At 46.6% G+C, this 109,402-nt stretch overlaps 1 protein-coding gene across 1 annotated transcript; it reads left to right on the plus strand.

Annotated features, from left to right (window-relative positions):
• Positions 1–14,927: 14,927 nt before the first annotated feature.
• Positions 14,928–107,064, plus strand: LOC137527990 (ficolin-1-A-like). The gene is made up of 10 exons (XM_068249157.1): positions 14,928–15,045; positions 25,026–25,139; positions 38,982–39,026; positions 43,225–43,278; positions 61,744–61,779; positions 63,549–63,593; positions 74,620–74,747; positions 89,907–90,036; positions 103,022–103,156; positions 106,304–107,064. Exons 1-10 carry the CDS (start codon positions 14,973–14,975, stop codon positions 106,561–106,563), a joined length of 1,020 nt encoding a protein of 339 aa, XP_068105258.1. The 5' UTR covers positions 14,928–14,972; the 3' UTR covers positions 106,564–107,064.
• Positions 107,065–109,402: the final 2,338 nt, after the last annotated feature.

Genomic DNA, 109,402 nt, shown 5'->3' on the forward strand with positions numbered 1-109,402 from the left:
TGTGAGGGAGCAGGCTGGTGTTGTGTCTTCCTCTGGATCAGCAGGGATATGTGAGGGAGCAGGCAGGTGTTGTGCCTTCTTCTGGGCCAGCAGGGATATGTGAGGGAGCAGTCTGGTGTTGTGCCTTCCTCTGGATCGGCAGGGATATGTGAGGGAGCAGGCTGGTGTTGTGCCTTCCTCTGGATCAGCAGGGATATGTGAGGGTGCAGGCTGGTGTTGTGCCTTCCTCTGGATCAGCAGGGATATGTGAGGGAGCAGGCTGGTGTACCTTCCTCTGGATCAGCAGGGATATGTGAGGGAGCAGGCTGATGTTGTACTTTCCTCTGGATCAGCAGGGATATGTGAGGGAGCAGGCTGGTGTTGTGTCTTCCTCTGGCTCAGCAGGGATATGTGAGGGAGCAGGCTGGTGTTGTGCCTTCTGCTGGATCAGCAGGGATATGTGAGGGAGCAGGCTGGTGTTGTGCCTTCCTCTGGATCAGCAGGGATATGTGAGGGTGCAGGCTGGTGCTGTGCCTTCCTCTGGATCAGCAGGGATATGTGAGGGTGCAGACTGGTGCTGTGCCTTCTGCTGGCTCAGCAGGGATATGTGAGGGAGCAGGCTGGTGTTGTGCCTTCTGCTGGATCAGCAGGGATATGTGAGGGTGCAGGCTGGTGTTGTACCTTCCTCTGGATCAGCAGGGATATGTGAGGGAGCAGGCTGGTGTTGTGTCTTCCTCTGGATCAGCAGGGATATGTGAGGGAGCAGGCTGGTGTTGTGCCTTCCTCTGGATCAGCAGGGATATGTGAGGGTGCAGGCCGGTGTTGTGCCTTCCTCTGGATCAGCAGGGATATGTGAGGGTGCAGGCTGGTGTTGTGCCTTCCTCTGGATCAGCACGGATATGTGAGGGAACAGGCTGGTGTTGTGCCTTCCTCTGGATCAGCAGGGATATGTGAGGGTGCAGGCTGGTGTTGTGCCTTCCTCTGGATCTGCACGGATATGTGAGGGTTCAGGCTGGTGTTGTGCCTTCCTCTGGATCAGCAGGGATATGTGAGGGTTCAGGCTGGTGTTGTGCCTTCCTCTGGATCAGCAGGGATATGTGAGGGAGCAGGCTGGTGTTGTGCCTTCCTCTGGATCAGCAGGGATATGTGAGGGGGCAGGCTGGTGCTGTGCCTTCCTCTGGATCAGCAGGGAAGGTGAGGGAGCAGGCTGGTGTTGTGCCTTCCTCTGGATCAGCAGGGATATGTGAGGGAGCAGGCTGGTGTTGTACCTTCCTCTGGATCAGCAGGGATATGTGAGGGAGCAGGCTGGTGTTGTGCCTTCCTCTGGATCAGCAGGGATATGTGAGGGTGCAGGCTGGTGCTGTGCCTTCCTCTGGATCAGCAGGGATATGTGAGAGTGCAGACTGGTGCTGTGCCTTCTGCTGGATCAGCAGGGATATGTGAGGGAGCAGGCTGGTGTTATAATAATAATAATCTGAACATTTGTATAGCGCTTTTCTCCTGTCGGACTCAAAACGCTCAAGAGCTGCAGCCACTGGGATGCGCTCAAGAGGCCACCCTGCAGTGTTAGGGAGTCTTGCCTTGAACTCCTTACTGAATATCCAGGATTCAGTGCCTTCCTCTGGATCAGCAGGGATATGTGAGGGTGCAGGTTGTTGTTGTGCCTTCCTCTGGATCAGCAGGGATATGTGAGGGTGCAGGTTGTTGTTGTGCCTTCCTCTGGATCAGCAATCGCGGCGCATCGCTGCCTCTGCCCGTCCCTCTCACTGCTCCTTCACAGAGAGGGGCGGGGAGAGAGGCGGCGATTGACGTCAGGAGGGGCAGAACTGAAGCTGAAAGCTCTGCCCCTTCCAAGAAAGGCCGGCGGATTGCCCCCCGGGCGATTTGGGGGCTCTGCAGCCCACGTTTAGCGGTGGGGATGCGGCGGATTACTTGGGAGCACTGAAGCGAACTATAAGGAAGCTTTTGCCGGCGAGGGCCACAACATATTGTATCGAGGGCCGCAAATGGCCCGCGGGCCGCGAGTTTGAGACTCCTGCACTACAAGATCATAAGTGCTATTCTAGTTCTATTGTGATTGTGGCATATCGCAGGCGTACGTTAAAAAAGGGCGCCGGGAAAAAAGGGCGCAGGGTTTTAAACGATAAGCATGAATAACGTTTTTAAAAAAATTGTGCTATATTTCGTTTAAAAATAATGTTTTATAAAGTTATAAATCATTAAATAATGTGTATGAAATCGGCAATTGTAAAAAACGTTAATCTTCCTTGTTTAAAAAGTAAAATTTATAATAACGTTTTATAAAACATTAATAAGAATGTTACTAAAGCTATACCTAACCCTACTCTCACACAGAACCCTCCCTGTACCTATCCCTAACCCCTAGACCCCCCTGTTGGTGCCTAAACCTAAGACCCCCCCTGGTGGTGCCTAAACCTAAGACCCCCCCTGGTGGTGCCTAAACCTAAGACCCCCCTGGTGGTGCCTAAACCTAAGACCCCCCTGGTGGTGCCTAAACCTAAGACTCCCCTGTTGGTGCCTAAACCTATGACCACCCTGGTGGTGCCTAAACCTAAGACCCCCCTGTGATAAGCATTAATAACGTTTTAAAAAATCATTGTACTGTTTTTCGTTTAAAAATGTTTATAAAATTATAAATCATTAAATAATGTGTAATCATGAGAAACAGTTATAAAACATTAAAAGTCTCCAGGCGCCGCTTTTAAAACGTTATTTTTCTCCGGCGCCCTTTTTTCCAATTGTGCGCCCATTAAACGATATTTATTATGGGAGGGAATGGCGGCGCCCTTTTTGTCCACCTGCCTCATGCGCCCAAATTTCCTGCTTCCATATTACAGACCTGTGCGTCCAGCCACTGTCTAGTGTCTATTGAGCGCCATGTTACACACAGGTGCACAGCACCCCTATTGACTCCGTATACAGCATACACCACAAGATCATGAGTGCTATTCTAGTTCTATTGTGATTGTGGCATATCGCAGACCTGTGCGTCCAGCCACTGTCTAGTGTCTATTGAGCTGCATGTTACACACAGGTGCACAGCACCCCTAGTGACTCCGTATACAGCATACACCACAAGATCATAAGTGCTATTCTAGTTCTATTGTGATTGTGGCATATCGCAGACCTGTGCATCCAGCCACTGTCTAGTGTCTATTGAGCGCCATGTTACACACAGATGCACAGCACCCCTAGTGACTCCGTATATACAGCATACACCACAAGATCATGAGTGCTATTCTAGTTCTATTGTGATTGTGGCATATCGCAGACCTGTGCGTCCAGCCACTGTCTAGTGTCTATTGAGCTGCATGTTACACACAGGTGCACAGCACCCCTAGTGACTCCGTATATACTGCATACACCACAAGATCATAAGTGCTATTCTAGTTCTATTGTGATTGTGGCATATCGCAGACCTGTGCGTCCAGCCACTGTCTAGTGTTTATTGAGCTGCATGTTACACACAGGTGCACAGCACCCCTAGTGACTCCGTATATACTGCATAAACCACAAGATCATAAGTGCTATTCTAGTTCTATTGTGATTGTGGCATATCGCAGACCTGTGCATCCAGCCACTGTCTAGTGTTTATTGAGCTGCATGTTACACACAGGTGCACAGCACCCCTAGTGACTCCGTATATACTGCATACACCACAAGATCATAAGTGCTATTCTAGTTCTATTGTGATTGTGGCATATCGCAGACCTGTGCATCCAGCCACTGTCTAGTGTCTATTGAGCTGCATGTTACACACAGGTGCACAGCACCCCTAGTGACTCCGTATATACTGCATACACCACAAGATCATAAGTGCTATTCTAGTTCTATTGTGATTGTGGCATATCGCAGACCTGTGCATCCAGCCACTGTCTAGTGTCTATTGAGCTGCATGTTACACACAGGTGCACAGCATCCCTAGTGACTCTGTATATACTGCATACACCACAAGATCATAAGTGCTATTCTAGTTCTATTGTGATTGTGGCATATCACAGACCTGTGCGTCCAGCCACTGTCTAGTGTCTATTGAGGTGCATGTTACACACAGGCGCACAGCACCCCTAGTGACACCGTATACAGCATACACCACAAGATCATAAGTGCTATTGTAGTTCTATTGTGATTGTGGCATATCGCAGACCTGTGCATCCAGCCCCTGTCTAGTGTCTATTGAGGTGCTCGTCACAGTCAGACCAGATGGGTGCACACTCTTAGTGACTCTGTACAGAATACACAGCAAGATCATAAGTGCTATTCTAGTTCTATTGTGATTGTGGCATATCGCAGACCTGTGCATCCAGCCCCTGTCTAGTGTCTATTGAGGTGCGCGTCACAGTCAGACCAGATGGGTGCACACTCTTAGTGACTCTGTACAGAATACACAGCAAGATCATGAGTGCTATTCTCCATTTTGCATTTTGAATGTATTATATATTTCAGACCTATGTGAAGTGATCCAGTTCCTCCTTACTGGCAGGGTCTTTTCCGTCTGAATTTTTTTTAAATTGTGAAAAGAAATGACAGGCAGAGGCAGGCCACACTGCAGTGGTCATTGTAGGGGTCATGCCAGTGTGGTTTCCTGTGATCCTAGTCTTAGAATGATGCCCAGTGATCAGGGGCCATGTACCATTTCCTGTGGTCCTAGAATGATGCCCAGTGATCAGGTATCATTTCCTGTGGTCCTAGAATGATGCCCAGTGATCAGGGCCCACGTACCATTTCCTGTGGTCCTAGAATGGTGCCCAGTGATCAGGGGCCACGTACCGTTTCCTGTGGTCCTAGAATGATGCCCAGTGATCAGGGGCCACGTACCGTTTCCTGTGGTCCTAGAATGATGCCCAGTGATCAGGGGCCACGTACCGTTTCCTGTGGTCCTAGAATGATGCCCAGTGATCAGGGGCCATGTACCATTTCCTGTGGTCCTAGAATGATGCCCAGTGATCAGGGGCCACGTGCCATTTCCTGTGGTCCTAGAATGATGCCCAGTGATCAGGGGCCACGTACCATTTCCTGTGGTCCTAGAATGATGCCCAGTGATCAGGGGCCACGTACCATTTCCTGTGGTCCCAGAATGATACCCAGTGATCAGGGGCCACATATCATTTCCTGTGGTCCTAGAATGATACCCAGTGATCAGGGGCCACGTACCATTTCCTGTGGTCCTAGAATGATGCCCAGTGATCAGGGGCCACGTACCATTTCCTGTGGTCCTAGAATGATGCCCAGTGATCAGGGGCCACGTACCATTTCCTGTGGTCCTAGAATGATGCCCTGTGTTCAGGGACCACGTATCACTTCCTGTGGTCCTAGAATGATGCCCAGTGATCAGGGGCCATGTACCATTTCCTGTGGTCCTAGAATGATGCCCAGTGATCAGGGGCCACGTACAATTTCCTGTGGTCCTAGAATGATGCCCAGTGATCAGGGGCCATGTACCATTTCCTGTGGTCCTAGAATGATGCCCAGTGATCAGGGGCCACGTACCATTTCCTGTGGTCCTAGAATGATGCCCAGTGATCAGGGGCCACGTACCATTTCCTGTGGTCCCAGAATGATACCCAGTGATCAGGGGCCATGTACCATTTCCTGTGGTCCTAGAATGATGCCCAGTGATCAGGGGCCACGTACCATTTCCTGTGGTCCCAGAATGATACCCAGTGATCAGGGGCCACATATCATTTCCTGTGGTCCTAGAATGATACCCAGTGATCAGGGGCCACGTACCATTTCCTGTGGTCCTAGAATGATACCCAGTGATCAGGGGCCACGTACCATTTCCTGTGGTCCTAGAATGATGCCCAGTGATCAGGGGCCACGTATCATTTCCTGCGGTTCTAGAATGATGCCCAGTGATCAGGGGCCACGTACCATTTCCTGTGGTCCTAGAATGATGCCCAGTGATCAGGGACCACATATCATTTCCTGTGGTCCTAGAATGATACCCAGTGATCAGGGGCCACATATCATTTCCTGTGGTCCTAGAATGATACCCAGTGATCAGGGGCCACATATCATTTCCTGTGGTCCTAGAATGATGCCCAGTGATCAGGGGCCACATATCATTTCCTGTGGTCCTAGAATGATACCCAGTGATCAGGGGCCACATATCATTTCCTGTGGTCCTAGAATGATGCCCAGTGATCAGGGGCCACGTATCATTTCCTGTGGTCCTAGAATGATGCCCTGTGTTCAGGGACCACATATCATTTCCTGTGGTCCTAGAATGATGCCCAGTGATCAGGGGCCACGTATCATTTCCTGTGGTCCCAGAATGATGCCCAGTGATCAGGGGCCATGTACCATTTCCTGTGGTCCTAGAATGATGCCCAGTGATCAGGGGCCACGTACCATTTCCTGTGGTCCTAGAATGATGCCCAGTGATCAGGGGCCACATATCATTTCCTGTGGTCCTAGAATGATGCCCAGTGATCAGGGGCCACGTACCATTTCCTGTGGTCCTAGAATGATGCCCAGTGATCAGGGGCCACGTACCATTTCCTGTGGTCCTAGAATGATGCCCAGTGATCAGGGGCCACATATCATTTCCTGTGGTCCTAGAATGATGCCCAGTGATCAGGGGCCACGTACCATTTCCTGTGGTCCTAGAATGATGCCCAGTGATCAGGGACCACATATCATTTCCTGTGGTCCTAGAATGATGCCCAGTGATCAGGGGCCACGTATCATTTCCTGTGGTCCTAGAATGATACCCAGTGATCAGGGGCCACATATCATTTCCTGTGGTCCTAGAATGATGCCCAGTGATCAGGGGCCACATATTATTTCCTGTGGTCCTAGAATGATGCCCAGTGATCAGGGGCCACATATCATTTCCTGTGGTCCTAGAATGATGCCCAGTGATCAGGGGCCACGTACCATTTCCTGTGGTCCTAGAATGATGCCCAGTGATCAGGGGCCACATATCATTTCCTGTGGTCCTAGAATGATACCCAGTGATCAGGGGCCACGTATCATTTCCTGTGGTCCTAGAATGATACCCAGTGATCAGGGGCCACGTATCATTTCCTGTGGTCCTAGAATGATGCCCAGTGATCAGGGGCCATGTACCATTTCCTGTGGTCCTAGAATGATGCCCAGTGATCAGGGGCCATGTACCATTTCCTGTGGTCCTAGAATGATGCCCAGTGATCAGGGGCCACGTATCATTTCCTGTGGTCCTAGAATGATGCCCAGTGATCAGGAGCCACGTATCATTTCCTGCGGTTCTAGAATGATGCCCTGTGTTCAGGGACCACATATCACTTCCTGTGGTCCTAGAATGATGCCCAGTGATCAGGAGCCACGTATCATTTCCTGCGGTTCTAGAATGATGCCCTGTGTTCAGGGACCACATATCACTTCCTGTGGTCCTAGAACATGCCTGGGCAAACTTGGCCCTCCAGCTGTTAAGGAACTACAAATCCCACAATGCATTGCAGGAGTCTGACAGCCACAGTCATGCCTCATAAAGGCATATGCATTATGGGACTTGTAGTTTATTAATAGCTGGAGGGCCAAGTTTGCCCAGGCCTGTCCTAAAATGATGCCCAGTAGAATGATGGCCATATATCATGAACTCCCAAAATGCTGAGGAAGTAGTTGACTGGCTTACCCAACAAACCCCATCTTCTGCCACTTCTTCATGGAACCTTGACACACCATCCTCCTCTTGCTCTGGTTCGGGCACCCCAGGAGTTACCACTCGCCCGGCAGCTACCACCACTACTAGCACCACAGCCGCTTCACTTGATGTGTCAGAGGAGTTATTCACACATCAGTTTGAGGAAATTAGTGATGCACATGCATTATTGCCAGAAGATGCAGCACATAAGGATGTCACACCACCTGATATGTCTCAGTCAGGCGTCATTACACACATGGACGTGAGGTGTCATGATGATGAAGTACCCACTGCAGGTGCCTATTGTGAGTTGTCAGAAACAAGTGAAGCAGCTGATGATGATGAAGATGTATCCATGGATGTGACGTGGGTGCCCGCAGGAAGAGATGAAGAAGAGGGAGAGAGTTCAGATGGGGAGACAGAGAGGAGGAGGTGAGTTGTTGTAGGCAGCAGGCAGGAGCTCATCACAAGGAGCTAGTGGCACTTTCAGACAGCATGTATCGGCACCTGGGGTAAGCCAGCCAACACACCCACTAACTTGTGCTGTTACTAGCACCACCACCACCAGAATGCCATCATCCCAAAGCTCACCAGTGTGGCAATTTTTTGGTGTATCTGCCTCTAACAACAGCAAAGCCATTTGTAACCTGTGCCACAAGACTGAGTCATGGGGAAATCTAACACCCACCTAGGCACAGCGGTTTTGTGAAAGCACCTGAGCTCCAAACACTCATGCCAATGGGAGCAACACACGAGGAGAAGCAGCATCCAAAGTTTATGCCACCCTCCTCCTGGTCCAGCTTCTTCAGCCACGTCACCCTCTACTGTCCTTTTCCCTTCGCAGCCACCCTCCACTCTGCCTCTCACCTTGAGAAGTTCCTGCTCATCTGTCCACAGTCAAGTTTCTGTCAAGGAAATTTTTGAGTGGAAGAAGCCAATGTCTGCGAGTCACCCCCTTGCCCGGCGTCTGACAGCTGGTTTGTAAAAACTGTTATACCGCCAGCTGTTACTATACAAGCTACTGGAGTCTGAGGACTTTACAAATTTTGTTGTGATTGGGACACCGCAGTGGAAGGTACCCGGTAGAACTTATTTTTCCAAAAAGGCAAACCTCAACCTGTACCGTAATATGGAAAGCCAAGTCAAGGCATCTCTGGCACACAGTGTTGGGGCAAGGGTCCATCTGACCACTTATACCTGGTTTGCAAAGCATGGTCAGGGCAGGTATATTACCTATACCACACATTGGGTAAACCTGCTGACCGCTGACAAGCATGGAATGCGTGGCTCTGCAATGGAGTTGGTGACACCGCCACGAATGGCAGGTAGACCTGCTGCCACCTCCTCTTCTTCTCCACTAACTTCTCCTACCTCCTCTTAGCTGTCATCCTCGGCTGAGTCCTCCTCTAATGCTGCTGCTGCTGCACCCTCTTCTACAACTGCACACCCCCAGCTCCCCAGGGCCTATTCCACATCCCAGGTACGACAGTGTCACACCGTCATGGGCCTGACTTGTTGGCAAGCCAAAAGTCACACCAGACAAGCACTCCTGCCCACTCTGAAGGAACAGGTGGATTAATACACACCAACTGGAGATCAGCAAAGGAATGAAAGCAATCTGTTGACGGCATTGAATTTGGGAAAATTAACGCATGTGCCCTGCATTTCACATGTGTTGAATGTTATTATACAATGCTTTGTGTCGAAGTATCCAGGCTTGCAGGAGGCCCTTAAGCATTCCAGGAAGCTGGGTGACCATCTCAGGTGTTCCTACAAATTCATGGCACTCTTTGCAGAGATTCAGCAGCAAAAGAAGCTGCCAGTGAGGAGCTTGATATGCGACAGCCCAACTCGCTGGAATTCAACTCTGCCAATATTTGACCACCTGCTCCAACAAGAAAAAGCTGTCATCAATTATCTGTACAAGTATGGTGGTAGAACACGCCATGGGGATTTGGGGATTTTTTGCTGCGCTACTGGATGCTCATGGTCAATGCCTGCAGGCTCATGCGTCCATTTGAGGAGGTGACAAACCTGGTGAGTCGCAGTGAAGTCACCATCAGTGACCTGATCCCATACACTTTCTTCCTGGAGGGTGCCCTGTGAAGAGTGGTGGATCAGGCCGTAGAGGAGCATGACCAGGAAGAGGAAGAGTTGTGGTCACCATCACCACCACCAGAACCAGACTTGTCATCAACACCTGCTGTACCTGCAGCAACGCAGAGGGAGGAGTCGTCTGAGGAAGAGGAGTTAGAGGAGGAAGGTGGCTTTGAGAAGGAGATGGAAGAACAACTGCAGCAGGCATCCCAGGAGGCTTGTGGTCACCTTTCGTGTACCCTTGGTGTTATACGTGGCTGGGGGGAGCAACAGACCTTCCATGATGTCAGTGAGGAGGAGGAACGGGAGATGGCTAGCTCGGCATCCATCCTTGTGCAAATGGGGTCTTTCATGCGGTTCAGCCTGTTGAGGGACCCCAGTATAAAAAGGCTTAAGGACAAAGACCTATACTGGGTGGCAAAGCTACTAGACCCTCGGTATAAGCATGAAGTGGTGTAAATGTTACCAAATTACCAGAAGGAAGAAAGGATGCAGCACTTGCAGAACAAGGTGGTAATTATGCTTTACACTGTGTAAGGGATGTCACAGCACGACGGGAAAGAGGTGCCAGTAATAATCCTCTTCATCTTCCTCCCATGTCCACACAGGCAAGGACAGGATGCTCTAGCGATCTGATGGTGATGTCGGGTATGTGGACTTTCTTTAGTCCAATGCAACACCACAGACTTCGGGATTCACCGTCAGAAAATGCCTCGACCAACAGGTAACCGACTACCTGGCCTTAAATGCCAATATCGACACTCTGAGGAGCGATGAACCCCTGGAATACTGGGTGCGCATGCTTGACCTGTGGCCAAAGCTGTCACAAACTTCTGTCTTGCCCTGCCTCAAGCGTCCTGTCAGAAAGGACCTTCAGTGCAGCAGGAGACATTGTCACTCACAAGAGAAGTCGCCTAAGTCACAAAAGTGTTGACTACCTGACCTTTATTAAGATGAATGAGGCATGGATCCCGGAGGGTTACTGCCTGCCTGAAGACTTGTAACTTAGACAGTCCCCAGACTCCCACACACAGCTGTCTTTACTCTCTCCACGCTGCGTTTTTATGACATTTTCAACAGGTAAATCCTGAATTTTTCAGGCCGTGGCTACAACAGTGGCTGCTACAATATCTAATTGTTCAGGCTTGTGTACATGTCTAATTTTTCTGGCTGCACTGTGGCTGCAACAACAACAAAAAGGCATGTATGTGTGTCAATTCCCCTTCATGATTGTTACCTTGTCATGGAGAAGGGGCTTGTGTATCACAATGAAGCAATGACCTACATGAGTATGTTGGTGGACGGCACACCCAAGAGGAGAAGGTCATTGCTTCATTGTGGACAGAACAAATTAAATCGGCTGGATAAGTTTTGGCAAAAACAATTATTTTTTATGGTCATCTCAGGTGATCAGTAAAGCCTACTAGGCCAACACTGGGCCCCCACTGCAGAACCAGTGTTTTCTGGGTTACTTTACTGTCATTGAACTACCTCAGCCCGACCATAGGGGCTGGAAAACTGCCATCGCCTGTTGTGGTGTATTGGTGTATTAGATAGTAAGTCTTGGGCAGGGCTCCCCCTCTCCCTTAGTGTGTCCTTCTTGATCTTGCTACCCCAGCAATGACACCCTTCTCATGGACTAACTCAGACTTGATTAGCCGGGTCTCTGTAATACGCATTTTATACCCTGATTGTATGTATAACCTTGTGCTATGTTGTATAACCGTTTGCTACCTCTCTGTCTGTCACCCCTTGTTGCAATGTATGTATCCCTATTTATTGTCCAGTGCTGCGTAATATGTTGGCGCTCTATAAACACAATAAATAATAATAATAATAATATTGCACCTCTACACAAAGAGTCACTGGAAGTTTGCACAAATCACTGTGGCATACAGCTCAGATAAATTGCACTGGATGCAGTGGGTGCAGTGTCAGGAGCCAGGAGGCTGTGCACTGCACTGGATGCACTGGGTGCAATGTCAGGAGCCAGGAGGCTGTGCACTGCACTGGATGCACTGGGTGCAGTGTCAGGAGCCAGGAGGCTGTGCACTGCACTGGATGCACTGGGTGCAGTGTCAGGAGCCAGGACGCTTTGCACTGCACTGGATGCACTGGGCGCAGTGTCAGGAGCCAGGAGGCTGTGCACTGCACTGGATGCACTGGGCGCAGTGTCAGGAGCCAGGAGGCTGTGCACTGCACTGGGTGCACTGGGCGCAGTGTCAGGAGCCAGGAGGCTGTGCACTGCACTGGATGCACTGGGCGCAGTGTCAGGAGCCAGGAGGCTGTGCACTGCACTGGGTGCACTGGGTGCAGTGTCAGGAGCCAGGAGGCTGTGCACTGCACTGGATGCACTGGGTGCAGTGTCAGGAGCCAGGAGGCTGTGCACTGCACTGGGTGCACTGGGTGCAGTGTCAGGAGCCAGGAGGCTGTGCAAACACAACCTATGCTAAGGACACTGTATAAACAGCCAGCAAAGCAGAACAGAGGCCTATCTACAGCTTTCCCTATCTCAGGCAATGTCCTTTCTCTGTCTAACAGCATCTGAAGAATGAATCCAATATGGCTGCGTTTTTATAGGGGGCGGGAGGTGGAGGGTCTGGGAGGGAGTGCTAGCTGATTGGCTGCCATGTGTCTGCTGACTGTGATGTAAGTTTACCTTAGTGATAATGTATAGGGGGCAGATCGAACACGCTATGTATCCGCCCGAGGTGGCGAGCACAAATACCCCATCTTCACTACAAAGTATTCGACAAGCAAATGCTTTGGCTAATCTCTACCTTCCTAAGGGTTTGTGCACACTTTTTAAGTGCTAGCGTTTTTAAAAAGCGCTTTAAAAGCACTTGTGCAATGAATCTCAATGTGAGTGTTGTCACATGAGCAATTGGCTTTCTTTCCCATCGCAAACGCACCCTGTGCACCATTTTCGTAGCATTTGCACTTCAATGGAAGGTATAGGAATATCGGTAAGTGGTTTGATAAGCGCTTGGATAAGCAATTTTGTGAGTGCTTTACATTACAAAGTACATTAAAGATCTTCACTTCCAGGTCAAAGAGTTCACTTCCTGATTGTCTGCAGAAAGAAAAATGCAAATCGCCAAACAAAGCGCTTATAAAAATCGCAAATCACTCAAAAAATGCCTGGAAAAAAATGCTTACATAAGCAATCAGCAATTGCGATTTATAATGTGAACAAAGTCTTAGGCTGCTTTCACACTGAATGTTGGTGTTAGCGATGCGGTGCGGCACGTCCGTTGCACCACATCGCCAAAAACAATCCTTCAGGGAATACCACGCTTGTACACAGTATTCCCTGTCTGGCATTTGGCCAAGCAGGAAGTGACGCGTGCTTGTGGTCACTTCCTGCTTGCGGTATGCAGAAGTGCTCGGAATCGCTTCGAAAAAAATACGCGTAGCGTCGTAACCTCGCCGTACCACTGCTGCCAACATTTTAAAAATTCCTGTGTTGCCATAGACTAACATGACTTCCGGTCAGACGCAGGGCGATGCAGATACACGCAGTAACGTGGTTATGGACCCACGTCAGATCGAGCACTTCCAATGCACCACACTGCTACGCAAGTTACGTGATCTTCCCCATAGACTAACATGACTTCCGGTCAGACGCAGGGCGATGCAGATACACGCAGTAACGTGGTTATGAACCCATGTCAGATCGAGCACTTCCAATGCACCACACTGCTACGCAAGTTACGTGATCTTCCCCATAGACTAACATGACTTCCGGTCAGACGCAGGGCGATGCAGATACACGCAGTAACGTGGTTATGGACCCACGTCAGATCGAGCACTTCCAATGCACCACAATGCTACGCAAGTTACGTGATCTTCCCCATAGACTAACATGACTTCCGGTCAGACGCAGGGCGATGCAGATACACGCAGTAACATGGTTATGAACCCACGTCAGATCGAGCACTTCCAATGCACCACACTGCTACGCAAGTTACGTGATCTTCCCCATAGACTAACATGACTTCCGGTCAGACGCAGGGCGATGCAGATACACGCAGTAACGTGGTTATGAACCCACGTCAGATCGAGCACTTCCAATGCACCACACTGCTACGCAAGTTACGTGATCTTCCCAATAGACTAACATGACTTCCGGTCAGACGCAGGGCGATGCAGATACACGCAGTAACGTGGTTATGGACCCACGTCAGATCGAGCACTTCCAATGCACCACACTGCTACGCAAGTTACGTGATCTTCCCCATAGACTAACATGACTTCCGGTCAGACGCAGGGCGATGCAGATACCCGCAGTAACGTGGTTATGAACCCATGTCAGATCGAGCACTTCCAATGCACCACACTGCTACGCAAGTTACGTGATCTTCCCCATAGACTAACATGACTTCCGGTCAGACGCAGGGAGATGCAGATACACGCAGTAATGTGGTTATGAACCCACGTCAGATCGAGCACTTCCAATGCACCACACTGCTACGCAAGTTACGTGATCTTCCCCATAGACTAACATGACTTCCGGTCAGACGCAGGGCGATGCAGATACACGCAGTAACGTGGTTATGAACCCACGTCAGATCGAGCACTTCCAATGCACCACACTGCTACGCAAGTTGCGTGATCTTCCCCATAGACTAACATGACTTCCGGTCAGACGCAGGGCGATGCAGATACACGCAGTAACGTGGTTATGGACCCATGTCAGATCGAGCACTTCCAATGCACCACACTGCTACGCAAGTTACGTGATCTTCCCCATAGACTAACATGACTTCCGGTCAGACGCAGGGCGATGCAGATACACACAGTAACGTGGTTATGGACCCACGTCAGATCGAGCACTTCCAATGCACCACACTGCTACGCAAGTTACGTGATCTTCCCCATAGACTCTCATTACACTGGCGCTAGCAGTGTGGTGAATGGCCGCAACGCACTGTCCCGGTGTGAAACGGCCCTGGCTTAGGTTTAGCGTTAGCCCTATGTGTTCTGGGTTATTGCCCACATTTAGTGTAATCCTTCCAGTAAGCAGGGCCACAGGTTTCCAGGTAACCGGCTCTGATAACATTTCTCCTTCACCTCTCACTAAATAAGCACACCGTGATGCAATGGCTTACACAATCTTCCCTTCTCCCGCTTACACTTACGGGAATCTCAGCTAGGCAAATATTGGGACATTCACTCATGGTGTTTGTATTGAAGGTAGGAAACCACCAGAGACACATAACACCTATCAGCAGAACACATTGCAGCCATGGAGCCGGTATGGATACTGTGCATGGTCCTCCTGATGGGCGCAGCGCTGGCACGCAATGACACATGTCCCGGTAAGCACACCGCTCTCATTACTGCTTGTGTATTCATATTGCTCTATGTGGGGGAGTATTGTAGCGTTTACATTCTTTATATTTACATTTTTGCTTTCATTCCTCTCTGTTCTTATGATATATAATCTCCATGGCATTAAAGCCGGAGAAATGCTGGGAGTTGTGGTGTTTCCATCCCCAGGAATACAGAAAGCGCTTCCTGGGGCTCAGCGCTGTAACTGCGCGGGACTTAATAGCAGCACACGTGACGCGGCAAACACGCGGAAATGACACTGCGTTATTCTGCTGCGTTTGGCGATTTTGTACTGGAGAAAAATAATTGGTTTCAATCAAAAGATATACATAACTTTCAAATAAGAATTATTTTATACTCAGCTTTATTGTACATAAAATCCATTTGTAAAGCAAATGGAATAAGGAGTCAGTATAAAATGCGTTCATTTGAGGCCTGACTCCTGCGCCGTGCTACGCGCGACACGCCAAAAATGGGCGTGTCCAAGCATAACGTGGGCGTAGTCATGGGTGGGGCCAAATATACATGACCTTAGCAGTGATGTAAAAGGTCTGCCGAGGAAGTTTGAGCTCTGCCGTAGTGTATCCCCCAAAAATAGATGTAATCTGACAGCATTTCACCAAAAAGACACATAATCTGGTAGAAGTTCCTCCAAAATACAGATAATATGGAAGTGGTTCCCCCAAAATAGACAATGTGGCAGCAGCAGTTCCCCCAACATACACATAATTTGGAAGCAGTTCCTCAAAATACGCGAAACCTGGCAGCGGATCACCCAAAATACACGTAACACCCAACATACATATAATCTGGCAGCAGTGGCCCCCCAAACATACACAACCTGGCAGCAGTTCCACAAAATACACGTAATCTGGCAGCAGCTGTTCCCCTAACATACACATAATCTGGCAGCTGTTCCCCAAAATACATAACAGCGGTTCCACAAACATGCAGATAATCTGACAGCAGTTCCCCCAAAATAGGTACCCCCAGCATAGGTAGTCAGGTCTATAGGTGTCCCCAGTATAAGTAGCCATGAGTATAGTAGTCCCCAGTATATGTAGCCAGAGGTATAGTTGCCTAGTATATGTAGCCAGGGGTATATGTGCCCAGTATATGTAGTCAGGGGTATATGTGCCCAGTATATGTAGCCAGGGGTATATGTGCCCAGTATATATAGCCAGGGGTATATGTGCCCAGTATATGTAGCTAGAGGAATATGTGCCCAGTATATGTAGCCAGGGGTATATGTGCCCAGTATATATAGCCAGGGGTATATGTGCCCAGTATATGTAGCCAGGGGTATATGTCCCCAGTATATGTAGCCAGGGGTATATGTGCCCAGTATATATAGCCAGGGGTATATGTGCCCAGTATATATAGCCAGGGGTATATGTGCCCAGTATATATAGCCAGGGGTATATGTCCCCAGTATATGTAGCCAGGGGGTATATGTCCCCAGTATATGTAGCCAGGGGGTATATGTGCCCAGTATATATAGCCAGGCGTATATGTGCCCAGTATATATAGCCAGGGGTATATGTGCCCAGTATATGAAGTCAGGGGTATATGTGCCCAGTATATATAGCCAGGGGTATATGTGCCCAGAATATGTAGTCAGGGGTATATGTGCCCAGTATATATAGCCAGTGGGATATGTGCCCAGTATATATAGGCAGGGGTATATGTCCCAGTATATGTAGCCAGAGGTATATGTGCCAAGTATATGTAGCCAGGGGTATATGTGCCCAGTATATGTAGTCAGGGGTATATGTGCCCAGTATATATAGCCAATGGGATATGTGCCCAGTATACATAGCCAGTGGGATATGTGCCCAGTATATATAGGCAGGAGTATATGTGCCCAGTATATATAGCCAGGGGTATATGTGCCCAGTATATATAGCCAGGGGTATATGTGCCCAGTATATATAGCCAGGGGTATATGTGCCCAGTATATGTAGCTAGAAGTTTATGTTCCCAGTATATATATGCCCAGTATATATATAGCCAGGGGTATATGTGCCCAGTATATATAGCCAGTGGGATATGTGCCCAGTATATATAGGCAGGGGTATATGTCCCAGTATATGTAGCCAGAGGTATATGTGCCCAGTATATGTAGCTAGAGGTTTATGTGCCCAGTATATATAGCCAGGGGTATATGTGCCCAGTATATATAGCCAGGGGTATATGTGCCAAGTATATGTAGCCAGGGGGATATGTGCCCAGTATATGTAGTCAGGGGGATATGTGCCCAGTATATATAGCCAGTGAGATATGTGCCCAGTATATATAGCCAGTGGGATATGTGCCCAGTATATGTAGGCAGGGGTATATGTGTCCAGTATATGTAGCCAGTGGGATATGTGCCCAGTACATATAGCCAGTGGGATATGTGCCCAGTATATATAGCCAGGGGTATATGTGCCCAGTATATGTAGTCAGGGGTATATGTGCCCAGTATATATAGCCAGTGGGATATGTGCCCAGTATATATAGGCAGGGGTATATATGCCCAGTATATGTAGCTAGAGGTTTATGTGCCCAATATATATATGCCCAGTATATATAGCCAGGGGTATATGTGCCCAGTATATATAGCCAAGGGTATAAGTGCCAAGTATATGTAGCCAGGGGGATATGTGCCCAGTATATGTAGTCAGGGGTATATGTGCCCAGTATATATAGCCAGTGGGATATGTGCCCAGTATATATAGCCAGTGGGATATGTGCCCATTATATGTAGGCAGGGGTATGTGCCCAGTATATGTAGCCAGTGGGATATGTGCCCAGTATATATAGCCAGTGGGATATGTGCCCAGTATATATAGCCAGGGGTATATGTGTCCAGTGTATGTAGCCAGTGGGATATGTGCCCAGTGTATGTAGCCAGTGGGATATGTGCCCATTATATATAGCCAGGGGTATATATGCCCAGTATATGTAGCCAGTGGTATATGTGCCCACCCAGTATATATAGGCAGAGGTATATGTGCCCAGTATATATAGGCAGAGGTATATGTGACCAGTATAGGTAGCCAGTGGGATATGTGCCCAGTATATGTAGCCAGTGGGATATGTCCCCCAGTATATGTAGGCAGGGGTATATGTCCCCAGGTAGCCAGGTGTGCCCCCAGCAGGAGGGGAGCAGCGCAGCGAAGGAGAGCTGTTGGCACAGTGGGGAAGGGCGGACGTCTCCCCCCCTTCCCTCACCGTCATGCTCCCCTTCCTGCCTCTCCCCTCCGGTGTTTTCAAATGTTGGGCCGGCGGCGAAAGTGGGCGGAGACTTTACGCGTTCCAGCCGCAAGGGACGCTTCGCTCTGTGTGCGGCTAGTCTGGTCTTCTAGCCGCACACAGAGCGGAGCGTCCCTTGCGGCTGGAACAAGGCGGTAAGTCTCCGCCCACTTTTGCCGCCGGCCTGACATTTGAAAATACCGGAGGGGAGTGGGATATGTGCCCTGTATATGTAGGCAGGGGTATATGTGCCCAGTATATATAGCCAGTGAGATATGTGCCCAGTATATATAGCCAGGGGTATATGTGCCCAGTATATGTAGTCAGGGGTATATGTGCCCAGTATATATAGCCAGTGGGATATGTGCCCAGTATATATAGGCAGGGGTATATGTCCCAGTATATGTAGCCAGAGGTATATGTGCCCAGTATATGTAGCTAGAGGATTATGTGCCCAGTATATATATGCCCAGTATATATAGCCAGGGGTATAAGTGCCAAGTATATGTAGCCAGGGGGATATGTGCCCAGTATATGTAGTCAGGGGTATATGTGCCCAGTATATATAGCCAGTGGGATATGTGCCCAGTATATATAGCCAGTGGGATATGTGCCCAGTATATGTAGCCAGTGGGATATGTGCCCAGTATATATAGCCAGTGGGATATGTGCCCAGTATATATAGCCAGGGGTATATGTGCCCAGTATATGTAGCCAGTGGGATATGTGCCCAGTGTATGTAGCCAGTGGGATATGTGCCCAGTATATATAGCCAGGGGTATATATGCCCAGTATATGTAGCCAGTGGTATATGTGCCCAGTATATATAGGCAGAGGTATATGTGCCCAGTATATATAGGCAGAGGTATATGTGCCCAGTATATGTAGCCAGTGGTATATGTGCCCAGTATATATAGGCAGAGGTATATGTGCCCAGTATAGGTAGCCAGTGGGATATGTGCCCAGTATATGTAGCCAGTGGGATATGTCCCCCAGTATATGTAGGCAGGGGTATATGTCCCCAGGTAGCCAGGTGTGCCCCCAGCAGGAGGGGAGCAGCGCAGCGAAGGAGAGCTGTTGGCACAGTGGGGAAGGGCAGACGTCTCCCCCCCTTCCCTCACCGTCATGCTCCCCTTCCTGCCTCTCCCCTCCGGTGTTTTCAAATGTTGGGCCGGCGGCGAAAGTGGGCGGAGACTTTCCGCGTTCCAGCCGCAAGGGACGCTTCGCTCTGTGTGCGGCTAGTCTGGTCTTCTAGTCGCACACAGAGCGGAGCGTCCCTTGCGGCTGGAACAAGGCGGTAAGTCTCCGCCCACTTTTGCCACCGGCCAGACATTTAAAAATACCGGAGGGGATAGGCAGAAAGGGGAGCACGAAGGTAAGGGAAGGGGGGGGGACGTCCGCCCTTCCCCACTGTGCCAACAGCTCTCCTTCGCTGCGCTGCTCCCCTCCACACAAGCGAGGGTGGACGGTGTCCACTCTCTGGAAAAAGTAAGTGGACGTCGTCCACCCGCGTCCACGCAGGACTCGACCCCTGCTATCCACTTACATTATTGATTTTAGTTCTATTTTATAATATTTGCATGGCTTCCCCTTACCCGAGATGTATAGTGTAAGCTGTTAGGGCCCATTTCCACTACGCAGTGATGTGAATGCAGCTACCTAGCCGCATCGCATCACTTCTGCATCTCCCGATGCGGAAGTGTATTGGAGGAGATGGGACGTGGCTGCGGGTGTCGCACCGCTCCACACAACATACACACAGTGGAAACTCTTCCATGGCCGTGCATGTGTTTCAGGACACCTGCGGTGCAATGTGGCTCTGTAGCTGCATCGCACCACTCCTAGTGGAAACGGGCCCTTACTCTGATCTCTGCTACCTCCAGTATGTACAGTATAAGGTGTTACTCTGTGCCTGTACTGATAGGAAACTAGCTGCAGCGTGTGCTGATCTCTGCTGCCCCCAGTATGTACAGTATAAGCTGTTACTCTGTGCCTGTACTGATAGGAAACAAGCTGCAGTGTGTGCTGATCTCTGCTGCCTCCAGTATGTACAGTGTAAGCTATTACTCTGTGCCTGTACTGATAGGAAACTAGCTGCAGTGTATGCTGATCTCTGCTGCCTCCAGTATGTACAGTGTAAGCTGTTACTCTGTGCCTGTACTGATAGGAAACTAGTTGCATTGTGTGCTGATCTCTGCTACCTCCAGTATGTACAGTATAAGCTGTTACTTTGTGCCTGTACTGATAGTAAACTAGCTGCAGTGTATGCTGATCTCTGCTATCCCCAGTATGTACAGTATAGGCTGTTACTCTGTGCCTGTACTGAGAGTAAACTAGCTGCAGTGTGTGCTGCTCTCTGCTGCCAGAAGTATGTACAGTATAAGCTGTTACTCTGTGCCTGTACTGATAGTAAACTAGCTGCAGTGTGTTCTGATCTCTGCTACCCCCAGTATGTACAGTATAAGCTGTTACTCTATGCTTTTACTGATAGTAAACTAACTGCAGTGTGTGCTGATCTCTGCTGCCTCCAGTATGTACAGTATAAGCTGTTACTCTGTGCCTGAACTGATAGTAAACTAGCTGCAGCGTGTGCTGATCTCTGCTGCCTCCAGTATGTACAGTGTAAGCTATTACTCTGTGCCTGTACTGATAGGAAACTAGCTGCAGTGTGTGCTGATCTCTGCTGCCTCCAGTATGTACAGTGTAAGCTGTTACTCTGTGCCTGTACTGATAGGAAACTAGTTGCATTGTGTGCTGATCTCTGCTACCTCCAGTATGTACAGTATAAGCTGTTACTCTGTGCCTGTACTGATAGTAAACTAGCTGCAGTGTGTGCTGATCTCTGCTACCGTCAGTATGTACAGCGTAAGCTGTTACTCTGTGCCTGTACTGATAGTAAACTAGCTGCAGTATGTGCAGATCTCTACTACCTCCAGTATGTACAATATAAGCTGTTACTCTGTGCCTGTACTGATAGTAAACTAGCTGCAGTGTGTGCTGATCTCTGCTATCCCCAGTATGTACAGTATAGGCTGTTACTCTGTGCCTGTACTGAGAGTAAACTAGCTGCAGTGTGTGCTGATCTCTGCTGCCAGAAGTATGTACAGTATAAGCTGTTACTCTGTGCCTGTACTGATAGTAAACTAGCTGCAGCGTGTGCTGATCTCTGCTACCACCAGTATGTACAGTATAAATTGTTACTCTGTGCCTGTACTGATAGTAAACTAGCTGCAGTGTGTGCTGATCTCTGCTGCCTCCACTATGTACAGTGTAAGCTGTTACTCTGTGCCTGTACTGATAGTAAACTAGCTGCAGTGTGTGCTGATCTCTGCTACCGTCAGTATGTACAGCGTAAGCTGTTACTCTGTGCCTGTACTGATAGTAAACTAGCTGCAGCATGTGCAGATTTCTACTACCTCCAGTATGTACAATATAAGCTGTTACTCTGTGCCTGTACTGATAGTAAACTAGCTGCATTGTGTGCTGATCTCTGCTATCCCCAGTATGTACAGTATAGGCTGTTACTCTGTGCCTGTACTGAGAGTAAACTAGCTGCAGTGTGTGCTGCTCTCTGCTGCCAGAAGTATGTACAGTATAAGCTGTTACTCTGTGCCTGTACTGATAGTAAACTAGCTGCAGTGTGTGCTGATCTCTGCTACCCCCAGTATGTACAGTATAAGCTGTTACTCTATGCTTTTACTGATAGTAAACTAACTGCAGTGTGTGCTGATCTCTGCTGCCTCCAGTATGTACAGTATAAGCTGTTACTCTGTGCCTGAACTGATAGTAAACTAGCTGCAGCGTGTGCTGATCTCTGCTGCCTCCAGTATGTACAGTGTAAGCTATTACTCTGTGCCTGTACTGATAGAAAACTAGCTGCAGTGTGTGCTGATCTCTGCTGCCTCCAGTATGTACAGTGTAAGCTGTTACTCTGTGCCTGTACTGATAGGAAACTAGTTGCATTGTGTGCTGATCTCTGCTACCTCCAGTATGTACAGTATAAGCTGTTACTCTGTGCCTGTACTGATAGTAAACTAGCTGCAGTGTGTGCTGATCTCTGCTACCGTCAGTATGTACAGCGTAAGCTTTTACTCTGTGCCTGTACTGATAGTAAACTAGCTGCAGTATGTGCAGATCTCTACTACCTCCAGTATGTACAATATAAGCTGTTACTCTGTGCCTGTACTGATAGTAAACTAGCTGCAGTGTGTGCTGATCTCTGCTATCCCCAGTATGTACAGTATAGGCTGTTACTCTGTGCCTGTACTGAGAGTAAACTAGCTGCAGTGTGTGCTGATCTCTGCTGCCAGAAGTATGTACAGTATAAGCTGTTACTCTGTGCCTGTACTGATAGTAAACTAGCTGCAGCGTGTGCTGATCTCTGCTGCCTCCAGTATGCAGTGGCGTAGCTAAGGAGCTGTGGGCCCCGATGCATGTTTTACAATGGGCCCCCCAAGCACTCCATACATAACAATTGATACGTCGCACCAAAACCTGCCAATGGCAACTACAGTGTCAGAGGTGCAAGAAGGGGATGGGGAATAGCTTGTTAATGATTACCACTGTTCAAAGTATCTATAGAAGTGATTATTATGAGCACAGGACCAATAGAGAGCTAATACTGTAATTGAGGGTGGGCCCTTCGGGGCCCCTCTGCCCCAAGGGCCCCGATGCGGTCGCTACCTCTGCACCCCCTATTGCTACGGCCCTGCCAGTATGTACAGTATAAGCTGTTACTCTGTGCCTGTACGGATAGTAAACTAGCTGCAGCGTGTGCTGATCTCTGCTACCTTCAGTATGTACAGTATAAGCTGTTACTCTGTGCCTGTACTGATAGTAAACTAGCTGCAGTGTGTGCTGATCTCTGCTACCTCCAGTATGTACAGTATAAGCTGTTACTCTGTGCCTGTGCTGATAGTAACCTAGCTGCAGTCTGTGCTGATCTCTGCTACCTCCAGTATGTACAGTATAAGCTGTTACTCTGTGCCTGTGCTGATAGTAACCTAGCTGCAGTCTGTGCTGATCTCTGCTACCTTCAGTATGTACAGTATAAGCTGTTACTCTGTGCCTGTACTGATAGTAAACTAGCTGCAGTGTGTGCTGATCTCTGCTACCTCCAGTATGTACAGTATAAGCTGTTACTCTGTGCCTGTACTGATAGTAAACTACCTGCAGTATGTGCTGATTTCTGCTACCTCCAGTATGTACAGTATAAGCTGTTACTCTGTGGCTGTACGGATAGTAAACTAGCTGCATTGTGTGCTGATCTCTGTTACCTTCAGTATGTGCAGTATGAGCTGTTACTCTGTCCCTGTACTGATAGTAAACTAGCTGCAGTGTGTGCTGATATCTGCTACCCCCAGTATTTACAGTATAAGCTGTTACTCTGTTCATGTACTGATAGTAACATAGCTGCAGTGTTTGCTGGTCTCTGCTACCTCCAGTATGTACAGTATAAGCTGTTACTCTGTGCCTGTACTGATAGTAACATAGCTGCAGTGTGTGCTGGTCTCTGCTACCTCCAGTATGTACAGTATAAGCTGTTACTCTGTGCCTGTACTGAAGTAATCTAGCTGCAGTGTGTGCTGGTCTCTGCTACCTCCAGTATGTACACTATAAGCTATTACTCTGTGGCTGTACTGATAGTAAACTAGCTGCAGTAAAAAATGTGCATATAAAACATAGACCAGCGTCCTAGGACTTCACAGCACGCTCCCTCCGTGCGCTGTCAAAAGCTCCGCCCAACACGTTTCATCACTGCGAGCACACCGGAGGTTTTAAACATCTTAACAGCAGTAAGTTGTGCCGACCAATCAGTTCAATAAAGCTATAACACGCTAGTCTATGGGAGCGTACATTCAGAGGCGTAACTAGAAAAAACTTTGGAAACCGAACCCCCCCCCGCCCCCTTCCCGCTTTCCGCACAGGTAAACTGAGAACCAATGCTATTCAATTGGCTAGTGCACACTTGAAGCACTGCAGGCATTTTCTCTATCGATTACATTAGCTTCTGTGATAAAACGTGCATGTTTACACACATACAGATGGTGATGAAGCAGAACTGGCTCTGCAGACTTCTCCAGCATCACTACAGTACAGAGCTCTTGTAGAGAAACAGAGAGGTTGGGGGCATGGCTCTGTACACAAGACCCTGTTGCACACAAAATAGGGACTGTCTACAAATCTTTGTATGATTCATTATCAGTGGCTGAGCAGATGCAGTCATTGTGCAGAGAGTAAAAAGCTATTTCTATCCACGCCCTTAGTTGTCAGTCGCTCCAGGGCTTGTGGCTTCTCCTCCCAAGACCCTGCTGCACACTGATTAGGGACTGTCTACAAATCTTTGTCTACTGAGTAGATGCAGTCATTAGAATGATGGTGCAGAGAGCAGAAAGCTTTTTCTCTCTGCATCCTTAGTTGTCAGTCTCTCAGCACAGGGGAAAAGAACTTCTCCCCCGGGCCCTCTGCAGCTTCTTCTCCTCCCGCGGGCCCCTGCATCCCCTATTGTTATGCCACTGAATACATTAGTACAGGCATGAAGAGATTTTCAGGTTGATTCAGCAATGTGTATTGCATGGTTTAGCGTGAGATACATTGAAGGGGCGTGGTAAATGTTATACACTGCCGGCAGCATAGCTCTTCAGGTGCTCGCGCTCCTTGTCAGGTAAGTGCTACTGCATCATCATTCTATGGTCATTACATGATGTTTGTGTTTGACTATTCATTTTAGAGGTTAAAATCCTTGAAGTTGGAGGAGGTAACAAGCTGACAATTCTGCGGGGATGTCCAGGAATCCCAGGGACACCAGGTCCCCCCGGAATCCCAGGAGCCAGAGGAATGCCAGGTACTCCAGCACTACACGCTCAATGTGGTCTTTTCAATGCTTTTTTCTTTATCAGGATCCAAGTAAAACAAGAAATATATGTAAAAGCATTTGCTTTGTTCACCATTTGCTGGTTAAACTGGCTGGTTCTGTAAGTAAAGCCCCCTACAAACCCAGACGGAACTCGGCAAGGAATAATCTCAACCAATAATCTAATGTGTGAATAGCGGCCAGATACCTTCCTGAAACATCTGGAATGCTGGGTTAGCTCAGCACATTGAGATACCATCACCGCTCCCATTACACCTCTCATCACTCCTCTAATCTCTCCTCCCATCACCCTGCCTATCCCATCACTACTCTAATCACTTCTCCCACCAACCTTATCATCACTCCTCTAATATCTCCTCCCATTACATCTCTCATCACTCCTCTAATCTCTCCTCCCATCACCTCGCCTATCCCATCACTACTCTAATCACTTCTCCCACCAACCTTATCATCACTCCTCTAATATCTCCTCCCATCACCCCGCCTATCCCATCACTACTCTAATAACTTCTCCCACCAACCTTATCATCACTCCTCCAATCAGCCCTCCCATTACATCTCTCACCACTCCTCTAATCTCTCCTCCCATCACCCTGCCTATCCCATCACTACTCTAATCACTTCTCCCACCAACCTTAACATCACTCCTCCAATCACCCCCCCCCCCCCCCCCCCCTCCATCCCATCACTCCCCTAATCAATTATACCATCATTTCGCCCATCAACTTTACCACCTATCCAGTGCTGAGACCCTGCACTCCAGTCCATGCCTGCACAGTAGCCTGATGCCTGCACAGTAGCAATCTGGGAGACAGGGAATGTCTGGCACTATAGTTTATTAGTGCAGCATCATGCAAAAAACAACCGGTATGTGGCAGATATAATTGACATTTCAAACGTGCAGGTAAACTGGTATCCAAACAGTGGCATCACAATGACGTGTAAGCCGTACCTGGGTGTGGGGAAGGTAGCCGGTGTGGGCGCCAATAGGTGCACGGCCCTTAAGACCGTTTCACAGGGCAACTGCCGAGCTTCATCTGACGTGTGCACAATGTGTCCAGAATGGCAGCAGAACTAAGTAGGCGTCTGTGACGAATCAACGTTTATTCGTCCTAAAAAAGTAGTTAGAGCCTTATAAAATATTCCCTGTCGCCACTATTAAAAAGTGACCGCAGATAGGGAAAGGCTTAACTTACAAAAAGACCAGGGAAGCCAGGGGTTAACAGTTCCTCTCCCTGGTCAAAGGTAGCAAATGCTCTTATTACCTAGTTTTTTCGCACCTCCATGTGACAAAGGGTCCTGGGCATTCAGGGACCCCCAACCAGGCAGAAAGGGAGAAATCTCACCCCTACACTGTCCTTCTCCAGACTGGTAGGAACCGACCCAGCAGGAGTCCGACACGTAGCTGCCTTGTGGCCTGAGTTGAAAGGAGACAGGAATGATCCTTATCACGCCATCTGGGGACACCCAAAGATTCAACAAACCTTAGAAACTAGATTTAATAAATAGGCACAGTTTGGTAATATTTCTGGTGTTCCCAAGATCGCAGTTCCCTCAAATTCACGGAGTTTATTAGATTCCACATGACACTAGTCCTGAGAGATTTTCAGCCCTCTGGATCTTTCGAAACCAGTGCCAGTAAGGTGAAAGGGGGGGACGGTGCTGTTAGCGATCCAGACTCCTCGTGTTTGGTATTAGCAGATTCACACACTTACGCTGACTGTGAATATTCATTTGGGTTCTTGATATTACCCACGGGCATGCTGAGAGCAGGCAAAATATGAATTGGCCCAAAACCTCTCCCTGCTTAAGGGGGCACTGCCTTATTCAAATTGCACAAGGCTGGACTTGTATGTGTCATAACTCCTCCCACCTACAGTGAGGAACAAAACTGACATGACCCAAAAGTCCAGGTCCTTTTCCTTCAATCTGATGCCTAGTAACATCCTGGCAGCCCGCAAGGACACGGGCCAAAACCTCCATCTTGGAACTATTTCTAATAAAGGCTTGTTGGCCGCATGGCAACCGCCATTTTGGACTTTACGCCAAAGACTAGCGATTGCTGCATGGACTACCAATAACGGTATTTGAACTGTATATTCGGACATTCTGTTTCTTTTCATCTCTTCTCTCTGTCAAATCAATCTGTTCTAAAATAAGCTGTGTTTATGTAGTTTAGAAATAAACTAACGATTTTTATCGTTCAGTCTTGTGCCTTTTCTGGTCATCTGATTGCTGCTATAACGAATCTGCCCTCTGAAGAGTCAGTCATACTACCGCATTGTTTTATTATTTGCTTATAATTGTTGATCTGCTAGCTAGGTTGTAAATAACCGTTTCTTCCTTCTGGGATTAGCTAGTACCAGATTTCCTGTGTGAAATCGATAACTTTCGTTTCTCGATTGTAAATACAATTCGAGATTGCATCATATAGGGACCCAGTAACCTTTCTTTAACGTCACATTGCTCACAGTCTTTAAGCCGTCGGAAGTGACTATTCCCCGAATGGTGACTGGAGCGTGTTGAACGTGATTGGGCTGGCTACCGTATTATGATAGCGGGAGTCTCTTTCCTCCCTACAGAACGCGAGAGAGTGGTGGCAGTGTATTTACCTGATTTCCAGCGCGAAATCGATATTTTTAGTTTACAGATTGTATATACAATCAGGATTGTACATGTATGGGCACCTACAACCAATCGTAACCGTTTACTACGCACACAGTGAATTTGCCTCCAGCAGTCTCTAGTGCATGAGACCTGCATGGCAACAGTGGCCTAGTAATACGGGATTGGTGGAGGTTTGTCCCATTACATATTGTCGGCAGCTGTGCGACCAATCTTTATTATCAGTCTGTTCACCGTACTTCCTGCGTATGCTAACGGGAGCAGATTAGACGGGATTGGCCTGCTCTGTCGCTTTTTCTTTCTTTCCTCTGACGATCCAGCATGTCCGTCTGCGCCCGTACTTCCTGCGTACGCTAACGGGAGCAGATCTCGACGGGATCGCGGGGCTGGATTGTCACATCGTCTATCGGGAGGTGCACTTCCGGTACGCTGCATTGGCCCGCCCTCACTTAGTGATTGGCCCAGGATAATCAGGGATGGTCGTAGTCAGCCAACTTCGCTACACTGGAACTACGCGTATTTTTACGCAAATACGCTTCGCAATCTACGGCTATGTACTCAGAAACTTCACTACGTTTGCATTTCGTAGACTACGTGTTAAATTACGCAAGCTTCGCGTAGTGTGAAGCGTAGTTGATGCGACGGCTTATGCCCTTATGCGGAAACATTTCTGCAATAATCTTCAACCTATTTGCAAATATAAACTAATATAAGCGTACATTCCACCTTCCAATGCGGAATTGTATGCGTATAAAAGGGCAATAATATTTCTGCGCATGCGCATTGATCCATATAGATGCCGTTACCGCACGCGTAGTTGACATCGCAATACATAAGTCAACTACGCGTAGCGGGCGAAGCTTCGCATAGCGGGACTACGACTACGCGGAAATGCGCACGTGTAGTTCTTAAACTTCGTCTGCAAACTACGATGCGTAGTTGCGTACTACGACGCATAGATTCGCACTGGCGTAGTTTACGAGCAACCCTGAGGATAATGCTCCAATGAGGCTCGAGTAAGAGACGCCCAGCTAGATGGTAAGGGAGGTCACGCGCACACGTCATAAAGGACGTTGCGCACAGGCGACCAATAGCTGGGCGTCAATAGACTCGGGCCACTCATAGAGACTGCAGTTACTTGGCAACAAGATGCTGGTTGCAATGGCGGTCCGAGCGGCTCCGACCCATGTAAACATTGGTGGCAGGGCAAGCTCAGGGAGCCACGGCAAGTGCTAATCTAGCACAAAGCATCTGTGCATAAACTGGACAATTCCGGCCGGTGCGGAACCACACAGCCGTAGCCAGTAAACACTGTAACATGTGGAGTAATTCTCACACACTAAAGCTTATTAGCTAATTAAATGCAGCAGTGGAGCAAAATAAAAGTGGGATGGCCAGGAAGGGAGGGATAAAAGTGATCTGGGGTGTACCAGTGAGTGCTTGTGAGAGGAAAGGCTGAGGGTGAAGGGAGAGAAAAAAGAAGAACAGTGTGTGAATAGTACACTAAAGAGACAACCTGGAAGGGAAGTGAGACAAGCACCACGTAAAAATGGAGAGGAACAAATTACACCGTGGCAACTAGGAAGCCCTCTAAAAGAATAGAATTACATTCAACAAATGTTATTATAAATTGTTTGCAAAGGCCCATAAATGGGTCCAAAACATTTCTAAAAAGCCATATGAAAGATGAATAGAAAAAGGTGCCATGGTGTAAACCAGTGGGCAACAAAAGGTGGCTGCATGCGGGGGTATAGGTCGGAGAAAGACACCTAAGGGTCCAGAAAGCAGGCAAGATCAACGTAATCATTCAGACCCAACGCACCCATAGCATTGGTGTGCAAAATCCAATGCGCTTCTTGTCTGTGCAATAATTTCCTCTTATCGCCACCTCTGCGAGGGTGTTACAAACATCAATGCAAGCAAAGGACAGGAGATTGGGATCGTTCTGGTGAACAGCAGACATGTGTTCGACTATCCTTGGGCAACCTTTGCCCTTGGGTAGCAGACGTACATGTTCCAGGATGCATTCTTTGACCATTCTGGTTGTTTTGCCGACGTAAAAACATTGGCATGGAAACCAAAGTGCATAGACCACATACTTGGTTCTGCACGTGGCAAAGAATGGAACATTACATTGCACAGAGCCAAGCTGGAAGGATCTGCCAGTATTCATTAGATGGCAGGCTTTACAGAAGCCACATCGGTGGTTGCCTGTGGATGTAAATTCGCTCAGCCAAGTGCGCTGTGGATTTTTACGAAAGTCACTGTGAACCAAGACATCACCGATAGTAGGTGCTCTTTTAAAGGCAATCAGAGGTTGGGGAGGTAGGCTGTTCTTTAGAACTGGGTCCTCAAGTAGGAGTGACCAGTTCTTACTGAAGGCCCACTTGATTTGTTTGACCATGGGGGAGAATTCAAAAGAGAATACTCCCGAATTTTTGGTGGGCCTACTCTGCTTTCTACTCTTTATCAACTCTGATCTATCTTTCATCATGGCTCTTCTCATGGCTTGGTCTAGACGGTTTTCATTATAACCTCTAGCAAGAAGTCTTTGTTTAAGATCTTCTGCTTGGTTTAGGAAATCTTCCAAGTTGGTGTTATTCCTGCGTAAACGCAGGAATTGTCCAAAAGGAAGAGATTCCGTGACATGATTTGGATGGTAGCTGTTGGAATGTAGGATGGTATTAGAGGCCATGGGCTTGCGGTAGCCTCTAGTAACAACACCTTCAGATGTAATAACCAGTTCAAGGTCAAGAAAGCAAATGCTTTCTTCTGACCAATCCATGGTAAAATGCATGTTTTTTTTTTCATTTTGGTTTAAATATTCTAAAAAACATAGTGGGTGTAGAGTTCCTCCCAAGCACCTAAAAATAAATTTGGATAAGTGCCGGCGACAGGGGTCCCCATCTCGGTGCCCGAGACCTGCTTGTACCATGAGTCCCCAAATAGAAAAGCATTGTGTGTGAGGACAAACTCCAGACACTCATAGGCCTTATAAGAAACGTCCTTTTTGTCTCTATCTAAGTACATCTTTACGGCATAAATGCCATTGAGATGTGGGATCCTGCTGTAAAGGCTGGTGACGTCAATGGTCACCAACAGGTCCCCTTTGCACCACGATGAGGACCCGATGCCACCAAGGACATACACAGAGGTATCGTAAATTCTGAGTTCACAAGTTCAGCTATATAGACTGAGAAAGAGTTTAAATATCATCAGCCTCATACCAATATAAAAAGTTTTTGTCCTTATTTAAGCCCTTGTCCACAGCTTTGAACCAATTTATAAATTTTGTTTCTGATATTAATCGATCATTTGACGTTTTGAAGCCACCCTTCAGGGCAGTGACATGAAGATCATACATGCTGTGTCCATTGGACCGCAATTGTGTAGCAACTGGAAGTTCAGATTCAGTATCGTTAATAGTGTGCCTGTGTCCATTCATACGTTTGCGCAGAGTTTGTCCAGTTTCTCCCACGTACATAACATTGGGGCATTTAGCACACATGATCAGATTTACCAGATTGGTGAAACCACAGGAAAATGTGCCTTGTACTCTGTACTCCTGTTGTGAACCTGGTATCGTTACCCTGTCAGTGGAGTAAATGTGTCTGCAGGTCCCACATATTTTTTGTTGGCAGGGTGATGTTCCGTTTTGTTGAGGCCTATTCAAAGAACTCCTGACTAGAGTTGGGCCGAACGGTTCGCCTGCGAACGGTTTCATGCGAACTTCAGTGGTTCGCGTTCGCGTCCCGCAGGCGAACTTTTGCGGAAGTTCGGTTCGCCCCATAATGCACCATGAGGGTCAACTTTGACCCTCTACATCACAGTCAGCAGGCCCAGTGTAGCCAATTAGGCTACACTAGCCCCTGGAGCCACTCCCCCCCTAATACAAGGCAGGCAGCGGCGGCCATTAGGCTCACTCGTGTGCCTGCGTTAGTGAGAGTAGGGCGAGCTGCTGCAGACTGTCTCTCATAGGGAAAGATTAGTTAGGCTTAGCTTGTTCCTGGCTGCATACCTGTTCTGTTCAGTACCTGCATACCTGTTCAGTGAACCCGCCACTGCATACCTGTTCTGTGAACCCGCCACTGCATACCTGTTCTGTGAACCCACCACTGCATACCTGTACTGTGAACTCACCACTGCATACCTGTTCAGTGAACCCACCACTGCATACCTGTTCAGTGAACCTGCCACTGCATACCTGTTTTGTGAACCCACCACTGCATACCTGTACTGTGAACTCACCACTGCATACCTGTTCAGTGAACCCACCACTGCATACCTGTTCAGTGAACCTGCCACTGCATACCTGTTCTGTGAACCCACCACTGCATACCTGTTCTGTGAACCCACCACTGCATACCTGTTCTGTGAACCCACCACTGCATACCTGTACTGTGAACTCACCACTGCATACCTGTTCAGTGAACCCACCACTGCATACCTGTTCAGTGAACCCGCCACTGCATACCTGTTCTGTGAACCTGCCACTGCATACCTGTTCTGTGAACCCACCACTGCATACCTGTTCTGTGAACCCACCACTGCATACCTGTACTGTGAACTCACCACTGCATACCTGTTCAGTGAACCCACCACTGCATACCTGTTCAGTGAACCTGCCACTGCATACCTGTTCTGTGAACCCACCACTGCATACCTGTTCTGTGAACCCACCACTGCATACCTGTTCTGTGAACCCACCACTGCATACCTGTACTGTGAACTCACCACTGCATACCTGTTCAGTGAACCCACCACTGCATACCTGTTCAGTGAACCCGCCACTGCATACCTGTTCTGTGAACCTGCCACTGCATACCTGTTCTGTGAACCCACCACTGCATACCTGTTCTGTGAACCCACCACTGCATACCTGTACTGTGAACTCACCACTGCATACCTGTTCAGTGAACCCACCACTGCATACCTGTTCAGAGAACCTGCCACTGCATACCTGTTCTGTGAACCCACCACTGCATACTTGTTCTGTGAACCCACCACTGCATACCTGTACTGTGAACTCACCACTGCATACCTGTTCAGTGAACCTGCCACTGCATACCTGTTCTGTGAACCCACCACTGCATACCTGTTCTGTGAACCCACCACTGCATACCTGTTCTGTGAACCCACCACTGCATACCTGTTCAGTGAACCCACCACTGCATACCTGTTCAGTGAACCTGCCACTGCATACCTGTTCTGTGAACCCGCCACTGTATACCTGTTCTGTTCAGTGAACCCGCCACTGCATACCTGTTCTGTTCAGTGAACCCGCCACTGCATACCTGTTCTCGCCATGGTGCGCACCAGTCCAGAACGGCCATCACTACACAAACAGCTGTTTGCGGTGCGTTACACGGTGAGTTTGGTGTGTCAGTGTGAAGCAGTACATTAATTACACTACCTGATTGATGTTTTAAAGCACTTTAGGCCTGCAATTTAGCATTCAATGTGATTTCTGCCCTTAAAACGCTGCTTTGCGTCAAATCCAGATTTTTCCCGGGGACTTTTGGCATGTATCCCACTCCTCCACCTGGGGGTCCAGGTGTTAGACCCCTTGAAACATCTTTTCCATCACTTTTGTGGCCTGCATAATTTTTTTTTTCAAAGTTCGCATCCCCATTGAAGTCTATGGCGGTTCGCGAACTTTTACGCACACCGAACCTTACGCGGAAGTTCGCGAACCCGGTTCGCGAACCTAAAATCGGAGGTTCGGCCCCACTCTACTCCTGACAATCATCTGTTTTAGATTGTGTGGTTGCCGATATGACAAGAGTGGAGGTTTAGGGAATATCTTTCTCAGTCTGTGATTCTTGTGTAAAATGGGATAAAGTTCCTTAGCAATCCTCCTTAAGATTTCCAGGTGGGGGTTGTAGGTGACAACCAAAGGGACACGTTCCTGTTTCTGGTTTTGCTTATATTTCAGAAGTTCAGTCCTGGGGATGATGCTGGCTTTCCTGATTTGGGCCTCAGCCATAGGAGGACTGTAACCTTGTTTAATGAAAGTGTTCTTAAGGTGATCCAGGTGCTTGTCTCTGTCCTCCTGTCAGAACAAATCCGGTTGTACCTTATGGCCTGGCTGTAAATTATAGAGTTCTTAATGTGCTTGGGATGAAACTGTTATATCTTAGGTATGTGGGACGGTCTGTAGGTTTGCGATACACAGAGGTTTGTAGGTTGTCACTCCTGATGTATATGGTGGTGTCCAGAAAGTTTATCTCTGTGTGAGAGTAGGTAAGATTCAATTTGATTGTAGGATGGAAGGCATTGAAGTTCCTGTGGAACTGGAGAAGATCATCCTCACTTGCGGATTAGATGATTAAAATATAATCAATGAAGCGGAAGTAGGCCATGGGTTTTATGCCACATGCATTGAGGTTTTCCACTTCGATTTTGGCCATGAAGAGATTTGCATACTGTGGTGCAAATCGTGAACCCATTACCACGCCCATCTGCTGTAAATAGAGGTCCTGTCCAAAAGTGAAATATTTATGAGTGAAAATGAATTTGATCAGTCCAGCAATAGGCTTTACAGGTCTGCCCTGACCCAGAAGATATTTACTGGAGGCCGCAATACCATCATCATGGGGGATATTCGTGTGAAGACAGTTATCCAACACCACTCACTATGCCAAATTACAGGGGGACCCCACAAAAGGCTACAGGATGGCACTCAATAGGATGGTTAACAGATTGCCTGCAAACATCAGACAACATGTAAGGAGGACCCTTATCCCTGAAGAGCCTAGAACAGCCTGCTTTTATATGCTTCCCAAGATCCACAAAGCAGAAAACCCAGGTAGGCCCATAATCTCAGGGAGCGGAACTGTTACAGAGAACATCTCTGGGTGGCTGGAAAACATCTTGAAACCTCTTGTCTGTAAAAGACCCAGCTACTTACAGGATACCACCCACCTCCTGAACAAACTGTCAGCCATCGGCCCAGTACCTGAGGGAACCATACTGGCCACGATGGACGTGGAGTCCCTGTACACGAACATCCTCCATGATGATGGTATTGCGGCCTGCCGTAAATATCTTCAGGGTCAGGGCATACCTGTAAAGCCTATTGCTGAACTGATCAAATTCATTCTTACTCATATTTATTTCATTTTTGGACAGGACCTCTATTTACAGCAGATGGGCGTGGCAATGGGTTCACAATTTGCACCACAGTATGCAAATCTCTTCATGGCCAAAATCGAAGAGGAATACCTCAATGCATGTGGCATAAAACCCATGGCCTACTTCCGCTTCATTGATGATATTTTAATCATCTGGTCCGCAAGTAAGGATGATCTTCTCCAGTTCCACAGAAACTTCAATGCCTTCCATCCTACAATCAAATTGAAACTTACCTACTCTCACACAGAGATTAACTTTCTGGACTCCACCATATACATCAGGGGTGACAACCTACAAACCTCTGTGTATCGCAAACCTACAGACCGTCCCACATACCTAAGATATGACAGTTTTCATCCCAAGCACATTAAGAACTCTATAATTTACAGCCAGGCCATAAGGTATAACCGGATTTGTTCTGACAGGAGGACAGTGACAAGCACCTGGATCGCCTTAAGAACCCTTTCATTAAAGGAGTTGTCAGGCCAAATTGAATAAAATAAACGCTACTTACCGGGGACTTCCTCCAGCCCCAAGCTCCCAGGACCTCCCTCGCCGAAGCTCTGCCCGCAGCCGATCGCGCAGGCGCAGTACAGAACGACCTCCAGGTCGCTCTGACGTCATCGCCGGGGACCGGGTCGGAGCTCCGGCGAACGGCTGCGGGCAGAGCTGCGGCGAGGGAGGTCCTGGGAGCTTGGGGCTGGAGGAAGCCCCCGGTAAGTAGCGTTTATTTTATTAAATTTGGCCTGACAACTCCTTTAAACAAGGTTACAGTCCTCCTATGGCTAAGGCCCCAATCAGGAAAGCCAGCATCATCCCCAGGACTGAACTCCTGAAATATAAGCAAAACCAGAAAGAGGACCGTGTCCCTTTGGTTGTCACCTACAACCCACACCTGGAAATCTTAAGGAGGATTGCTAAGGAACTTCATGCCATTTTACACAAGGATCACAGACTGAGAAAGATATTCCCTAAACCTTCCCTCTTGACATATCGGCAACCATACAATATAAAACAGATGATTGTCAGGAGTTCTTTGAATAGGCCTCAACAAAACGGTACATCACCCTGCCGACAAAAAAAAGGTGTGGGACCTGCAGACACATTTACTCCACTGACAGGTTAACAATACCAGGTTCACAACAGGAGTACAGAGTACAAGGCACATTTTCCTGTGGTTCCACCAATCTGGTATATCTGATCATGTGTGCTAAATGCCCCAATGTTATGTACTTGGGAGAAACTGGACAAACTCTGCGCAAACATATGAATGGAAACAGGCACACTATTAACGATACTGAATCTGAACTCCCAGTTGCTACACACTTTCGATCCAACGGACACAGCATGTATGTTCTTCGTGTCACTGCCCTGAAGGGTGGCTTCAAAACGTCAAATGATAGATGAACTCAGAATTTACGATACCTCTGTGTCAGTCCAACTCCCAGGTCTGTGAGCATGGAGTAAAAAAGGATCCTTATCTCAGCTAACAACTTCTCATCCCATTTGGATGTTCTGTTTCACTTAAGGCATCTTAATGACATGTATTTATGCTTGAGACAAATCTGTTTTCCCCTTTGATGTTGCATGTATATAGCTGTCTGTACCACCAGCCTGCAAACTAACAGGATGTAAGCCCGACGAAGGCTGCAAGGCTGAAAGCTTGCTTATTCTTATTCATTTTAATTAGCCAATAAATGGTATCATCCTAATTTTAAAACTTCTTGCATAGTCATGTCACTGACTGTCCTCAGAGCAGCTCATAATCTAATCCTACCATAGTCATAGTCTGATGTCCTACCATATTATTATTATGTATTTATATAGCCCTAATATCTTCTGCAGCACTATACAGAGTACATAGTCATATCACTGACTGTCCTCACAGGAGCTCACAATCGAATCCTACCATAGTCATAGTCTAATGTCCTACCATATTATTATTATGTATTTATATAGCACTGACATCTCCTGCAGCACTTTACAGGGTACCTAGTCATGTCACTGACTGTCCTCAGAGGAGCTCACAATCTAATCCTACCATAGTCGTAGTCTAATGTCCTACCATATTATTATTATGTATTTATATAGCTCTGACATCTACTGCAGCACTGTACAGAGTACATAGTCATGTCACTGACTGTCCTCAGAGGAGCTCACAATCTAATCCTACCATAGTCATAGTCTGATGTCCTACCATATTATTATTATTATGTATTTATATAGCTCTGACATCTACTGCAGCACTGTACAGAGTACATAGTCATGTCACTGACTGTCCTCAGAGGAGCTCACAATCTAATCCTACCATAGTCCTAGTCTGATGTCCTACCATATTATTATTATTATGTATTTATATAGCTCTGACATCTTCTGCAGCACATTACAGAGTACATAGTCATGTCACTGACTGTCCTCAGAGGAGCTCACTATCTAATCCTACCATAGTCATAACCTAATGTCCTACCATATTCTTATTATGTATTTATATAGCACTGACATCTCCTGCAGCACATTACAGAGTACATAGTCATGTCACTGACTGTCCTCAGAGGGGCTCACACTCTAATCCCTGCCATAGTCATAGTGTAATGTCCTACCATATTATTATTATGTATTTATATAGCACTGACATCTCCTGCAGCACATTACAGAGTACATAGTCATGTCACTGACTGTCCTCAGAGGAGCTCACACTCTCATCCTACCATAGTCATAGTCTAATGTCCTACCATATTATTATTATGTATTTATATAGCACTGACATCTCCTGCAGCACATTACAGAGTACATAGTCATGTCACTGACTGTCCTCAGAGGAGCTCACACTCTCATCCTACCATAGTCATAGTGTAATGTCCTACCATATTATTATTATGTATTTATATAGCACTGACATCTCCTGCAGCACTGTACAGAGTGCATAGTCATGTCACTGACTGCCCTCAGAGGAGCTCACACTCTAATCCTACCATAGTCATAGTCTAATGTCCTACCATATTATTATTATGTATTTATATAGCACTGACATCTCCTGCAGCACATTACAGAGTACATAATCATGTCACTGACTGTCCTCAGAGGAGCTCACACTCTAATCCTACCATAGTCATAGTGTAATGTCCTACCATATTATTATTATGTATTTATATAGCACTGACATCTCCTGCAGCACATTACAGAGTACATAGTCATGTCACTGACTGTCCTCAGAGGAGCTTACACTCTAATCCTACCATAGTCATAGTGTAATGTCCTACCATATTATTATTATGTATTTATACAGCACTGACATCTCCTGCAGCACTGTACAGAGTGCATAGTCATGTCACTGACTGTCCTCAGAGGAGCTCACCATCTAATCCTTATCTTGCCAATACACACTATGGGCTGGTGCACACCGAGCGGCTTTTTCAGCGTTTTTGCAGCAGCTTGCGGGTGCGGATACGCTAGGGTAATGTATCTCAATGGGGTGGTTCACACCAGAGCGGGAGGCGTTTTGCAGAAACGAAAAATGCCGGGGTGAGGCATTTTTTGTATTGTGGATGCGTTTCTGCCTCAATGTTAAGTATAGGAAAAACGCAAACCGCTCTGAAAAACGCAGGTTCAGAGCGGTTTTGCCGGCGTTTTTGTTACAGAAGCTGTTCAGTAACAGCTTTACTGTAACAATATATGAAATCTACTATACTGAAATCCGCCGCAGCAATCCGCAAAACGCTAGCAAAACGCCATAGAAAAATAACAAAAAGCGTTTCAAAATCTGCTAGCATTTTGCGGATCTGCTAGCGGTTTTTGGTGTGCACCAGGCCTATGTGAGTTTCTGTTTTGTACAAGAGTGTGAGTGTGATAACATACCTGTGTGAGAAGTCTCTGATGGAAGCTTCTTTGCAGGGGTGTGCCTCCCCGGGTCCAGGCTGCTGATCCTTACTATCTTTGCATATTGTGAAATAGGAGGAGGGCCCGCCTGGGAATGGAGAGGAGGCACTCAACTTAGTGCTTTATTTTGTGCTTTTACAATCTTTAATTTTCTTTCAACCTTCTTTAATTTTGAAGGACCCCCCGGACTTTCTGGACTTCCAGGACAACCTGGACTGAAAGGTAAAGTGAAGATCAATGCAACAACCCTGTGCAAACCACCTGAGCTAACATTCTTCCACGCTGCACTGCTGGCACAATAATAAGAGGCACCACAGGTCAGGTGTTTAAGGGGACTTTTCATCCCAGAGACTTACCTCCTTAGTAATGTCCTGCCAGCTAACACAGCATAGCAGCTCTTATTCCACACTTCATAATGTATATTAAAGGCAATCGGAGATGAGAAGGATATGGAGGCTGCTATTTTATTCCTTTTAAATAATGCAGATTGCCTGGCTGTCCTGCTGATGATCTGCCTCTAATACATTTAGCCACAGCCCCTGAACAAGCATGCTGCAGATCAGGTGACAAGTGTGACTGGATTAGCTGCATGCTTGTTTCAGGTGTGTGATTCAGCCACTACTGCAGCCAAATAGATCAGCAGGACTGCCAGGCAACTGGTATTGCCTAACAGGAAATAAACATGGCAGCCTCCATATGCCTGTCACTTCAGATGTGCTCCATCCACCAATCAAACTGAAACGAAGCTTATTTCACACTGAGATTCATTTTCTTGATGCCACCATATACATCGGGGTACAACCTTCAGACATCTATGTACCACAAAGTGACAGACCGTCCCACATACCTCAGGAATGACAGAACTTTATCATTTACATCCAAGCTATAAGGTGCAACCAGATCTGTTCAGACAGGATGGACAGAGGCAATTAACTGGAGTACCTGAAGAACTTCATCAAACAACGTATACAATCCGCTAAAGGCCGAAGCCCAAATCAAGAAAGCAAACATCACCTCTAGGACTCAGCTCCTGAAATGTGCCATGTCCCAATCATTATCACCCACAACCCACACCTGGAAATCTTAAAGTGAACCTTAAGTGTCCCAAAAAAATTGAGTTTTACTCACCTGGGGCTTACCTCAGCCCCCTGCAGCTGATCGGTGCCCACGACGAGTTGCTCTGATGCTCCGGGTCCCGCTGGCGGCCACTTCCGGTTTCGCCGTCAGGACCCGTCAGGCTGGGGAACGCGGCTGATACTACGTGTTCCCAGCCAAAATAGCACCCCTATGCGGCCATATGTCCGCATACGGGTGCCTATGCGGACATATGGCCACATAGGGGCGCTATTTTGGCTGGGAACACATAGTATCAGCCACGTTCCCCAGCCTGACGGCAAAACCGGAAGTGGCCACCAGTGGGACCCGGAGCATCAGAGCGACTCGTCGTGGGCACCGATCAGCTGCAGGGGGGCTGAGGTAAGCCCCAGGTGAGTAAAACTCAATTTTTTTTGGACACTTAAGGTTCACTTTAAGGGAAATTGCAAATGAACCGCAGCCCATTTTACACGAGGATCAGCAGGGCCATGCAGAGGATCCTCAAGGGGTAGTGTCAGGGGCGTAACTAGAAATCCCCGGGCCCCCTGCAGAAAAACATCCCCCTCCCCCCCCTCCCTAGGGCCCGCTTAGGGAGTTTTGTGGGGCAGGAGGGGTCGCAACATAATAAGAGGAGAGCGTGGCCACAGATCGGTGGGGAGGGGGGACATTCCCCCCCCTCCCTCACCTCGGGCTCTCCTCTCAGCGCTCCCCTCCTGCAATCTTTAGTGACAACGGACGGGCAGCAGCAGCGGCAAGCAGGTCCCATACCTCCTTCGCCCCAGAGGTCTCCAATGTCTAAGAGCTTCATGTCACTTCCTGTTTACACAGGAAGTGACATGAAGCACTTACTGATAGGAGACCTCCGGGGCGAAGGAGGTATGGGACCTGCCTGCCGCTGCTGCTGCCCGTCCGTTGTCACTAAAAATTGCTTGAGGGGAGCGCTGAGAGGAGAGCCTGAGGTGAGCCCGCTCTCCTCTTATGTTGCGACCCCTCCTGCCCCACAAAAGTCCCTGAGCGGGCCCTAGGGGGCAGGGGTCGCATCCTCTATTGTTACGCCGGTGGGTAGTGCTGAAATTTGAAAAAGGGGCCCTAATCAATCAATCAATCAATCATGCTAAACTGTGTATGATGTAATACCTCCTCTCCAGAATGCAGTATTAGGCAGTCATATGACCCCCCCCCCCCCCCCCCCCCCTCTTTATAGTAGTATCAGGCAGACTTTGTGTCTCTTTTCAACCAAGTTTTTTGGCTCCACCACCCTCAAATCAGCAGTGATTGGTGCCCACTATTATAAGGTGCACAGTAGAGCCTGGTGGAGGCACAGACTCACCTATCATTACTGGGACCTCTGTCCCTCTTGATCAGCACACAAGCTCCTTTTAGGCAAAGAAAAAGTGGTTGCCAACATGCAGTGGTTGCTAAGCATTAGTAGGTGCAAAATTGCAGTAAATGCCAAAGTGCAGTTGGGTGCCCAGTTGCAGTGAGTGGTAAGATGCAAAGCTGCAGTTGGTATTAACTTGCAGTGGGTGTTGAGGTGCCAAAGTACAGTCTGTGTCACTGGGGTCAGTGTGAGTATTGGGGGAGGTAGAGGTCACTGAGGATGCTGAGTGTTGGGAGAGGTCACTGTGAGTGTTGGGGGGATAGAGGTCAGTGTGGGTACTGGGGGAGGGGGACGTCACTGAGGATGCTGAATGTTGGGAGAGGTCACTGTGGGTGCTGGTGATGGGAGATGCCACTGTGAGTGCTGGGGGGGTAGAGGTCAGTGTGGGTACTGGGGGAGGGAGAGGTCAGTGTGGGTGCTGGTGATGGTAGAGGTCAGGGTGGGTGCTGGTGATGGAGAGATCAGTGTGGGTACTGGGGGAGGTAGAGGTCACTGTGGGTACTGTGGGAAGGGAAGGGGAGGTGAGTGTGGGTGCTGGGGGAGGGAAAGGTCACTGTGAGCATTGGGGGAGGGAGAGGTCCGTGCAGTTGCTGGGGGATGGAGAGGTCACTGTGGGTGTTGGGGGTAGAGGTCAGTGTGGTTGCTGGGGGAGGGAGAGGTCAGTGTGGTTGCTGGGGGAGGGAGAGTTCACTGTGAGTGTTGGGGGGTGGAGGTCAGTGTGGGTGCTGGAGGAGGGAGAGGTCAGTGTGGTTGCTGGGGGAGGGAGAAGTCACTGTGGGTGCTGGGGATGGGAGAGGTCACTATGGCTGCTGGGTAAGGGATAGGTCACTGTGGGTTCTGGCGATGGGAAAGGTCAGGTTCGGGGGTAGAGGTCACTGTGGGTGCTGGGGGAGGGAGAGGTCACTGTGGGTGTTGGGGAGTAGAGGTCACTGTGGTTGCTGGGAGAGGAAGAGGTCACTGTGGATGCTGGGTGTTGGGAGAGGTCACTGTGGGTGCTGGTGATGGGAGAGGTCACTGTGAGTGTTGGGGGGTAGAGGTCAGTATGGTTGCTGGGGGAGGGAGTTGTCACTGTGAGTTCAGCAAGGCTTGGTGTACAGAGGCACCAGAGTAGAATAAAAGCGTTTAAAAACCGTCTAAAAGAGGGGGATGTTCAGGTGGACTTACCTCCCTCAAAAATATATAACTCAATTGAGTCACAATATATCAATACAAAAATATTTTATTGAACTCCACTTAGTGCAACACGTTTCGCAGGTGTGGTCCTGCTTCATCAGGCAAACAGGAGTATAACTCAATGGGTCTAGAGATGCAGAAGTGAGCGCCTATCTTACTTGCTCCCACATAGCTAATGGAATAGCCACACTAGGATTCCTGTCTGGAGCTTCTTTACTCCAAAGTCTCCAAAGCTGGGCGGAGAGCTCCCCCTTCTGCACGTGCCTGAGGGTCAGAGACTAAGAGAGAGATTCTGTGACCCTCCTCTCCTGACATATCGACAGCCACCCAACCTAAAACAGATGATTGGCAGGAGTTTTTTGCATAGGCCACAACAGAACAGAATTTTTCCCTGCTGACAAAGAGATGTGGGACCGGCATACATCTCTATTCAACCAGCAGGATATCAATACCTGGTACACACCAGGAATACAGAGTACATAGCCTGGGTAGGCTGTATTCAGCAGTGACGGATTTCTGGAAAGGCCTCAAAGGCCATGGTCTGGGGCGATAACATCAGAAGGTTGGCAGGACTTGGATATAGAAGACATCATATGTCAATAATACGTAATTACGACCCATAATCTAAATTGTAATGTAGTTTGAATTTCTATTCATAATTATGATCATAATTACAGCAATCACGATCTCCACGATCAATCACGACCAATCACGACCAATCACGACTATCACTTCTTGACTGACTGATTTTTTTTGTTTTTTCCATTTCAGGTGAAAAGGGGGAAACTGGAGAGGCAGGAAACCCAGGACCCCCAGGACCACAAGGTAACAACATGGAGATCCAGCCACTAAGGAAGGAGAGGAGACACAAACTACTGCAGGGAGATCTCACCATTGTGGGAGGGGAGGAGACACAAACTACTGCAGGGAGATCTTACCATTGTGGGAGGGGAGGAGACACAAACCACTGCAGGGAGATCTCACCATTGTGGGAGGAGAGGAGACACAAACTACTGCAGGGAGATCTTACCATTGTGGGAGGGGAGGAGACACAAACCACTGCAGGGAGATCTCTCCATTGTGGGAGGGGAGGAGACACAAACTACTGCAGGGAGATCTCACCATTGTGGGAGGGGAGGAGACACAAACCACTGCAGGGAGATCTCACCATTGTTGGAGGGGAGGAGACACAAACTACTGCAGGGAGATCTCACCATTGTTGGAGGGGAGGAGACACAAACTACTGCAGGGAGATCTCACATTGTGGGAGGGGAGGAGACACAAATCACTGCAGGGAGATCTCACCATTGTGGGAGGGGAGGAGACACAAACCACTGCAGGGAGATCTCACCATTGTTGGAGGGGAGGAGACACAAACTACTGCAGGGAGATCTCACCATTGTTGGAGGGGAGGAGACACAAACTACTGCAGGGAGATCTCACATTGTGGGAGGGGAGGAGACACAAATCACTGCAGGGAGATCTCACCATTGTGGGAGGGGAGGAGACACAAACCACTGCATGGAGATCTCACCATTGTGTGAGGGGAGGAGACACCAAATACTACAGGGAGATCTCACCATTGTGGGAGGGGAGGAGATACAAACCACTGCAAGGAGATCTCACCAATGTGGGAGGAGACATAAACTACTGCAGGGAGATGTCACCATTGTGGGGAGGATACCAGGGTTGCTCGGATACGCCCAATCATGATTCGAGTAAATTTGAATCCGGGTAAGCGGAAATCCGGATTCGGTCATGATCACGATCACGGAAACTGATTCAAACTCATATTCGAGTTGTAATTAGGCATTGAATCCGGAATCATGAGTCGTAATCACGAATGGCCTTTAAATTGCTTCCAAAACTTCTTTTATGGTAAATGATGTATAAAGCATCATGTTATTTTAACCTCCTTAGCGGTAACCCCGTTGCTGGACACGGGGTAAGCCACTGCGGAGGATTTCTCAGGCCCCACTGGGCCGATTTGCATAATTTTTTTTATACACGCAGCTAGCACTTTGCTAGCTGTGTGTTACTTACGATTGCCACCGCTCCGCGCCGATTCACCGCTACCTGCCGCGTTAGAGGGTGCCCCCCCCCCTCCCGAGACCCCATGCGCTGCCCAGCCAATCAGTGCTAGGCAGCACTGAGGGGTGGATCAGGACTCCCTCTGACGTCACGTCGATGACGTCGGTGACATCATCGTGCCTGTCGCCATGGCGACGGGGGAAGCCCTAAAGGAAATCCTGTTGAGAATGGGATTTCCTGATGGGCCTTATCGCTGGAGGCGATCGGAGGGGGTGGGGGGATGCCGCTGCTCAGTGGCTATCATGTGGCTAGCGCTAGGCTAGCTACATGATTTAAAAAATTAAAAATAGTGCTGCGCTGCCTCCCTGGTGAATTTAATTGACCGCCAGGGAGGTTAAATAAAAATCAAAATTAATTATGTGTGGAAGTATAATTTAAAAAAAAAAGTTTTGATGAAAAGCATTTGTTTTTTGTATTTGTTTGTTTGTTTATTCTTCTTCAGCCTCTTCTTCTTTTTCTTCTTCACCATCTTCTTCACCATCTTCTTCTTGCTCTTTCCCCCCTGGTTCTTCTTCTTCTTCTTCTTCTTCACCTGGTTCTTCTTCTTCTTCTTCACCTGGTTCTTCTTCTTCTTCTTCACCTGGTTCTTCTTCTTCACCTGGTTCTTCTTCTTCACCTGGTTCTTCTTCTTCACCTGGTTCTTCTTCTTCACCTGGTTCTTCTTCTTCTTCACACAGCAGGAGGTTAAAGCAGCAGCAGCAGCAGGAGGAGGAGGAGTAGAAGCGTGTGGCAGCAGGCAGTATAATAGGCCATGGCACCTAGCGGTGGTACCACGGCTGTAAATATAACACAGAGCAAAAAGCAGGAGGTTCCAGACAGCAGTCGTGAAGCCCACATTGTGTCCAATACAAAATTGGGACAGCACAGTTTTCAACCCAGACACCTCAGAATTTTTTAATTTTATTTTTTACAACAAAATATAGCTATTGTAGTGGCAAAATAGCTAGTGGCGCATGGCAGCAGCACATAATTCTGTGGACCCTGGAGGTGGGAGCACAGACAGCAGGAGGCTAAATGCAGCAGTGAACCGGCAAATCAACACGAACCACAATAGACTTAAATGGGCAGATGAACTTTCAAAACTACAAACACTAATTCTGGCCACAAAAGTGATGGAAAATATGTTTCATGGGGTCTAACACCTGGAGGGGGGGATGGCAGAGTGGGATACATGCCAAAAGTCCCCGGGAAAAATCCGGATTTGACGCACAGCAGGGTTATAAACCCTAAAGGGCAGAAATCACATTGCATTCCTAAATTGGAGGCCTAAAGTGCTTGAAAACATCTTACGTGTGTATACATGGATCAGGGAGTGTAATTAGTGAACTGCTTCACAATGACAGACCAAGCTCACTGTGTAAAGCACCGCAAACAGATGGCCGTGCTGGTGCGCACATTGACGAGAGTGCAGGTGATGGCAGTTTTCCAGCCCATATGGTCGGGCTGAGGTAGCTCAATGACAGAACAACAGTGACTGAGTGTCCAGTTGATCGAATTTGGTCTGTCAACAATGAAGCAACAACCTTATTTTCTTGGGTGTGCCCCCAACACACTCATATAGGTCATTGATTCATTGTGATACGCAAGCCTCTTCACAGCGGCAAGGTAACGATCATGAAGGGGAATTGACACATGTACACGCAGTGGCGTAGCTAAGGAGCTGTGGGCCCCGATGCGAGTTTTACAATGGGGCCCCCCAGGCACTCTATACATAGCAATTGATACAGCGCACCAAAACCTGCCAATGGCAACTACAGTGTCAGAGGTGCAAGAAGGGGATGGGGAACAGCTTGTTAATGATTACCACTATTCAAAGTATCTATAGAAGTGATTATGACCAGCACAGGACCAATAGAGAACTAATACTGTAGTTGAGGGAGGGCCCTTCGGGGCCCCTCTGGCCCAAGGGCCCCGATGCGGTCGCTACCGCTGCACCCCCTATTGCTACGCCCCTGTGTACACGCCTTTTGTATTGTTGTTGCAAGAGAAATTAGGCAGGCATGTACATGCACCAGAAAAATTAATATAGCGGCTGCTGCAAGCAGCGGCCTTAAAAATTCTGGAATCCACCTGGAGTCCTGGACCCTGTTGGTGGTGGCGGAGAAGGCAGTCAAGCGGACTGCAGGCAGAGATGCTGTGTGGGGACTGACTTAGCCTTGAGGCAGGCAGTCACACAGCGTGCAGGCAGAGATGCTGTGTGTGGGGACTGACTAGTCTTCAGGCAGGCCTGAGCGTGCTTTGCAGACCAGGCATCCGTGGTCAGATGGACCCTTGACCCAATTCTGTGTGCTAGAAATGACACCACTTGCCTTTCAACATCACGGTACAGTTTGGGTATAACCTTTTTTGAGAAATAATTGTGGCCTGGTATCTTCCACTGCTGTGTGTGGCTTTGCTTTTGTGTGCTGCTTTTCCTCAGGTGGTCATCCCATTGCAGTTTGTGCTTTGTAATCATGTGCCTTCGTAAGGTAGTTGTCCCTACGTGGGTCTTGGTCTTACCATGGCTCAATTTTCAGTGGCAGAGAGTACAGATGTCATTGCTCTCATCTGACACACACAAAAAATTCCACACTACTGAGCCCTGGGATGATGGCACTTTGGTGATGGCTGCCGATGGAGTGTTAAGTGGGGTGCCAGAATCAGAGCAGGAGGAGGAAGATATGCCACGCTTCTGTGTGAAAGCTGAGGAAGATGAGGTGTTCTGTGTTAAATAATCAACTACGTCCTGACAATATTGGGGGTTGATGACACGTGCCTTCTTCTGAACACTGTACTTTGGTCGAGGGCTGCACGAAATCACGACAGCACAACCTCGAACAGACATGCCGGGTGGCCTGCCTCTGGCTCTGCCTCTGCCTGTTGTTTTGTTCATATTGGGGGGATTAAGTGAAGGGTATGCACTGATTTGACTAATACAATATGCAGTCACACAGATGCAGTGAAAAGTATACACTGGCTGCTGTATAATGATGAAACAAATGCACTTGAAATCCTATAACGGGAATCTGTTATGGAGGGCAAGTCTGCCATCCATTCAAGTGAAAGGTATGCACTGACTGGTATAATGCAATGTGCAGTCAAACAGGTGCAGTTTACAAGTATGCACGGACTACTATATAAAACAGCGTGCGGTCACACAGGTGCAGTGAATAGGTATGCAGTGACTGGTATATAACACTGTGTGCTGTCAATACACAGGTGCAGTGAAAGGCATACAGTGACTGGTATTACAATACAATGTGCAGCGGTCACACAGGTGCAGTTAACAGGTATGCACGGACTGGTATATAAAACAGCATGCGGTCACACAGAAGTGCAGTGAACAGGTATGTAGTGACTGGTATATAAAACTGTGTGCGGTCACACACAGCTGCAGTGAAAGGTATACAGTGACTGGTAATACAATACAATGTGCAGCGGTCACACAGGTGCAGTTAACAGGTATGCACGGACTGGTATATAAAACAGCATGCGGTCACACAGAGGTGCAGTGAACAGGTATGCAGTAACTGGTATATAAAAACTGTGTGCTGTCACAAACACAGGTGCAGTGAAAGGTATACAGTGACTGGTATTACAATACAATGTGCAGCTGTCACAAGCAATGAAAAGGTATGCACTGGATGTGCTGGGCCTGGCACAGTATAGCAATTAGCAAGAACCAGCTGTGACAGACAGGGCTGTATATGCAGTGTCAGTGGAGCACACACAAAAAAAACACATCACAAGACCATTAGCTCTCAAAAGAGCTGTTTTGGTGGCGCTTTTCAGCAACAAATATCAGAAAGGAACATGCTAACAGAACTGCTAACTATCGCTTTCCCTGTCTCTCCAATGTTACATACAAAGGCTTGCAAAAGTATTCGGCCCCCTTGAAGTTTTCCACATTTTGTCACATTACTGCCACAAACATGCCGCGGCAACTGGCAGATGCTTTGCCCGCATGTGGTCTAGCCCTGGGCTCTATTCACCATTGTGGGAGTGGAGGAGACACAAACTACTGCAGGGAGATCTAACCAGTGTGGCAGGGGAGGAGACACAAACCACTGCAGGGAGATCTCACCAATGTGGGAGGAGACACAAACTATTGCAGGGAGATCTCACCATTGTGGGAGGAGAGGAGACACAAGCTACTGCAGGGAGGTCTCACCAGTGTGTGGGGGGGGGAGGAGACACAAACTATTGCAGGGAGATCTCACCATTGTGGGAGTGGAGGAGACACAAACTACTGCAGGGAGATCTAACCAGTGTGGGAGGGGAGGAGACACAAACCACTGCAGGGAGATCTCACCAGTGTGGGAGGAGACACAAACTATTGCAGGGAGATCTCACCATTGTGGGAGGGGAGGAGACACACACTACTGCAGAGAGATCTCACCATTGTGGGAGGAGAGGAGACACAAACCACTGCAGGGAGATCTCACCATTGTGGGAGAGGAGGAGACACAAACTACTGCAGGGAGATCTCACCATTGTGGGAGGAGACACAAACTACTGCAGGGAGATCTCACCATTGTGGGAGGGGAGGAGACACACACTACTGCAGATAGATCTCACCATTGTGGGAGGAGAGGAGACACAAACTACTGCAGGGAGAGCTCACCATTGTGGGAGGGGAGGAGACACAAACCACTGCTGGGAGATCTCGCCATTGTGGGAGGAGACACAAACTACTGCAGGGAGATCTTATCATTGTGGGAGGGGAGGAGACACAAACCACTGCAGGGAGATCTCACCATTGTGGGAGGAGACAAAAACCACTGCAGGGAGATCTCACCATTGTATGAGGGGAGGAGACACAAACTACTGCAGGGAGATCTCACCTTTGTAGGAGGGGAGTAGACACAAACTACTGCAGGGAGATCTCATTATTGTGGGAGGGGAGGAGACACAAACTACTGCAGGGAGATCTCACCATTGTGGGAGGGGAGGAGACACACACTACTGCAGGGAGATCTCACCATTGTGGGCGGTAAGGAGACACAAACCACTGCAGGGAGATCACACCATTGTGGGAGGGGAGGAGACACAAACCACTGCAGGGAGATCTCACCATTGGGGGCGGTAAGAAGACACAACCCACTGCAGGGAGATCTCATCAATGTGGAAGGGGAGGAGATACAAACTACTGCAGGGAGATCTCACCATTGTGGGTGGTAAGGAGACACAAACCACTGCAGGGAGATCTCACCATTGTGGGAGGGGAGGAGACATAAACTACTACAGGAAGATCTCGCCATTGTGGGAGGGGAGGAGACACAAACCACTGCAGGGAGATCTCACCATTGTGGGAGGGAAGGAGACACATACTACTGCAGGGAGATCTCACCATTGTGGGAGGGGAGGAGACACAAACTACTGCAGGGAGATCTCACCATCGTGGGAGGGGAGGAGACACACTACTGCAGGGAGATCTCACCATTGTGGGAGGGAAGGAGACACAAACTACTGCAGGGAGATCTCACCATTGTGGGAGGTAAGGAGACACAAACTACTGCAGGGAGATCTCACCATTGTGGAAGGGGAGGAGACACAAACTACTGCAGGGAGATCTTACTATTGTGGGCGGTAAGGAGACACAAACCACTGCAGGGAGATCTCGCCATTGTGGGAGAAGTAGACACAAACTACTGCAGGGAGATCTCACCATTGTGGAAGGGGAGGAGTCACAACTACTGCAGGGAGATCTTACCATTGTGGAAGGGGAGGAGGCACAAACTACTGCAGGGAGATCTTACCATTGTGGGCGATAAGAAGACACAAACTACTGCAGGGAGATCTCACCATTGTGGGAGGGGAGGAGACACAAACTACTGCAGGGAGATCTCACCATTGTGGAAGGGGAGGAGACATAAACTACTGCAGGGAGATCTCACCATTGTCGGCGGTAAGGAGACACAAACCACTGCAGGGAAATCTCACCATTATGGGAGGGGAGGAGACACAAACCACTGCAGGGAGATCTCATCACTGTGGGAGGGGAGGAGACACAAACCACTGCAGGGAGATCTCACCATTGTGGGAGGGGAGGAGACACAAACCACTGCAGGGAGATCTCACCATTGTGGGAGGGGAGGAGACACAATCTACTGCAGGGAGATCTCAGCATTGTGGGAGGGGAGGAGACACAAACCACTGCAGGGAGATATCACCATTGTGGGAGAGGAGGAGACACAAGTCACTGCAGGGAGATATCACCATTGTGGGAGAGGAGGAGACACAAACTACTGCAGGGAGATCTCACCATTGTGGGAGGGGAGGAGACACAAACCACTGCAGGGAGATCTCTCCATTGTGGGAGGGGAAGGAGACACCAACCACTGCAGGGAGATCTCACCATTGTGGGAGGGGGGGGGAGACACAAACCACTGCAGGGAGAACTCACCATTATGGGAGGGGAGGAGACCCAAACTACTGCAGGGAGATCTCATCACTGTGGGAGGGAAGGAGACACAAACCACTGCAGGGAGATCTTACCATTGTGGGAGGGGAGGAGACAAAAACCACTGCAGGGAGATCTCACCATTGTGGGAGGGGAGGAGACACAAACTACTGCAGGGAGATCTCACCATTGTGGAAGAGGAGGAGACATAAACTACTGAAGGGAGATCTCACCATTGTCGGCGGTAAGGAGACACAAACCACTGCAGGGAGATCTCACCATTATGGGAGGGGAGGAGACACAAACTACTGCAGGAAGATCTCATCACTGTGGGAGGGGAGGAGACACAAACCACTGCAGGGAGATCTCACCATTGTGGGAGGGGAGGAGACACAAACTACTGCAGGGAGATCTCACCATTGTGGGAGGGGAGGAGACACAAACCACTGCAGGGAGATCTCACCATTGTGGGAGGGGAGGAGACACAAACCACTGCAGGGAGATCTCACCATTGTGGGAGTGGAGGAGACATAAACTACTGAAGGGAGATCTCACCATTGTCGGCGGTAAGGAGACACAAACCACTGCAGGGAGATCTCACCATTATGGGAGGGGAGGAGACACAAACTACTGCAGGAAGATCTCATCACTGTGGGAGGGGAGGAGACACAAACCACTGCAGGGAGATCTCACCATTGTGGGAGGGGAGGAGACACAAACTACTGCAGGGAGATCTCACCATTGTGGGAGGGGAGGAGACACAAACCACTGCAGGGAGATCTCACCATTGTGGGAGGGGAGGAGACACAAGCGTCTGTAGATAATTCTCCTGTATTTATGATGAAATTCCCCAGCTGTTTCTGCACATTAGTTCTGCAGTCATACAATCTTCCCTCCTGTGTTGATAAATTCTTGATGCTGGACTGGGGTTGACATTGGGTCGGAGCTGTTGGGAGCGGATAGTGCGGTGGTGTCCAGTGGTGTCCGATGTGTTTGACACCCCAGGCTTCTGGAGAAATTGTGCAGGAATTGTCATTGCATGCACTAGGATTGATGCAACGTTGTTATAGATTTATACACCTTAAATTCACTAAATGCATTATTATTATTATTATTATTATTTGGTATTGGTATAGCGCTGTCATCATTCGCAGTGCTGTACAGATTATATAGCATATACATCCATAGACAGTGGTGGGCAGATCATTTCCGTGATCACGGATTAGCCATGATTCACAAGCATTTTTTCACTATTCGGCTTCGGTATTCGATGCCGTGATCGATTCTGGATCACGGATATCGGCCATGACAATGCCGTGAATAAGAAAATTTGGAACGCATTCACAGTCATCATTGCGGTGGGTAAAGCCGTGATTAAGTCGTGATTAGCGGAAATGGGCTGAAATGACATCCCCCTGGGCCAATCAGAGGCCCCTAGCAGGCCCTAGCAACCAATCACAGGAGGGGAGGCTCTGCCCTCCCCTCCTGTATATAAAGTGGCGACCATGATGAAAAGCTCTGTCATTGCTAGACTGCGGCACTGAGAGGATCATCTCCAGGCCATTGTTGCTTCCGCAAGTGTGTTTTGTCCTAAAAACATAGAAAAACACAGCGTTTTTACTCCTAACAGTGCTCTTATACTGTACTTATATACTTGTATTTAGCTATCTAGCCAGTAAGTGATTACTTCAGTTAGTTGTAGTCAGTGTAGTTGTCAGTGAGAGAGTGTACTGATTGCTGTGTTTAGTGCAGGCAGGTTCAGTGATTCTACTGCTCTATTAGTGACTGTATATCCTTGTATCTAGCTAGCCAGTGAGTGATTAACTTCAGTTAGCTGTAGTCAGTGTCAGTGACAGTGTACTGATTGCTGTGCTTAGTACAGGCAGGTTCAACTTCACACTGACTCCACTGCTCTATTACTGTATACTTGTTAGCTAGCTAAGCCAGCCAGCCAGTGATCAACTTTGATTAGTAGCAGTCACTGCCACTAGTCAGTCACTAAGTTTAGTCAGTGACTTTGTACTATGCTAGTAGTGCAGTCAGACCGCTGTCCACAAATTTGTGTGCTTTTTATTATTTTACTGTATATCACTTGTATTCAGCTCATTAGCCAGTGATCAACTTCAGTTAGTTGCAGTCACTAAGTTTAGTCAGTGACATTGTGCTGTTCTATTACTGCAGGCAGACCACTGTCCACTAATTTTTGTGCTCTTTATTATTTTACTGTATTACTTGTATTCAGCTCATAGCCAGTGATCAACTTCAGTTAGTTGCATTCACTGCCACTGGTCAGTCACTAAGTTTAGTCAGTGACGTTGTACTGTTCTATTAGTGCAGGCAGACCGCTGTCCACTCATTTTTGTGTTCTATATTATTTTACTGTACCACTTGTATTCAGCTCATATAGAAAAATGTGAGTAGCTCCAGCGTTTACCATAGAAAAATCTCCTTTTATTCATCAAATGTTATGACAGTAAAAGTTTAAAAATCCATATATTTCTCACATACATGCATCCATACCACTCACAACAATCCCCTACAGCCACACTGGGAATGTGCTGATGAGCTTTTCCAAAAAGGTAAAAAAATGTATAAAATATATATAAAAAAATAATGTATATGAAAAATAAAATTTCAAAAAACACCTTATGATAAATTTTGCAGAAAATGTATGTGTATAGAGCTGGAACAGTCCCTGTATACTTCACAAGAACCTCCGCATTACATCCAGTCCTCCAGATGCGCTTAGTTTCATAAAGTGCTAATAGTCTAATGCTTCGGAGTCTGTATTATTCCCCTTGTTAGGAGGTAACTATTATGAGGGAATCCAGAGAAGTGTTAGTGTTTGTATTATGGCCACTTCCTAGTCCCCGTCAAGTTCCCCGTATACCGGCTTTTCAGCTGCGGTAGCGATAGATATTACTCACGTATCCGACTTCTATGGCTATAGGCTGCTTGAGAGGGGGCCGCTCCGGCGTGACTCACCAACCTCCCAGCGCGACTAATCTGCCCGTTCGTGAAGACCAGTCTCAATCTCCTTGCTGCTTAGCCCCCGCAGCGTTCGCCGCTAACACTTCCGGTACTGAGTTCAGACAGTGATGTAGCTTCCTTGCGTCTCAACGCCGGCTATTGTTTCCTTGCGTTCCAACTCTTCCAGCTCTTACCAACTGTAGATTGTCCGTTGGTCCTAATCGGAAGTATTCACAGCAAGACGGTGTATTCCAAATGATCTCATGGGGCGCCCCAATATGATCCTGACATGTTTTGACACTCTCAGGTGTCTTCATCAGAATAAATTGGAATTACACGAAGCAGTGGTCGCCATTTCTTTATAGTGTACATGCTCCTCCCCTCATCCCTTCCTTAAAGTTACAGGACGCTCCTGAGCGCTTCTGACATCCATTTCTCTTTCCTTATAATTATTTATTTATTATTTATTTATTTATTTGTTGTATTTATAAAGCGCCAACATATTACGCCAACATATTACGCCAACATATTGACAGTTTATTTATGGTTCAGAGAAGGGGGGGGGAATATATATATATATATATATATATACATATACATATATATATATATATATATATATACATACAGTGGCTTGCAAAAGTATTCGGCCCCCTTGAAGTTTTCTACATTTTGTCATATTACTGCCATGACTATGAATCAATTTTATTGGAATTCCACGTGATAGACCAATACAAAGTGGTGTACACGTGAGAAGTGGAACGAAAATCCTACATGATTCCAAACATCTTTTACAAATCAATAACTGCAAAGTGGGGTGTGCGTAATTATTCAGCCCCGAGCCAATACTTTGTAGAACCACCTTTTGCTGCAATTACAGCTGCCAGTCTTTTAGGGTATGTCTCTACCAGCTTTGCACATCTAGAGACTGAAATCCTTGCCCATTCTTCTTTGCAAAACAGCTCCACCTCAGTCAAATTAGATGGACAGCGTTTGTGAACAGCAGTTTTCAGATCTTGCCACAGATTCTCGATTGGATTCACAAACGTTGTCCATCTAATTTGACTGAGGTGGAGCTGTTTTGCAAAGAAGAATGGGCAAGGATTTCAGTCTCTAGATGTGCAAAGCTGGTGGAGACATACCCTAAAAGACTGGCAGCTGTAATTGCAGCAAAAGGTGGTTCTACAAAGTATTGGCTCGGGGCTGAATAATTACGCACACCCCACTTTGCAGTTATTGATTTGTAAAAGATGTTTGGAATCATGTAGGATTTTCGTTCCACTTCTCACGTGTACACCACTTTGTATTGGTCTTCATGTGGAATTCCAATACAATTGATTCATAGTCATGGCAGTAATATGACAAAATGTAGAAAACTTCAAGGGGGCCGAATACTTTTGCAAGCCACTGTATATATGTATCCATAGAAAATATATATATCTAAGATTAAGAAAAAAAAAAAAAAAAATATATATATATATATATATATATATATATATATATATTAAAAAGAAAAATGATAAAAATAATCTATTAATTGATCAATTAATTATATATATATTTATATATATATATATATATATATATATATAAAGATTTTGTATATATAAAAAAATAGAAAAATATGACTAATGACAACAAAAATGAAAAATAAAAATAAAAATGGAAAAAATATATGTTACTTAATGAACATCAGAAATTTTATTTTTCATATAAATTATTTTTTTATATATATTTTATACATTTTTTACCTTTTTGGTAAAACTCATCAGCACATTCCCAGTGTGGCTGTAGGGGATTGTTGCGAGTGGTATGGATGCATGTATGTGAGAACTATATGGATTTATAAGCTTTTACTGTCATAACATTTGATTACTAAAAGGAGATTTTTCTATGGTAAATTCTGGCACTACTCACATGTTTCTATATAAGGTTGTTTGAAAGGAGTTGAGAGACAGGGGTACTCCAACCAAGTGAGACAGCAGCAAGATAAAGAAGACAATAATACCTTCTTTCATTTACCAGTTTGTGGTGATCTGGTTTGTTCTCCCAATAGCGCCCCTTAACTTTTTGATATAAACTTTTTTGGCTCTAAGATACCCCTATAAGGATGGCAGCTATGGGCAGTGTTTGGGACTTCAGAAATGAACAAGCGAGTAGAATTAATACATTTTTCAACTATGAGGAATATGAAGAATGCGCTGGGGTATACTGGGAGGATGTGGTATATAACCTCAAGAATTTAGAAAAACCACTGATCAAGGAAACTAAAAATGAGTGGGAGGTTGCCACATTGGATCAGTGTCTCCTATGGGAAATATCGCCAGTGGGCCTCACTATTTACAAACAGCTGGCAGCAGATCTAATGAATCCGATAGTACAGGAAGAGTGGGATCGCATGTTCCATGGGGTGTCATTACAGGACCTTTATCAGAGACACAAGAAGGAGCCAGTGTCTTAATTTGAATAAAGAAATAGGCAAATTGAGAAAAGAAATGGAACCTTTTAATAAAGTTCCAGAATACCAGAATATGGAAAAGAGTATTAAAAACAGGTTGGAACACCTGGAGGAGGAAATCATTGAAAAGAAAAAAAGGAAATTTATCAGGGACTCAGTTCCCGTTCAAATATCCCAGGCCTCGGTGGAAACTGAGGAAACATGACAATGGAGCACATATGAGAACTCCATGGTAACATTAGATGCCACCGGGATCCCTCAGGAGACCCGAGATATGGAGGAGAATAGGAGAGAGGCGAAGTCAGAGAGTTAGGTGGATTGGGAGGAAGTGGGAAGGGTGGTTGGAAATCCTAGAATTAGAGATCCTCCGCAGGACGAATGTAGACCGATTATAGAGGACACCTGGGTATTAGGTATATTAGACATATCTGGGAGAAACCCCCAAGAGGATTCAAGGCGGGCATGGACAAGATCAAATCAGAAGCAACAAAAGACCAACCAAGTAAAAACTAGCAGGGGCAGCCAAAACATGAGTAGAGATAAATACAACTCCACTTTCCAGGAGAGGAATGGGCATGGTGGAGGGGGGGATGGCTCATTCCCACAGGGGGTAGTGGGTAATACTCATGAAGCTGTCCTGACACAGAATAGATATGCTGTTCTGAACAATGAGAACAACGAGGAATCTGGGGTGGGTATAATCCAAAACAAATCCCAAAACTCAAATAAACCCTGACTAAATATAAATACAAATGTAAACATAGATAATCAAGAACAGAAACAAAAACGTAAACCAATACAAAATATGCCCAAAGATGTCACCCCAAAAAAGAATTTGGGAAGATCTAGGAGAAGTAAGGTAAGTATCCGCCCAAGGAGTACCAGGGGTGGAGAGAGAAATGCTATTAACAGGTATTTTTGGCCAAAGGAGGGGGGGGAGGAAGGGAGAGGATGTTGGAGAGTAGGAAAAGGAAGAGGGGGTGCAGGAGGGGTAGGGGCTTATCTAGGAAAGTAGTCCAGAACCCTAAAACTGATGTGGAGCGGGGCATATATAACTTGATGTTGAATTGAAAGAATCAGATAAGCAGTTATTAGAAAGGGGTTAAAATTTGCCCCAACGTCCAAACTGAATAAATTTGAGACATACGTTGACATTAAAAAATATACTAGAAAGCTATGCCTGAAAAAATATTTCCACAAGAACCCAATAGCCCCAAAAATAGCTAATAAATAATTTACACATACTTCATTAAAGAATCCCTCCCGGTTCAATCCAACAGGTGAAATGAGTAAAGAAATGCTCTTGTTTGAACGTTGTGTGGAAAAGGACCTAAGGAGGGTAAAACCACAACCAAGCTCTTGGGGCAACCTCACGAAAATAGAATCTCAGGCATTAAGGGATCTTCAAAGGAATCAATCTGTTGTAATCCGTCTGGCAGATAAGGGAGGGGGGGGGGGGGGTATTGTAGTACAGAGTGTGGAGGATTATGAACATGAAGCATGCAGATTACTGGGTGACACGGGCACATACAAACCCCTGAAGAGGGACCCAAGTAACCAGTTCATCAAAGAACTGGAGAGGTTACTCAAAAGTGCTAAGCAAGATGGCATTTTATCAGCCAAGGAATATGACTTTGTGTATGTACAGTATCCTCGCATGCCTATCTTTTACCACTTGCCCAAGATCCACAAGGGCCTGAGGAGTCCTCCAGGGAGGCCCATTATCTCTGGTATAGGATCTATTACATCTAATTTATCTAAATATGTTGATACTTTCCTGCAGAGATATGTGAGACGGACACCAGCCTTCCTGGAGGACTCCAGACATGTCCTCAACTTGTTAAGTGAGGTGGCTTGGGAGGATGGGTGGATCTTGGGCACGCTTGATGTGACCTCCTTGTATACAATAATAGAACATAAGAAGGGATTGGAGGCGGTGGAATTTTACCTGGCACAAGATGATCTCCTGAAAGAGAAACAAAGTAGGTTTATTTTGGATGCGATAAACTATATCCTCACACATAATTCTTTTTAATATGGGGAGAGGTACTTCCTCCAGACGAGTGGGACGGCAATGGGGACCAGGTTCGCGCCTGGATATGCTAACCTCTACATGGCTCATTGGGAGGAAACTCATGTGTATGGGAATGGGGGCCCGGCGCGGACCTGGTCCTCTGGAAAAGATTTATCAATGACGTCCTGTTCGTGTGGAGTGGCACGGATGGTGCCTTGAAAGATTTCTTGATGAAAATTGGCACGAATGAATATAATTTAAAATTTACTGCAGAGACAAATCATCAAATCATAAATCAGGTACTTCCTGGATCTAAATATATACATTGAGGATAGCAAAATTAAAACACGAACATATATAAAGCCCACGGACCTCAATGGCTATATTTTAGCCACCAGCTGCCATTTGCCATCCTGGCTGAATAATGTCCCAAAAGGTCAAATGATCCGCCTGAAACTAAACTGCACAGAAAACAGTGAATATTTGAAAGAAGTTGACTTACTTACAGAAAAGTTCAGGGAGAAGGGATACAGTGATGGGGTAATAGAAAAAGCAAGACAAGAGGTGGATTTGGTGCAGCGTAAAGATCTATTGGTGAAAAAACATGGAAGGGATTCAGGGGACCACTCATTGAAATTAAACCTAAGAGGAAAATTATAAATAAACATTGGCAAATATTGAAAGAGGACAAATTTTTGAATGAAATATTACCTGATTGCCCTTCATTAATATACAGGAAACCTGGCAATATAGGCCTTAGGGTGGTAATGGCGGCTGGAGGCCCACCAACAAAAATACATAAGTAGGGAGGATTTGTAAGTTGTGGGAGATGTATCAGCTGTAGGAGTACACAAGGCTATAAAAGGATTTCGACAGCTGAAGGACCACATGGTAGTTATAAAATAAATCAGTTAATTACATGTGACACAAAGGGGGTCATATATTGTTTGGTGTGTCCTTGTGGAAAAAAATATATATTGGGAGAACCAAGAGGGAGTTGCATAAGAGGTTGGGAGAACATTTTAATAATATAAGGAAGGGTTGGGAGGAACACCCTCTGTCAAAACACTTTAAAAGATGGTATGATTGCCAGGTAAAATATATTATATTACTTTTTTGGGTTGGAAGTAATCCCTAGGGACCCAAGGGGTGGGGACTACATAGGCTAGTAGGCTAAGGTTGCCCTAGGCTAGCAGGCCTAGCCTGCACACAGACCTAATGCTAGCCTAGCACAGTATACAGTATACACTAACACTAGCTGACTGAACTATAACACTTAAATCACTATCTATCTATAAATCAATATAATATATGTGTTATAAATTTGTGGAATAGCAAAAATGCTGTGTTTACACAATGAAAAGCACACAGCAGCACTGGAGATGCTCTCAGTACCACAGAATCACAAGCAAGGACGAGTTCCTCAACATGGCCACCGCCTTATATAGAGGAGGGGAGGGCCAGGCTCCCCTCCTCTGATTGGTTGCTAGGGCCTCAGCTGGGGGCCTTCTGATTGGCCCAACGATGTCATCCCCTGGATACTGCATGCCTAGTAGAATCCGGATTCATGATCACGGGTTAACACCCTTCCGGATCCGGATGAGCACCGCTGCTGTGTACCCACCACCAGGGTCCACAGATGCTACAATTCTTGGGCTGATTTATTGTGCTGTGGTGCTGCTTAGTCCTCCTGCTGCCGCCTCTCAACTTTGTTGCCATGTCATTGCTATTGATGCAAGATAAAAAAACATTTATAAAAACCTCTCTGGGTGTTTTTGTGGCGTCGCCCACTCATCCTCCTCCAGTGGTACCATCACCTCCAGGTGCCATTGGGACTCACCATCACCTCTGCGATTGCTTAAAGTGTATTTCCCTGTTTAAACCAATTATTACCAATTAACAGCCCCATTTAAAGTGTTGATTTAACTTTAAAATCCATTTTCTCAAAAACCAAAAGTTTTCTTGGGATTTGTTTGTTGTAGCCCCTTATCACCTTTATAATTTATGCAATTTAGGGGATTGTAGCATGTATGGGGGCTTTAATAATAGCTTAAACGCTATTCCATGAATTTGTAAGTCTGTCTCAAATCCAGAAATCAATTACGCCGGTTCCGGAATAAGCCAAATCGGTGATTGAGGGGTATTCGAGCACCACTGTCCATAGATTCTGTGAGAGGTTGAGAATTTCCGGCTTTGTGCACATGACAGGAAAACAGTTATTTTCGGTATAAGCATAGTATGAATGACCTCTACAGGATGCACAGAATCAAGTGATACCGGACATGAGATTTCTCACATGATTTATCAGTATAGATAGTCTGTTTATTGTTTAAGCAATGCTCTTATAAGGGTGTATTTTTAACTTGACATCACTTGAGAAAATGAAAGACCATAGAACTTGCTTTGTTTGTTAAAGAGACTCTGAAGCCTCTTAACTATCTAAATCCCCCTGACCCACCCTCCCTCTCCCCCGCAAAATCCACGACTTTCTTGGTTGTGGATTTTGCTGCCCTGTGCGCTTCCATGTGAGGCAGAGCTATGAGCGGCAGCCCTGCCTCACACACGTCTATCAGCGATCTCCGCCTCTTCCCCGCCCCTCTCAGCGAAGGAAGACTTGAGAGGGGCGGGGAGAGGCAGCGATCCACGCTGACAGACATGTGGAGAGGCAGAGCTATGAGCCGCAGCCCTGCCTCACATCTATCAGCGATCTCCGCCTCTTCCCCGCCCCTCTCAGCGAAGGAAGACTTGAGAGGGGCGGGGAGAGGCAGCGATCCACGCTGACAGACATGTGGAGAGGCAGAGCTATGAGCCGCAGCCCTGCCTCACATCTATCAGCGGCGGATCTCCGCCTCTCCCCCGCCCCTCTCAGCGCAGGAAGACTGAGAGGGGCGGGGAAAGGCAGCGATCCACGCTGATAGACACGTGTGAGGCAGAACTGCAGCTCATAGCTCTGCCTCACATGTAAACGCTGCCCAGATCGCCCCCCCCCCCCCCGGGGACTTAGGGGGATTTAGATGGTTTACAGCCGCGTGAGTGCGGCAATTTAGGTAGGACTTTTGTATTAAAAAGAATTGTTAAAAAAAAGGATTTTAGAGAGGCTTCAGAGTCTCTTTAAGGGTATAAAAGTGGATGACTTTCTGTATTATGTTCGTAAAAAACCTTAGATAACAAACTCTGCTGTTGTCTGGTTCTTTGCTCCGCCGCTGAATAGGGAACCACATATGCACGGTGACTGTATGGGACCCTGCGTGTAAAACGAGATAGACTCATTTTACAAACATGATCCATTCTGGACTGACTCTATAAGCTAGGATCTGTCAGTGTGAAGCGAGTCTGGGATCACTATCAGGACTGACTCTGCTCTCTTTTCTACAGGACCTCCGGGACAGGCTGGCTTCCAGGGACTACCAGGTGACTATGTTATATATCATTAGGATGGCCCCCCAAGGGGAAGAATGTGTGTAAATTATCAGCACTTTCTGTGAGGACTCTTTCACATTAGTCAAGGCGTGCACAAACCTGATTTTGTGCACGTGTTGAGTGGCATCGAGAAGTTGTGTTGCGATGCTGATTAGCAGTATTAGTTCTAATTCACCTGACAGGAAAACACCACGGCTGGACGTTACGAAGCTCCCAGATGCATTGTAATGTAATGCTCTGGAACGCTTCCTCTAATGTGAAAGTTAACATAAAGTCAAATAGACTATCATGTTACATTTCTAAAAATGCGCGCACCATCTCCTAGTATGAAAGAGCACTGAAGGAATCATATAATGGGCGGGTTCTGACTGCAAGAAATTATTCATACGCACGACAGAGAATTACCCAAACCCCAATGCAGCGTTATTACAGGAAGTCAGAAGCCAAACTGCCCACAGGCTTTTTATGGGAAGAATGAGGGCGGTGCTGAGGGGGTGTGGCCAACACTACATATTCAGATGAACCCTTTGCACATTGAGACTCATGCACAGAATAGCTTTGTTTTTAGAGATGGCCAAAAATAAATGCTGCAGCTATTGCTTACCAAATATAGGATTTTTTTGGACGCACTCACACCTTTAAGGCCCCTTTCACATTTACCACGTTTTCGTGTGTTGCAGTACTCTCCCCGCCATGGATTGTTTCGATTGTTGCAGTAGTGGTACGGCAGGTATGCGCCGATCATTTAAAATTCACTTGACATACTTACAGGGGCGTAACTAGAAATCACTGGGCCCCCCTGTGAAAATTTGGATGGGGCCCCCCATATGTGCCAAATAATTGTAATGGGGCAGCGTTTCACTATAAAATAATTGCAATGGGGAAGCGTTTCATAATCGTAATGCAGCAATGTTTTACCAGAAATTAATTGTTAAGTGAGCAGCATTTCACCAGAAAATAATCATAAAATGGGCAGCAGTCACCAGAAAATCGGAAAGTGGGCGGCAGTTACCAGAAAATCGTAAAGCGGGCAGCATTCACCAGAAAAGTGTAAAGCGAGCAGCATTCACCAGAAAATTGTAAAGCGGGTAGCAGTCGCCAGAAAATTGTAAAGTGGGCAGCAGTTACCAGAAAATTGTAAAGCAGGCGGCAGTTACCAGAAGATCGTAAAGCGGGCAGCAATCACCAGAAAAAAATGCACCTGTATAAAAAAAAAATAAACAATTCACTCACCTGGCAGAAGTCTCCTCTCCCGGCCTCTGACGCGCAGCTCCCCCGACAATCCTCTAGCAGCAAATCTCCCGCGCTGACAGGCAGAGAGCAGTGCTACGGGAAGATGGCGCCCGAAGCCCTGTACTGGAGACACAAATAGTCTCCAGTGCAGAGCTTCAGATGCCATCTTTCCATAGCCCTGCTCTGCCTCCCAGGAGAGGCTGCGGGCTGCGGGGAATGAACTGGCTAATAGATGCCGGCTAACCGGCGAATAGACCTAATGAATACAAGGTACATCACATGAAAAAAAGTGTTTCTAAATAATAAAGTCATGTAAGGTTGAACTCGATGGACGTATGTCTTTTTTCAACTCAAATAACTATGTAACTATGTTGGGAAGAAAGGAATGGTGCAGAGAAACAGCCAATGGCATCACTTACATGCAGTATTTGGAAGGTCAGTTATTTGCTCATGACGGGATATTAATAACTTAGGGTTAGGGTTAGGGCTGGATGTTCCTGAACTCAGTATTTCTTGTCTTTTTATAGGTCCAAAGGGTAATCAAGGTGTCTCCTGCCCAAAGGAGTTTGGTGGTAAGTAGATACTAGTGGTGTAATGTACCTTGTGAAGTCATAGCTTTGCCATACATCAGCATACTGTGTACTGGAGGCATAGCTCTGTAGATGCTTCACAAACCAGATATTCCAAAGACAGGACAAATCTCCTCTCTCCAGCCTTGTCCAATGTGGAGGACAAAATCTCCTACTCACCTATCGCTAGGGTAGCTGGGGGTAGGCCTTGGGAAGATTTATTGAAGAACTTAGGACCCCCTTTAATCTCCTGATACCCAGCGCCCGCAAGTTATGTAATGGGGATCAGCTTTAAATCCTTCAATGTGTAGACATTGTCGTGAGAATTCTGGAACGGTTATTTATACTATAACTGGAAGTATAAAATCAAGATATTAAGGGCTTGATTCACAAAGTGGTGCTAACTGTTAGCACGCCTGTGAAAACCTCCTTAGTACGTCTAAACGAGCTTTTCGCGCGCAAAACTTTATGTGCGCAAAACTTTACGCGTGCACTGCACAGAGCACAGGGCGCTCTGCGCGAAGTGCCCATTAAAGCCTATGGGACTTTGCGCACGGTACTTAGCACGCAATCTGATTGAGAAATCCGGTGCTAACCTACTTAGCACCCTGGTTAGCACGTCTAAAGACTTTAGATGTGCTAAGTAGGTTAGCACCGCATAGTGAATCAAGCCCTAAGGCTCCTATAAAGTGGGAGAAGTCTTATTATAGCACACGCCCAATTCTGAGTTCAATATCGAGTATTTCTCAAGATACTGGTATAAAAGTGAAAATCAGGACAGTACTATAAAAAAATTTTTTTAATATGAATAAATACAAAAATACATCAGAACAATCGTAAATAGAGCTTCTGATTCACATAAAACTCACAAGATATTTCTTAATATGAGCTGATCTTAACGGTTTCATACAAATTGACCAGTGGTGCTCATCCACTATTCGGGTATCCGAACTACCCAGATAATCCAAACTTTTTCAGCTATCTGAACTCGGATTCGGATTCCGGATATCTGTGCAAATCCAAATAGCGCTCTCCGAGTTAACTCGGATATCTACCTGAAATCCGGAATCCGGTCGGATATCTGGTTGGATATCTGAATCCGGATACTGTAACCACTGTAACCATGGAGATGATGTCCATGAAGTCATTGAGCCAATCAGAGGGCTCCCAGCAGAAACCCTAGCAACCAATCACAGAGGGGAACCCTGGCCAGCCCCTCCTGATGTCCTTGAGCCAATCAGAGGGCTCCCAGCCTAAGCCCTAGCACCCAATCACAGAAGGGAACCCTGGCCAATCCCCCTGTATATAAGGAGGGGTGCCATGATGAGAAACCTCGTCCTTGCTTGTGTGACTGCTCACTAGAGATATCGGCGAACGGTCCGGGAACCGTTCGCCGGCGAACCCCTCACCCTGTACTACTTCCGGGTCGCTATGACTCGGAGTAGTACGGCTACACTGGGCCGGCGGTGCACGTCCTTGATCGCGCACCTGTTGCCAGGCACTTTCTGCGCATGTGTGTTACGTCATGACTCATGCACAGAGTGCCCAGCAACAGGCGCGTGATCAAAGACGCGCATCGCTGGCCCAGCGCAGCCGTACTACTCCGAGTCATAGAAACCCAGAAGTAGTACTAGCCCATAGGGATTCGCTGGCGAACGGTTCGCTCGCATCTCTACTGCTCACTGAGAGACATGCTCCAGTGCTGCTGCTGGCCTAGCAAGTGCTGTATACAGTGATAAACCTAAAGCTTTTGAGTGCTAAACACCTTCACTACACTATTGTTTTTTTGTTTTTAGTTAGTTAGCTTGATTTCATTCAGTGACAGTCAGAGTTTGTGCTGCAGAAGCTGCTATTAGGTCCTGTGTCTGTGTGTGCTGTGCACAGACCAGGCCAGCTGATGGCCTGCTATTAGCATTAGCTACAGTATAGGTTAGAGAACAGGATTAATATTTGTTATTGTGTAGTTAGTACTGCAGTGCAAGTAAGTTGTTAGAGTAGTACTGTGTTAGCTTACTACAGATTACTGCAGTGCTGCTGTGCTGAGCAGTGTCAGTGTGACAGTTAGACAATTAGTGTGCACTGTCTTCTACTCTGCCTGTCTTTCACTCCGTGCTGATTTGCTTTAAAGTCCAACCCCGATTTTAATAAAGTACAAGTACCCCACATCATCTGGTTGAAGCAAGCTGGCGCTGGCAGTGGTCACACTCGGCGCACCAGAACCCCCTCTGCCACTCCTGCTGACACTGAGGCCTGTTCAGGCAGCCAGTCCTCAGTGGCCTCCTCTGCTCCCTACACCACTTTCCGCACAAAGAAAAAAACTCCGCCAGGCCCTGTTGGGCGAGTTTTTCCCTGTTGTTGGCAAGAGGGGGACATGAAGTGGCTGGGAATCACTATGCCTGCCTTACCACCCTTTACCACCACCACAACCTCCTGGCTCCTCCTGATTGTTAACTATTACTAACTAAGCCGCCTGGTTCACAATTTTTTTACAGCCGTGGTACCAACGCTACGTGCCACGTACATGTGCCTTATGCCACGTACACGTGCCACGTCCAGCATGCTCATGGCACACATTACACCTGCTGCTGCATTGCCCTGCTCCTGCTGCCTGTGCTGCTCCCTTCACCAGGGTGCCACAGGCCACTGATACCACCTATATTTAAAACACAATACAAACACAATTGCTGCGTAATTTTTTGGAGGTGTCTGGGCTGAAAACTTTCATGTCCCAGTTGTGCACTTTGGACACAATGTGGGCTGCACGACCGCTGTCTGGAACCTAGTCCTGATGTTCATTTACAGCCATTTTTTAAAAAAAAAATTGTAGTTTAACTCCCCACAATTAGTGTTTCCCTTAAAAAAAAAAACATGATGCTACATGCTTCATTTACCCTAAGAAACGTTTTGGAAGCAAACCTAAAGGCCACTTCCGGTTTTCTATCCGGATCGGATTTCCCGCATACTGGGTTCAGATATCCGATCGGATTCGGGTACCCAGTACATAATAACAAGAAGCCCGAGAGGACAGAGCATGCGCTGCTTCTTTGTCCTTTGTGCGACTTGCTTCAGTCAGTCACAAACAGGTGATGGTGGCACCATCACCTGTTTGTGACTGACTGAAGCAAGTCACACCATTATGGTGCAGCGCAAAGGAGAGAATCCCATCCAAAACAGAGAGCAGGTAAGTAGAAGGATCCGACCCTACACACACTGGCATAGATGTAGTGTAATGCTAGGTACCGTATATACTCGCATATAAGCCGACCCCCCAAGTTTTACCCCAGAAAGCAGGAAAAAGTCATTGACTCGCAAATAAGCCCACCCCCTACCCCACCCCCAGTATAAATAGCCAGATGTGACCCCAATACTAGGCAGCCCCATTCCCCACAGCCATGTGTGCCCAACAATGTTAGGCAGACCCTCTTTCCACATTGTGATCAGAGTGTTTAGTAGTGACCTGCTATGCAGAGACAAGCAGGTACAACAAACTTGTCACAAGAATACATTTGTTACAGCAGACTGAGAACAGCAATGGTGCCTCCCTTGCTATTTAAAACAATAGGGATCAGAATGATTCTCTTCAATGTGATTTCCCCCCCAACTCTGCCCATGCACCCCCTACCACCCTAGTACCTCTGTGGCTATTTAAAAATGATGTACCCCCACTATGTCCGTGCCCCTCCCTGCTGGAATGGTACATGCATATAATTGTTTTCTCCTTGAGTCTCTGCCCCCTACCCCCGTGATTTGCAGAGCTTTCTGCTCTTACTTGTCCAGTCCTGAGCCCCCGTAATGGTGTAGAGGGGTGCCGAGTGCCAGCGTCACATGTCCGGGGCCCCGTAATGCTGTCTGTGGGTAGAGGAGAGCTGAGTATCAGCATCACGTGTCCGGGGATTCCCTTCTTCACTGTGTCTCAAGACGCCACTAGATGGCGTCATAGATATGAGACACAGTGAGAGTGTCAGAGAAGAAGGGAATCCCCGGACATGTGATGCTGATACTCAGCTCTCCTTTACCCACAGACAGCATTACGGGGCTCCGGACATGTGACGCTGGCACTCGGCACCCCTTACACCATTACGGGGGCTCAGGACTGGACAAGTAAGTGCAGAAAGCTCTGAAAATCACAGGAAGGAGATTCGGGGAGGAATCCGCTCCAGTCGGAGAGGAGGCAGATACCACAGGGGGAAAAACAGTTTTTACATGTACCTCTCCAGCGGAGGGGGCACATACCGGAGCGATGGAGGGTCACTTTAGCATCATGACTCGCATATATGCCGAGACCCCCACTTTTGGGCCACTTTTTGGGGGTCAAAAATTCGGCATATATGCGAGTATATACGGTACACACAATGCAACTCTGACAGATTTACTGTCAGATCGATTATTTCCAATGTCTGATCTGATTTCTGATAAATTTTTCAATCGATTTTCCGTTCATTTCTATGAAAAAATAATTCAGAAAATCTATCGGATAGCAGATTGGACATATTATTATTATTATTTAGTATTTATATAGCGCCGACATATTATGCAGCGCTGTACTGTGTATATATATATATATATCTTGTCACTAACTGTCCCTCAAAGGAGCTCACAATCTAATCCCTACCATTGCCATATGTCTATATTATGTAGTGTAAGTACTGTAGTCTGGGGCCAATTTTTTTTTCTTAGGGGGAGCCAATTAACTTATCCGTATGTTTTGGAATGTGGGAGGAAACCGGAGTGCCCGGAGGAAACCCACGCAGACACGGAGAGAACATACAAACTCTTTGCAGATAGTGCCCTGGCTGCGATTCGAACCAGCGCTGCAAGGCGAGAGAGCTAACCACTACGCCACCGTGCTGCCCACATATTGGAAATAGTCGATCTGACAGTAAATCTGTCAGAAAATTGCATCATGTGTATCTAGCATAAGCTCAGGTGTACTTTACACAGTGACAATTTAGCACTTGGGGCAAGTTAAGACAGATCTTAATCAGTCAGCAGGAAGTTTTTACGTTTTGTAATAGAATGATAATATTTATTGGCTAACCAAAAGAAAACAGTGAGCCTTTGGCTAATGAGTCATCTTCACACTTCACTACTGTTCCTGTATACAAGATGTTAGGACACACAGCTATATATACAGTCAGCAGGAGATGCATACATTGTTTTGTAAATATAAATACAGTGGTGTGAAAAATTATTTGCCCCCTTCCTGATTTCTTATTCTTTTGCATGTTTGTCGCACTTAAATGTTTCTGCTCATCAAAAACCATTAACTATTAGTCAAAGATAACATAATTGAACACAAAATGCAGTTTTAAATGATGGTTTTTATTATTTAGTGAGAAAAAAAACTCAAAACCTACATGGCCCTGTGTGAAAAAGTGATCGCCCCCCTTGTTAAAAAAATAACTTAACTGTGGTTTATCACACCTGAGTTCAATTTCTGTAGTCACCCCCAGGCCTGATTACTGTCACACCTGTTTCAAACAAGAAATCACTTAAATAGGAGCTATCTGACACAGAGAAGTAGACCAAAAGCACCTCAAAAGCTAGACATCATGCCAAGATCCAAAGAAATTCAGGAACAAATGAGAACAAAAGTACTGTAATTGAGATCTATCAGTCTGGTAAAGGTTATAAAGCCATTTCTAAAGCTTTGGGACTCCAGCGAACCACAGTCAGAGCCATTATCCACAAATGGCAAAAACATGGAACAGTGATGAACCTTACCAGGAGTGGCCGGCCGACCAATATTACCCCAAGAGCGCAGAGAAAACTCATCCGAGAGGCCACAAAAGACCCCAGGACAACATCTAAAGAACTGCAGGCCTCACTTGCCTCAATTAACCCTCCTGGCGGTTTGTCAAAATCCGCCAGGGGGCAGCAAATACGTTTTTTAAAAAAAAAAAATTCTCATGTAGCGAGACGAGGTCTCGCTACATGATAGCCGCCGGCGATCGGAGATCAGGAGATCCCGTTCAAAGAACAGGATCTCCTGGAGGGCTTCCCCCGTCACCATGGCGACGGGGCAGGTTGACGTCACCGAAGTCATCGACGTCGTGACGTCAAAGGGGACTCCGATCCACCCCACAGCGCTGCCTGGCACTGATTGGCCAGGCAACGCACGGGGTCTGGGGGGGGCTGCGGCGACGCGTATAGCGGCGGGTCGGCGGGCAGCGGCGGCGATTGGGCACTGCACACAGCTAGCAAAGTGCTAGCTGCGTGCAGCAAAAAAAAAATATGCAAATCGGCCCAGCGGGGCCTGAGCGGTGCCTCCTGGCGGCATAGCCCGTGCTCAGCACGGGCTTACCGCCAAGGATGGTTAAGGTCAGTGTTCACGACTCCACCATAAGAAAGAGACTGGCAAAAATGGCTTACATGGCAGATATCCAAGGCGCAAACCACTTTTAAGCAAAAAGAACATTAAGGCTCGTCTCAATTTTGCTAAAAAAAACATCTCAATGATTGCCAAGACTTTTGGGAAAATACCTTGTGGACCGACGAGACAAAAGTTGAACTTTTTGGAAGGTGCGTGTCCCGTTACATCTGGCATAGAGGTAACACACCATTTCAGCAAAAGAACATCATACCAACAATAAAATATGGTGGTGGTAGTGTGATGGTCTGGGGTTGTTTTGCTGCTTCAGGACCTGGAAGGCTTGCTGTGATAGATGGAACCATGAATTCTACTGTCTACCAAAAAATCCTGAAGGAGAATGTCCGGCCATCTGTTCGTCAACTCAAGCTGAAGCGATCTTTGGTGCTTCAGCAGGACAATGACCCAAAACACACCAGCAAATCCACCTCTGAATGGCTGAAGAAAAACAAAATGAAGACTTTGGAGTGGGCCTAGTCAAAGTCCTGACCTGAATCCGATTGAGATGTTGTGGCATGACCTTAAAAAGGCGGTTCATGCTAGAAAACCCTCAAATAAAGCTGAATTACAACAATTCTGCAAAGAGGAGTGGGCCAAAATTCCTCCAGAGCGCTGTAAAAGACTCGTTGCAAGTTATCGCAAATGCTTGATTGCAGTTATTGCTGCTAAGGGTGGCCCAACCAGTTATTAGGTTCAGGGGGCAATTTCTTTTTCACACAGGGCCATGTAGGTTTTGAGTTCTTTTTCTCACTAAATAATAAAAACCATTATTTAAAACTGCATTTTCTGTTCAATTATGTTATCTTTGACTAATAGTTAACGGTTTTTGATGAGCAGAAACATTTAAGTGTGACAAACATGCAAAAGAATAAGAAATCAGGAAGGGGGCAAATAGTTTTTCACACCACTGTAAATGTAATACAGTTGTCATTCTGTTTCAAAACATCCTGCTTTCACTGATGGCTAACACAGAACAATGCTTTGCTGCTTATAAAACTTGTCAGGAAAGAGTTAAACTGTAGCACAGAGAAAGTTGCTGTCATTCTTTAGGAAAGGAAAAACAAACCATAAATTTAACAGGTCTCAGGTCTAACAGCTATGACCAAGTAATAAACATTAGTCAGGGGGAGAGGAGAGCTGATAATTCCTGTCCGTGAATGCGTGCTGCATAAAGAAACTAATCTGAACTCAAAAGTTCTACTACTTGAGCCCACATGCTTTTCTTCTCACAGCAGCTTGTATGTCCCCACTCATTATACTAAGGACAAGATCCTCAAATGACAACAGATGCTGTCATCACACACACTCTGCAGTGAGAGAGATGCAGGGATCTCTGGAACTCAGGCAGAATAGAGCAAAGCAGAGGTGATTTACTTTGACATGTGACCTCTTATCTCTCCAAGTCCTGCGCCCTGCTGAATTTTCTCGCCCTAGGCCTTGACCTTTGAGGCCTTCCCAGAAATCCGGCCCTGCTTCTGGTGAGTTGCTAACATTTCTGCCACTTTGTGCTTATACCGAGTACAGCGTTGCCTCCTAGTTACAGGTCATTCCCCTTGAGTTTTTATATACGGGGGACCCTCAACAGGCTGGACAGCATGAAAGCTGCCTCAAGACAGCTGACTTTTGAGGCCCTGCTGTATATGACACTAATCGACTTTACTTCCTGTAATGAGAATCTGTTATGGAGGGCAAGTCTGCCATCCATTCAAGTGAAAGGTATGCACTGACTGCCAGGTATACTACAATGTGCAGTCACAGATGCAGTGAAAGGTATGTAGTGACTGGTATTACAATACAATGTGCAGCTGTCACACAGGTGCAGTTAACAGGTATACTCACTGTGGTATATTACACAGTGTGCGGCCACACAGGTACTGTGAACAATTATGCAATGATTGGTATTACAATGTGCACCTGTCACACACAGACAGGTACCGGACAGGCACAGTGACACTGCGTGCGCTCATGTAGGTAGGTGGGTGCACTGACTGAAGTGAACAACAGGTAGGTATATGCAGTTATGGGTATTACAATGTACACCTGTCACACACACAGGTAGTCACTGAATGTGCTGGGCCTGGTAGTGGCACACACAGTAAGAATTACCAAGGTTGTCTATGCAACACAAGTGTCAGTGGGACACACACAAAAAAAAATAGATCACAAGAACATGATTAGCTCTCAAAAGAGCTGTTGAGGGGTGTTTTTTTAGCAATAACAATCAGCCAGGAGCAAGCTAAGAAGCCTACAAGAGCCTAACTAATCTTTCCCTATGAGAGTCTGCAGCAGCTCTCCCTTCTCTAATTAATGCAGGCACACGAGTGAGTGAAAAACCTGACACTGCCTGCCTTTTATAAAGGGGGGGGGGGTGGCTCCAGGAGGGAGTGTAGCCTGATTGGCTACAATGCGCCTGCTGACTGTGATGTAGAGGGTCAACGTTGACCCTCATGATGCAGTATGGGGGCGAACCGAACTTCCGGAAAAGTTTGCGATTCTCCGTGATCGCAAACCCCGGAATTTCGGCGCGAACCGTTTGCCGACGAACCGTTCTGGGCCATCTCAAATGAGAGCACATGCTTTAACTAGTTCATCACTAAGGGGTTTTCCCCTTAAAATAACAGAGCAATTTTCACATTTCATTGCTCCTCCCTTTCATTTGCCAATAACTTTATCACTACTTATGCAGTTGTATAGAGGCGCCAGAAGAGTGAAAACATATCAGGGAAAAAGTTTAAAATGAAGTAGGTAGTGGTGGACTTACCCCTTCAAATGCAGACACAAAAGATGTTAATTTTACAACAAAAATTAGTTTTTTACATACTCTGAAAAGGTGCAATGCATTTCGCAGGCATATCCCACTTCCTCAGACAATACAAAAGGAGCATATAACTCAAGCAGGTCTGTATCCTAGTTAAGCACCTCTGTCACTACTTACCACAATAAAATATCTTGTTTTTCACAACCAATTAGGCTTTTTTTTTAGGCCTGGTGTAGTCCATATAAACTTCGGCTACAAAAAAGGTGCCTGGTGGAGCCCATATATACCAACTTCGGCTACAAAAAAGGCGCCTGGTGTAGCCCATATAAACTTTGGCTACAAAAAAGGCGCCTGGTGTAGCCCATATAAACTTCGGCTACAAAAAAGGCACCTGGTGTAGCCCATATATACCAACTTCGGCTACAAAAAAGGCGCCTGGTGTAGCCCATATATACCAACTTCGGCTACAAAAAAGGCGCCTGGTGTAGCCCATATAAAAACTTCGGCTACAAAAAAAAAAAAAAAGGCGCCTGGTGTAGCCCATATAAACTTCGGCTACAAAAAAAAAGGCGTCTGGTGTAGCCCATATAAACTTCGGCTACAAAAAAGGCGTCTGGTGCAGCCCATATAAAAACTTCGGCTACAAAAAAGGCGCCTGGTGTAGCCCATATAAAAACTTTGGCTACAAAAAAGGCGCCTGGTGTAGCCCATATAAAAATTTCGGCAACAAAAAAAACTAAAAACTGTGTAAATTACTATTCCCCCTCCAGGACGCCATGGATAGTGGGGGAATGAAATAATTCGGCTTCCAGCGCTTGTAGCCCATATCAAAACTCGGGCGCCCTTTTCTACACCTTGTAACCCATATTTCCAGAAATAACATTGATGTCTATGGCGGCGCCCTTTTCATACAGGCAGCTCAGGTGCCCTTTTCAACCGATACCTTTTTTTGGGTGGTACATTTTGTCAATAATTATTTTATTCTAAATGCATTTTAAAGGGAATAAAAAGGAAAAAAATGAAAAATATATTGTTTCTCAGATTACAGTGATTACAGTTTTAAAATAATACATGTTACTGTAATTAAAACCCACATTTTGCCCATTTGTCCCAGTTATTATACCATTTAAATGTTGTCCCTATCACAATGTATGGTGACAATATTTTATTTGAAAATAAAGGTGTATTTTTTAGTTTTGCATCCATCACTACTTACAAGCCCTTATTTGCAAAAATAACAGTAATATATCCTCATGGCATATATATTTTTTAAAAAAAAGTTGAGTCCCTAAGGTAACTATTTTTGATTTTTTTATGTCACTTTTTTATAAAAGTGTTTTATTTTGGAGGTAATGGGTTAATTAATGGAGTATTTTATGTATTTTTATTTATTGGGATGTATGCAGATGTAATTTTACTATTTGGCCACTAGATGTCATCCACACACACACACTTTTTTCCTCCTGTGTGCTGTGTGCTGCATACACGGTTACAGGAAGTAATGCATGTATGCTTTACTTTCACTTTTGTCAATGACAAATACTGTTTGGCTGAATATCACAAGTAAAAGGTTGTGATAAAGTTTGCTTACCGACCAAGCAAGGATTTGCTGCTTCACTAAGTAGAGTTTTCATTACATCTTCGTTTTGGATAGACTCAGCTTTTATAGAATAACTAGTAGACCCAAGTCCGTTTAAAAACGGGCTCTAGGTCTTTTTCCTGCCGCCACCAGTGTGCATGCGCGCAACCGCCTCGCTCCCTGGTCCCGTTCAGCTGTCCGTTACTGCGCACATGCACAGTAGCAAAGAACAGGGACACAGGGACAGCTGGACGCAGCGACACAGGGAGATTATTATAGAGGATTCCTGGTGATATCACACTAATGTCTGGATATTTCACAGGTGCCAAAAACTGTCTGCAGCTGAAGAGCCGAGGACTGCACTTCAACGGATGGTACACTGTATACCCCGATGGAAGACGCCCTTTGTCTGTTCTGTGCGATATGGAGACGGATGGTGGAGGTTGGATTGTAAGATGACTTTTATGACCACAACTTTATGAAGCTTTCCATGGATATGAAAATGTGGGCAATGTAGAAAGAAAAATGAAGGTCGGCAGTTCAGATGAGCAAGAGTGGCATGCAAAAAGTGAATGCAGAGACCAGTCCTGATGGGCAGTCAGTGGGGTGGTGAGTGCAGGGCAGTGGTAGACTGACGGCACTTCTATGGAGGCTTAAAGAAACACTGAAGCAAGTTTAAAAATGGCTTTTTTCCTTTTATTTATGTGAGGCATGTTTGCCCCTGCTAAAATGCCGCAATGCCGCGGCAGAACGAGGGGTCACTTCCCCCAAATCCCCCCTGCAAAATCTACGACTTTCTGAGTCGTGGATTCTGCTGCTCATGGAGGCAGAGCTTTCAGCTGCAGCTCTGCCTCCATGCGCGTCTATCAGCGGCGGATCTCCGCCTCTTCCTGCCCCTCTCAGTGAAGGAAGACTGAGAGGGGCGGGCGGAGGCGGAGATACACGCTGATAGACGCATGTAGAGGCAGAGCTGCAGCTGAAAGCCCTGCCTCTCACGGAACCACTCCCCGCAGTGTGCCCCAGGGGATTTGGGGGTTAAAGACCCCTCGTTCTGCCACGGGATAGCGGCGTTTTAGCAGGGGCAAACATGCCTCATATAAATAAAAGGTAAAAAGCCGTTTTTAAACTGGCTTCAGTGTCTCTTTAAGGTTGGCATGCAACTTCCTGTCATTATATCCAGGGGTCTTTCATCATATCCGCCCAGGGCCGGCGCTACCATAGCGAAAAATGGGGCAATTGCCCCAGGGCCTCCGACCTCTGCTGGGCTCCCCAGGTGGTCTTTCTGACTGTTCTATATGCTTGCATGTTCAGCTCAGCTGCAGTGGCAGGCAGGCCCACACCAGCCAGGGGGGAAGGGAGGCAATCTTCCCCCAGGCTGCCTTTTATTCAGTGATTTAGGGCTGGTCTGGTGTTTGGTGTATTCAGGTTTGTTGTTGTAAGTCAAAGTGAAACACTAGGCTAGCTGATAAAAGTGCAATTAGAGGGCAGGCAAGCTGGTAAATATATACAGCATAATGCAGAGCTTGCCTGGAGGGTCCCTGGGCAAATATCTGTCTGGTCTCTCCCCTATGTTATAATGACTGCATGTGTGGATAAGGTGTTATACAAGTTAAAAAGTTTTTGACAGTCCCTAGATTCCAGGAGGGCTGCTTTCTGACTTGTGTGAAAGACCAGCAGGGACAGGAGTCCTATTACAGGCAAGTAGCCTCTTTGTGATGTGGGACTGCAATACAGATAAGCTCTCTGCTCCATCTCAGGCTATTCTCAGTCTCTCTCCACTACTCCTCTCTCTGGGCTAGTGCAATGCAAAATCACAATAGCAATCGCTAGCAATTTGCGAGTGCGATTTTGTGAAGCAATTTTCAGAGCGATTTTTGAATGAATTGCTCCAAAAAATGCTACATGCAGTATACCTGCGATTTTGAAAAAATCACAACGCTGCTGTGGGAACACCTTCATAGGGTAACATTAGCCAAGCGCTTTTCAAATCACTGTAGATTTGAAAAACGCTCAGAAGCCCTCTTGGTGTGCACCAGCCTCCTTCATTCACCTTTGTTTCCCTCTTCCCCTAGAGCTGGCTGTGTGTTCTTGTCATACAGGAAAGCTAAATAAAAGTGCATTCCTGGTGATTTTTTTTTAAATGTCTGAATAGTTGACTGAATAGCTTGTTGGAACATGGCATACATAGCTTTGTTGGACATTCTTGGGTGACACTCTTAATTTCTTTACTGATCGATTCTGCTGGTATGTCTCTGTTCTGGTCCAAGGGGGGTGTCCAGTGTCCACCAACAAATCTCTTCAGATAAGCCTGATGTAGTTACACCTCTACCCAACTGCCTTATAATAACTCACCTGTCCCTGCAGCAGCTCCATCCTGTGCTCCCTCTTCAGCAGGGATGGTCGTAGTCAGCCAACTTCGCTACACTGGAACTACGCGTAGTTTTACGTAATTACGCTTCGCCAAACTACGGCTTCACAATCAAATATTTGCTTCGTATGCATTTCAGAAGACTACGCGTTAAAATACGCAATTACGCGCAGTGCGTAGCGTAGTACATGCGGACGCTTATGCCATTATGCATAAAAATGTACGCAAGAATTCCTCTGCAAACCGCTGGTACCAGTAACTCTTCTATGCATACATTCCCCTTTCCAATGCGTAATTATGTATGCATACAATCGTACGTGGAAAAATAGACGCAAATAACGCGTTCGTAGTTTACTTCGCAATACACATGAGAACTACACGTAGGGGCGTAAACTATGCGTACCGGTACTTCGCTACGCGTCCAAGCATACGCGTAGTTTTGAGACTTTGTCTACAAACTACGATGCGTAGATGCGAACTACGATGCGAAAATTCGCACTGGCGTAGTTTCTGCTCATCTCTGCTCTTCAGCCACGCTGCCTGCCTCTATGACCCTGTGCATGTTATTTACATGTAACATGTGCCGGATGGAGGAGACACAGGCAGCAGGGCTGAAGGCAAAGCACAGGATGGAGCAGCTGATACAGGTGAGTTATTACAAGGCAGCTGAGCTACACAGTGTGTGGGGGCCATGGGAGAAGTCTATGCAAGACTACGAGGGGCAGCAGTCGGTTCGGGGGCTGACTTCACTGGGGGGGAGGGATGTAGGGGGGACCCAAGTTACTTTTGCCCCAGGGCCCCCCGTGTGGCTTAAACCGGCCCTGTATCCGCCAATATCATTGCACCCCCTCAGTTTACGCATGCGCTATGTGTGACGCATAAATGCGTCTGCGATACAAAAATATGCATAATGCATGACGCTGTATAATCTATGTACACACCTCCCACCACCACTGTGTAATGCTGTGTGTGGTGATATATTGGGGTGCTGATGATGTTAGGAATACAGGAACATATTTCTTTCATTTTTCTGTCTACTAAGTCTGCTAAAAAGCTAGTCTGGCTCTTGAAGGTGTCACCTGGATAATGTCTGTATGTAGATTAAAATTTGCATTCAGGGCAGAGATCAAGGGAACTGCCATTATCATTCATTGAATAGACCAGTCCCCTTCAATAGGCAAAGGAACCTGGACAGTAATTAGGAACTGTCTACCTAGCCACTAGCCAGGAAACACTTACTTAGACATTTACCCGACCAGGTTGAAGCCCACACAGGCGTTCGGCTACCTCTTAGTCTGAATAGTGGGCTGGAAATGGAATTGCTGTGAAATCTGTAAGTGTAAACAGGATACTTGTTGTTCTCAGGATACAATCTTACCTGTGAAATCTGCAACCTTCAAAAAGCTGAAACAGGAACCCTTTGAAGTTCGCATATCACAGGAAGATTATGACAAGCGTTTGGTGATGTCACAAACGGGGAACTTGCATTAGTTCCTGGGGGCTGGACATTAAATGCCCCAGGGGACACTTCAGACTATTTAAGGTCCAGAACAGTCACAGCTATCTTCTCTTGGAGGCAGAGAATATCTAGGGATGATCGCGACTCCTGGTCGAAAACGGCGTCCTCCCGTCAAACAACGTTCTAACCTACGCTGGTAACGTTCTTCCCCCCCCCCCCCCCCCCGTTTATTTTTACGCAAATATCCGTGTGTGTATTTTTGTAACTTTTATCTTTGTATCTTTTTTACTTTGTTTTTTTGTACATCTTTTGTATATATTAAGTTCTGCATTGTTCCACGTTTTCCTGGAATATTAAATTATTATTTAATAAGCTTGACTTCTGCTGTACTAAACTAACACTCATAGCCTACAGGAGACTGCAGTGTAGCTGTGTACAAGTCCGTGCCTAATTGTATGCTTGAGCAACACTACCATATGAAATTGTAATTGCATTGTGTGTATGGGGCACTTCTGCGCTCGACAGCCGAGTGGGAAGTCTAACAGTATCGTTCGGAACGACTGTTAGTGGTTTTGCTTCACTACAGTGTAAGATTGCAACTGTGTGTGTGTGTGTGTGTGTATGTGGGTGCGTGGCGTTCCTGTATTCTGCCTAAGCACAAAGCTGACACGAATACGAAAACGCGGATTGCGCGCGGAGGACTCGACAGTAGAGTGGAAGTGTCTAGCGAACCGCTAGTGGTGGCAGTGAGAGGTGTTCTGAGGGGTCTCAGCCTTGTTTTAGCTCGAATAAGGCTGCTCCCCGCTTGATCTGGTCAAACCCGCAGTCGGGAACCGTATACGCAGGTGTGCCGCGGGCTGGTTCCTGACACTGTGTAATGTGTGTACATACCTCCCACCCCTGTGTAATGCTGTGTAATGTGTGTACATACCTCCCACCCCTGTGTAATGTGTGTACACACCTCCCACCCCTGTGTAATGCTGTGTAATGTGTGTGTCCCTCCCACCCCTGTGTAATGCTGTGTAATGTGTGTGCCCCTCCCACCCCTGTGTAATATGTGTACATACCTCCCACCCCTGTGTAATGCTGTGTAATGTGTGTGCATACCCCCCACCCCTGTGTAATGTCTGTACGTACATACCTCCCACCCCTGTGTAATGCTGTGTAATGTGTGTACATACCTCCCACCCCTGTGTAGTGCTGTGTAATGTGTGTACACACCTCCCACCCCTGTGTAGTGCTGTGTAATGTGTGTACACACCTCCCACCCCTGTGTAGTGCTGTGTAATGTGTGTACACACCTCCCACCCCTGTGTAACGTGTGTCCCTCCCACCCCTGTGTAATGCTGTGTAATGTGTGTACATACCTCCCACCCCTGTGAAGTGCTGTGTAATGTGTGTCCCTCCCAACCCTGTGTAATGCTGTGTAATGTGTGTCCCTCCCACCCCTGTGTAGTGCTGTGTAATGTGTGTACACACCTCCCAACCCTGTGTAATGCTGTGTAATGTGTGTACATACCTCCCACCCCTATGTAATGCTGTGTAATGTGTGTACATACCTCCCACCCGTGTAATGCTGTGTAATGTGTGTACATACCTCCCACCCCTGTGTAATGCTGTGTAATGTGTGTACATACCTCCCACCCCTGTGTAATGCTGTGTAATGTGTGTGCATACCTCCTACCCCTCTGTAATGCTGTGTAATGTGTGTGCATACCTCCCTCCCCTGTGTAATGCTGTGTAATGTGTGTGCATACCTCCCACCCCTGTGTAATGCTGTGCATACCTTTCACTGCATCTGTGTGACTGCACATTGTATTATACCAGCAGTCAGTGCATACCTTTATCTGCATCTCTGTGACTGCACATTGTATTATACCACCAGTCAGTGCATACCTTTCACTGCATCTCTGTGACTGCACATTGTATTATACCAGCAGTCAGTGCAACTTTTATCTTTGTATCTTTTTTACTTTGTTTTTTTGTACATCTTTTGTATATATTAAGTTCTGCATTGTTCCACGTTTTCCTGGAATATTAAATTATTATTTAATAAGCTTGACTTCTGCTGTACTAAACTAACACTCATAGCCTACAGGAGACTGCAGTGTAGCTGTGTACAAGTCCGTGCCTAATTGTATGCTTGAGCAACACTACCATATGAAATTGTAATTGCATTGTGTGTATGGGGCACTTCTGCGCTCGACAGCCGAGTGGGAAGTCTAACAGTATCGTTCGGAACGACTGTTAGTGGTTTTGCTTCACTACAGTGTAAGATTGCAACTGTGTGTGTGTGTGTGTGTGTATGTGGGTGCGTGGCGTTCCTGTATTCTGCCTAAGCACAAAGCTGACACGAATACGAAAACGCGGATTGCGCGCGGAGGACTCGACAGTAGAGTGGAAGTGTCTAGCGAACCGCTAGTGGTGGCAGTGAGAGGTGTTCTGAGGGGTCTCAGCCTTGTTTTAGCTCGAATAAGGCTGCTCCCCGCTTGATCTGGTCAAACCCGCAGTCGGGAACCGTATACGCAGGTGTGCCGCGGGCTGGTTCCTGACACTGTGTAATGTGTGTACATACCTCCCACCCCTGTGTAATGCTGTGTAATGTGTGTACATACCTCCCACCCCTGTGTAATGTGTGTACACACCTCCCACCCCTGTGTAATGCTGTGTAATGTGTGTGTCCCTCCCACCCCTGTGTAATGCTGTGTAATGTGTGTGCCCCTCCCACCCCTGTGTAATATGTGTACATACCTCCCACCCCTGTGTAATGCTGTGTAATGTGTGTACATACCTCCCACCCCTGTGTAATGCTGTGTAATGTGTGTGCATACCCCCCACCCCTGTGTAATGTCTGTACGTACATACCTCCCACCCCTGTGTAATGCTGTGTAATGTGTGTACATACCTCCCACCCCTGTGTAGTGCTGTGTAATGTGTGTACACACCTCCCACCCCTGTGTAGTGCTGTGTAATGTGTGTACACACCTCCCACCCCTGTGTAGTGCTGTGTAATGTGTGTACACACCTCCCACCCCTGTGTAACGTGTGTCCCTCCCACCCCTGTGTAATGCTGTGTAATGTGTGTACATACCTCCCACCCCTGTGAAGTGCTGTGTAATGTGTGTCCCTCCCAACCCTGTGTAATGCTGTGTAATGTGTGTCCCTCCCACCCCTGTGTAGTGCTGTGTAATGTGTGTACACACCTCCCAACCCTGTGTAATGCTGTGTAATGTGTGTACATACCTCCCACCCCTATGTAATGCTGTGTAATGTGTGTACATACCTCCCACCCGTGTAATGCTGTGTAATGTGTGTACATACCTCCCACCCCTGTGTAATGCTGTGTAATGTGTGTACATACCTCCCACCCCTGTGTAATGCTGTGTAATGTGTGTGCATACCTCCTACCCCTCTGTAATGCTGTGTAATGTGTGTGCATACCTCCCTCCCCTGTGTAATGCTGTGTAATGTGTGTGCATACCTCCCACCCCTGTGTAATGCTGTGCATACCTTTCACTGCATCTGTGTGACTGCACATTGTATTATACCAGCAGTCAGTGCATACCTTTATCTGCATCTCTGTGACTGCACATTGTATTATACCACCAGTCAGTGCATACCTTTCACTGCATCTCTGTGACTGCACATTGTATTATAATACCAGTAAATGTATACCTTTCACTGCATCTGTGTGACTGCCCATTGTATTATACCAACAGTCAGTGCTTACCTTTCACTGCATCTGTGTGACTGCACATTGTATTATTATACCAGTCAGTGCATACCTTTTACTGCATCTGTGTGACTGCACATTGTATTATACCAGCAGTCAGTACATACCTTTCCCTGCATCTGTGTGACTGCACATTGTATTATAATACCAGTCAGTGCATAACTTTCACTGCATCTGTGACTACACGTTGTATTATACCAGCAGTCAGTGCAAACCTTTCACTGCATCTCTGTGACTGCACATTGTATTATACCAGCAGTCAGTGCATACCTTTCACTGCATCTGTGTGACTGCACATTGTATTATACCAGCAGTAGAGATGGCCCAGCCTTGGAGAACTCATGGAGAAGCACATGATCAGTTTGATCACCTGATAGATTTGTAAGGCTCTGATTTGCTGGTCATGATCATGTGTTAAACCAGGAAGTCATCACAGCAAATCAGAGGCTTACAAATCTATCTGCTGATTAAACTGATCAGCAGTCAGTGCATACCTTTCACTGCATCTCTGTGACTGCACATTGTATTATACCAGCAATCAGTGCATACTTTTCACTGCATCTCTGTGACTGCACATTGAATTAGTGCAGTCAGTGCATACCTTTCACTGCATCTGTGACTGCACATTGTATTATACCAGCAGTCAGTGCATACCTTTCACTGCATCTCTGTGACTGCACATTGTATTATACCAACAGTCAGTGCATACCTTTCACTGCATCTCTGTGACTGCACATTGTATTATACCAGCAGTCAGTGCATACCTTTCACTGCATATCTGTGACTGCACATAGTATTATAATACCGGTCGGTGCATACCTTTCACTGCATCTGTGTGACTGCACATTGTATTATACCAGCAGTCAGTGCATACCTTTCACTACATCTCTGTGACTGCACATTTTATTATACCAGCAGTCAGTGCATACCTTTCACTGCATCTCTGTGACTGCACATTGTATTATACCAGCAGTCAGTGCATACCTTTCACTTCATCCCCCCAATATGGACAAAAAACCGAGCAGAGGCAGAGCCAGAGGCAGGCCAGCCAGCAGGTCTGTTCAAGGTCGTGCTGGCGTGATTTCATGCTGCCCACGACCTTGACATACCTTCCTCCTCCTGCTCTGATTCTGGCACCCCACTTAACACTCATCACCACATCCGCTCCATTGCAGAGTTCGCAGGAGTTATTTAATGGGGTATTAACTGATTCACAGCCATTATTGTTAGAAGATGAAGGCGCTAAGCATGTTACACCACCTCATATGTCTGAGTTAGGCATCAGTGTGGACGTAAGGTGTGAGGATGATGAATTACCTGTTGTTGGTGCCGTTTTGGGGGTGTCTGATACAAGCGAAGCTGTGGAGGATGATGATGATGATACTGCCATGGATGTCACGTGGGTTCCCAATAGACAAGATGACCAGGGGGAAAGTTCAGAGGGAGATTCATAGAGAAGTAGGAGGAGACGAGTTGCTGAAAGAAGCAGGGGGAGCTCATCATCAAAAACAGCTGGTGGCAGTGTTCGGCGGCATATATCGCCACCTTTGGACAGCAGGCCAACATGCTCTTCAAGGTCAGCTGCTGCAGCGACCACCAGTGTGCCATCATCCCAAGGTTCAGCGGTGTGGAAATTTTTATTGTGTGTCTGCCTCAGAGACCCACGTAGGGACAACTGCCTTACGAAGGCACATGATGAAAAAGCACAAACTGCAATGGGATGACCACCTGAGGAAAAGCAGCAAACAAACGAATAGCCACCTTTCGCCTGCTCTTCCTCCTTCCGGTGCAGCATCTTCAGCCGCTTTATCCCTTGCACCTTTATAGCCGCCCTCCTCCACTCCACCTCTTACCTTGAGCGGTTCCTGCTCCTCTGCCCACAGCAGCCAGGTGTCCGTTAAGGAATTTTTTGAGTGGAAGAAGCCAATTTCTTCCAGTCACCCCCTTTTCCCGGCGTATGACAGCTGGCTTGGCGGAACTGTTAGCTCGCCAGCTGTTGCCATACCAGCTGGTGGACTCTAAGACCTTCTAAAAATTTGTGGCCATTGGGACACCGCAGTGGAAGATACCAGGCCACAATTATTGTTCTAAAAAGGTGATACCCAAACTGTATCGTGATGTTGAATGGCAAGTGGTGTAATCTCTGGCACACAGAGTTGGGTCAAGGGTCCATCTGACCACGGATGCCTGGTCTGCCAAGCACGGTCAGGGCAGGTACATTACTTATATGGCACATTGGGTAAACCTGGTAACCGCTGTCAAGCAGGGAGTACGTGGCTGTGCAGCAGACCTGGTTGTGACACCTCCAGGGCTTGCAGGCAGGCTTGCTGCCATCTCCTCTCCTCCTACTCCTCCTGCTACATCCTCTTTGCTGTCGTCCTCCTCCTCGTCTGAGTGGCAGTGCTACTTTACTTGTGCTGCAATCTCCTCTCCAAATACACACCCCCAGCTCCCCAGCACCTATGCTGCATGCCAGGTATGATGGTGTCCCACCATCTTGGACGTGTCTTGCCTCAAAGCCGAGAGTCACACTGGAGCAGCTCTCCTGGCAGCTCTGAACAAACAGGTGGATCAGTGGCTGACCCCGCACCAACTGGAGATCGGCAACGTGGTGTGTGACAATGGCAGCAATCTCTTGTCGGCTTTGAGTTTGGGAAAGTTGACACATGTACCCTGCATGGCACATGTGCTGAATCTTATAATCCAAAGATTTGTGTGTCAGTATCCAGGCTTACAGGAGGTCCTGAAGCAATCCAGCAATATGTGTGGGCATTTCAGGCATTCCAACACGGCCATGGCGTGCTTGGCCGATATTCAGCAGAGAAACAACTTGCTGGTGAGGCGCTTGATTTGCGATAGCCCGACTCACTGGAATTCAACGCTCCTGATGTTTGACCGCCTGCTACAACAGGACAAAGCCATCAACGAGTATCTGTACAGCTACGCTCAGAGGTCATGCTCTGGGGAGCTGGGCATTTTCTGGCCGAAGTACTGGCTCATGAGTAATGCCTGCAGGCTCATGCGTCCAATTGAGGAGGTGACAAACCTGGTGAGTCGCAGTGAAGGAGCCATCAGTGACTTGTTCCCATATTCTTTCTTTCTGGAGTGTGCTGTGGGTAGAGTGGTGGATCAAGCTGTAGAGGAGCATGAACAGGAAGAGGAGGAAGAGTTGTGGGAAACATCATGACCAGAACCAAATTTGTCATCAATACCTGCAGCAGCACAGAGGAGGGGGGAGGGGGAAGAGGAGTCAGATGAGGAAGGTGTTTTTTTTAGGAGGAGGAGGTAGAAGAACAACCACAGCAGACGTTGCAGGGGGCTTGTGTTGCTCACCTTTCCCGTGGTATTGTTCGTGGCTGGGAGGAGGAGAACTTACCTGACATCACTGAGGAAGAGCAAGAGGAGATGGCTAGTAGGTCGGCATCCAACTTTGTGCAGATACCCCATCTTTCATGCTGTCCAGCCTGTTGAGGGACCCCTGTATAAAAAACTCAAGGGGTGGCCATGCTACTAGGCCCTCGGTATAAGCACAAAGCGGCGGAGATGTTACCAAATTACCAGAAGGCAGAAAGGATGCAGCACTTGCACAACAAGCTGGCAAGTATGCTTTACAGTGCGTTTAAGGGTGATGTCAGAGCACAACGGAATAAAGTTGCCACTGCTATTGCTCCTCCTCCTCCCATGTCCACGCAGGCAAGGACAGGACGCTCTAGCGATCTCAGGGTGTTGTCGGACATGCAGACATTCTTTAGTCCAACGCCTCGCCTTAGCCATTCCGGATCCACCCTCCACCAACGCCTCGACAGGCAGGTAGCCGACTACCTGGCCTTAAGTGTGGATGTAGACACTGTGAGCAGCAATGAACCGAACCCCTGGACTACTGGGTGCGCAGGCTTGACCTGTGGCCAGAGCTGTCACAACTGTCACAATTTGCCATCCAACTTCTGGCTTGCCCTGTGTGAGAGAACGCGGAAAAGCTGCCGCATGTACTGACAGAAAAGCGGCTGATTCTGCGTCCAACGCGGGCGGTCTGCACGCGGAAGCGTGCATCCAGTGACATGGCAGAACGCGGAAAAGCCGCGGCATGTACTGACAGCAAGGCGGCTGGTTCCGCGTCCAGCGCGGCGGTTTGCACGCAGCAGCGTGCAGCTAGTGTTGCTGAGCCTGTTAGTTCACACAGGTTTAGGAATATGCGCGAGCGTGCTGAAAGGCAGAACTTTTATGATGGTCAAGGGGGGGATCAGCTGACCAGGCCGGTCAGCTTACCTCATAGCTGGTAACCATTGGTTGATCACTTCAGGGTGGCGCCAGAGAGCACTGCTCTATATATGGTTACTGCTGGCCACTCTCAAGTTGTCTGCCGTTGCGATCACTACGTGGAAGCACTCAGACCTTAGTCAGATCCAGCAGTGTGTTTGAACCAGGAGGACCTGGGAATTCACACTGAGCCAGATTACTTGTGTATTATTCTGTTATACTTCAGACTAGTTCCAGGGTGTAGAGACCACGGACCTCACACCCAAGACTAGGGAACTTGTATTATCAATCTGTTATACTTCCGACTAGTTCCAGGGTGTAGAGACCACGGACCACACACCCAAGACTAGGGAACTTGTATTATCATTCTGTTATATATCAGACTAGTTCCAGGGTGTAGAGACCACGGACCTCACACCCAAGACTAGGCATTGTTTGATATTTGTTATGACCTGTTGTTTTCCTGACTATCCCTCTGCTTTCTGATTCGGTACCACGCATATCTGATATCACGTTGCCAAACCCTGCCTGACTAGGATACCGAATCAGCCTTCTGTCTTTGTACTTTATCTGTCTGTGTGTTGCCGACCTGGCTTGCCCGACCTCGAGAGCTATCTCTCTCCACTTAAGAGATAGTCTCCAAGATCAGTCAGTGACATCCACCTTCAGGTGTCACTCACTCTCTGGTCCTTCCTACCTTCAGCCTGACTCCACCCCTTGGAGAGTCTCAGGCTGCTGGAAGGTTTCTGTACTCTCCATAGCAGTGTCTTCTGTACTGCTTAGGGTCACCTGTTCATCAGGTGGGTTGCTCAAAGTCATACTGTTACACCAAACACTCACCATATATATCTAGAGCTGTCCAGAGGTTAGCACTATATCTGTATTATTGGTGATTCTGCAGATCATCCATAATCAGGTATAGATCTGTATTCTTGGTGATACTGCAGATCACCAATAATCAGATTCTCTCTGCGTGCTGACATCGATCGTTACACCCTGCCTCAAGCATTCTGTCAGAAAGGACCTTCAGCGCAGTTGGAGGCATTGTCAGTGAGAAGACAAGTCTCCTAGGTCAAAAAAGTGTTCAGTACCTAGCCTTTATCAAAATGAATAAGGCATGGATCCCAGAGGGCTACTGCCTGCCTGAAGACTAAGTCAGTCCCCACTCCCCACACACAGCATCTCTACCTGCATGCTGTGTGACTGCCTGCCCGAAGACTAAGTCAGTCCCCACACAGCATCTCTGCCTGCACGCCATTTGACTGCCTGCCCGAAAACTAAGTCAGTCCCTACACAGCATCTCTGCCTGCTGGCAGCTGCTTCCTACCCCAAAGCTAAGTCGGTCCCCACACAGCATCTCTGCCTGCAGGCCGCTTGACTGCCTTCTCCACCACCACCAACAGGGTCCAGGACTCCAGGTGGATTCCTGAATTTTTAAGGCCGCTGCTAGCAGCGGACACTAACAAAAGGAATAAGAATTTTTCTGGTGCGTGTACATGCCTGCTTAATTTTTCTGGCTGCACTGCGGCTGCAACAACAAAACAAAAGTCATGTACATGTGCCCATCGTGATCATTACCTTGCTGCAGTGAAGGGGCTTGCATATCACAATGAAGCAATGACCTATATGAGTGTGTTGGGGGGTGGCACATCCAAGATAATAAGGTTGTTGCTTCATTGTGGACAGACCAAATTCGATCAGCTGGACAGTCACTGTTGTTCTATCATTGAGCTACTACAGCCCGGCGACAATATGGGCTTAAAAACCACCATGGCCTACACTCTCGCCATGGTGCGCATCAGTCCAGCACGGCCGTCACTACACAAACAGCTGTTTGCGGTGCGTTACACAGTGAGTTTGGTCTGTCAGTGTGAAGCAGGACTCTAATTTCACTACCTGCTGATCCATGTATACACATGCAGGATGTTTTCAAGCATTTTATGCTCCCAATTTAGGAAAGCAATGTGATTTCTGCCCTTTAGGGATTATAACCCTGCTGTGCATCAAAATCCGTAATTTCCCCCGGGACTTTTGGCGTGTATCCCACTCCGCCATGCCCCCCTACCTGATTGATGTATACACATTACAAACTAGTGTCTAATCGGACCTGACCTATAATGTACTAAAAAGTGACAAGAATCCAGTCACTCTTAACCACCTGTCATAGTTGCACGACTATAGGTGAATGAGTAATGTTTGAAAATAACAGGTACTACTGACATATGAGAGGTCAGATAACAGTAGGCTGGGTATGGTCAATGGTAGGACACCACACTCCAGAATCTGTCAATCAGTGGTCAGTATGATTGTGTGCTCCGTCTTTGGGAGGTCTTTGCTGATCCCCCCTGCTACCTGGTTCACACTGGCAGGTGTGTGAAATCCGGTGCAGGGTGTAGCTATTCCCATTCAGTTGGGGCACACAATAAAACTTAGGCTGGCAAGGTGTATACAGGCAATATATAATACTGTAAGGATCCACGGTCGTGTTCGTGGTCCGCAGCAGTGTAAGCCTACACAATAGTAATACCAACACCCTTCACAGAAGGTAATAGATTGCTGGGGAAAGACAAGGAGTGCTAAACTTATATACAGTGATCGTGCAATTCGACTAGTGCTAGTTTCACTCCATAAGCGGAGCTTCGTCAGGAAAAGGTGCACATTCCTTATGTTGCCTGTATTTGACCATACCCAGCCTACTGTTATCTGACCTCTCATATGTCAGTAGTACCTGTTATTTTCAAACATTACTCATTCACCTATAGTCGTGCAACTACGACAGGTGGTTGAGAGTGACTGGATTCTTGTCACTTTTTAGTACATTATAGGTCAGATCCGATTGGACACTAGTTTGTAATGTAATTTACCTGTACTGCACTCGGTTCAGTGTTTTGATGTATACACATGCAAGATGTTTTAAAGCACTTTAGGCCTCCAGTTTAGCAATACAATGTGATTTCTGCCCTTAAACGCTGCTGTGCGCCAAATCTGTATTTCTCCCCGGGACTTTTGGCATGTATCCCACTCCACCATGCCTCCCTCCAGGTGTTAGACCCCTTGAAACATCTTTTCCATCACTTTTATGGCCAGAAACAGTGTTTGTAGTTTTTCAAGTTTGCCTGCCCATTGAAGTCTATTGCGGTTCACCGAGTTCGCAGGTTCGTGAACTTTTGTGGAAGTTCACGTAAGAGGTTCGCGAACCCAAAATGGAGCCTTCTCTATTAAAGACTATTATTTATTTACTGCATGCTTACCGCTGAAATACCTCATGTTCGGAAATGGAGAAAAATCGGAATTGCTAACAAAAAGAGGAAAATACCTCCATGAGGTATTTTACCTACAAAAAATATATTGACCTCACATAGCTACCAGAATTGAGGCCAATGGGCTTGAATCACAAAAGCATGCTAAAGCATAGAACGAGCGTGCTATAGGTTTAGCGCACAATGTGACATGCGTAAAGATCTCCATGCGCAGCACTAACGAAGGTTGTCGCGTGCACTTTGCCACGTTAGCGCGCTGACGTAAATCTTTGCGAGCGCAAACCTTCACAAGCGTCACATTGCGTGCTAAATGCACCGCACGGTCACGTTATGCTTTAGCACGCTTTTGTGAAGCCCAATGTGTGCTGAACACCTTTATTTTGGGGGAAAATTGAGAAGAACAGAAAAGCAAAAGAAATGGTTGTTGCTTCATTCATTTTTCTTTACTTAATTTTGAGTGAGAAAATGCTGGTTTGTTTCTACTCGTTTTCTTTCTTCAGCCACTCACCTGCCCTCTCCCTCCTGTATGCAGGTCTTCCAGAGGCGAATGGATGGATCGCTCGACTTCAACCGGGACTGGAACACTTACCAGCGAGGGTTTGGGAGCCAGCTCGGGGAATTTTGGCTAGGAAACGAGAATCTCAATAGGCTAACCTCATCCGGTAAGTTGGCCTAACTGTGATTTACAAATGTTTTCCATGACGTCCTAGAAGGTTATCCTGCTACCTCTCCACTAAAAACACCCACAAAATCAGGAGATGGGTGAATAGACACATAGATAGACAGATAGATAAAGGCTATGCATAACCATTATAGAGATCCAACTCTGATTGATTCTGGTCAGAGGGGGATCTATTGCCTGCCCACTAGAGATGTCGCGAACCTCCGATTTTCAGTTCGCGAACTTTCACGGAAGGTTCGGTTTGCGCGAACTTTCGCGAACCGCAATAGACTTCAATGGGGAGGCGAACTTAAAAATTTAGAAAAAATTCTGCTGGCTAGAAAAATTAAGGAAAAGATGTTTCAGGGGGTCTAATACCTGGAGGGAAACGTGGTTGAGTGGAATACACATCAAAAGTACCAGAAAAAAATCTGGATTTCACATAAAGCAGTGTTTTAAGGTCAGAAATCTCATTGAATGTTCAATTGCAGGCCTACACTGCTTTACAACATCAGGAAGTGTATTCCTCCCCAGAGGGAGGAGGGTCTTGTCTTCCAGGGAATTGTAGGAGTTCAAAGCCAGCTTACATACCTTGGCCGGGAATTGAACCCAGGTCTGAGTGCATGGTAGGTAGCTCTCTTCACCACTATACCATCACCAACACTACATGCTGAAGCCAGCCTAGCATGTACCATTATGATATATCCAAGAGAAAAATGAGTTTGCTTAGGGAATTGTAGTATGTCAAAAGCCAACTCACATTGGCCAGGAATCGAACCCAGGCCTACCACGTGGTAGGCTGCTATCCTAACCATTATACCACCAACACAACACACTACAATGCTACATGCTGAAGCCAGCCTAGCATATACCATTGTGATATACCCAAGAGAAAAATGATCTCTCTCTCTCTCTCTCTCTCTCTCTCTCTCTCTCTCTCTCTCTCTCTCTCTCTACGACTTGATGCCATTGAACTGAATTTTCAGCTTAAAACCATCAACGGAGACCGGCAGAATTTCACAGGCAATTTCGGAATTCTGCCAGATTGAAAAAGCAATTCCGTTCCGACCAAACGGAATGGAATGACCAATTTCAACCTAAAATTGCGGAAAATACAATGCCGCGGAAAGTGGTGACCATCCCTACTAGAGAGAGAGAGAGAGAGAGAGAGATGCATCTAACTGGCTATCTGGGGTTCTCTTCGGACAACTGTTGAACACAAAAGGCAAGGCCATCCCTGGGTGGGCTTGCACCACCAACCTTGCAGTTAACAGCCAAATGCGCTAACCAATTGTGCCACAGAGACTGTGTACCACAAAGGCTGTGCATGCAATTGCTGTTGAATGATTTTATGGTGATGTATGTGTGTCTTTTGGAGGGAGGAAGTAAGTCTGATCCAAGAAGTTTCAGCATGTAGTGTTGGTGGTATAATGGTTAGGATAGCAGCCTACAGAGAGGTAGGCCTGGGTTCTATTGTGAGTTGGCTTTTGACATGCTACAAATCCTTAAGCAAGCTCATTTTTTTCTTGGATATATAATAATGGTACATGCTAGGCTGGCTTCAGCATGTAGTGTTGTAGTGTGTTGTGTTGGTGGTATAATGATTAGGATAGCAGCCTACAGAGTGGTAGGACTGGGTTCTATTCCTGGCCAATGTGAGTTGGCTTTTGACATGCTACAAATCCTTAAGCAAGCTCATTTTTTTCTTGGATATATAATAATGGTACATGCTAGGCTGGCTTCAGCATGTAGTGTTGGTGGGGGTATAGTGGTGAAGAGAGCTACCTACCACGCACTCAGACCTGGGTTCAATTCCCGGCCAAGGTAAGTAAGCTGGCTTTTAAAATACTACAATTCCCTGGAAGATGAGACCCTCCTCCCTCCGGGAGGAGAGAGGAAGGGAGAAGGAAAAATACTTGTTATCAGGAAGAAATCAGTTAGGTGGGAAATAAATTTGAATTACGTAAAATTCCGCGCAATTTTTAAATTTTCCACGGAATTCCGTTTTAGAGCTATAGCATTTCCGTTCCGTCACATCGGAACCGGAATCACCAAATTCCAGCCGGAATCGCGAAATCCACTGACCATCCCTATGGGGGACACAGTAAACATGTGGAAGAAGGTGCTCTGGTCAAAATGAAAAATGCTATGTGTGGTGGAAAACTAACACTGCACATCACTCTGAACACACCATCCCCACTGTCAAATATGGTGGCAGCAGCATCATGCTCGGGGGGTGCTTCTCTTCAGCAGGGACAGGGAAGCGGGTCAGAGTTGATGGGAAGATGGATGGAGCCAAATACAGGGCAATCTTGGAAGAAAACCTCTTGGAGTCTGCAAAAGACTTGAGACTGGGGCGGAGGTTCACCTTCCAGCAGGACAATGAACCTAAACATAAAGCCAGGGCAACAATGGAATGGTTTAAAACAAAACATATCCATGTGTTAGAATGGCCCAACCAAAGTCCAGATCTAAATCCAATCGAGAATCTGTGGCAAGATCTGAAAACTGCTGTTCACAAACACTGTCCATCTAATCTGACTGAGCCGGAGCTGTTTTGCAAAGAAGAATGGGCAAGGATTTCAGTCTCTAGATGTGCAAAGCTGGTAGAGACATACCCTAAAAAAGACTGGCAGCTGTAATTGCAGCAAAAGGTGGTTCTACAAAGTATTGATCCAGGGGGCTGAATAATTACGCACACCCCACTTTGCAGTTATTTATTTGTAAAAAATGTTTGGAATCATGTACAATTTTCGTTCCACTTCTCATGTGTACACCACTTTGTATTGGTCTTTCACGGGGAATTCCAATAAAATTGATTCATGTTTGAGGCAGTAATGTGACAAAATGTGGAAAACTTCAAGGGAGTCGAATACCTTTGCAAGCCACTGTATATACAAAAATATTTACAAAAACAAAAGTAAAATGGCAAAGAAGCACAACAAAGCAGCACAACAAGACATTTGCTATAAAATAAAAAGGGAGTAAAATAGAAATAAATCAGGGTATATACTAGCTCAGTGTTTCCCAACCAGTGTGCCGCGGCACACTGGTGTTCCGTGGGAGGTTATCAGGTGTGCCGTGACAGGAGGCGAGGTGACGTCATAAGTATGTGGGAAGGTGGCAGGCAATGCGTGCACAGTGTGCGTGCACAGTATTAGCAGGCAGCGCTGAGTGGACGCCAACGCACATATCGGGCTCGCCGTAACATGGAAACTACATTTGCCTAGTTCCGCCTCCTGGCTCTCCTATTGGCTGATGCGGCGCCGGCGAGAGTCAAATTGGAGGACGGAAAGCGTAAGTGGGGTTGGCACAGCAGTTAGTTGTGTGACAGCACACGGTGTTAGGCCTCAGGACGGGTCCCGCACGCGCTCCCATGAGACTCCCCCGGTCCCCTCTGTGACACCTTCCACATCCGACCTACAGGACGGCGGCAGGCCGGGCTACATAGTTAGCCCAGAGTAGCAAGTACACTGCCAGCAGTTAGCAGCTACACTGGACTAACTGCTGGCTACACTGGGCTAACTGTACTTGCTATACTGTGGTAACTATACTTGCTATACTGGGCTAACTGTACTTGCTGTACTGTGGTAACTATACTTGCTATACTGGGCTAACTGTATTTGCTGTACTGGGGTAACTACTATACTAACTATTGGGGGTAACTATACTCAAAATTGGGGAAAGGGGGGTGCTGCCGCCGCCACTAACCACGCCCCCAACCACGCCCCCAGGGTGCCCCAGAGAAAAGTTTGGTCGCGATAGTGTTCCCCGGGCTCAAAAAGGTTGGGAAACACTCGCTAGCTCCTGGGGATTACATCTCTTCCTCCTGTCAGCATCTGTTTTATAGCCCAGAATGTAGCCCTAGGCTAGAAATACAATTTTTTGGTGGAAATGTTTTTTTTTTCCGTTTAGCAGCCAGTCACACAGCTCTCTGTCTCTGACACACCAATCGCTTCAGGTGGTTTTGGCGGCTCCCTATTCTATAGATGTTTACATATGACAATATCGTTTTTTTGCACTGACCTTAGCTTAACCTCCTGCCGCCCGCGTCACGCCAGTAGGCGTGGCCGCGGCGGCAGCCCCAGGACCGCCTAACCCCAATTGGCGTAAAGTCCTGGGGCTCTGTTTTGCAGGAGATCGCGCGCAGGCTGCGCGCGCATCTCATGCTCGGAGGGCGGAGCTCCACCCCGCCTTCAGTCTCCGAGCGGCTATTGCCGCTCGGGAGACTGTTAGACGGCGATCACGCCGTCTATTTACTAGGTGCAGCGCTGCGATGAGCAGCAGCGCTGCACTGGGGACAGCCGTGTGACACGGCTGTCCCCATGGGGGACAAGAGAGCGATCGGTTCTCATAGGCAGAAGCCTATGACAGCCGATCGCCATAATTGGCCGGCTGTGGGGAGAGAGGGAATAAATTTAAAGAAACAGGTTTTTTTTTTCTAAAATCCCATAACAATATTTATTTAAAAAAAAATAAACATAGGGGGAGCGATCAGACCCCACCAACAGAGAGCTCTGTTGGTGGGGAGAAAAGGGGGGGGGATCACTTGTGTGCAGAGTTGTGCGGCCCTGCAGCTTGGCCTTAAAGCTGCAGTGGCCAATTTAGCTAAAAATGGCCTGGTCACTAGGGGGATTTAGCCCTGCAGTCCTCAAGTGGTTAAAGTGTAACTGTCGGGCATAAAATCAAAAATCAATTCTTTATTTTTATCTGGTAAACAAGTAATAAGGATGCTAACCAGGCTATCCAAAAGTTAAAATCTCTATTACTTTTCATTCCCCAGTTTACCTGACTCTTATTTGGTACACACAAAATTTGGTACACAAAAAGGAAGTTGCAGGGCATGCTGTGTTGTCCTTTTTTGCTTCTCTACTTTCCCTCAGACTTAACTAATGCAGCCTGATTGGCTGAAGCCTCTTTACCCCCTGTTTTCCCCTCCCACACCTCTGTTCCTCTCTGATTGGCCAGTATTTCTCATGCTGAGACAATGCACTTTCTAAAGCAAAGGGCGGGCAAATCAGGCAGAGGGAGAGTAAGGGAGGAAATTACATCAGGATTGGCTTCAAAATAGCCGCAGTTAAAATGGGAAATGCTAAGAAGGAATTTCTCGTTTTTTTACTGTAGAAAAATCACTGAAATCAAAACATGGACAGTGAAATGCATATGGTATGTAAGTAGAGCAAGTATTTATCTACTTATATATAATGTGTTTTTTTTCTGAGATAGTATGGCTGACAGCTCCTCTTTAACAATACCTAGGGGCCAGCTTTCTCATTCTAGTGGGCTACTGAATGGTGTCAGCTGGCTGGGTGATGTATTTAAATGTCATTATGTGTAGACCTCAGAGGGGATGCAAACTCTTGTCTGCTTGCATAGGAGACGATTAGTCTGCACTCTCTCTAAATGAACTACAATGCATAGGTTTACATAGAGTAGTATTTCACACACAGCATACAGAACATACAGAAAATGGATCACACCAGGGCTAACTCTCCCTGTCCTGTATACCATCACTCTGCATATATCATTACATTGTCTTATATCACAGATATATTATTTATAATCAATCGTTCTTTATGAAGAAAGAAATCATTATTGCTAAACCCTATAATTAAATATATATTAACCATTTCAGCCCGCGGGTATTTTTCACTTTATGCATCAGAGCAATTTTCACCTCCCAATTATTCGCCAATAACTTTATCACTAATTATCACAATGAATTGATCTAGATCTTTTTTGTTTCCACCACCAATTAGGCTTTCTTTAGGTGGTACATTTTGCTAAGACTTATTTTTTTCTAAATGCATTTTCACAGGATTATTAAGAAAAAAAATGGGAAAAAAATCATTATTTCTCAGTTTTCAGTCATTATAGCTTTAAAATAATGCATGCTACCATAATTAAAACCTATGTATTTTATTTGCCCATTTGTCCCAGTTATTACACCATTTAAATGATGTCCCTATCACAATGTATGGCGCCAATATTTTATTTGGAAATAAGGGTGCATTTTTTTCAGTTTTGCATCCATCACTATTTACAAGCTTATTATTTAAAGAATGTTCCTAATATACCCTCTTCACATGCATATTAAAAAAAGTTCAGACCCTTAGGTAACTATTTATGTTTATTTTGTTTTGTTTTTTAAATTGTATTTTTTTTTCCATAAAAAAATGAGGTGTGGGAGGTAAACAGTTAATTTTAAATGTAATAATTTGGGTTTATTTGATTAAAAAAGGTATGTAGATGTAGTTTTACTATTTGGCCACAAGATGGCCACAGTGATTTTTTTTTTTTAGCCCTGGAAGCAAAATGCTCTCTTCCAGGCAGCATATGGAGGACGGGAAACGTTTTTTTTACTCAGTAAGACCGCTGCCTCTGATAAGAAGCCGTCGGCCTTTCTGCCGGGGATTTAGATAAATGAATGAGAATGGGAACTATGTTCTCATTCATTGATCTCTGGGCTACCAGGGGCAGCAGCTACCTGGACATGACAATCACGTCCAGGCGGCAGGAATGGTTCATTTATAACTTTCAGGCAGGGAGCACAGTTGACTTTCAGTTTGGTGCACGCATTTTTCTGCATACATTTTCTGCACACCAAGTGTGTTTCTATGCAGGAAAACACGCACGTTTTTTCACAGCAGCTGATGTAATTGATACAGAAAACTGATAAAATGTGCAGAATCATGCAGAAAGTCAGGGTTTTTTTTCTGTGCGCGAAAAACACCTTAAAGAGACTCTAACATGAAAAAGATCCCCTGGGGGGTACTCACCTCGGGTGGGGGAAGCCTCCGGATCCTAATGAGGCTTCCCACGCCGGCCTCTGTCCCACGGGGGTCTCGCTGCAGCCCTCCGTGCAGCCGGCAACTGTGCCGACTGTCAGTTCAATATTTACCTTTGCTGGCTCCAGCGGGGGCGCTGTGGCTGCTTTCCGTTCCGAACTACACGGAAATACCCGATCTCATTCGGGTCCGCTCTACTGCGCAGGCGCCGGAAACTTGCGCCTGCGCAGTAGAGCAGATCCGACGGCGATCGGGTATTTCCGTGTAGTTCGGAGCCGACAGTCGTCAGAGCGCCTGCGCAGGAGCCAGGAAGGTAAATATTCACGTCACCGCTGCACGGACTCCACGGAGGGCTGCAGCGAGACCCCTGACGGATGGAGGACGGCGTGGGAAGCCTCATTAGGATCCGGAGGCTTCCCCCACCCGAGGTGAGTACCCCCCAAGGGATCTTTTCATGTTACAGATCCTCTTTAAGTGTGAAGTAGCCCACTGATTATCATGAGTTCTCAGTTTTTCTGTGCAGAAAACATGCATGAAAACTGTCGAGTGTGTTCCCTGCCTCACATATATTTTAATGTTGGATTCTGTAAGTAAAGCACATTATTACAGGAAGAGATTGATATTTAGTTAGAACAAGATTATACATCTCTTGTGAGTGCAGACAAAGCAAAGTAATCAAATCTTTCTTTTTTGGGGGGGAACTAAATCTTATGCTGAAATGAGTGACAGCAGCAAAGCTCAAATGTTATTGTAAACTTAGTTATTAGGGCTTTTTCTAACATGTCAGATTGATAAAGCCTTTTGAATTCAAAGATTATACCTTATATTGTTCTGCTACCTGACAGTGATTTCTAATCTTTATAAAGTTAATATTTTTAGTGTTTCTTCATAAAACAATTATAGAATGAAATTGTTTAAGATAACTGATCAGTATACATGTTATATGATTATTCTATAAGTATAGTTATGGTATGTAAATAAGTATTAAAGGGACACTTAAGTCAAACAAAAAAAATGAGTTTTACTCACCTAGGGCTTCCAATAGCCCCCTGCAGCTGTCCGGAGCCCTCGTTGTCCTTCCGATCCTCCTGGCCCCGCCGGCAGCCACTTCCTGTTTCGGTGACAGGAGCTGACAGGCTGGGGACGCGAGTGATTCTTCGCGTTCCCAGACACATTAGCACCCTCTATGCTGCTATATGGTATATGATATATGCTATAGCAGCATAGATGGCGCTATTGTGGGCAGGAACGCGAAGAATCACTCGCGTCTCCAGCCTGTCAGCTCCTGTCACCGAAACAGGAAGTGGCTGCCGGCGGGGCCAGGGGGGTCGGAGGGAGATGGCGAGGGCACCGGACAGCTGCAGGGGGCTATTGGAAGCCATAGGTGAGTAAAACTCATTTTTTTTTTGTGTGACTTAAGTGTCCCTTTAAGTCACTGTAGGCTGTAAGTTACAGGTCTTTGTGCTTTGCTGGGTCAAAATGGCCAGGAAAAGAACACACTCCAAATGTATTAGTAGAGAGATATACGGTAATATTAGAAGTGGGTCATGAAAGATAGAAAGAAGATTGTTTAATATTTAAAAGTCCTAATGACACAGACAAGAAGTCTACCAGCGTCATAGTATTAATTAATACAATACAATAACATTTCTATAGCGATTTTCTCCCATAGAACTCAAAGCGCTTAGGCCACTGGCGTAACAATAGGGCCTGCAGCCCCTGCTCCCCGCCGAGTGTGGCCATGACTTTTCCCTCATGCTGCGACCCCTACAGCCCCCCAAAACCGGCCCCGAGCCCCAGAAATTCTGCAAGGGGCCTGGCGAGGCCTAGTTATTACCCTGGCTTAGGCTCTCTCAGATTCAGTAATTGGTAGTAGGATGAAGTGTTCACACAATAAAAGTTATATTTCTGAAAATGCCAAACTGAACAGGTGGGTTTTAAGTCTGGATTTTAACACGTCCAGGGATGGAGCTATCCTGATCTGCTGAGGTAAGGAGTTCCAAAACGTAGGAGCAACATGACAGAAGGCTCTGGGACCAAAAGTTTCCAAGTGGACTCTGGGAATGACTAGATTATTAGAACCTGTGGATCTGAGAATGCGGGGATTGCTACGCAGCTGTAACATATCTTTCATGTATCCAGGGCCCAGATTATTCAGGGATTTAAATGTCAGTAGGCTGATCTTAAAGTGAACCTCCAGACTAAAAATATACTCAGCAGCACTGAAAAGGCTTGGTGTTTCTTTAACAGTTTCACAGCATCAGAACGTTGTTTTTCTTACCCAAGCTTCATTTTTAGCTGCACAGAAGCTAAGCTCCGCCCCATCAAAGAAATCTGCCCGGGCATTTTTCCCCTGATGCTGTGCAAAGCATGATGGGATTTCTGATGTTGCTCTCATTGCCTAGTGCGTGCAGCCGATAGGCACATTAACATAACTAATGAAACTTAATGACAGTATGTTTGTTTAGGATGCAGTTCCTCTTTAATGGACGTCAGACCATTCCAAAAGGCGTCAAATAGACCTGAAAAGCAAATGACAGTATGTGTAAATATACCAAACTACGCAAATTCCCACCAATAGGTTAAACAAGCAATTTAAAATAAGTTAATGTCAGTTAATTATTGAGGCAAATAAGATTTCTGTGAATCAGGATTAGAGATTAAGTGAAATTTCAAAATTAGGCAGCCATATTAAATGAAGTGGATATAAAAATAGGTGGGAGCTGTTCAGACACAAGACTGAACATCTCCTGAGAAGACACAGGAGGCAGAAGCTACCTTCCCACACGTTCAGACACAAGACTGAACATCTCCTGAGAAGACACATGAGGCAGAAGCTACCTTCCCACACGTTCAGACACAAGACTGAACATCTCCAGAGAAGACACATGAGGCAGAAGCTACCTTCCCACACGTGGTTCTAGATACTGAAGAGATGACAGGGAAGGGGTTATATTACCTTATTCATTTATCAGCATTACAGGACAACTGTAATGAGAGGGATATGGAGGCCAGGGCCGGATTACCGACCAGGCAACAAAAGAAGTCGCTTGGGGCCCCATTCAGAGTCAAAGGGGCCCCATTAGCACATAAACCAGCCCTTGCCATCCTGTCAGCGGTGGCTGGATGGTATAATGGTTAAAGAGACTCTGAGCAGTGCAGTAACTATGGAAAGATGCATATCATTTTAAAGCTCTCTTTCTCCTCTTTCCAATGATATCTAAACGGCTGCTCTATGCCTTTTAGTTTTCGATATTTTCGTGATTGAAATCGCGGCCACAGGACGACTTTTCTCCAAAGTCAGCGGTGGCTGGATGGTATAATGGTTAAAGGGACTCTGAGCAGTGCAGTAACTATGGGAAGATTCATATCATTTTAAAGCTCTCTTTATCCTCTTTCCAATGATATATAAACAGCTGCTCTATGCCTTTAATTTCCGATATTTTCGCGATTGAAATCGCGGCCACAGGACGACTTTTCTCCAAAGTCAGCGGTGGCTGGATGGTATAATGGTTAAAGGGACTCTGAGCAGTGCAGTAACTATGGAAAGATGCATATCATTTTAAAGCTCTTTTTCTCCTCTTTCCAATGATATATAAACGGCTGCTCTGTGACTTTTAGTCTTTGATATTTTCACGATCGAAATCACAGCCACAGGACAACTTTTCTCCAAAGTCGGCAGCTCGATTCAGCACGATGCAAGGAAATATAAGGAACCCAGGGGGATATAATTACAAACATCATGCTGGTAGGTGTGAGGATGTAATGAATTAGTTGTGGGTATGCTTAAAGGCATATCCACAGGCACTGCTTGAAGTCCCTTTAAGGGCTCTGCCGCTGACACAGGAGACCAGGGTTCGAATCTCAGCTCTGCCTGTTCAGTAAGCCAGCACCTATTCAGTAGGAGACCGTAGGCAAGTCTCTCTAACACTGCTACTGCCTTTAGGGCGCGTCCTAGTGGCTGCAGCTCTGGCGCTTAGAGTGCACCAGGAGAAAAGCGCGATATAAATGTTATTTGTCTTGTCTTGTCAAATGATGCCGTGCGCTGCTGATTGTCTTCAGAGCCAGGCTCTCCTCCTAGGTCCCCCTCCTGCTACTGTGCGCTCTGCCGCTGCCCACTCCACCCTCCCTTCCCACAGAGAACCACAGCTGCAGCAAGAATGATAGCAGCAGATGGCAAACGCTCACTCACCTATCCATGATCCAAGCAATAGAGATCCCGTCATCTGAAACCCATCTGTCTCTTCTACAGTGCAGCCGCTCGCTCTGAACTTCCTGATTCTCAGATCAGACATGAAGTAGGAAGTAGTAATAGTAGTAGTAACAGAGCGGCAGCACTCTAGAGGAGACAGATGGGCTCCGGATGACGGGACCTCTATTGCTTGGATCGCAATAGGTGAATGTCATTCATCTGGTGCTGTCATTCTCCCCCACTGCGGCTGCCTTCTCTGCTGGACTATCGTATTCACTGGGATGGAGGCTGCATGGTGGCTGTCTATTTTTGGAGGAAATTGGTTGTTTGTTGGTGGGAGTGGTTATGTAATTCTGTCTGGGGAACGGCTTCCGGTTTGGCGGTGTCCAGAGCTTTCTGCTATTGCCAGGCTGGAGATGCAGGGGGAAAGTGCTGCTGCTGTGATATCTGGCACCCTCTTCACAGGGGTGCCCCAGCCCCTGAGTGCAAATGTCCCAGCCATTCATCTCTCACTCTGCATTTTGCCGCTGCTATTCCCTGCATTGTGCACCCACAGAGGAAAGCATGCTGTTGCCCATAGCAACCAGTAGCTCGGCTGCCCGGTGTGTGCGACATATTGCTGTGCAGCTGCATCTTCTGATTCTATTACGACATGATGGGGGGGCCCAAATCAGTTACTTTGCTTAGGGCCCCATTTAGCCTTAATCCGGCTCTGATGGAGGCTGCCATACTTATTTCCTTTTAAGCAATGCCAGCTGCCTGACAGTCCTGCTGATCCTCTGCTTTAGCCATAGCCCCTGAACAAGCATGCAGCAGATCAGGTGTTTCTGACATTACTGTCAGATCTGTACCACTGATCCTTATCCTCCTCTGACCCCATGTCCTCCTGTGTCACCATTTGTATTCCACAAGTATGGTATATACGATACATAGGCTGTCCTCCTGAGTCCCCCTCTTTCCCAGCAGCATCCTTATGTCATGTTCATGCCTGCTCACTCCTCCCGCTTCTCAGTCTTAGGCCACACCCCCTACTACACCAGTTCAGCTACACCTGCATAATGTCATTGCCTGCACACTGCACCCACCACTCAGACTGAAGCCACACCCCTTACTGCTCCAATTCACCTGCATCTCCGTAATGTTCATGGCTGCTTACTCCTCCCGCCTCTCAGTCTTAGGCCACACCCCCTACTACACCAGTTCAGCTACACCTGCATAATGTCATTGCCTGCACACTGCACCCACCACTCAGACTGAAGCCACACCCCTTACTGCGCCAATTCACCTGCATCTCCGTAATGTTCATGGCTGCTCACTCCTCCCACCTCTCAGTCTTAGGCCACACCCCCTACTACACCAGTTCAGCTGCACCTGCATAATGTCATTGCCTGCACACTCCTCCCACCACTCAGACTGAAGCCAATCCCCTTACTGCGCCAATTCACCTGCATCTCCGTAATGTTCATGGCTGCTCACTCCTCTTGCCACTGAAGCTGAAGCCACACCCCTCACAGCACCAATTCTGCTGCACCTCTGTAATGTCCATCCCTACTCACTCCTCCCACCACTCAATTCAAAGCCACACCCCCTACGGCACCAATTCAGCTGCACCTGCATAATGTCATTGCCTGCACACTGCTCCCACCACTCAGTCTGAAGCCACACCCCTTACTGTGCCAATTCAGCTGCACGTTCGTAAAATCATTGCTTGCTAACTCCTCCCACCACTTAGTCTGAAGCCACATCCCATTCTGCTGATTGTTTGTAGTACAGAGTGTAGCCATAATGCTTTATTATTGCATAGATTGCCAGAGGATTCTCAGTGTTTATACTGCTGTCTCTCTAGGCACTTGTTTGTTGTAGTAGTGCAGAGTTCTTCTCCTCTATCAGTCACGTGACTATGGAAGAGGTGAATACTGTCACTAGCACATGTGTATGCAAGCTTTCTGACCTGCTGTTGGCCATGCAAAAGACCACCTATCTGAATATCTCTATCTACCATCCAGGGAGATATGATCTGCGCTTTGATTTAGAAGACTTTGATGGCAAACATGCTTACGCTACTTATAGCGGATTCCAGGTGGGAGGAGAGTCGGAACAGTACACCCTATATTACGATTCCTATACCGGGGGCACTGCAGGTAATATGCTGAGCTGTGAGTACACCAGAATACACAGATTATACTGTACATACAGGAGTTTCCAGAAATCAGCACACACTGCAGCTAGTTTACTATCAGTACAGGCACAGAGTAACAGCTTATACTGTACATACTGGAGGCAGCAGAGATCAGCACACTCTGCAGCTAGTTTACTATCAGTACAGGCACAGAGTAACAGCTTATACTGTACATACTGGAGGCAGCTGAGATCAGCCCACACTTCAGTTAGTTTACTATCAGTACAGGCACAGAGTAACAGCGTATACTGTACATACTGGAGGTAGCAGAGATCAGCACACAATGCAGCTAGTTTACTATCAGTACAGGCACAGAGTAACAGCTTATACTGTACATACAGGAGTTTCCAAAAATCAGCACAGACTGCAGCTAGTTTACTATCAGTACAGGCACAGAGTAACAGCTTATACTGTACATACTGGAGGTAGCAGAGATCAGCACACAATGCAGCTAGTTTACTATCAGTACAGGCACAGAGTAAGCTTATACTGTACATACAGGAGTTTCCAAAAATCAGCACAGACTGCAGCTAGTTTACTATCAGTACAGGCACAGAGTAACAGCTTATACTGTACATACAGGAGTTTCCAAAAATCAGCACAGACTGCAGCTAGTTTACTATCAGTACAGGCACAGAGTAACAGCTTATACTGTACATACTGGAGGCAGCAGAGATCAGCACACACTGCAGCTAGTTTACTATCAGTACAGGCACAGAGTAACAGCTTATACTGTACATACTGGAGGCAGCAGAGATCAGCACACACTGCAGCTAGTTTACTATCAGTACAGGCACAGAGTAACAGCTTATACTGTACATACTCGAGGTAGCAGAGATCAGCACACAATGCAGCTAGTTTACTATCAGTACAGGCACAGAGTAACAGCTTATACTGTACATACAGGAGTTTCCAAAAATCAGCACAGACTGCAACTAGTTTACTATCAGTACAGGCACAGAGTAACATCTTATACTGTACATACTGGAGGCAGCAGGGATCAGCACACACTGCAGCTAGTTTACTATCAGTACAGGCACAGAGTAACATCTTATACTGTACATACTGGAGGCAGCAGAGATCAGCACATGCTGCAGCTAGTTTACTATCAGTACAGGCACAGAGTAACACCTTATACTGTACATACTGGAGGCAGCAGAGATCAGCACACGCTGCAGCTAGTTTACTATCAGTACAGGCACAAAGTAACAGCTTATTATTATTATTTAGTATTTATATAGCGCCGACATCTCCCGCAGCGCTGTACAGAGTATATATATATATATAGTCTTGTCTCTAACTGTCCCTCAAAGGAGCTCACAATCTAGTCCCTACTATAGTCCTATGTCTATGTATGTATTGTGTAGTGCATGTATATTTTAGTCTAGGGCCAATTTTAGGGGGAAGCCAATTAACTTATCTGTATGTTTTGGGGATGTGGGAGGAAACCGGAGTACCCGGAGGAAACCCACGCAGACACGGGGAGAACATACAAACTCCTCGCAGATGTTGACCTGGCTGGGATACTGTACATACTGGAGGTAGCAGAGATCAGCACACGCTGCAGCCAGTTTACTATCAGTACAGGCACAGAGTAACAGCTTATACTGTACATACTGGAGGCAGCAGAGATCAGCACACACTGCAGCTAGTTTACTATCAGTACAGGCACAGAGTAACAGCTTATACTGTACATACTGGAGGCAGCAGAGATCAGCACACACTGCAGCTAGTTTACTATCAGTACAGGCACAGAGTAACAGCTTATACTGTACGTACTGGAGGCAGCAGAGATCAGCACACACTGCAGCTAGTTTACTATCAGTACAGGCACATAGTAACAGCTTATACTGTACATACTGGGGGTAGCAGAGATCAGCACACTGCAGCTAGTGTACTATCAGTACAGGTATAGAGTAACAGCTTATACTGCACATACTGGAGGTAGCAGAGATCAGCACACTGCAGCTAGTTTACTATCAGTACAGGCACATACTGAAGGTAGCAGAGATCAGCACATGCTACAGCGTGTGCTTATACTGTACATACTGGAGGCAGCAGAGATCAGCACACGCTGCATCTAGTTTACTATCAGTACAGGCACAGAGTAACAGCTAATACTGTACATCCTGTGATAGTAAACTAGCTGCAGTGTGTGCTGATCTCTACTGCCTCAGCACACACTGCAGCTAGTTTACTATCAGTACAGGCACAGAGTAACAGCTTATACTGTACATACTGGAGGCAGCAGAGATCAGCACGCACTGCAGCTGGTTTACTATCAGTACAGGCACAGAGTAACAGCTTATACTGTACATACTGGAGGTAGCAGAGATCAGCACACACTGCAGCTAGTTTACTATTAGTACAGGCACAGAGTACCAGCTTATACTGTACATACTGGAGGCAGCAGAGATCAGCACACACTGCAGCTAGTTTACTATCAGTACAGGCACAGAGTAACAGCTTATACTGTACATACTGGGGGTAGCAGAGATCAGCACATGCTGCAGCTAGTTTACTATCAGTACAGGCACAGAGTAACATCTTATACTGTACCTACTGGAGGTAGCAGAGATCAGCACACGCTGCATCTAGTTTACTATCACTACAGGCACAGAGTAACAGCTAATACTGTACATACAGGAGTTACCAAAAATCAGCACACACTGCAGCTAGTTTACTATCAGTACAGTCACAGAGTAACAGCTTATACTGTACATACTGGAGGCAGCAGAGATCAGCACACACTGCAGCTGGTTTACTATCAGTACAGGCACAGAGTAACAGCTTGTACTGTACATACTGGGGGTAGCAGAGATCAGCACATTCTGCAGCTAGTTTACTATCAGTACAGGCACAGAGTAACAGCTTATACTGTACATACTGGAGGCAGCAGAGATCAGCACACACTGCAGCTGGTTTACTATCAGTACAGACACAGAGTAACAGCTTGTACTGTACATACTGGGGGTAGCAGAGATCAGCACACAATGCAGCTAGTTTACTATCAGTACAGGCACAGAGTAACAGCTTATACTGTACATACTGGAGGCAGCAGATATTATATATATTTTCTTGTTCTGTTTACCTATATTTACCTTTTCAGGTGACTCACTGAGTACTCAGAAGGGACAAGCCTTCTCTACCAAAGATCAGAACAATGACAAATCTGACCGCTCTGGACAAAGCTGCGCAGAGTATTTCAAATCTGGTTGGTGGTTTGAATCGTGCCACTTCTCCAATCTGAATGGGGAGTACCTGAAGGGGAACCACGACAAGAAGGGCAAAGGCATCATCTGGTACAGCTTTCGAGACAATTACTACTCCCTGAAGTCCACTCAAATCATGTTCCGCCCACAGAATTAGTGACCAATCAGCAAGGCGACGCGCCCTTGGCAAAGTCCCAGATCTAAAGCACCCTTGGAGTCACAGCTCTGGTTTTACAGCCCACCTGCCATTGGATTTGTATGTTTTCTCTCCTTCCTCAACCCAGAGCCCTGCTTATGAGATGCTAATCATTCTAGCTTGCATTGCAAATTCATGCAAATTGCATGCCACTTGGAAATGATCCAGAAATAAGAGGACTTGCCCAGTCCCAAGCTTCACACGTTTCATTTGTAAGTCAGAATCATGAGATGGTGTAAGGGAGCCAAACACAGCATTCTGGAACTTCGCCATCTGTGAATAAAACGTGAAAAAAAGAAGGATTGGCATTTTAAAGGTTGTGTTTTTTATGCTTTAGGGTTAACCGAAAGGTAAATGAACAATTAACCTAACACACCAGTTTACTACGTAAAACAGAACTTTGCCTTCTTAAAGAGAATCTGTACTGTCCGATTTGTACAATAAAAAACATACCAATCGAGACACCGTGATCTCCTGGATCCCTCTTTGCCATTTCCACCGCTCTCCGTCGCGATCCTGGATTTTAAACGCCAGTTTTAGGCAGCTTTTACAAACAAAAAACATGGCCGCTAACCAGGAAGTGATGTGTGTGTGTGTGTGTGTGTGTGTGTGTGTGTGTGTGTGTGTGTGTGTGTGTGTGTGTGTGTGTGTGTGTGTGTGTGTGTGTGTGTGTGTGTGTGTGTGTGTGTGTGTGTGTGTGTGTGTGTGTGTGTGTGTGTGTGTGTGTGTGTGTGTGTGTGTGTGTGTGTGTGTGTGTGTGTATATATAGGAAAACAATCACGGGGTACACAATATTACAGGCAACGGTGTGCACCAATAAATATATATATATATATATATATATATATACATATACACAGTACATACATATATATCATGTTGCAGTATACTACAAGTTTTTATTACATAGCGTATTATCTGCACTCCAGTCTGGGATTCTCAGAGTTTCTCAGCATGTGACAGGCAGCTCCCTCCCCCTAAGCCTCACAAACTGCATCAGAAACTGAGAGCAGAGAGTGAGGAGTAAACAGAGCACACAGAGCCTGGAGGGGGAGTGCATAACTTGTACACTTTGTACAGCACCACGGAATATGTTGGCGCTTTATAAATCAATAGTAATAATAATAATAATAATTCATTACAACAGAGGCAGCCCATTCCTCCCTGGGTCTACAAAGCTTAACAAAGAGAAGAAGATATATATATATATATATATATAGATAGATAGATAGATAGATAGATAGATAGATAGATAGATAGATAGATAGATAGATAGATAGTAATCCAGAGCATATTAGAACAGGTATAGGAACTTATAGGATAGAAGAAATAAGGCTGAAAGTTGTGTGACAGAGTCTCTTCAAAACAGAAGGTATTTGTGATTTTAAGAAGGCAAACTTCTGTATTACAGAGCATTTTTAGTAAGAGGGCTTTTTGGTCCTTTTTAGCCCCTTGCATACTCCTGGGAGTTGTGGTTCACCATGAGCTTGCTGGGCAGTTAGGAACACACTAGGCAGTGTGTGAAAGGTTGTGTTTTTCTGCATATGCATTTGTGCTGTGACGTGCATGTTTGAGTGCGTTTGTGTGTTGCACATGCGTTTTGCTTGCATTTTATGCATTTGCATTTGACACCTATAAATAGCAAGTGCGGTTTTGTGCATTTTATATGCGTTTTTGATATGCGTTTTATGCTCATCACTAGGAAGTCAACAGGAAGTAGAAATACATCATCCAATTTGTTTAGTTTTTTTAAAAAAAGCATTAAAAATGCAATAAAACGCCATACCTCTGCGTCACCATTAGAGTTGGCCCAAACGGTCCGTATGCAAACTTATTCGCGTGAACTTCAGTGGTTCGCATTTGCGGTAAACCGCGAACTTTATGTGAGTACGAACTGCCCCCTATATTACATCATTAGGGTCAACTTTGACCCTCTACATCACAGTCAGTAGGCACAGGGTAGCCAATCACCCCCCCCCCCCCCTCCCTTATAAAACACAGGCAGCATCAGCCATTTCACTCACTCGTGTGGCTGCAGTAATTAGAGGAGAGAACCTGCTGCTGACCAGGGGTGCTCGGATAACACTTTTCAAAATCCGAATTGATCCGGATAACCAGATATCCGGATCCGAACTTTCAAATATCTGCATTAATGCGGATATCCGGAAGCATTATCCGGGCAGATTCAGATATCCGAATAGAAAAAGCGGAAATGGGCTTTAAATTGCTTCTAAAACGTTTTTAGGGTAAATGCGGCATGTAGCATCATGTTTTTTTTTAAAGGGAAACACTAATTGATTATGTGGGGACTTAACCACTTCTCTACCACAGGTTTTTTCCCCTTCAAATGCTCTTCCCATTCATTCAGTAATAACTTTATCACTAATTATCACCCTGAGATGATCTATACATTATTTTTTGCAGAAAAAACTAGGCTTTCTTTGGGCAGTACTTTATGCTAAGAATTATATTATTTTATATGCATTTGACAGGGAAGAAGAAGAAAAAAATGAAAAAATCACCATTTCTCAGCTTTCAACCATTGTAGCTTAAAAATAAAATGTGCTATTGTAGATAAAACAGACACCTTTTATTTGCCAATTTGTCCCAGTAATTACAATGTTTAAATTGTGTCCCTAGTACAAAGTATGGCGATAATATTTTATTTTGGGTTAGGGGTGAAGGAGTTTCAAAAATAATGAAAATGTATTTAATTTTTCTATGGTAAGTGAATAATGGTGTATTTGGAAGTAGTTTTACTTCTTGGCCACAAGATGGTGCTATACGTACTCAGTTTTCT

The sequence above is a fragment of the Hyperolius riggenbachi genome, chromosome 8 (genome assembly GCF_040937935.1).
Source record: "Hyperolius riggenbachi isolate aHypRig1 chromosome 8, aHypRig1.pri, whole genome shotgun sequence".
NCBI lineage: Eukaryota > Metazoa > Chordata > Amphibia > Anura > Hyperoliidae > Hyperolius > Hyperolius riggenbachi.

What these genes read in the sequence shown, in the direction of transcription:
- LOC137527990 (XM_068249157.1), top strand. Translation starts at nt 14,973, where the DNA reads ATGGAGCCGGTATGGATACTGTGCATGGTCCTCCTGATGGGCGCAGCG. An exon ending in TGGCTTCCAGGGACTACCAG is followed by an intron (nt 61,780 to 63,548) that starts GTGACTATGTTA and finishes GTCTTTTTATAG; the next exon opens with GTCCAAAGGGTAATCAAGGT. An exon ending in CTGCCCAAAGGAGTTTGGTG is followed by an intron (nt 63,594 to 74,619) that starts GTAAGTAGATAC and finishes GATATTTCACAG; the next exon opens with GTGCCAAAAACTGTCTGCAG.